The 144179-nt window shown below is 43.1% G+C and overlaps 1 long non-coding RNA gene across 1 annotated transcript; it reads right to left on the bottom strand.

Moving 5' to 3' along the window:
* Positions 1–50091: 50091 nt before the first annotated feature.
* On the bottom strand, positions 50092–129923 carry LOC148474879 (uncharacterized). The gene is made up of 5 exons (XR_015872820.1): positions 129785–129923; positions 97859–97957; positions 93383–93426; positions 56061–56184; positions 50092–51446 (listed from the first exon to the last, which is right to left on the bottom strand). It is a non-coding gene; the product is annotated as an uncharacterized LOC148474879 (long non-coding RNA).
* Positions 129924–144179: the final 14256 nt, after the last annotated feature.

Genomic DNA, 144179 nt, shown 5'->3' with positions numbered 1-144179 from the left:
TAAATGGCATATTGGCAAGTTTACGTTTCTCTTCAGCTGATTTAAATGTTTTTTTCAAGGTCATTTTCCTGAACTTTGTCATTTGGGATTGTATGTGCCCTCTATTATGACATTGGGCATCGGCCTTGGCAGACGACGTTGATGGCATGTTATCGTCTATGTCATGACTAGTGGCAGCAGCTTCAGCACTAGGAGGAAGTGGTTCTTGATCTTTCTCTATTTTATTTTTATCGGAGAAAGTTTGGTCCTCCATTTATGTTATATCGATTTGATATATACGTGCGGCTAAACACAGAAAATATTTCTTTATTTTTGCTGGAGAGTAGTGAACTTTGTGGGTTACACCGGCCTTTAAGAAATGAGCCAGCCGGCTCTTTACTTATGGGACACAGGCGCACGCTTGGCGCTGCTCCTTTGTTGATGCACGTGCGGCTACTGCGCACACAATTCACAAACACAGACAATAATTTTTTTTTTGGTTTGGACTGGAGTGTACTTTGGGGGTTACAGCACCCTTTAACGGTCAAGCCAGCCAGCCCTTTACTTATGACACAGGCGCACGCTTGGCACTACTTTGTTGATGCACGTGCGGCTACTGCGCACACAATTCACAAACACAGAAAATAATTTTTTTTTTGGTTTGGACTGGAGTGTACTTTGGGGGTTACAGCACCCTTTAACGGTCAAGCCAGCCGGCCCTTTACTTATGACACAGGCGCACGCTTGGCACTACTTTGTTGATGCACGTGCGGCTACTGCGCACACAATTCACAAACACAGAAAATAATTTTTTTTTTGGTTTGGACTGGAGTGTACTTTGGGGGTTACAGCACCCTTTAACGGTCAAGCCAGCCGGCCCTTGATTTATGACACAGGCGCACGCTTGGTGCTGCTACTTTGTTGATGCACGTGCGGCTACTGCGCACACAATTCACAAACACAGAAAATATATTATTTTTTTAGCACTTGGGGGGAGCACCCCTGATGGACAGAGCACCCCCTGGACAACACTACAGCACCCCTTTAGGACTGGGACACTGCACAGGACTTTGGAGTGGACACAGCCCCTATGGAGAACTGACTGCACAACACAGTCCAGCCAGCCCCTATGGACTTTGAAGTAGTGGACACAGCCCCTATTAATAACAGCAGCACAGCACAACACAGCCAGCCCCTATGGACTTTGAAGTAGTGGACAACAGCAGCACAGCGCAGCACAGCACAGCACAGCACAACACTACTCTGCACTACACTACACTACACTACACAGCCCAGCCAGCCCTAACTCCCACCCTCCCTCTTCACTGTTCACAGCCGAGTGAGAAAATGGCGCCGACGCGGGTACCTTATATAGGATCCAAAACCCGCGAGACTCGGAAGGCGGGATGATGACGTTTTGCCTCGATTTCAGATCCGAGTCAGGCGGGAAAAGTCGAGCCTGACTCGGATCTGCCTCGGATCGGGGGGGCTCGGGGGGGTTCGGATTTCAGAAATCCGAACCCGCTCACCCCTACTTAGTACATGTTTATAAATTGTTACATTTTCCAATGCTATGATCATTCCCCTTACATTTTGTGAGTAGTAGTAATCCAGATTCTATCCAGGGGTTTGATGCATCACGGATCGCAACTGCAACAGTGTACACAGATCGGTTGATGGTGCATACTGCGTATGCATCTCAGTGCTCGTGTGTGAGTTAGCATTGCGATCGGTCTGCGATCACTCACGCAGATACAAAGCCATCACAGAGTGAGTGACAGGAGATCAGCGTTTGGGGGGTGGTGACGTGGTAGTGGTCAGAGAAACACAGGCGTGCCTGTCCGGTTAAACACCATTGCATGGGCGTGCATAAATTAGCCACTGCGATGGCATGCGCAGCTTGTGTACTCACTGCTCACTGCCTGCAACGAGGTTAGCACATACTTGCCGACATTCGGCTCCCTCCTTCCGGGAATCAGGTCCCAGGTACCCAGAGGGATTTCGGCCCGGTGGCCAAGCAGTGTCCACGTTCCTAGAGAAAATTCAGACCAGGGAAGATATTTTCAAGCAGCAATTTTACTTTTTGCTCTGTTTTTGGGCAGGTTACCAACTACTGGATTTATTAAAGAAAAATGCCAGGAAATCGCTTACAAATCGAGACTTTCAAACCTGACATGCCACAAATGGCCATCCCAATTTTCAACATGTTCAGGCTAGAAACCGCTCAAATTGCACCTTACTGGCTTATTAGGACTTAGGAAACCTTTGAAAAACTTCTCATTCCTTTTTGCAATTCTGGGTATGGCATTATAGCAGAAGTTGGCAATCTGCTAGAAGGTCTCATTACCCAGTATGTAATGAGATATTTGGAGGAGAGGGGAAGGAGGGAAGAGAAGCCAAACCAGTAAGGCTGCAGGCCGCATACTTAATGACACATTCATCACGTGTTTATGCAAAATGCAGTCTTTATGCTCCTGATGTTTTAACCCTTTATAGCGATTATAAATCAGGTTGTTTGTTTGCTATATTATCAGCATTGCTCATTATAGTAACATTGTTAACATTGTTGGGCTAAACCTGTGACACCTTTTTAACCTGGTATGTGTACTGTATTGTCACCTCTACCATAACAAAACCAACCTTACAAAATGGCACAAAATGTCAATACAAATGCGTACATTATTCTAAGATTTGCAAAACAAAAAAAAAAAAAACAGCCATTTGACTACATGAGCATTTTTTTTTAATTGTTGGTATATTTGATATCAATAATGGTTTTCATAGATAAATAAGCAGTTCTGTATTTGTGCATTTCGTTAGGTCCCATGTCACCTGATCCCCTAGCGAGATCCCTTTCACGGCCCCTCAAGTTCGCATACTGGGCCTGATTCAGAAGTGGACGTAATGCTGATATTTATGCAGATTGAGTGACTGTTAGCCATTGTGCATGCTTGTGAGGATTCATTCACAAAGTGAGTAACAGGTAGTCAGTGTTTGGGGGGGTAACGGGGGGGGGGTAGTTAGAGACAACGCAGGCATGTTTGACCGTTTAAACACTGTTTTGGGGTGTCCATAACTTAGCCACAGCGTTCCTGCGTGCAGCAGGAGAGCCCTCTCCGTGTTTGGAGACCTGCTTTGTCTGCGACAGCTTAGACTTACTCAGAAGGCTGATGGCATTTAATGTTTTTGATGTTTCCAGTTTTGTGTGTGAGCAGCGGATGTGAGATGCTTTCAGTGGGTGTCTCTAAGCACTGGACAACAAGTGGCTCATTAGCATATTTTCACAATTGCGAATCCATGAGATGGGTAATACAGTGGCACTGCTAGGCTCCAAAGTGGTGATCCCACCAACCATGCAGAGTGCCAGGTAGTAAAGATGCGTGTAGACGTCGCGCAATAGTGCAACAAAAATGTGAGCATAATTACATATTAATATATATGTGTCAGGCAGGTGGCATCAGTGAAATATAATGTATTATGTTTGTTAATGTGAAATCTGTAAAATAGATTATATGCATGCTTCTTCTGATATAATGTAGTGTTTATACTCATCAGGCTGAGGAGGTAAGAGAGGCCTGCCAGTGTCTTGCACATGTGCCCTTTCCAGTGTCTCTTGAGGAAGTACTATTTCATTCTTAAGGTGCCTACACACTATGCGATGTGTTCACAATTCGATATCGTGAACAATTTCCCTTGAACTCTCCCCGGCACTCAAGGACACGATGTGCAGCAAATCCTGCTTGATGTGTCACAAGATCTATCGTGCACAATCTAAAGATTTGCCGATCTTTAGATCATGCTGGATAGCAGACAGATGCTCGCGCGGATCAGGGATATCTGTGATGCATGCATCTGTCTGTAAAAACATAAACACAGATGCACGGATGGCATCAGTGAGACCCGTCCGTGCTGTTGTGTTTAAAAAATTAAAACCTGTGTAAAAAAAGCAAAAAAAATGGTGTGGTCCCACCCCCAAAATAGCAGCTAGCCCCTGGCTTTAGTGACCAAGTGCAGGTTGTGCAAAATACGTTGGACAAACGAAGTAGGGGTCCACCCATACTTAAGCACAACCAGCACTGGGCTAGTCAGAACCAGCGCTGGTTGCCAAAATACGGGGGACAAAATACGTAGGGGTCCCCCATATTTAGTCCAACCAGCACTGGGCTCTGATCCAGTCCTGGTTCTGGAAATACAGGGGGGAAAATTAATAGGGTCCCCCTGTATTATCCAGAACCAGCACCAGACTTTTCTAGCGGGAGGCTAATGCCACAGCCAGGGGAACCCTATCACTGGGTCCCCCAGCCAAAGCATTAACCCTGACCGCTAGTCAACCCAGGCCGGGGATCCCTGGGGATCCTCCAATAAAGGGGTCCCCCTTTCCAGGGCTCCCCAGGCCTAGGCTGATAGCTCGGGGCTATCCCCGGTACCCCTGGAGCGGTGGGTGCTGGGTTGATTAAGTAGTGTAGTGCATTTGAAAGTGTTGAAAATATTGTCTTTTGCTGTGGAACTGCAGGTCCCAGCAAGCCTCCCCCGCATGCTGGTACTTGGAAAACCACAAGTACCAGCATGTGGGGCATTACGGACCCGCTGGTACATGTAGTTCCCCAGCAAAAGCAATATTAAAATAAACACACACACCGTGCAAAGTATAAGTTTATGCAACATACATGCACTCACACATGAACACATACTCACATATGTATCCCTGTAGCCATCAGTCCTCTTGTCCATGTAGATAATCCTTAGGGTAGCGCTATGGTGGATGATATTACACAACAATCAAAACTAAATATCAAGATAAATTTAATATAAAAACAATGATGACATTATACAGATCAGTAGAATGTACTATATTAGGGATGAGCCGGTTCAGACTTATGAAATCCGAGGCCCCACGGATCCGAGCCGGGAACTGAGTCCGGTTCGGGTTTTCCCGCCTGACTCGAATCTGAAATCGAGGCAAAACATCATCATCCCGCTGTCAGATCTCTCAGGCTTTGGATTCTATAAAAGGTCCCCGCGTCGGTGCCATTTTTCACTCCGGTTGTGGACAGTGAAGAGGGAGGGAGGGAGTTAGGGCTGGCTGGGCTGTATTGTGCTGCTGTTGTCCATAGAGGCTGTGGCCACTCCAAAGTCCATAGGGGCTGGCTGGGCTGTGTTGTGCTGCTGTTGTGCATAGGGGCTGGCTGGGCTGTGTTGTGCTGCTGTTGTCCATAGGGGCTGGCTGAGCTGTGTTGTGCAGTCAGTTTTCCATAGGGGCTGTGTCCACTCCAAAGTCCATAAGGGCTGGCTAGGCTGTGTTGTGCAGTGTCCCATAAAGGCTGTAGTCCTAAAGGGGTGCTGTGGTGTTGTCCACGGGGTGATCTCTCCATCAGTGGTGCTCCCCCCAAGTGCAAAAATAACAATTCTTTTTTTCTGTGTTTGTGAATTGTGCACGCAGTAGCCGCACATGCATCAACAAAGTAGCAGCGCCAAACGTGCGCCTGTGTCATAAATCAAGGACCGGCTGGCTCATCTGTTGAAGGGTGGTGTAACTCCCAAAGTGCGCTCCAAAAAAAATGTAAAATTATTTTTTTATGTGTTTGTGAATTGCATGCGCAGTAGCCGCACGTGCATCAACAAAGTAGCAGCACCAAGCGTGCGCCTGTGTCATAAATCAAGGGCCGGCTGGCTCGTCTGTTGAAGGGTGGTGTAACCCCCAAAGTGCACTCCATCCCCCAAAAAATAAGAAAATCTTTTTCTGTGTTTGTGTGCGCCTTAGCCGCACGTATATATCAATATCACATAAATGGAGGACAAAAATTGTCCGATAAAAATAAAATAGGGAAAGATCAAGAACCACTTCCTCCTAGTGCTGAAGCTGCTGCCACTAGTCATGACATAGACGATAAAATGCCATCAACGTCATCTGCCAAGGTCGATGCCCAATGTCATAGTAGAGGGCATATAAATTCCCAAATGACAAAGTTCAGGAAAATTACCATAAAAAATACATTTAAATCATCTTAGGAGAAACATGAACTTGCCAATATGCCATTTACGACACAGAGTGGCAAGGAATGGCTAAGGTCTTTCCTTATGTTCATGACTAGTGATTCAGCTTCACATGACAATGTAAACCCTTTTCCCGCTACAAAAATCAAACGATTTAAGCTGGCAAAAGCACAGCAAAGAACTGTGTGTTCTAAGAACATATCACAAATCCCCAAGGAGAGTCCAAGTGTGGCGGCGGTTGCGATGCCTGACCTTCCCAACACTGGACGGGAAGAGGTGGCTTTTTCCACCATTTGCACGCCCTCTGCAAGTGCTGGAAGGAGCACCCACAGTCCAGTTGCTGATAATCAAATTGAAGATGTCACTGTTGAAGTACAACAGGATGAGGATATTGGTGTAGCTGGTGCTGAGGAGAAAGTTGACAAGGAGGATTCTGATGGTGATGTGGTTTGTTTAAATCAGCACTGGGGGAGACAGTTGTTGTCCGTGGGATGAAAAAGCCCATCACGGTCATGCCTGAGCAGAAGACCAAACATTCCACCTCTTTGGTCTGGAAATATTTCTATCCAAATCCGGACAACAACTGTCTTGCCATATGTACCATATGTAAAAGTGGAATAAGTAGGGGTAGGGACGTTAACCACCAAGGAACATCTTCCCTTATACGTCACCTGCAGCGCATTCATAAGTTACTGTCAAGTTCAGAAACTTTGGCTAAGACCGTAAGCAGTCCAGGGACACCTAAATCCCTTTGTCCTGTTGTATCCAAGCGCCTGCAAACCACAACATCAACTCCCTCCTCGTCAATTTCCTCCTCAGTCAGGATCAGAAGTAGTCCTGCAGGCCATGTCACTGGCATGATTGATTCCTCTCCTATCAAGGATTCCTCCGGAGGATCCTGCATTGCTATGGCTACTTCTGCCGCTGCTGCTGTTGCTGCTGGGAGTCGTTCATCATCCCAGAGAGGAAGTAGGAACACCACTACTTCTTTTACTAAGCAATTGGCCCTCCAACAGCCCTTAGCGAGCAGGATGAAGTACAACAGCAGTCATCCTGAAGCAAAGCGGATAACTGAGGCTTTGACTGCTATGTTGGTGTTAGACGTGCGTCCGGTATCTGCCATTAGTGCAGTGGGATTTTGACAATTGATGGAGGTAGTGTGTCCCCAGTACCAAGCCTATGTGATGTCTCTCTTTCCGGCCGACAGAAGCCTGCAGAGTTGCAAAGACCTGCTGGTGAAAACACTGTCAGCTGAAGCGGAACGTGACATGTCAACAGCTCCTTCTTCATTTTCTCCCGCAACTGGGGCTGCCAGGAAACAACTTAGGTAACCTAAGCAACCCACTGGCTGTGATGCAGGGCAGGCAGGACCAAGTTTGGACATCTGGTCCGGCCTGAAGGACCTGCCAACAATTTCTGACATGTCTACTGTCACTGCATATGATACTGTCACCATTGACATAATGATGGAAGATTACATCAGTGACAGCATCCAAGTAGGCATGTCAGACAGTCCGTACCTGTACTGGCAGGAAAAAAGAGGCAATTTGGAGGCCACTGTACAAACTGGCTCTATTTTACCTAAGTTGTCCCGCCTCCAAGGTGTACTCCGAAAGAGTGTTTAGTGCAGCCGGGAACCTTGTCAGCGAAAGGCGTAGGAGGTTGCTTCCACAACATGTGGAGAAGACGATGTTCATAAAAATGAATTATCAATTCTTCCAGGGAGACCAGCCTCCAGAACGTACAGAGGGACCTGTGGTGGAGGATTCCAGCGGGGACAAATTAATACTCTGTGAAGATGAGGATGTACACAACACTGAAGAGGGTGAGGAATCGGTGGATGAGGACGACATCTTGCCTCCGTAGAGCCAGTTTGTGCAGGGACAAATTAATTGCCAGCTTGTTTTGTGGGGGCCCAAATGAACCAATCATTTCAGCTACAGTCATGTGGCAAACCCTGGCACTGAAATGATTGGTTTGTTAAAGTGTGCATGTCCTGTTTATACACCATAAGGGTGTGTGGGATGGCCCAAGGACAATTCCATCTTGCACCTCTTTTTTTCTTTGCATTATGTACTGTTTGGGGCCTAGTTTTTCAAACTGCCATCCTGTCTGCTACTGCAGTGCCACTCCTAGATGGGCCACGTGTTTGTGCTGCCCACTTGTGTCGCTTAGCTTAGTCATCCAGCTACCTTGGTGCAACCTTTTGGCCTAAAAACAATATTGTGAGGTGTGAATTGTTCAGAATAGACTGGAAATGAGTGGAAATTAATGTTATTGAGGTTATTAATAGTATAGGAGCAGAAAAATCACAAATTCTGTGATTTTAGCTGTTTTTATGCTTTTTTCCAAAAAAATACAGATCCAAAACACAAAACCCAGAACCCAAAACACGGAAGGGTAGTTTTGACAAAACCAATCAAGATCCAAAACACGAAGAAAGATCCAAATCCAAAGCAAAACACGAAAAGTGGCCGGTGCACACCCCTATTATATATATAATTTCATAGAATAATGTTTGCAGTGTAGGTCAAAAAAATGCTCTATGTATTGTATTTGAAGTCACTAAGATATTGTGTAGTGTATGTAAAGTATGTCACTACTCACTAGGTCTGTCTGTGTCACACTTGCATACTTAAATAACTCCTTTGAAAAAGCTGCCACTTTCAGACAGCGAAACGCATCAGTTGACCCAGTCTCTACCCACAAGTGACTTTGTGATTTGCCATATGGTTCCTGCAAAAGCCTGGACCAACTTATCGGACTCACCACAAGGATTTATGCCGTTTTGGGACTTTTTTCCATTTGTTCCTGCACTGGACGTGTGCACCGTGCCATCTGAGGACTCCAAGTACTGCATATGGTATTTACGCCAGTAGGAATACTCCTCTATTGGTGAAAGTACCTGGTAATTATATACCCATTGACAATCCCCTCTCTCTCAACATGAGAGTGTGTCAGGACTACGACTATTTCAGTACATAAGATAAACTACTTTTGCCAAAGTTCCATTTTGGTCATTGGAGGAGCTATCCTGCTTGCTGGCATGCTTCTCATTCAGGGGATAGAGTGTTAAAGTGATCATCTGTTTCCCAGGTGTCGTGGGATTCCTAGATTGCTCATTATTTCAAACCTGATTCCATTTGGGTCACATGTTCTGAAACGTCCTATGGATCACAGACCTCTAGTATAAAGCCTGTTACTAACTGTGTCTCAGTGTCTGTGCAACACTGCTTTCAGGTCTTTTCTTGGACTCCTGCCAGATCCCCGCTGTGCCTGTGGATTGCTGTGGACTTTGTTGTATTCCAGATGAACTACTGATGTCAGTCACCCACTGCACTATAGGGCCCAGCATTCCTATTGCCTAAGTATTCCTTATTGCTCCATCACTGCAGTTTCACCATTTTGCTGCACTATTTACTATGCCTTTTGTTTTTCCGTTCCTGTGGATATTGAACTCATCCTTGTTACAGTTGTCAACTGCACTGTTACAGTGTCATCTCTGCATCACGGGGCTCAACCCCGTACCTCCGAACCCTAGCCACACTACAGGGCCCAACCCTGCTACAATCTTATCCGCATCACGGGGCTCAACCCCTCTACAATCTTCTCTGCATCACGGGGCTCAACCCTGCTCCGAACCCTAGCCACACTACAGGACCCAACCCTGCTACAATCTTCTCCGCATCACGGGGCTCAACCCCGCTACAATCTTCTCCGCATCACGTGGCTCAACCCCGCTACAATCTTCTCTGCATTTTGGGGATCAACCCGGCTACAATCTTCTCCGCATCACGGGGCTCAATCCCGCTACAATCTTCTCCGCATCACGGGGCTCAATCCCGCTACAATCTTCTCCGCATCACGGGCTCAATCCCACTACAATCTTCTCTGCATCACGGTGCTCAACCCCGCTACAATCCTCTCTGCACCACGGAGCTCAACCCCGCTCCGAACTCTAGCCACACCGCAGGGCTCAACCCTGTCCTGGAATCTCATCGCCTTACAGGGCTTAACCCTGCTCAGACTTCACTACCCCACAAGGCTCAAGTTTGCTTCATCTCTCACTGCACCGCAGAGCTCGGCCCTGTCCCTGAACTATATTATTCTGCAGGGCCCGCTCTGCTCCGGATTTCCATTACTACAGAGTTGTACCCAGGCAAAGGTCCTTAGTGTCATCCTGAGGTGTTAGCCTCATTCTGGACTCAGGGGTTCCCTACCAAGTTAGTTCTTATATGTTAAAGACTGTATATATATATTTGGGGATTCTCTCCTATATTTATTATTGCATATGTGAACCTCTGTGCTGTTTGAGACTTTATTTGAGACCTTGCTGATTATTATTCTTTTGTGAATAAATTCTATTTTACTTTTATCCTGTGCTACTGCGTTTATGGAAAGGTCATTCCTAAGACCTCCCCAGTTTATTGTGCCTAGTAGGCCTGTCTCCCTCCAGGAGTCTCAAGTGTCGGCAGCCGTGACAGAGTGGTGTCTTCTGCATCTTGATTATGTGCATTTTGCATCCGGAAGTATATATAGGAACAGGCATAATTTGTTTGAACAATCACGAGGATGAGGCATATGCTTGCTTATAAATTGTTTTTACGCAATTGCTTATTGTATAATGTCATCATTATTGTTTTTATATTAAATTTATCTTGATATTTAGTTTTGATTGTTGTGTAACATCATCCATCATAGCGCTACTTTATTTAAATTTTTTGCTTCATGTACAGTATATGTAAGGGTCTGATTACCCCTTTGTGTGCAGCTGCTTGGAACAACAGAACAGCCCAACGCCTGTAAAAAACCTATCTTGTTACTTGAAAACTACATAATCCATAGGGTACCTGTAAAAAAATATCTATACTCACCGTCTCCTGTGCAAAGTTCTGATCCTCTTCATTCCAAAGTAGGCATCCCCGGACTTGGCAAAATAAAACACAAATTTTGCGGACCCATGGACTTTAGTACCGTCCTATAAGGATGGTACTTGCCGAATGAGAGCTCAGCGGCAGGCGTGTATCAGGGAGAACCGCAAAGATAACTTAAATTTAAGCTTAAGAAGCTCAGATGCGGTAGCAGCGCATGTTATCCCAGTGTTCTATCCCTTTGACCCCTCCTTGTCTTTCCTATTGACCCCCCTACTTACCTTCAGTTGTGATTGCCACCACCGTTCTGCAGCATCGTTCCTCAGATCACACAGGCAGTGAGTGACTGAGATCAGACACGCACTGCATTGTGGGACCTCATACAGCAACAAACAGCCTCGTGATTCACTGTCTGCTGCTTTCCACTGACAGGACCACTCCTGCACGCTCTCATCGCCCCTCCATTCTGGTCCGCTCATCGCCCCAACTCCTCTCCCTCCCATGCACAAAAAAAAATTATTTCAATAAAAAAAATACACTGGGCGGTCTCATTAGGCCTCCTGCTAGCGAAGCACCCAGATGAGAGTGCCTCGGCACCCCAGGGAGCTGCGGCGTACAGTTTGGAGACCACTCGTATGTGGTATAAAACAAGGACGTAGGGTATTTGAAGGTCCCATAGCAAAAGTTTGTAAGGTCCCCTACAGTATGTACCACCCAATGGTGAAAAATGTATACAACACATTCAACTTTGCCAAGGAAGATGGGCTCCCCTAAGCTCTGAGCCCCATAGCAGCTGCACCCTTTGCACCTATGGTAGTTACGCCCATGATATAAAAGCAAATAACTAATAATACACACAACACAGACAAGTCTCTGGTAAAGGACAGCACTCTTGCTCAGTCTAATCATGTATTTAGTATATACAGTTTACAAAGGTTTTTTAAGAGTTTAAAAGCAGTACCTGTAAAAGATAGCCATTCATATATGTACATCTGCATTTGATTGTGGCTGCATTTTATTTTCTCTTATGTGATTTGAGGGCCTGATTCAACTTTGGGAATAGAGTAAGATATAGCAAGTAACTGTAAACCAGGACAAACCATTTTGCAAGGGGTGCAAATACATCATACATGCCTACCCTCCCGGTTTTTGCGGGAGGCTCCCGATTTTCCAGAAGTGTAGGTATTTCTCCCTCATTCTGCCCACTTCCTAGTGAAGTGGGCAGAATGATGAGAATGCACGTGCCGATCGCGGGTCTCCGTGTAGGGGGCGGGGCTTAATGATGCGATTCTACATGAATCACGTCATTTGGCACCACCCCCTATGTAAATTCTAGCCAATTGCGGCGATTTTACGACGAGGGGGCAGGGCTTAATGACACGAATCATCAGGCCCCACCCCCGTCGCCACCCTCCTGCTTCTCTTACCCAGGCTTCTCCCGGGAAGAGAAATTACAAGGTAGGCAAGTATGAAATACATACATTGTTTTATATGTAGAGTAAATACTGGCTACTGTTGCATGTAGGCCACAAATAATTTACAGGGTTTTTTTTACACTGCACAATTTAAATATCAGATTTGACACACCCCTCTCAAATCTAAATCTCTCTGCACATTTTACATCTGCACCACCACCAAGATGAACAGTTATTTGCTATATCTTACTCCCAAAGCTGATTCAGGCCCTGAGTTTCCTAATGACACGGGGCCTGATTCACTATGGATTGCTATTGCGATCGCACCTGTGATTACACACTCAAGTCGGCTGCGAAAATATGCTAATGTCTGCAATCCCATAGCCAGCATAGAGAGATCCACTACCGCTATCACACACAGGGGCGCCAAGAGGAAGGGGGAGCGGGTACTAAGTAATATGCCTGTGGCTTTTTATCTGTGTAGATGATTGCAGTGCGATCGCAATGCCAACTCACGCACACACACTGCAGTGCATATGTATGCGCAGTATGCACTATCTGCCAATCTGCGTACGCTGTTGCAGTTGCGATCCGTGCACTATTATGCAGCTACAGGTGAAACTGTTGCAGAAATATAAACAATTTATAACTTAAATACAAGACTACACTGACATAAAAATGAATATAACATTGACATAGAATGGAAAATTAAGATTGGATGGAAAAGAACAATATTTCAAAAAGTCTTTGCATGATGCGACCACCTGTTTTGTCTGATCTGTCAAGGAAGGATCCATAGATCTTATGCATCTTCATAACTAGTACTGACCTCTCTGCTTCAAGACTAGTCCCAAAGTGCTATTGCTACCCTCACTAGACGATGTGTGTACCCAGCGAAGGTAGATAAGACTGGACAAGATATCGGGTTGTCCGTACATACTGCACGATCTGCTGTATGACTATATGTCGTTCCCCTGCTGCATCCAGAACCATGGTGTCTTTCCTTGAATCTTCAGATTGGCTTGCAATACAGGCCAATCTGAAGAAGCAAAGAACGATGCATGGGAGCATGCAATAGTCCGTACACACTGGACGATGTGGATGATTTGTTGTTCCAAGTCATCAGAATTTGGCAAATCGTCCAATATATCATCTAATGTGTACCCAGCTTTAGAGGGTATGGGGTAAGGTGAATTTGTTTATGTAATGAAAAACATCTTAACTCAAAATAAACTCTGGAATGTTTATTGATCAACTGTCATAAAGAGTCTCTGACATAATTCATTGCTAGAATATTTTGTCTCACCAATAAATATACAAAATGGATGTACAATATTATTGCATATGGAAACACTGTAATATGTTTACTATATTATATGCCTCTATATGCATTTAGGTAATTTCCTAACTAGCTGTTGTCTGGGATTTATCTGTCCCCCACCATCTCTTTCTCCCTCTCTTCTCTCCTCCTCCTACATCCCGCTGGCTGTCTCTCTTTCATCCTTACCTTACTGACCCGCCACACTTGCTTACTGACTCATGGCTCCCAGTAATGTCCTACTCCATTTCGCTGAGTAAGGCCTTGATGCTGCTAGTCCACTGCCCCACCACCCTACTGTCTCACTGTAAGTTAGGGTAATGAGGATTAAGGAGATTCTGAAAGAAATGGGTGGTGGGGTAGTTTACCTCAATGTCATACTTCTATATAATGTTATTTTTAAGCTGACATTATTTACAGTGGGCGAGCTGTGAGTGGAGTTGGAGAAGTCTGCACTTGTGTGAGTGGAAGCAGGTGGGGGACCCAGTGTGTGTGTGGAATTTTTTGCTGTAACACAAAGGTGCCTCTGGGAGTGTCCACTATGGGGATAGCGCCCTAAGGAGAATGTGCAGGGTAGCAGTGGAGAGGTGGGATTGGCTGATATTTGTGTCACTATAAATGCCAGGACTCTCTCTGTACGTGTTGTAAACACACATAGTTTTAGACAATTATATAGTAGATATTATTGAAAGATCACAGCTAGCTTGTATCTGTTTGGTGCAAGTTATATAACAAAAGGAAATGGTTTTAGTGCAAATTTGTACTTTTGAGCAATGTATGTATGCAATGACTCTCACTTAGAGGATTCAACTGAATTAATGGAGTGCTGCCGATTGCAAGAAAAGTGCATTAAAGGAGCAAACACATTTTTATATGCCCATTATGCCTTGGGTTCCATTCAGTTGAAAGGTGCATGATCTCATCTCCAAGCGCCAGCTTGGCAAATGATGGTGGTGATGTCATCAACCCAGCAATAAGTCGGGTCGGGCCTCCAGTTTGAAGGGGGTCTCAGCTGGGTTGCACCCAGGGTGGGCCCATGTACAAAATCCTGAGTGCGCCCTGGCTTTGCAGTGTAAAAGGGGTAGCAATGTATTGATGATTCCTTACAACATTCAGTCATTCATAGGTGATATTATCTGGGCTCGGACAAAGGTTGATTTTCAAACACAAATGGATTAATAGGAAGAATGATACCAACAAATTCATCTGTGAATGTAATGAGGAATCAATACACTACTTTGATGTCAATATTCAGAACTGTGGATGTCATCTGAGTACTAGTATTTATGGCAAACCTATATATATGAACATATGGTGGCGATGAAAAAATAATTACCGTATTCCCAGTTCCTGATAAACAGAAGGATTACCAGCAATTAAGAACTTGCCATAACTTAGATGGATAATATGCTGTCTATGTTTTTGGAGAGAGGCCACAATCGTGTTGAGTTGGAAGCTGCCAAATCTAAAGCATTATCGATTAAAAGGGCTGATACCCTTAAACCAAGGATGAAGACCATTTAAAATGTCTTCACCTTTGTAAGTCAATTTTCTACAGCCAGCCAAATTGTTACACCCTGGTTATTTCTGATGCCAGTTTTCCAAATTTAAGAAATACACGCCTTTTAAAAGTTATAAAAGTGGTAGAAATTTAAGGAACTGGCTCGTTCAGAATGATATTACTACCTCCTCTGAGGTACAACAATCTCAGCACTCTTTATCTAAAGCCCCTGGTTGCTACAAATGCATCGGATGCATAACTTTCTAATATATGGAGACAGGGAAGTATGTGACACATCCACATTCAGGTAAAAGAAATACAGATAAAACATATACTTACTAGTAATCGTAAGTTTGTATATATTATTAAGTGTCCCTGTGGCCTAGCTTATATTTGTACTTTAATAGAGAGAATGACTCAGCACAGATCTACTCTCTCTCTCTCTCTCTCTCTCTCTCTCTCTCTCTCTATACCTTATATATAAAATTCATTGGTCTGTTTGTTTGTTTGCCGGTTATGCATTTGAACACCCCTTCACTGATTGAGATGAAACCAATGCAGAGTGGTCCAGTTGGATCTTGGTAAGGTTTTAGACAGGTTAGGGTCCCGGGGAGCTTGTTCTGGGCCTTCCACTGGATGGAGTTGGACGACATCACATAATAAAACGTAATGACTTGAAGATACACCCCTGCACCGATTGGAATGAAACCAATGTGAGGTGGTCCAGTTAAATCCTGGCCAGGTTTTAGGGGGATTAGGTCCCCGGTTGGACTTCCCGTAGGTGTACCCTGGGCAGATCTTTCACCTATTCTGAGCCTTCCACTCGATGGATTTGGACGAAAACATCACAGAGTAGTAACATTGGATCCCAGAAGACATACTATGGGATTGAGGTCCTGGTCGGACCTCCCTTTGGTGTACGCTGGGCAAAACTTTAACCCGGGAAGCCTGTTCTGGGCCTTTCACAGGATAAATATGGATGAAAAGTTCACAGATGGGTTGCAGTTGGTCTGGGATGCCTAATGGAGTGGTTGGGTTCCTGGTCGGACCTCACGGCGGATTGCTCTGTTCAGAACTCCCTGAACTCTGACCCAGGGAGCCTATTCTGGGCCTTAGACTGCATGGATTTGGATGACATCACATAATAAAACTTAATAACTTGAAGATTTCAACCCGGGCAATGCCAGGGATTTAAGCTTTCAAATGTGCTGACTAACTAACTGACTCATCAACGCCCAGCCCAAACCCCTGGGACTAGAAACATGAATGTGGGAGAGTATATGCCTTCAATGACATACGTATCCACTATGGGACTTTCAAAATTCAACTCCTAAGAGGATGAAAAGGGCTAAAATGTTACCTCTCCCTGTACAATGTCCTGCCTGACTGACTCGCCGTGGCTGCAGCACAGCTCAGAATTCAAACACCAACTGTCATCCCAAGTGCTGTCAAACATCACTGGCAGGTGATGTGGCTCCACTATTTGAATAGTGAGGGAAGGGAATTTGTTACAACAGAGGTGAGAGAGAAAAATGTGTTACAACAGCAGTGGGAGGGGAATGTGTTACTATAGAGGTGAGGGAGGGGAATGTCAATGTGTTACTAGGGGTGTAGGATAGGAATGTGTTACAACACTTGCGAGGGAGGGGAATGTGTTACTACAGGGGTGAGCAAGGGTAATGTGTTACTCCAAAAGTGGGAGAGGGGCATAATCTACTACATGTGTGAGTGAGGGTAATGTGTTACTACAGGTGTGAGGAAGGGATTGTATTTCTACACAGGTGAGGGAGGGGAATGTCAGATGTGTTACAACACGGGGTGAGGGAGGGAAATGTGTTACTACAGAAGTGAAGGAGTGGAATGTGTTAGTACATTAGTGAAGGAGGTTAATGTCTTACTATAGCAGTGAGGGAGGAGATGCATTACTATAGAGTATAGAGGTGAAGGATTGAAGTGTTATTGGAGCTGTGTATTGTTGAAGCTGGATAATTGGCTGAGACAAGATCAGCTTAAAATTAGATCGAAACAACGCCATCTTGCAAATGGCCGCAAGACACCATCTTGAAAATGACATCTGCAAAACGCCATTTTGCGAATGGCCGCTCAGTGCCATTTTAGCTAAACTCACACTTAAGTATATATGGCGATGCTATTATTAGCATCATGCGATCGCATATTTTACCATACCCCATACACACATTAATACACACAGTTGCGCTGTTAACATGTCGCACATTAGCGAATGCATAATATCCTGCATGTGAATGCTGTTCATTAGCTTCATGCGTACACATCTGCCCCAAGTTAACTAGCGTCTTTTCCCAAACCCCTAATACTTACACACTGCACATTCACGTAAAAGGTTCCATAGCTTCAAAGTGTAATATCCAGGGTTTATTCATTTAGTACTATTGCTGTGAAATAGAGACTATTTGGTATCTAAGGTTTAATACATGATAAGTAAACCGTGTTTGGTGTTGTACTGGTCTGCACTTTCTCAACAGCTTTCCGGTATCATCGGTGTGAAGAACGCAACATGCATTCTCAACTTATGGACCGTAGAGAGTTAAAACACCAAAATGTACTTTGTAAAATTAACAGCTTAGATTTGCATGAGGCAGGAAAACGGAGACAAAAGGCTGTCGGAGGCTGGTCTGTGTCCATTTGAATCGACCTGTTAAATGTCCTGTAACAGAAGCACCATTATGGAGAACCAATGGGATCGCAAAAACCTCTCTATTGTATAGTCTATTTCTGTAAGAGTATAAATGTGCGTACCGACTCCAATCTGTAGTCTTCTTGCTGATTGCTGATTGACGGAGGTTTCTTGTTGATGCTGGTAACTGGTCCCAGAGCGTGTGCGTATGTATATCTGTACCTTGGGTCTGTATAATTTCTTTGCGCTAAATTGTATTTAGATCACAGCGTGTAACTATCTGTACTTTGCTTGAATAATAACCTTTGTGCGTTATAAACACATTTTCTCAAAGTCTGAAGGCATTTATTTACTGTATGACTGCGTACGCAAATAGCGTCAATTTTAGAAGGTATAGGCAGGTTTTAGAAGGTATAGGCAGGAGCGTATAGAGGTTTAAATTCAGTATCCTTAGTATATAAATATATATGTGTATATAAATATATATGTATATATATATATACACGTATCTATAGGGAATTATATCCGAAATGTTGGATCTTCATTGAGTGCCTGTATCCTCATTTTTTAACAGTATGATGAATGCCGCTGTTTTGGACTTTCTGTCGGGATGCAGCCATGATACAGTCAGCGGGGATCCGGCATTCAGAATGCCGACGCTGGAATCCCAACACCTGTCAGATTCCCGGCGCAGGCATCCCGACAGCCAGCATCCCAACAGCCAGCATCCCAAAGGTAAGTAGGTTAGGGAGAGGGTTAGACACTAATAGGGGAGGGTTAGGTTTAGGGTGCTTTATTTTAAAAATATTTGAATTTAAAATTATTCATATACTACATCTCATTGTTAGTCTTGTAAAACTGGAAAATATGCCATTACTTATACTAATCTTTATCCCTGTGAAGATCTTATGGAATATCATTTGTCAGCGATCACATCAGAAATTTTGCCATATTTCTAAGGATCTTTGATGCCAATGGTTTTCGCACCAAACTAGGACGGGAGAGTGTCTGGTCGGACAAGGCAGGGAGTTCCATAGGTGGGGTATAAGTAAAAATATTTTATATTGAATTCAGTATAAAACAGGTAACCAATGGAGGGACTGACAGAGTGGAGAAGCAGACTGCATTCAAAATGGATTGTAGTGGTCAGAGTCTATTGCAAAAATCAATGTGGGAGGTAATAAGTGCATTCATTTTTGTAATGGATTGTGTAAGATATGGGTGTATTTTGGATAGGCTATGTTTTTAGAGGTATGTAACAGGATTTGGAAACAAGGATAACACCTAGGCAGTGAGCTTGTGGGGTAGGGTTGATTATCGAGTTATCAACAGTGATAGAGATATCAGGTTGGTAAATACTATGGGCCGGTTAAAATATTATTACAGGTTGAGTCTCCCATATCCAAAATGCTCGGGACCAGGGGTATTTTGGATAACGGAATATTCCGTATTTTGGAATATTTGCATATCATAATGAAATATCTTGGGAATGGGACCCAAATGTACACACAGCCTGCAGGTAATTTTATACAATATTTTCAATAATTTTGTGGCTCAAGCAAAGTTTGTGTACACACATGAAATTCATTTATGTTTCATATACACCTGATACACACAGCCTGAAGGTAATTTTATACAATATTTTTAATAATTTGTGCTTTAGACAAAGTTTGTGTACATTGAACCATCAAAAATCAAAGGTTATATTATCTCAGTCATGCAAAAATAATTCCGTATTTCGGAATATTTGGATATGGGAGACTCAACCTGTAATTCTGTTTTGGAAAGATTGAGTTTAAGGTGGCAAGATGATATTTCAAGATGAAATGGCAGAAAGACATTTAGTTAAATGGACCAACACTGATGGTGACAGATCTGGGGAGGATAGGTAGATATGAGTATCATCTGCATACAGATGATACTGAAATTTAAAAGAGCTGATAAGTTTACCAGGAGATGTGGCATAGGACCAAGGGCTCAGCCCTGCAATACACCAACTGATTATTGATTGGTTTACTGTATTGTACTGTTTACTGTATTGTACTTATTTTTTGTTTTGTTATGTTTCCCCCCTGTACCGTGCTGCGGATCACTTGTGGTATCTTATAAATCGTTCTAATAATAATAACTGATAGAGGAAGGGAAGAAGAGGTAGATTCAGAGAAACAAACATTGAAAGAGCGATTTGATAATTAGTATGACAACCAGGATAGGATTGTGTCCTGAAGACCTAGGGATTTTAGTGGTTGTATGAGAAGATAGTGGTCAACTGTGTCAAATGTAGCAGAGAGATTCAGTAGTGAGTGTTGGGATCGAAAGCCTGACTGAAGTTGTGCATATCAAGAAAGTGTGTGAGACGGGTGTAGGCAAGTCTCTCAAGTAGTTTAGAGGGGCATGGGAGCTGTAGTTGGGACAGTAATTTGAGAGAGAGTTAGGGTGCATGGGCCGTATACAGCTTGCAAGATTATTTTATCCGGCCCGTACGGCTTTAGCTCTCCCCCCCCCTCAGCGGCAGCATAGACAGCACAGCAGGCGTGCAGGGATCTCTCCCCCTCAGCAGCAACAGACAGCGCAGCGGGCTGTGTACAGGGCTGTCATCGGGCTGATTACATCAGCGCTGGACTGAGAGGACCCCAGGGCTGCCTTATCAACTTGCCTGTCACAAGACCATAGGGACTGCCCCTCCAGACTCTGCCTGGTGACATACAGACAGCCTCCACCTCCTCTTGGCTGCCGGAGCCCACAAAGAAGTAAGTGTGATGGTGACCCATCTGCCTGTGTATTCAGCGTATTGTGTGATTCCAGTTCCAGCCTTCGCATTAGGAGTGAGTTAATTAAATTTCTGACCAAATATAGGAGGCTAATTTATTAGTTGATATTTTTGTATAGCCCGCAAATGATTTTATAAATATCCAAATGGCCCTTGGCAGAAAAAAGGTTCACCACCCCTGGGTTAATAGAAAACACAAGCAGAGGTCATACACAGAGGATCCAATAATACATTCCAAAATACAGGAGAAAGCACAAGACTGACTAGGTAGAACCTAACACCAGCAAAGTGAGGATGGCACTGAATGTACGAGTGCATACTGGCCAATCAGCTGTTGGGTAAAATCATGTGAGCAGTACATGACTGCAAGTGCTACTGATCAGCTATGATTGATGAGCAGTAATGACCTACTGTAAGCTTAGCAAGGCTAATGAATCAGCTGCAGAAGAATTTCTATCAGCTCAGGAAGGCAAAGTGAAATATGGTTGCCTAGCAAAAGCCCAAACTACTGAATTTCAACTACATGCTGCTGATAACAAAGAGAAGAGCAAACAGACATAATAAGTACTGTGGTCAAAGGGGTGGTTGCTCTTATGCGCAGGTGATCCAAGAAGGAGAAATAACCTTTTTAATCTCTTACCTTGCACTAATGCATGGTATGTGACCACAGCCAGCTGTGCTTCAGCTAACACAGTCACATCCCATGTGTCCATGTCATCTCGCTTCATCCCCCAGCTGTTATGGAGAAAATCCAGATGTTCTCCTCCTGCTGCGGACCCCTGGTAGTGACATTTTGTGGTCTGTGACAGCCAACATCATTCCATAAATTGCCCCTCAGAATGCCATGCAAACGGCACTCCGGGGCGCATGCGCCTAACTAAAAGTGCGAGGAGGGGTGACGTAGATCCCTCCGAGCACAGATTTGCTGATCTCTGCGTGAGATCAGCTGCAGCAGGGGAGGCTGATGATCCGCTCTGCTACAAGGTGAAAGGGCAGGGCTATGCCACAGAGGGAGGGGGTAATAAGGGGGGGGTCATATTTTGGCATGGGGGGAGGTTAGGGGTGTTATGTCCCACAAAAGGTTTTTGGCCAGGAGGGGGAATATATTAAAAATATACAATTGCATATACTTTTACTCATGTGGAGGGAGCACTAATACAGTGGGGGGGCCCATTGGCTCTGGGGGTGGGGGGCTGGGCTCTGTCACTGGGATCTAATACCAGTAGGGGGGTGAGAGGTGATAATTCTGGGGATCTTTTGCCACTGGGGGGACTATATTTTTATAGGGGAGTGGGAAGTGATAAGTGATTTTACAATAGGGACCTATGGACATGGGGGGGGGGCATATACCCCTTCAGGTATATTTGTTTTTAAATAAAATATTTAAGTGTATTTTTTAAAATACATTTTAAACTTTATTAAATAGAAAGAAAAAATGACAATTTCTGACCGATTTTTGGATACAAAATTTGTCAGCCAAGTGGTCAAACAGTAATTAATGTCTTTTATTTGTGAAAAATATTTTTCCATATGATTGAGAAAATAAAATTTCTCTGATTCACTTTTTATTACTCACCATGTTGTTGGCAAACATTTCATTTTTGCCAAAGAAACAGACATTTTTTTTACTGTTTAAAGAGTTTAATTCTCCTGCCCAGTTCACCTGTGCCCAAGAGCAACAATACCTTTGACCACTTTTCCTCTAAGGGGAAACTGGATACCCCTTATCTCTTATATCGCAAATATTACAGTAACCTCTTATCGAGGAGTGGCACAGATCCTGTTCAACATAATAAAAATTGTGTAGTGTCTGATAAATTGCTTGGAATTTTGGTAACACAAGGTTGTAGAAATCAGTCAATGAATTGTGACAGAGATTGATTAAGGGAGCCAATTGAGGAGATTATGGGTCGGCCCAGGGGATTATTCAATCGCTTGTGCATGTTATTTAATGTGTATATATTTATAAGTAGGTTTGGGAAAGTCCATGGTTAGATTGGCAGTCTGTTTTTTTGGTGCCCAAGTCAATCACCCTATCTATATGTGCTTTAAATTCCCAGATGGGATCATAGTCTAACATATAAGTATCCAGAGAATGTAGTTAAAACTGTATTTTTTCTCTGTAGATCACATAATTTTGTAGAACAAATAATCTCTCCCTCTAATGACAATACCTTCTGATTTAGGTTCTGTAGGGCAGTCTACTCATCCATTGGTAGGCTTATTTAGCTGGTGACTCAGTTACCAATTCATCATATCTTCTTAAAAAGATCTTAATGGAAAAATTATTAGTCTGTGGATCAAATGTGGATTTAATTCTAAAACTATAATTCATATAATCTGGGGTGATTGTGGGGGGACCTTACTTCTTACCAATAAAGTCCTTCAACCTCAAGCTGCATTGCATTTTGTAATGTTCTGAATTGCAATCTTGTTATTGGTAGAAAATAATAAGCTTCTTTCCAAAAATGTATCCTCCACAGGTGATAGTAATTAGACAAGTTATAGATCAAATTTCCTTCCCTCTTGTGTTTTATTTAGCATTACCATTGATGCCCACATCTGGTGGGGCTGATCCTTGAGTGGCGTGTTTGGCCCTTGTGATGATCCCTTAATAATGGACTCTGGATTCAGATTGGTGTACTTGATCGCTGAAGCCCATATTGCTTATGTAAGAAACACTTGTAAATAAGATTTTATCTTTCAAAGGTAGTCTGTACCTAGGAGGAAAGCGTCTTCGTTGATAGTGCTTATTGGACTTTTGATGGATGTCGCTGGCACCCATCAATCAGTGTAGACCCTATGTTCTGTACAGTCTTGTCTAACTTTGTAACACCGTAGTTGATAGTGCAAAATGGCCTAAACTGAAACCAAGAGACGCAACACTTTTGTGAAAATTGTTAGTGAGAAAGAAAACGCGCTAATGGTTTCCCCGGAGCAAGCCTGCATACCTGCACACTGACTTCTACTTATGGGAGATCATGTGAAGAACCGCTGATATTCCTACCCTCTGGCAATTATTGGTTTGTGAATAAACTGTGCTGATACCGCCATCCCTTTGAAACATTATTTACCTGGGCTTAGATCTCAGAGCCTTGGAACTGTGCTATCACCAAGACAGGCAATCACCGCCCACCGCTTATACGAGGAGAGAGGACTCACCCACATGCAGTGATTTTCAGGACGCAGCCATTGTAGTGGGACCCAGTTCTTGGCGCCAGGTGAGCAGATACTTCTGTACACAGCAGCTCCCTGGTCACGGCCAGTAATAGCAGGCCGCGGCAGTGAACATTAAATTCGGAATCCCATCCAGTAATAAGTGTGCAAAGACTTGTACAAATACCAGCCAGTTGCCTGCAGAATATACTTACAATTATATGGAACTCCGGTCAGAGCAGTAGCCAAAATTAATATCTTGAAACTGTTTGGAGGCTCCATTTTCTAAGATGGGCTAAGGCTGGATACCTTGTATGTGCTGAAGCGATACATTGATACATACACATGCCAAACAAGGTTTGATTGATACAACTGAATCAATCCGTATCACATTGGAGTATACAGCTGATACGCTTTACATTTGTGCAAGATTTGATCATGATTTGAGAGTTTGCTGCTATCTTTTTTATCATACATTTTTTTTCTGTATGCAGAATGAGACACTGTGATTACTATCGTATGATTGTTTATTGAGACAAGCATATCTAACCATTTTTAATTTTATTATAATAAATTTATTGCTGTATTTTCACAAAAGTGTTGTGTCTCTTGGGTCCAGTTTAGGCCATTTGGTGCTATAAACTACTGTGTTACTTACCTTTTAGGATTTGGGGATTGGAGGACACCCAGGAGAGCTGCCAGCTGTGTGTTTGTTATAGTAGCCAACGAGAGTCAGACAGACTCTCATTGGCCCCTGCGTCCACAGAGGGAGCCGGCTGGAGCTCACTCATGAGCTCCGCCTTCCAGCTCCCCCCACAGCGAGTGATGGGAGAGACATCATGACGTCTCTCCCATAGTGCAGAGCAGGCCGGGAGGAGCGGACAGCACTGGTCGTGGCAGGAGCGGGGTTTCCGGTAAGTTGTGTTTTTTTGTTTTTTATGTGTCTGTGTAATGGGGCACGGGAACTGGCACACAATAAGGGGGGCGCTACTGGGGGCACTGTATGGGGGGGTGGCCTCTACTAGCGGCACTGTGTAGGGGGTTGCCGCTACTGGTGGCACCGCATATGGGGGATTACTACTGGGGGCAAAGTATAGTGGGGATTAGTACTGGGGGCAATGCATAGGGGGGACTACTACTGGGGGCACTGCATAAGGGGGACTACTACTGGGGGCAATACACTGGGGGTACTACTACGGAGGGCACTGCATATTGGGGACTACTACTGGGGGCTCAGCGTAGGGGGGACCACTTCTGGGGGCTCTGTATAATGGGTACTAATGGGGGCACTGCATAGGGGGACCACTATTGGGGCACTGCATAAGGGGGCACAAAGCATATTCTTGCATCTGGGCCCACCACTCTCTAGTTCCACCACTGGCTCTATGTGCTGCAGTTGTGGAATTATTTAAGAACATATTACCCTATATACTTCACTATTAAATATGTTTGATTATAGAGAGCCAGAAAATTTATGTGATACACCATTTATTTTTTTAATAAGTGCTGTTACATTGACTTATTTTTTTCTTAATAATCTTGATTGTTACATGACTGCTAAAGCACTCATTTGAGGTTTTGTATGAATACTATGCATAGAATTCTGCAAATATGTCTAAAATACTGTTGCCGATACCGACTCCCCACATATAGTTGAGATGGCTGCGGTTTCACCTGATGGGGAGAAGGTCAGGCCAATGGAGGGAAAATGGGTAGACCCTGTGGGGGAGTGTAAAAAATATTATGTTTTAAGTGTGTTTTTTTATTTCTGCAGCCCTGAATCTAATTCGATGTCTGTGGTGCTCAGGGAACCAGTATGATTTACCGCCGGCCGCGGAAGGCCGGCAGGGATGAAAATCCCGAAGCTACCAAAGGTAAGTATCGCTAACCTTTTTTTACCCCCTATCCCTAACCCTCCTTTAGGGATGCCTAACCTTAACCTCCCCCCCAAGTGCCTAACCGTAGCCCCCCTTCTAAGTGCCCAAACCTAACCCCCCCTTCCCCTCTGCCTAACTCTAACCCCCCGGGGATACCTAACCCTAACCCCCTCTTCCCCTAGCCTAACTCTAACCTCCCAGGGGGTGCCTAACCCTAAGTCCCCCCTCCAGTAGCCCCTAACCTACCTCTCCTCCCCAGCAGCTGTCCGCGCCTGGCGATTGGTAAGCCAGGTGTCGGGCTCCTGGCGTAGATCTAATGACTGGCATCGGGATTTCGATGCCTGTCATTAGACACTTGCCGGGATTAGACAGTCGGAAAGTCGGCGGTCGGGATTACGTCCGTCGGCTTCCCGTGCTCAGCAATGTGCCAGAATGCCAAATCTGTGTAGGGATAGAGTAAATTAATTATCCAAGGACAAGGTACAGCACTTTAGCCGGGAGTACCTAGCCCCAATGCCCTTCACCATGATCTGGGCACTGTGTAGGGACTAGTGTATTTAAAAAGTAAATAATTAAATGAACCTAAATGAAGTATACTGTGCAGATCCCGGGCTGCAGTGACTTGATGTGTAGTTCCCTGTGCTTTGCAGCAGACACGGTATGTTTAAAAATTTTCAAATATAAAATGTTTTCAACTATTGCTGTTTGGTTTATTCTGCCTCCCCAGGGGGGCTAAATCCAAGACTGCATGGCTAAACTAGCAGAGCCCAGAGCTGAGTGATGGGCACTGCATAATCCTATAAATGAGAATGTATTCTTAAATACAGGGTGTTTCACTCGCTATTGACCCCAAAGATTTTCTTTTAACTTTTAAAGTAATTGACGTAATTTACTGAAATGTGACACAGACATACCTTGGTCTATGAGAAACATGAGGAAGTCATAGCAAGTGTAGATAGTGTTCGCCATTAGCATCCAGGCCAGCTGGTCACGCATACGCGAAGTGTTCACCACCCTAGTCAGCAGCACAGGTCAAAATTCAGATAGGGGAGCCAGTGAGGATGGCAGTTGGTGTGGTTCCCCTATTTGAATTTTGGACTGTGCTGCAGTCCCACCTCTGGAGCCACCACTGCTAGTTAGTAGGTATTGCTGCTCCTGACAGTGCTGTTATGTACTCTGGCGTCCACATTCGATACGTGTTACGTGCCGATATGAACCTTTATCAAGGTTTTATTTAGTTTTCCAGTACGTCTGGACAATAAATAGACATTGTTTAGCTATGTACCGGTTCATATTGGCACGTAACTCACAGAGACACGAGGTGGGGCTGTGTCAAATTTCACCAAATTACGTCATTCACTTTATGTCACATTTGACTTAGGAGAACCCCTGCTGAGGGGATAAAAGCTGAGGTCCCAGACTGAGAGTGATTTCAGAGACGTGGGGCCTGTATATATTATCTCCTCATCCACAAATATCGGACGTTGGTGAGACCTGACCGAAGGCGTGGAATCTAGCCAGCTGGGAGGTGTTCACCCCTCCAAGCTGGATATCGGTTTAAGCTGCACCCAGCAGGCAGGTCGCGGCCTTCGGTTAGGTATCAGATACCCACGGGAATAGAGACTATACAATAAAGGCCCAAGAAATGTACTTCAGAAGAAGTACTGCTGCACAAGAAGTTAGTATAATATTTGTACACAGGCAAGGTGCTTTGACGCACAGTTGCCCCACCCAGAGGTGGCACTTATAATTGTACACAGGAAATGTGCTCTTGACGCCCTGCTGCACCAAAAGGTGGTATTTGATTGTACACAGGTAATGTGCTCTTGACGCACTGCTGTACCAAAAGGTGGCATTTGTATGGCACACAGGCAAGATGTTCGGATGCACTGTTGCACGAGAAGTTGGCATTTGTATAGCACACAGGCAAGATGTTCAGACGCACTGTTACACAAGGAGTTGGCACTTGTATAGCTGTTCGGATGCACTATTGCACAAGGAGCTGACACTGGAGACTCGAGGATAACACAAAGGGAACCTGGAACGAAGTAACTGCAAGTATTCACAAGGTAATGACAACATTGCTCAGGCAACTTCCTGCTGTCCAGAGACTGGCTTTATACCCTGCGGTAGCAGATCATTGGTGGACAGCATCAGCTGACCACCGCCATGCTACCATTGGGTAAAGGGTAGTCAAGTGATGCAGTCTATGATGGCAGCCGCAGTAACAAGGCATGGCACAGCTCATAGATGTCCACATGGCTCTAAGTATAATGCTCAGCGCATCACTTGCCGCTGCGCACATGACGTCTGACCATCCTGGGGATCAGGGGAAGCCGGTGATGGGGTGAGTAACGAACGATCCTAGGCCACCACCTGACACTTTAAAAGTTAGGAGAAAAACTTTAGGGCCAATAGTGAGTAAAAGAACACATACCTTGCATCCATTGTGGTCCAGTAAGGAGACTGCAGCCTCAGCTTTCTGTTCCAGGAGAAACCTACACTCAGTAAGCTGCCAGAAGGTTATCTCCTGCAGGCTCCTGAGTTAGAGTGATCTCAGAAGATGCAGGAGAGGTGGAGGTCACAGCCAGCTTTTTGCTACGATGATGCTCTGAAAAGCTACAATCAGAGCTGAAAGACTGTTGCATCTGGGTCTAGCTGCCTACCTTGGAGCCCATTCTAGGCCAGAGGGAGAAGTCTGCTCCTGGAGCAGTCTGGGAAGTATGTGTTGGAAGGAACCCTCAGCCCTTTTGGGACTTACAGACACCTAGGAGTGGCCAGGGGTTGGATCATCTCAGGTGGTTTCACACACAGAGAGGACAACACTCCCTTCTGTCCACTAGACATAGGGGGAGATGTATTAAGACTTGAAGAGACAAAGTGCAGTAGTAGCCTAAAGCAACCTTTCAGTTTCTGACATTTCAAAGACTAAACTAGTTAAATGACAGTTAGAAGGTGATTGGTTGATTGGCCAACTTATCCATTTTATCTCTCTCCAAGGCTTGATACATCTCTCCCATAATGTTAAATTTCTCCATCTTAGTGCATGTGTACTGTGCGTGCACATAGCTGGATTGGTTAGAGGAACAAAGGATTACCCTTCATTGTATTATACGTTAAAACTGAATAAAAGGAGCTCTACAAACCCTATTTTGTGTGTGCATGATCTAGACAATCTAGAGGTGTGTATCATCTGTACTTCTCAACCATCTTGTATTCTGTGTACATTTCCAATTCCATTCAATTAAGGTTACTGTCCCGACTTTCAGGACATTTAATTGGAGCTAATAAATATATACTTCATCCAAGAAATGTCTAAATCTGCTTGTTTCCTGTGACCAAAGAATAGCAAAATGCTATTCTATTCTTTGCTGTCCTGCGATTAAGCCCAGTCTCTCCAAGATCTGCCCTGTACCTCCGACCAATAACAGCAATAGTTCATTGCAAATGACCAGTGGGGAATTAAAATGACACCCATCAGGAGGTGTTGCAGCAGAATGACCACAGATACCTAGCTGCCTTTTTTAGTCCCCCTGGCCTTAGCTCAAAATTCCTCAAAACCTTTGCTTCCTGGCTCTTAATCTTCAAATGGGCTAACAAGAGCCATTTCTTCATCAAAGCTTTCCAGCACTCATCCCAACCCACTAATCCATGCTCCTTCCTCACAATCTAGTCCATCAGTGTCACCCCTGTTTGTCTGCCCCTCCACTTTAGAATGTAAACTCTCACGAGCAGGGCCCTCTTCCCTCACGTGTTTCTACTATTTACTGTTTTTCTTGTGTGCTCATTTGTTTAGGCACTTTGTAAGGTGCTGTGGAACCCTTGTGGCACCATATAAATAAAGGATAATAATAATAATACCCAGAAAGAAGCAGTTTCAGGTGCTACATAGGTGGTGGCAGCAAGTTACCTGCCCATGATGCAGTGAGAGGAGTAAGTAATAGGTGGTTTCTGAAGTCAAGACATAATTCCTAAACCCTAGAAATAGCGAAGTGAGCCCACTCAGCTTGGTCAAGAATGAATAATCTTCTACGAAAATTGTGAAGAAAAGTTCTTGAAACTAGAGTCCTTTAACTAGAATAGAGGTTGAAGTCTATTCATTTATGCAAGAAATCTATATGAAGTATTGCCTCGGGGCTACATACGGGCTTACCATAGGCTGCTAATTAAATAGCTCCAGGCACTTTACCTGGTTGCTGAAGCCATGCGGTAATGCTGCGGCTAATTCAATTCCCTCATTGATTCAACTATTCCTGAGTAATCATTTATTCTGTTGGTGGTCCAGAGACACCAAACCAGTTGTTGTCAAAACTAGATTTATAAAAAAAATTCCACTCTCAGGGATTTGCTGGATAAACAACTGTTTTGATGCTGCATTTGCGACAGATTGGGCATGGGGCACTTGGATTGGAAGGCAAAAGCAAGCTGATAGGTGATTTATTTTTACCACAGGACAATGGACCTCATTCAGACCCGGTCGCAAGCGATGAGCGCTCGCAAACCGGGCCGCTGCATGCGGCCCGTCCGCACTGCGCGTGCGCAAGCCCCAGAGCGAGAGAGAAACTCTCTCGCTCCGGAGCTCACTACAAAAGGGCCGGCTGTCGATCGACAGCTCGGCCCGTTTTGTAGGCGGGGCGTGGGGGTGGCTACACAAACGAAGGCGTTCCCAAGCGAACGCCTGCCGTTTTGTGGTCGGCCGCACTGACATCAGCACTGACTTCAGTGGGGAGCTTCCTGCTCGATCAGAGCAGGAAGCTCCCTGGGGCTTGCGGTTGCTGAGACCCAACCTTAGGGTCTCGTCGCAAGCCCCGATGGTAACCCACAATTTAGCTAGCGACCAGGAGGCCGCACTAAAAAAAAGAAGCGGCCGCCCTCATTCAGAGAGAGCGATCGCTTCTTGCGACCGCCTCTGAATGAGGGCCAATATCCTTTAGTGGCATTCATGACTTCTGTTGCCATAAGGCCCCCATACATCAGCAATCAGAAAACCACATTTGAAAAATTTGAAGATTTGTTGTCAGATGTTAGGATTTTCCAATCTAGCAATCTGCCCCCATACATTATAAATCTTTTTCAGTGATTTGCAGATCATTTTCAGCAAATACAGATCTGCCAATCTTGAAAGGCCAATCATTTTACTAGTAACGGTCTGCAAATCTGCTGATCATGCCCACACACTAGCAATCTAGAGCCCCAATCCATCTGTGAAATCCAACATGTTGGACAATCTGATTTAACAATTCCAATCACTTTTTGGTTGCAATCTGCGATCTGTGAAGCCCATACATTGCAGGTTTTTATACACAATCATCTGCAAATTGCAGAATTGCCACAATCGATTGCTGATGTATGGGGGGCTATACAGGGTTGTCTTAACAACAGTGTGGGCCCTGGGCAAATCACTGGGCCCCTACCCACCCATTCACGGGAAAAAAATTTAAATGGTCAATAAAATCAAACCCTCCTGCATGCCCATCAGACCTCCCACACATGCAGAGAGACTCTGTCTGACTGGTCTGAAGCTGACGGATGAGGTGAAACTGGAACTGAGGTGAGTACTTGTCACCAGGGGGGGGGGATAGATCAGAATACAGTGCACCAGCGGCCGGCTTATATAAATATGACAAATTTACCAACTGGCCGCGGCTGCAGGGGGGCATGTTGGTGGGCCCCTACAAGCTTCGGGCCCTTGGACAACTGCCCAACAAGCCCAATGGAAGAGATGGCTCTGGGGCTATAGTCAGAACACTTATTAAGTCAAAACCCATGAAAGAACAAGAGATGAGGTGGGTGGGGTTAGAGCAAGCTGTAGCCAATTATAGCATTAAAAAATTAACAGCAGCAAATGTTGGTTGAGCTCAGCTAACTCCAGAATGTCCATGTGTAAACAAGTTTGAAGTGGAGGACCAGGCCAACATGATTCATCATAACATCTAACATTAATAACAGTTTACAGTGGTGATATGAGGATCCTGCTAAACAGGTGCAGGGAGATTATTGTGTTATACACACCTCTACAGTATATGAGACAAAGGTCCTGATTCAGAGATGCATGCACTGCCCGTCACAACTGCAATCCTGCACGCAGCAGACTTGTGAAAATATGCTAGTGACTCAGCTGCCGTCTTGTGCACAGAGGCGCCCACTGCCAGCGTCTCACATCCGCCGCTTACGTACAAGAGCAGAAACATTGGTCACACAACAAATCTCTGAGCAAGCCTATGCACTATCTCAGAATGCATGTCTTATCTAATGCTGGGTACACAGTGGCCGATATATTGGCCGATCAATTGATCGGCCAATATATTGTGCCCCCGTCGGTCAGTGTGTACAGATAATATGTCTGTGAACAACGTCATTCACAGACATATTGCATTGGCTGTGCTGCACAGCCAATGAACAGATATGTCTGCAGACATATCTGTCCATCGGCAAGTGTGTACGGGCCATTAGCCGATCTCCCGTACACAGGGGTGCAGAGAGGGGGGGGGAGCCGCTAGCGGGTACTACTTACCCGGGTCCGGCACAGCTCCCCATCCACACGCCTTTCCTGCCCTGTGCTCTCCCTAATCATGCCAGCCTTCCCTTCCCTGTGCTCTGCCTAATCAAGCCAGCCTACCCTGCCCTGTGCTCACCCTAAACCAGCCATCCTTCCCTGCCCTGTGCTCACCCTAAACCAGCCATCCTTCCCTGCCCTGTGCCCCCCTAATCCAGCCAGACTTCTCTGCCCTGTCCCACCTTCCCAGTCCAGCCTTCCATGCCCTGTGCCTCCCTCCTAGTACACCTAGCCTTCCCTGCCTTGCCCCCCCCCCCAGTCCAGCCAGATTTCCCTGCCCTGTGCCCCCCAATTAAGGTCCAGCATTCCCTGCCCTGTGCACCCCCAGTCCAGCCTTCTCTGTGCCCTCCCAGTCCAGGCTTCTCAGCCTTGTGTCCCCATGTCCATCTTTCCTTCCCGACCCCAAACGTTGAGAATTTTTAAACTAGTTTACTGACCAATTGATGTCCCACCCCATAGTATAACTCCACCCACATTATACACAGCTCTGCCCACCTCTGCACCATCCCCAGGGGGGCCCTGCCTATTTTGTCAGTACCGGGCCCCATGATTTCTGATGGCAGCTCTGCCCATATCAATAATAAGCAATGCTGGAATGGTGCTGGTTTTCCATAGTAAGACGCAGGCCTTCTTTGACAGTAAACTCTGATTTGAATGACAAATATTCTCTAAACTGCACAGCACAGGTGACGTCATATAAATTAATGATAATGATTATAATAATAATAATAATAATAATAATAATAATAATAATAATGTAACCTTTGGTTTACACCTGACACATACTCAAAGAATAACACTATGCAGAATTGTATTCCTACACAATGAAAAATAAATAATAGGGTTGCATGTAGGGCTGTTAGAATTATTGAATTCTTATATAGCAATGTGGTTTAAGAAAATTCTTTTAGACAGTATTTAGCCAGGGATGCGGGCGCTGGATTAGGCACTAAGGGGGGAGATTTAGGTTTAGGGTGCAGGGAGGGGGAGGCTAGGGAAGGCACTGGGGGGGGGGGGGGGAGTTAGGTTCAGGCACTGGGAATGGGGGGTTAGGGTAGGGAGAGGGGGAGGGTTAGAATACTGACCGACGAGTGTCGGTATCCTAACCCTGTCTGGATGCCGGCGTCAGGATTCTGACCGTCAGAATCCCGAGCGCCAGCATCCCATACCCAGCCTCTTAGCCATGCCTAGACTATTTAGTATGTTGCAATAATTTGTTTAAATTAACAGTTGTATCCATTCTGGGAATAACAATTATATTGATGGTTTACATAAGAGAATGCTCTGTTGTAATCAGGCTGAGAACATTCTTGTACTTTGCACCTATTGCACTGCTATTTCTGCATCTATTACAGTGACAGTGTCTTGGATAGGCTAGTGTGTTGCAAGCTAGAAATTGGCAGATATAGTTCCCTAAAGCTGGGTACACAGCTGACAGATATATCTGCAGATGATGGTCCTTCATACACACTGAACGGCCATCATCTGTGTCTTGCTGCGGGTCCCGGCGACCAGGGTGCGTCGGGGGGCGTGTCCCGGCAGGCGGGGTCGTGTCCCGCCCCCCTCCTCACGGCTGCCGCTGAGTGTGTACGGGTCGGTCTGCAGACATATCTGTTCATCGGCTGTGCAGCACAGCCAATGCAATATGTCGGTGAACGCCGACATTCACCGACATATTGCGGGTACACACTGGCCAGCGGGCAGCAGATACATTGGCCGATCAATTTATCGGCCAATGTATCTGTCAGTGTGTACCCAGCTTAAAGAAATGGTTGTGCGACAGGAACTTGGTATCTACATAGAATATAATGGGCAGGAAATTGCAGAGATTATTTCAGCATTTCTTTTAGTTCCAAAACTCTGGTGCTGTGTAGCTCCTGTGACACTAGTTGCTCCAGGATTTAAATATTATTGATTCAAACCAGGGCACTAGGATTAGATCATTATTGATTTTATATGCATGTTATTGGCTTGCACCTTTCAGTTTTGTGGAGCAGAAGTTTATTTTGTACAATTTCCTGCTAACTTGAACACATAAGGATGCTGCAAAGTCACATGGTCACTGTCTAAAACGTAGGGAGTTAGAGGAAGCACATTCTGAAATATGAACGTAGGGAGTTAGAGGAAGCACATTCTGAAATATGAACGTAGGGAGTTAGAGGAAGCACATTCTGAAATATGAACGTAGGGAGTTAGAGGAAGCACATTCTGAAATATGAACGTAGGGAGTTAGAGGAAGCACATTCTGAAATATGAACGTAGGGAGTTAGAGGAAGCACATTCTGAAATATGAACGTAGGGAGTTAGAGGAAGCACATTCTGAAATATGAACGTAGGGAGTTAGAGGAAGCACATTCTGAAATATGAACGTAGGGAGTTAGAGGAAGCACATTCTGAAATATGAACGTAGGGAGTTAGAGGAAGCACATTCTGAAATATGAACGTAGGGAGTTAGAGGAAGCACATTCTGAAATATGAACGTAGGGAGTTAGAGGAAGCACATTCTGAAATATGAACGTAGGGAGTTAGAGGAAGCACATTCTGAAATATGAACGTAGGGAGTTAGAGGAAGCACATTCTGAAACATGAACATAAGGAGTTAGAGGAAGCACATTCTGAAATATGAACGTAGGGAGTTAGAGGAAGCACATTCTGAAATATGAACGTAGGGAGTTAGAGGAAGCACACTCACAAATATTTTTCTTTGCCACAAGTTTCTGCAAATTCACTTCTACAGGTTTATTCTTCACTATTTTCACAAATTCAACTTCACCTAATTGCTGGCAATACACCAATCCTGTGTATCCTGAAAACCACATGACTACCCCATACACCTCAATTGTTTTTCTTTTTTACAACTGACATAATTACATACCAGACAAAATAACAAATTGAAAGTTCCTTTTTTATTTTAGCTTTCCAGTATTATGTAACCATATCTACATAATTAATGCAAATTAACTATCTTTTATTGAACACTGTACAATTATTTTATATTTTTATCTAGCTATATTTAAGGAATGCAAATAAAAAATAAATTTTGTCGCAAAGGAACTGATTAATAGTAAAATAAATACTTGGTATTGTATTAACCTATAGAACCTAAATAGACAATCAACAATTAAATATATAATGGCTGCCAGTTTGGGCTCAGCCGGTAAGATGCATGGAGGACAGAGGACTCAGCACTGCATCTGATCTGACACCACCAGGAAGGATGCCACTCCCTGTCTCCCTGTCTCCATGTATACAGCTCACCTTGCAATCAGGTCCTTTATGAATATATCACTGTGTTCGCTTTCAGATTACTTTATATACATATGAACTTAAATCTGCAGTTGCTATTTATCTTTTTACTTACTATAGTTCATGCAAGGTTAGGTACGGGATGCCGGTACTCGGAATGCCGGCGGTCATAATCCCAATGCCGACATCCCAACAGGGTTAGGATACTGACACCTGTCCTGCCCAGTGCCTAACCCTAACCCTCCCCCTAGTGCCTAACCCCTAACGCCAAGAAAGTTTGGGAACCCTCCCCTGAATCAAGAAATTTTGGGAATCACTGATTTTGACCATTCCTATACCAGGGACAGTAATACTCACTAGCTACTGTGCACAATCATTACAATTAAGGGCAGATTCTGAGTTGGGAGCAAAGCAAAAACAGTGATGTTGCACTGCAAAGGGTGCAAATACATTTATTTGTTTTTAGTGCTGGGTAAATACTGGCTGTTTTTGCATGTTGCCCACAAATGCTGGACAGCTTTATGTTTACAATTTAGATTTGAGTTTGGACATGGCCCTCTGAAATATGAGGGTATTTATTTAAATAAATACACTTATTTATTCATTTATTTATTTAAATAAACATTTAGTTAACATTTATTTAGTAAAGTTTTTATAACAGACAAGTGGAGGTGTTACCCATAGTAGCCAATCAGATTCTGTCAATCATTTTCAAGAATGCAATAGAGAACTGATAGCTAAAATCTGATTGGTTGTTATGGTTATGTTTTTTTTTTCTTTGCTCCCAAATCAGAATCAGACCTTTAATGAGAACTTAACAGTATCCAAGTTACTAATAAGTGACATCTTTTTTTATTGTTTGTTTATTTAAGCGGCATGAGTAATGCATAGATATAAACAAAGTTTCAAAAGTTTTCATGAAATATTTATCTCGTTACACATTTGACTTAATAAGTTTGCACATTTCACTGGCACAGCTTGATCTTAATCATTTTACTGGCTAAGTTTTCTTACATTTTTTTATTTATTTTAAATGATCAGATTATGTAAATAAAAGCTATTTCAGTATAAATTTTATTAACAAATATGCAGATTTGTTATTAAAATTAACCTGAAATTGTACTGAATAAGGCTTAAATCGCTTTTATTAACATAATGTAATTATTTTATTTTTTTTAAATCAATGTTGGGGACAAAATATAGAATTATACACTTTAAAAAAAAAAATTACAGTGACTTCACAGTCCTGCAAGAAGAGCAGGAAGCAGCGGGGGATTACAATGATTGCTTGCTGGGGGGGGGGAGAAGGCAGGGGGAGTTGGGTACGGAAAGCCAACGGTCAGAATACCAACAGATTTTTGTAAGTATTATAACCCTTACCCTAATCTTCTCCCTAACCCTCCAGCGGCCTAACCTTAAACACCTCCATAGGGCCTAACCCTGATTCTCCCTCTAACCCTAAACTAAATCTTCCTCTAACCCTAATACTTACCTCCGCAATCTGCTGGGATTCTGACAGTCAGGATGCCATTGTTGGTATTGTGACCACCGACATCCTGATTGTATGGATGCCGACTATATACAGCCCCGGCAGGGGCAGGCATGGCTGCTGCAGTGCAGTCGGCAGCCCAAGGTGGTGGTTGATCCTATCAGGATTGCCTATCACAGCTGCCACCCTTTCTTCCCCAGGGTAACTATAGTTGGGGAGAGAGAAGAGAAGCCACAGCTTCCCTGATCCCCTTTGAGCTCGGGCAGGCCCGCCAAGAGCCGCAGCGGGCCCGGGTAACAGGGGGCGTGGCCTCATCACGGGAGGCATAGCCACGCCCCCTTCCAGGAAGAAAAAAGCTTTGCGCGGCGCTGCGCACTGCTCAAAGCCAGGGGGGCGCGATCAGTGTGATCGCTCCCCCCTACAGGCATAGGAGACTGCTGTGGCTGCAGCCACGAGCAGTCTCCCACTGCAGCTCAGCACACGCTGTGTGCTGGGTTGCTGTGAGGGAGGGGGGGGGGCAGTGCCGGACCTGGGCCCCACGGGAAGCCCAGGCCCGGGGGAACTGTACCAGCGCCCCCCCCCTCTCAGCGCCCCTGAGCTCCGGTTGCAAGAAGACTGTCTTCCTGCAGCCGTGGGTGGGCAATCCTTTTAGGGTCACCCCACTTCTGAAGTTCAGCTCGCAGGAGGTGGCTGAGGAGAGCAGTGACGTGCGGTGAGGTAAATGGCTGGGGAGGCACTTGCTAGTATCAGAGCCAGGTTTACACACACATATATGAATCCGAGGGTTCATGTAGGCATTATACAAAGGTGCAGCAGTATATAGTGCTGGGAATTTGGTGTGTTTTGATCAGGGATGTGCAGAAAAGGTACACAGGGAGGCAGTGCCTCACCTGCCATACAGTTTTTACTCAAGAGTTTTGACTATAAAAGTGATTAGAATAATACAAAGAAGATATTTATAATATTTTCTTTACATTTTTCTTATAATTTTTACAGTCAAAACTATGGAATATACCTAAGTATGACAGGAAAGGCACTGCCTCACCTCAACGCACATCACTGGAGGAGACGTTGTCATGGCAACCAAGGGGCGGGCCAGGAGGGTTGAGCCCGGCAACTGTTGGAAGATTATCTTCCAGCAGCCCCCGACAGAATTCTCGTGTCAGGGAAAGCCCAGCCTGAAGTGGTTGCATCTCATACAACCACACCAAGCAAGTGGTTAGAGGCATATTTATTAATTATTAGTCCCAATAATTATAATTTCTTATCGCGACAATAATAAATTGAGGGTTTCTCGGATTTACAAAATGTCACATAGAGGGACTGGAATCAGCCCACCCCTGCGTTGTGTAAAAGTGAAGCGATCACAAATGCGATCACTTTACTTCTGAGATTGGGACCCAGCCACACTACTGGACATGTAAGCCCATTGTGAGGAGGGATCCCTCTTGGTAAATGTTGAGATATGTATCTCATAGGCTACAATGTTTAACGCCGGCTGTCAGTGACACGCTGGGCTGGGGGGGGGCGCAGCGTGCCATCTGCTACCCAGGCCGGTACAATTAAGCCATGGGGACCGTCAGCTAACTGCAGTGCAGCCGCACGCTGCATACACATGCAGCTGCAGAGCTGGTCCTGTCTTTTACTATCTGTGTCACTGCTGCCAGGGGCTTGGACAAGCTCAGCACAGGTTACTGCCTGATGACTCCTCAGATCTCTCAGTTAGTGATCTAAGGAGTCTGATGTAAGTTAAGCTGTCTCCTCGGATCACTGGATAAGAGATCCAAGCAGTCATCAGCAGTCCCACCTCTACCCCAGTGCTCTGCCTCTCCAGTCCTGCCCAGTAGCTGTCAGCAATACAGCAGCTGCCTGCGGAATAGTGATTAGTGACACAGACAGCACAGCAGACTGCAGTCAGACTCGGAGTGGGGCGATTGAATTGTTGCGTGTGTGGCGATAATTAATGAATGCCCAGTTTTGCAATTCTGTTGTTCTGGGTGATTATTAATTATCGCCCTCTTAGACCGGGTTTAGACGAGGGTGCAAGCAGAAGTGCCGGCGCCGCTGGCTATCGCGCTCAGATGGAGCAACAATTGAATTGCTCTGTCAGGGACTTAAAAAAATAGCCACCAGCTAAACAATTCACCCACCCCCATCTGCCAGGGAGCAGGACTCTATGAATCTGTGAATAACACAGAAGACTGCCCAGCACTTTTTCTACCTGGCTGGCCTTGTAGGTAAGTGCAGCCTGAGGGGGGACGGAGAAACATAAAATGTGGAATGGGGGACGGCAGAGCACAATGGGGGATGGGAGAGCACAGTGTGGGATGGGGGACGTTAGAGCACAATGAGGGATGGGAGAGCACAGTGTGGGATGGGGGATGTTAGAGCACAATGGGGAATGGGAGAGCACAGTGTGGGATGGGAATGGGAGAGCACAATGGGGGATGGGAGAGCACAGTGTGGGATGGGGATGTTAGAGCACATTATGGGATGAGGAATAAGAGAGTATAGTGTTAGATGGGGATAAGAGAGCACAGTGTAGGATGGGGATGGGAGAGCACTATGTGAGATGGGGGATGGGAGAGCACAGTGTGGGATGGGGATGTTAGAGCACATTATGGGATGAGGAATAAGAGAGTATAGTGTTAGATTGGGATGGGAGAGCACTATGTGAGATGGGGGATGGGAGAGCACAGTGTGGGATGAGGTATGAGAGAGTATAGTGTTAGATGGGGATGAGAGAGTACAGTGTGGGATGGGAAGCACAGTGGGATATGGAAGCACAGTGTGGGATGGGGAGCACGTGTATGTTTGTCAGTAAAAAAAAAAAAATGTATATGCAAAGGAGCTAATACCAGCCCCCATGCTACTCAGGTTAAGTCCATCGAGAATCAAGTAGCTGGCAGAGTCAAGCCAGCACCGAGAGGCGAGAGAGGATCCGGCGCATGCCGATCTGAGGAGTGGCGCTGTCCCCTGCGGGGAAGGGCCAGCACAGGGGATAACCTTCTGATCCTGCCAAGGTCGGCAAAGCAGGTAAGGTCCCACCGGGACACACACACAACACCATAGAAAAGCTGGGGCTACATGCTTGTGTTGCCCCCCCGCCTTAAAGTTGCCACCCAGCCCCTGAATGGAGTGCATTTTTACTTCCGGGTCCCAGCAGACTGTCAAAGCATTGATCCTGGACAGTTCTGGTATATACTTCTGCCATGCTATGTCACTTAGCAGGCCCTGGCCGCCTCCCCTACTATGGCATCTGCGGCAGCAGACGTCCCTGCAGTTATGGCCCCATGAGGTCAAAATCCGCCTATGACCCTAGCTCCCACTGCTTGTGCAGTGTACATTAGGTATGATGTGAATGCGCGTGCCACAGCTCCAATGATGGGACAGACAACCACGCGTAGAAGAGGCCTGGGAATGGGTAGGGGCGTTGAAAGCAGGGCAGTGGGCGGGGGGACAAATGTCCTCCTTTGCAGCACAAGTTGCTATGCATAGTATTTTACAGTTTGGCCCAGATTTTGCAATGCCCCCCAATACCCAGGTCCTGTAAATACCTCAATGGCTCTGGGAACAGGGGTAAGTGTAACGGGAGGGTCCATTCGGGACAGAAGAGGACCTGGAACAGAGGTAAATATGATGTGAGGGAGCATGGAGGGGGTGTAGTGGGGGCAGTTAATATGATCCTGATTATACCAGGTCCTTTTCACTACAAAATAAGTTGCACATGAAATACTGCTGCAATTTTGTCAATCTCTAATATTGATAGAGAAAGACTGCACACAGTGATTAATATGACACAACTTATTGTGTAAGAGATCTAGTAGCTGCATGATGATGTCGGAGGACAGTTTCAGACCTTTACTCGCATCTACTAGATTGTGATAAGGTATAAGTTATCATACACTGGGTACAGGAATTAGGAAGGAAGATATAGTTACGCAGTCATGTACTGGAAAACTGCTGACACCAGCAATTAAACTGTTCATTTGTTCATTCCCAGGTATCTTGCAACAGTATGTGATGCAATGTATCACTGGTCTGCCAGTGCTGAGAAGAAAATAACACTTCTACTGTCATCAGTTTCCTTTCATATTCGATACTTGTCTTAAAAATAAACCAGTTCCATGTGACTCTATAAATAGCTTGAATACTATTGTTTTAATCTGTGTGTACTTCACTGTCAGGGCACACTACTACCCTACACATTCTACTCAGGGGCATCTTTATAGAGGAGGGGGCCAGTGTGCATTCCCCGTCGGGGCCCCCTCCTCTCTTCCCGGCGGCCGGTTGCCGACTGGCGTGGCTGGCCGGCCACCGGAGCATTAGTAGACTCTGGGCACAAGTCTACTGCGCATGCGCAAAACGCCAGAAAAATGGCTGCAGCTGCCATTTTTTTCCAGCTTTTTGTACAATGCTGACACCCGGCGCGGGACCTCCGAGAGGTAAGTTTTAAATAATATGGGTGCATAGTGTGCGGTGCGGGCCACCCTGGACCCGGGGGCGTGTGTGCACTGCACACCTTGCACCCATTATAGATACACCCCTGATTCTACTGTAGTTGGTTATTAAGCCTTTCGTGGTAAATTACTTATTATAGAGCTGGGGTCCCGCACACACAAAATAAGGATTGTTTGATTTTGTCATATGGACAATGGGGAATAACCTTATTTGTCCTGAATTTCAAATCAGCTGGTATGAACACCTACAGTGCACCTATTAGTGCTACATTAAAATGCATTTATTTCCTACAAACAAAGGCAGGCATTTGGTCGGCTGAATCAATCAATAACCATGTATTTGCAATGCTGTAACTAGGGGTGTGTGAGCAGTGAGGCCGCACAGAGGACCTCTTTCAGAGTCTCTCACTAGCGCTGTGCGTTCGCAGGCAGCCCGATAGTTTGCGGATGCGCACGCTTCATTATGCGCATGTGCGAACTACTCTGTGTGATCGCAGCCCGCTCGCTCGCCCAGAAAAGACAGCCCAGTGAAATGAGTGACAGGAGAGGCCGTTTGTGGGTGGTAACAGGGGCAGGACACTAATAACGGGGGAGTGGAGGTGCGCACGCAGGCGTGCCTGAGTGTTTCAACGCTGTTTTAGAGGCATGCATAATTAAAACGCAGCGTCATAGTACACGTTACATGCCTGTTTTTCACACTGAAGTCCTCGCAGTGCTTGCGGTAGGGTAAGGCAACCACAAGAGCTGCGATCGCTTCCGATTGTCCTCGATATACCAATGTTTTAATACACTTCCTGGAGATGACGTGTGCTGGTGGGCGGCTCTACCTGTGCGATTGGACGTACACTAGCCGCTGGCCACTGACATGGTGGGCATGCTTATGCCTTGGCGAGCAATCGCTTCCTGTGGCGTCACTTTGACAAATTAGCGAGAGACTCTGAATGAGGTCCAGAGTGCAGAGCCCTGTGTGCAGCACTGCTGCTCATCCACGGCACCCTGCTCCTAACGTGCACACTGCAGCTCTTGCAGCCTCTGTAATTCCAGACGCTGCTGCCCCCGCCCCTTCCGCATGACATCATGACTTTATGTGTCAGGTTGCGTGGCCAGGGCTTAAAGTGGTCCTAGAGAGGTGGTGGAACTCATCTCCCCCGCCGGCTACTCCCCCCCCCCCCCCCCCCACACACACACCCATCAGGCAGAGCTACTCTGAGAGGCCAGAACAATGTATAGACTGATCTTTACACACATACACACACTGTTGTGTATAGGAAACTTTAAAGTGAATAGCCGTGGTCCGCCTAGGCCCCCAGAAGCTTTGGGGGCTATAACAGTGTGAAATACATTTTAGATGCTTTTTTGGCACTCCTGCCATCAGTCTACAATGTTAGGTCGTTTGAAAAGAAAAAAATAAGTTATCTATCCCATCGTCTCTTCAGCACCATCTTCCTGTGTTTCACAAGCATCAGCCCCCCCCTGCATCTCACCCCATTCCCGTGTATTCACTCCAACACCACCCCCCTGTGTCTCTTCAACTTCTATTCAGGGACGTGGCGGAGAGGGAACTACTTCCACCTATCATTAGAGGTCACGGAACTCAGGGCCTGATTCAGAGCCGGACGCTATTTGCGCTCGCCCGTTCAGAAAAAGGGGCCGGCTATTTAAATTGAGCGCTCGCTCTGTGCGGTTTGTTGACGCCTCTATGTCTGAGTGAGCGAACGAAACATGCGCTCGCTATTTTGTAAAGACGCCCCCTGGCCGCTCGCATCCTACGTCATCTCCGCTATTTATTTGATTAATCGAGTACATCGAAAGGCATCTGAACTGCTCGCAGTGCTTGTGGTAGGATTTTCCTACCGCAATCATGCAAACAGTTCAGGCTAAGAAACAACCAAGTGACGTGGTCGATGACGCTGCTTTGTTAATTATGCACACCCTTAAAACGCCCGTTTTGACCGTTTGGCACGCCTGCGTTCGGATCACCACTCCCGGTTTTCAAGCACCTTCCCCTGTTACCACCCACAAACGCCTCATCCTGTCTCTCAAATTAGCAGGCACTCGCTATTTGGCGAGCGCTCGATTTACGATTGCACTGACTGGTTGGCGCATGCGCACTACGACCCATACGCATGCGCAGTTGTGCGAACATCGCTCGGAGCGAACGAGCGGCTGCTTACGAGCGGCTCTGAATCAGGCCCTCAGTTCCGCCCCGTTCCTGCCCACTTTAACCCCTGGGCGTGGCCGACACGGGGCTCAGTCTATTTGCAGTCTTATCAGTTGTCTAGAACAAGTGAGATCAGAAAGCACAGGGTGTAGAAAGAAGAGGCTGGACAGCAGCAGGAAGTGTGACAGACATTATATACAGGAAACAAAGACTAACAGAAATCCCGTTTTGGGTGCAGGCCTGCCTTTCACCTGATTTACTCTGCAGAATATATCAGTGTCTGTTAGCAGATAAGAATTCATAAAAGAAAGCTTGCAAATATATACATAGTCAACAGTATGTTTTCATTTCCAAGGTGAAAAAGAAAGCAACTGTGTGAAAGCTAGATGTTAGTTCAGATCTTACACTAGTCATTTATCAGTATTAAGAAGAATTATGCATAAATAACATTCAGATTTAGTATATATGCTGTGTTGTTTAGGTTGAAAAAGACCTATGTCCCTCATGATCAACTTTTCATGTTCAGAAATTAAGTGAACTACAGAAAACCCACATAAAGCAATGCATACATGCCTACTCTCCCGGGAGTTGCGGGAGGCTCACGATTTTTCTGGTAACCCCTGTACAGCCGGAAGAGTAGGCATATCTCCTGCATCCCGCCCACTTCCTAGTGAAGTGGGCAGGATGGGGAGACTTTACGTGGAAATTTCAGGTCTGTAGGAAAGGGGCGGGGCTAAATAGTGCAAATTGCATAATTTAGCCATGCCCCCTCCTCATGGACCCGCTAATCATGTGGGGGGGGTGTTCTGTAAAGGGGGTGCGGCCTGATGATTATAGTTTGTCCCCGCTAATCACGGGGGGTTCTGTAAAGGGGGTGGAGACTAATGATGATTATAGTCTGGCCCCGCCCCCCAAAGATGAAAGCAGCAGCTTCCCTCCGGCTGCTCCCAGAAAGATGCCCAGCAATGTCGGTAGGTATGAAGCAATGTCTCTTTTGCCTTATGAGGGTAAATCTTCCTTCCTGACTTCATAGTGGCAATCAGGCAACTCCCTGGATCACCAATCTATATTGTGTTATTAAAGCCAGTAGACCTACATATCCGTTTGTTAGGAAAATTCCCAATGTCTGTCAATACCAGATTTTGCGAGAGCGTATTCTGCAGTTTTATACTTTTACAGTAAAGAACCCTTTTCTTAACTGGAGATTAAGGGGTATATTTACAAAAGGTCGATTGTTATATCGATTTTAGTCATCTGAAATCGACTCAAAATCGCCAGTATAAAATCACTGGCCAAATCTCTCCAAATCAATTCCAGTATTGAATGCAATGTGGGTATATTGTCAAGAGTGTAAAAATGGTTGATTTGGAATGTGCACTTCAAACTCACCTGTAAAATCACCTGCAAAATCAACAAACACTTCCAAAACATACCACAAGCCTCAAAACTCATTATAAAAAGGCTGGCACCCACCCAAGCAAATTGAAAGGGTTTTGTGGAGAGAAAGCAGGGAGGAGTGTTTAGCAGGAGAGTGATGATTTCATACAGGTGCTTAAAAAGTGATTTCTGAGAGTTTTGTCAAGAGTTTTTTCTGTGTTATTATTGTCCTTTTGAAGTTTGTCTTATTTTTTTGTATTGTCTACATTTTTTTATTTAGTCTTTGTCAGTGTTTGTGTGTGTGTGCCTGGGGAGGTGAAAGAGTGGGATCCAATTGGTGAGGATAATGTGATAGAAGAGGCAGAGGGTTAGGACTCAGATTCAGGGAAGGAAATTTACTCTGGCAAAACTAAATCTGGCTGCAATGTCAGGTTTAATTTTGAGGAGAATTGTGCGTTGGTAAACTCCTTGCGGTCTAACTGTGAGGAGTTATTTGGTCGCCGGGCTCAACGCACATCTGCAAGAAGAAAGCGGGCCATGTGACAGGCAGCAGTTGATGCAGTGAATTCTATTTGGCATTTAAAACGCGACACGTGCCAGTGTGTGAAGCATTTTTCAGACAAATCCAAGATGGCCCTGGAAAAGGTGCTCTACATGCAGCACTGAAGGAGAGTCACCTGTGGAGGTAGATTATAATGAGTATGAGGAATGTGTCAAGGGAATTATGCCGCAGGAACTGGTGTCAGGAGTTCACGTGCATGCCACAGTGCACCACCTGCTTGTGTCACCTTTTATATGCATCATAATTAAGGGCCTGATTCAGACCCAGTCGCAAGCGCTGAGTGCTCGCAACCGGGTCGATGTTTGCCCACTGGGCATGCGCATGACTCGGCTAGCGACGGGTGCTCCGTCGCTCCGGGTCTCGCACCAAAGGGGGCGAGCTGTCAATGGTGATTGACAGCTCGCCCCGTTTGGTAGGCGTGGCCGGGGGGTGGCTTCACAAACGGAGGCATTCCCAAACGAACGCCTGCCGTTTGTGGGAGGCCCCACTGATATCACAAATGGTGTCAGTGGGAGAGCTTCTGGCTCTATTAGAGCCAGAAGCTCTCTGGGGCTTGCGGCCACAAGACCCTACCACAAGGGTCTCGTCGCAAGCTCAATGGTCGCGATGGTCACCCACAGCTATGCGAGCGGCCAGGAGGCCGCACAAAAAAAAAACGCCCAGATTCAGAGCGAGCGCTCTTTCAGTTCCTACCAATAGAATGTTGTTTAGAAGCTAAAGTCACCTGTTTTTAATAGTTCATTTTTTGGGGGATTTTTCTGTCAATTTTGTAGTCGATTTTAAGTTTATTCTCAATCCGACAGTTAGTAAATGATAGAATCCTGCAGTGGTCTATTTGAAAGTGTCGATGTTTGGTTGATTGTCGATTTTAGTTGGAACTCGGTTTTATAGTCTATTTTATAGTCAATTTTGCCTTTAATAAATCCCTGATTTGCAAATCACACAGAAAATCACCTATTAATACACCAAAAAAGCTAACATCAACCTTTAGTAAATATAACCCTTAGGGGTAAATTCATCAAAGGTCGATTTGCTGGTCGATTTGAAGAGTGATTTAGCTCTTCTCAAACCGACTCAAATCGAATGTTTAAAAACCAGTGATTTTGCCAGATTTACTAATATTCGATTTGGTGTTGGATTTGCAAATCGAATTCGATTTAGGTCGATTTATGAAAGTGATGTGTTGTTCGATTTGACATGTTCATGTACAAATCGAATGGCAAATCACACTTCAAACCGAACTGCAAATCCCCGACAGCATAGAACTGCTTCATGCTTTCACTTTCAGCATGAGCAGTTCGTTCTCACACAGATACTTGCAGACATCAGTGAGATGCCTGCATGTATCTGACTGTAAAAAGTAATTAAACAGTTAAAAGTAAAAAAAATTACGTGAGGTCGCCCCCCCCCAAAACAGAACCAGCCCGAACCGTTCAAACCCAGGTCTGGTTGACTAACTACAGGGAAAAAATTGCGTAGGGTCTCCCTGTACTCAGTACAACCAGCACTGGACTATGGGAACCAGGGCTGGTTCTGGAATTACAGGGAAAAATTTACGTAGGGTCTCCTTGTAATTCACAGAACCAGCCCTGGACCCTTTCTAATGGGGGACTGATGCCACAGCCAGGGGAGCCCTATCACTTGGCCCCCCAGCCGCAGCATCAGCCCTGACCGCTAGTCAGTCCTTGCTTGTTTATTTTAGTTACATAGATAGTTGTTGGTGTGGCAATTAGTGAGATTCACGTACTGTAGTACGTTTAATTTTGTTATTCCCCATTTACACATTATAGTTTCACATCATTTTTACATTGGTTTGTTTGCATTCATTCACATGCACTAGTGCACTTTTGTATATTTATCAATATTTATCATTCATCACTCGTTCACACATTTTCATTTATACCCACTCACTACCATTCATGCGTGCACATACTTATCACATTAGTTTCATTAGTTTAGTGTAGTGTTTTGCAAGTTTTTGATCACTTTTTGCACTTTTGATAATTAATGCATTTGTCTGTTTAGCTCATTGTCATGGCAACTGTTGGGCTGCGTGTTACCTCCGTCAGCCGATGTGCCGGTAGAGACCACGTGGGCACTTGACACGCAAGATACCTCCGGTGGATCCTGTTGCCCTAGTTCTAGTCTCATCTCCGGTGCGACGAGCGAGTGGAGCAACACGTGTCCAGAACGCTAAATTATTTAATCTGGTTGTTTGTCTGTATGCTTTATTCTGTATTTTGCATCCTGAGGAAGGGACGTGCTGTCCCGAAACGTTGATGTACCAGCAATAAATTATCCTCTTTCTACATCCTTTGGAAAGTTCTGAGTTGCTGCCTCTGTGTGCTATATATATTATATATATATATTGCATATTCTGTTCATTATTCTGAGTTAAAACATTTGTTCTAAGGTAATATATGTATGTATCATCATATTTGTATATATTCCAGGGCAAGGAGAATGGGTTTATTATGAACAATTGTACAGGTCTATATGAGTTTCTTCCCTCTGCGCTGGTACAAGAAGTACTGTATTAAGTACATCAGATAAGTGGATCTCAGAAAGAGAAAAGTGTTGGATTGTTATGTTGTGAAGATGGAAAGCTGAAAATAAGGACATTCTTTAGTCAGGAGAAGGATTCAGAGGATAACTAATCAGCAAGCATTACCCAACCCAGGTATCACAATGCTCAGGTTAGAAATAGAGTCAAGTAGGAAAATTAGGATTTTTTTTGCCTGTACTCTCCTTGTAAACAGATGAGCCTACAGAATGGATAAAGGCAAATATATAACATCACATTACATCCCATAAATTACAATACATTCACAGTATTTTATGCATTACAGTGCTATTTGGGATTACGTCTTCCCTAACTCTTTGATTAAATAACATTACACCTTATGGACTTTACTACAGGTTTTTTCAACTGTATAGTAGTATTCATGTCCATACTGAGCATACACTGCAGGGCAGAACATGCCATTGACTTGCTACTTTGGGTTGTCGACCATGTACAGCACAGACGGTGTAATGGTTAGCATTACTGCCTCACAGCACTGAGGTTGTGGGTCCGTTTCCCACTATGGCTCTGTGTGGAGTTTGTATATTCTCCCTGTGCTTGCGTGGGTTTCCTCTGGGTGCATATGGTTTCCTCTGACACTCCAAATATATACTGGTAGGTTAATTGGCTCCCAACAAAAAATGAACCGTAGTTTTTAAGTATGTATCTCTACATGTGGTCAGGAATATAGATTGTAAGCTCCACTGGGCCAGGGACTGATGTGAATGAACAAAATATTCTCTGTAAAGCGCTGCAGAATATATGTGTGCTATATAAATAACTGGTAATAAATAAATGCAGACATGTTAGAATGTCGACATATCGTCTCTTGTGGCCCAGCAGTGACTTACCTTCCCCTGATGGCTGCAGCGAGTCCATCGCGGCTTCCGGGTCCCAGCTGTCATGTACTATGATTTCCGGGTCAGACCTCCGATTCTAACCCTACTCCTAACTCTCCCTCTAGGGCATAAGCCTAACCCCCCCTGCAGCCTAGCCCTAACCTCCCCCAGCAGCCTAACCCTCCCGTCCACAGCATAACCCTAATAGTGACATTTTAACATGTTAACATCATAACTGTTGTGAATAACTATCATTACATGATCAGATCTATGTACTATTAGTACACATACCGCAGTGTGAAAGCTGCTCCTGATTCGCCTGTTATCGGTGCGAAGCAGGAGGCAGCTACCGCGATGTGTACTAAGAAATGTGCAGCTGCAGATGGTGAAAGAAAAGTAACCCCCTCAGCAATGACAGGCAGCAGAACAGGAGATTGGACCCTCTGTTCCCGAAGTGCTGCAGCAGTGAGATTTTTTTTTTGTCCAAACTTTATAGAAAATGGACAAATGTGAAAAGCCTCACTTCCTGCTTATTCACTGCACAGGATGCAGATACCGTCAGCTACAGGAGGTGATATCAGCATTGGAGAAGACACCCGACGGTATGTGACCTCTCCCCTTAGTAGCACTTGGGACACTTAGCGGCAGTGCTAAGTGACCCAGCTGCAGCGCGATATTGTAGCCTGCACTTAGCGCTGACTGGGTGCAGGCAGAGAAACTCCCTTTAGTACATACTAAGAAGCGGTATGTACAGGGATTTTCTCTGCCTTTACAGGTTTTGCCCCCTTTTCTCCCCTACATAGACCCCTACAAATGATAACTGTCATAATATTATGAATGTCAACATTGTGATTGTTGATCTTTTGGCTACATCCCACTATTTTGGTTAATTTGATTCTTGATGGGCTGTTAGTACAGACGTCTAACCTGCCCTTATTGTTGCCGTGATAGAACTGTTCTACTGGTTATGCAATCAATGGACATCTAGGGAAAGACATAGACATAATTGGAGAACAAAAAAAGGGGTTTCGGTTGGCACCTAAGTACAATATAGGACTGTGCTTGAATACCTATCAAGAATAAAATAATAATACAATTGTAATTACTCAATAATGAGCTGAAAGTCACAGAATGTCCATCTGGTTAAATAAATAAAATATTTTTTATTGAGAAATAAGTATGAATCCCCAAATAATGGATACAATTGTGTTATTGTATTGGAGAGTAAAAGCCCACAATGATAGATGATGTAAACTAAGTATACAATAAAAATAAAAGTATCAGATAATTATAGTAGGGTTACAAAAATAGACACAAAGATTTTAAAAACAAAAAGAAAGCATAAAAGCAAAAATATTGAATCTGTAATCTCACTCTGGTGCTGCTACAACGCGTTTCATCATTTGCATGACTGTTTGTTTGCCATTTGTGTTTGCAAATATTTTTATATTTAAACACTATTTAAATATTTTAAAATCATGAAAAAGTATTTTGCCATTTACTATTTTTTTCTACTGTGTTCAAAGTTGAACTTTTGCATTTTAAATCTAGGAATGGCTCCCCTTTCCAGCTCAAACCCTGGAGCTGTACCTGACCTACTCATTACCCTGGGCTGGGCCTTGAAAAGCATGAGGCCTGAAACAGGATTTTTTTATAAAGTGTATACATACAGCTTAGCAAATGAATAAGTCATTAGTTATTTGTCTTATTAGCCTATATGGTAATTCACAGGGGCTTAACTGTAGTGGGTACTTTGATATGGGGTCCATACTACCTTCGAGCCCGCCGCCCTGCAATCAGCTCATGTTGCCAATCTGTAATATAGAACTCCCCTCCGATTACTGCTGCTGCTGAACTCTGTAATAGGTGGAGTGTGTCTCCAGAGGAAATGTGCTATGTAGCAAATTGTACTCGCAGAACCCAATGCAAGAGAGTGTAATTGATCATTGCAAAGGGCTTGGAAATGGATACAAGACCCCTTTGAGTATAAAGGGGATTCAGGAGTTGAAGGCATCCAAACGTGAACTGAAAGCTAGGGGTTCGTGTGTGGGGAGATAAGCTTCAGGCTTCAGGAACAGGTCTAGAGATCCAAGGGAGGTGGTGTAATACCACAGGCATGAATCATGAGTATCAGTGGATCATCAGTAAGCTGGCGTAGTAGTACAGAGTACAGAGCATCCCTGTATACTGGGCCAGCAGGGATATCATTAGATTCAGTGACTCACTGATGATCACTGCCAATCGGGCAGCAACAGTATGTTCTGTGTAAGGTGCATTATTACATAGGCAGAATAAAGGGACTGAGATTGATTGCTAGAAGAATACTGGAGAGTTATGGGGCCCATAACTCTACGATGTATTCCCCCAATTCCCTGTTCTGCTAATGCCGGGTTGGGGAAATACAACATGTTGATCAATCTCGATTCACCAATTCCGTCCCAAAAATGGTTGGAATCAGCTAGCCGGCTTATTTTAAGATGCATTTATCCCCAAACCACCGTCGGATCGCTGATCATCGATGTCCGCGGACTTGCGGTATTGATAGCTGATCGGCGGCGTCAGAATGGGAAATCGATGTATGGTCCGCATTAGTCTTGGGTCAGCAGCAGGGAAGGTCAGATGTTATTGCCTCACCAGAAGCAGCTCCTGGGACTCACTGAAGTGGAAAATTAGATAAAAGTTTGTGGGCATTACTAACATTAAATGGCAGCTGCTACAGCTCCGGACATCTTATTATCCAAGATTATCTGAATTAAATAAGGGGCCCTCTCACAGTTTTTTTTCTTAACACATATATTAAAAACACTGTCTTATAAAGTAGCCTATTACTGGGGTGTTGGATCAGTTGCTTGCATGATGCATATTTGGGTCCTAGGCTGATACATCCCTCCCCTTCTCCTACCTCCTAATTAACAATCCTGATCAGTGCATCCTCCTCCTCTGTGACTCCGTCTTGTCCCTAGAGGAGTGGGGGCTTTGGGGCACCCAAACTCTGGCCCTGCTGCATCCCCCAGAGCTCTCTGTCCTGTCTATGGTGAGATAATGGCATAATGTGAGCTGGGGTGTAATAATGTGGCATAATGTTAACTGGGGGAACTACATTGTGGCATAATGTGAACTAGGGCTCTACTATGGGGCATAAAATGGGCAACCACTTGGACAAAGGTATCTCAATAGAAACTTAGGGGCAGGGTCCCTTCAAATGCTTTGGGGCCCTTTAAATAGCATGCAAATTACACTTTTGATGTTTGAAATTTCCAACCCAAATAAGCCATTATCTATAACATATGTAAATAACTATATCTGTGATTTAAGGTGGGGCAACTTTTCACTATTTCCTTTTTAATAACAATCTGGTGTCAGGAAGTAAGAGATGGCGGAATATACTGCACCTTTTATTTCATTTATGAATAGTTATAGATTTCACTGATTTAAAACAAAATGATTTTACATACTGAGGATGTCCATGTGTGTATTATTTTATCTATAGGGTTTTAGCACATTTCTGAAATTTGTACCAGATTATTAAATAGCTATATATATATATATATCTATATCAGGTACTGTCTGCATCTTCTGAAGACAAACGAAACAGATCTTGCATCTCTTTTACAAAGAGAAATCTCACAAAAACATTTGGCAAAACGTAAATGCTCAGATAATAAACCTTCCATTGGCCTCGGCCAATGTGCAGCAAGTGATTCCTTTGTGGGGCACTCTTTTATAATAAATTAATTGATATAAAGGTTTTTTTTTCTGAGTACTTGATATTCGATTCCAGGGAGCACCTTCAGCTATATACAAAATGTGGTAACTAATTATTAGAATGTACTAAATTGCTGGTCTATAAATTGAATTACATTTTTGTCCTTCTCAGGATATCATTTGTGTTTCTTGTCAACACGTAAAAAGACAAATAGGGATTATTACACTATGTGAAGCCATGGGACAAGTCTTAGCAGCTTAGTGGCTACTGGATATTTGTTTAATTTCATCATAGGCATACAGCTATAAAATATCACACCTGACAAATGAATATTTCTTCATAGCGGCTGTCTGTGGATATACAAGTCTGTCTAGTTCACAAAACACATTCCAAAATCCTTTAAACTCTTGTCAAGGTAGAAACTGTCTTGTTTTTTCAGTGTAATCTTCTACTAAACATCTGCATGCAGAGCATTCTCCTAGGCTAGGTACACATTAGACGATATATCATCTGTTTTCAACGTGTTTCGGAACGATATATCTGGCACATCGTCTAATGTGTACCTGTGATTGCGCACACCTGCGGCTCTGTTCTGCACATCAGATGTGACGACCCAGTGGCAGATGGCATACATTCTAAATGCGGGTGTGAACGATATGTCACGCAACATTTCGTTCAGTGTGTATGAACAACTAATGTATCGTTACATCGGTCGTCCCATCTGCCGAGAACCACATCGTTTTGATGTGTACCCAGCCTTAAGCTGGGTACACACTAAACAATGTGTACCCAGCACAATGTCGTTCATGGCGGGACCTGGCAGGGGTGCAGGCATTGTCAAGTGCTTACACACTTGCCAATGCCGGCAGCGACGGAACGACGGCGGGGGCCATGCTACATTCGGCAGCAGAGCCGGCCCTAGCCAATTTGGTGCCCTAGGCAAAATTTTGACTGGTGCCCCCTAGCATATAATCCCACCACCAATCTTATTGTTTATACGCGGACGCGAAAAATAACACATTATATATATCCATATATAGTGAGCTTTACTCACGGCTCTGCTCCGCAAAAGGCCCATGGGAGGTGTGGCAGCGGCAAGGCATGCGCAGCATGCCCTCCAGTGGCCATCTTGGCTCCTCCTGTTCAGTGGTGGATCTAGACTTTTTTTTTAGGGGGGCGGTTTAAGAATGAATCATGACTCCTCCCCTCTCTACTTGTTCCTCCTCCCACCTCCAATCCTGGCTCCTCCCATTTTTGAGGCAATAGCCTTACAACACAGATAAAGACAGGAATGGATACACAAAGGTATTTATCTTTTTGCTTCTTCTATTCCTTTTGCCCCTTTCATTTAAAATTTCACACTCTTCTTCCCTTGTCATTATGCCTTGTCCTAATATATATGCATATTTTATGCCCATCACCCCGGGGAGCATGCTTTACAATTACTGCGATCTTTATCTTTGTGAGCACACTTTAGGGATCAACCTGTGCTCTCACCGAAGTGACTGAGCACACAGACACAGTGAGCCGGGGTGGGAGCGCTGCATTGGAGACACAGGCCCTCATTCAGAGCCTCTCACAAAAAGCGAGCGCTTGCTCTGAATGAGGGCGGCTGCTTTTGTTTTGAAAGTCGGCCTCCTGGCTGCTCGCTAAGCTGTCGGTGTACACCCACAGCTTTAGCGAGTGACCAGGTGATGGTGGCGATGGTCGAGACCATCGCGACCATCGGGGCTTGCGATGAGACCCTTGCGGTAGGGTCTCATCTACCGCAAGCCCCAGTTAGCTTCCTGCAGGAACGCCTCCATTTGTCCGTCCACCCCCCACCCCGCCTACAAAACGTGGCGAGCTCTCGATCAACATTGACAGCCGCCCCGTAGCGAGTGAATTTGTCACTTGCTCCGGGGCTTGCGCACGCGCACTGCGAGTGCTGCGCGTGCGCAGGCCCTCACCATCAATCCGCTTGCGAGCGGATCTGAATGAGGTCTACAGTACACTATGACAGACATGCACGATGCATTCCTTTCCCCAGCAATCTGAGAGCACACTCCTCACTAACACCGGATAACACACCTGCATACAGGGCATACATAAACACTATATATGTGCCCAGGGCCGTTTTAATAGTAGTAAAGGATGTGGGCAAAGCAATACAGCTACCCACCCATTCACTGACTGTGTGCATGGCGGCTGCTCCCCTCCCCCTGACTGTGTGCATGGCTGGTGCAAGAAGGCTCCCACATGAGATAAAAACACACACACAGGCCCCCACATGAGATAAAAACACACACACAGGCCCCCACATGAGATAAAAACACACACACAGGCCCCACATAAGATAAAAACACACACACACAGGCCCCCACATGGGATAAAAACACACACACAGGCCCCCACATGAGATAAAAACACACACACAGGCCCCACATAAGATAAAAACACACACACAGGCCCCCACATGGGATAAAAACACACACACAGGCCCCCACATGAGATAAAAACACACATCTATAAGCTAACACATAAGAAAAAAAATGCATATTCTGCCACATTAAAAAAAAATCAAATAAAAAATTTCAATCAATATTCATCTCACTTACTGTCAGCCTCAGGCTGTGAGCTTGGGGTGGGCTGCTGGGGCATCCTCCTTGTGTCTGCTTGGCATCTAGTGCAGACTCAGAGGAAGCAGTTACAGTCCTCTCCTCTCACAGAGCAGTCGCCGCCAGGATCCCCTGAATGGCTCCTTGATTGTAGCCATTTTGATTGTAGCCATGTGCACTGACTGCCACAGCGCAGCCGCCCTCCTCCACATAGAGCCATGCTAAGGCTCAGACTTGTGACTCAGGACAGGCAGACTGTATATGTGCGGTCTGCGGCTGCCTGTGCCTGTCCCCTTAGTTCTCTCAGCCTCTGAACAGCAGCAGCAGGCTGTCCATCGGAGAGGCAGGCACAGGCAGCAGTGGTAAGAGAGGATGTCAGTGGTGTCGGCAGGTGGGAGGTTCCTCCACAGCTCAAGTCACCCCAGCCTCTGCACTGCCCGCAACTGCGCCATTGCATGCAGGATCAGCGGGTGACAGAGGCTGGGGCTGTGTATTAAAGGAGGCGATCACCCTTATTGCCCCCCCATGGATCCGCCACTGCAGTCCTGTAGACTGTCAGAATGAGCTTCTATGCAGAAGCTCATTCTCAGGACCGGGCGGATGCGGATGCCGGTCACATGACCGGCCTGGCCATCCGCTGCGCTGCCCGATCGGAGAGCTCCGATCGCGCAGCGTTATGGGGGAGAGAGTGGGTAGCTGCGCCGCCGGCTCTGGGGTAGGTGGGACTGGAAGCAGCGGCAGGCGGCGGCAGGACTGAGGACAGACAGGCAGAGCTCACTTAGCCCTGGAATGCCCCTAGCATATTGATTTGCCCCTAGGCATTTGCCTATAATGCCTATGCCTAGGGCCGGCTCTATTCAGCAGTATGGAACCCGCTGACGATATCGCCCGTCGGACCTGCATCTGTCTATAATAGCACTGATCCACTGCACTCTCCACTAGCAAACTGTAGAAGTTCTGTACTCACCACATACACCATGAAGACTCCAAGCTGTATTCTGTATTTTTTTAAACAGGGAATTTTAGTTCCACATATAGCAATGTATTTTAAGCTGATCAACTCAGTCCAAAGTCTTCCTCTTCTGGTCTTGCTGAAATTATGATGAATGGACAAGTATGACAAAATTATTATTTATTTATTTATTAACAGTTTCTTATATAAAATCTGTAAAACAGTCTTCACTGTGGTTTTAATAGTTACCAAATAGACCATGAAGACAGCCTTTTGCATTTTTGGTCTATCTGGAGCTTGTTAAAATTGCTGCAAATATTCTAACAGTATTTTTGATAATGATTACTATATAAATACAGAATAGGACTACACAAGTAAATGTTACAACGCTTGTGACTGCATAAACTAAACACCCCATATTTAAACCTGCATCAGCACACAGTAAGTAATTATTAGCTGACTAGTTCCTGAGATAGTTGTTCTATTTTATACTATAGCAAAGAAAGTTAAGGAGCTTCCTTTATTGCATTCTAGAATCCAATTAGTCGCCCTGTATCTGGCTAGCATCGCATATCTTAACACCTTGGTGCAAAATGGATTTGTAGATGCCCTTTAGGCAAAAGCAATACATTAAAAGAGCCATTTAAAGTGACATGATTTAACTTAACACGTCACATACCATATTATAGTCAGCTCGTTTCAATCATTTTCAGTTCCTGCAGAATGAGTCTCCTACTTGGGACTTTTCTTTTTAAATCAGTACCAGCCCAATGTTTTTTCTTATTTGTTATAATATATTATCCAGTCTTCAGTACTGTGTTATTAAAGAATGCAATTCTAGATTGACACAAATAAATGAATGTACGTTATATTAAGGTGATAGGGAGACAATAGCAACTTCAAAGTCAAGTGTTCGGGCACCTTGTCTGTTCTGCAACAGCCATGTGGCTCTGCTAACACACATCGGTCATAAAGACAATTACATTCCACATGACTACACAGCTGTTGTCTGCTCTCTGTAGAGACTCCTCTAAGGCCAGATAGTGTTATTGTTTTTATATAGGAGAATTCACACTTTACATTCAAAGGATAGCACTTTATTTTCAAAAACACTCAAAGGTGAATCCTTTTTAAAAGATAAAGCAAACCTGCATAATGTGCATAATTTTATTTGAACAGCTTAGATGCAACTGGAGTATTTGTTTAAGCTGATGGCCCAGCCATTGTTATCATGAAGCACTGTGCCCTGGAGAAAAACGACTTGAGTTTAGTTAATAGTTCTGAAGCAAAACATTTAACTCTTTGGTTCCTGTAGACCAGTGATAGGCAACATGATAAACTTCAAGGAAAATACTGAGTGGCTCTCAAACATTCAACAATTCCACTTACTATGAGGGGTATTCAATATGAAACGTTAACTTCACTGTCGAAGTTAACGTTTCATATCGGAGTTTGTACCTGCGTTAAAGTATCGGGCGCGCTCCCGCTTATACCCGTATTCAATATAAAATTAACGAAAACGGGAAACTCCGAAGTTGGATTTGCGTAAAGTTACAAATTTTTCCTTAAAAAAATTGTAAGACCCCCCCTAAAGTAGTAAACACATGGGGGAACACTATGGATACCCCCGTTTTAGCCTTTAATTGAAAGTCGGGGATTTAAATAGCCGCAGCAGGTGTTTTTTTCCCGACATGCAGATGAGCACTTAGGTTATTTTAAGTGGTCCCATCAAATTTGGGGTACATGAAAATGGGTACTAGCATATTTTGATGTCCCTAAAGTAATTTTTTTAAAATTCTGCATTTGTGCACCTGCCGCTATAATTCTATTCTAGAAAACATCTGCCGCATACTTGCAGAATAGCCCTGAACCTATTTCCCTATTGTTAAACAATTTTGTTCCCTTTTTTTTATTTCACCCCAATTTTTAAATTAATTTTAAATAAATTTTCACCCCAATTTTAAATAAATTTTTTGGGGTGTCCCTATTTTTTTTAAAACTTTTTTTGACAGTTCTTTTTTAAATGTCATTCCCAGGGGTGCAGGCTATTTTTTTTAAGCCTGCACCCCTAAACCCCAATTCTACACTTTTTTTCGACACCTATTCAATGGTGAAAACTTATCCCCGTTTTTTATCAAAGACTTTTCAAAACTGCGATAAGTCTTTGAAATTGAATACGGTGTAAAACTAAAACCTGCGATAATGACGTCATACCTCCGATATTAATGCAAAAACTATGTTATCGCACCCATATTGAATACCACTGTTTATCTTAAAATGTTTATATAATATAATTAATCATATAAAAGACATTTATCTCTATCTGTAATAACATATTAGCAGGTATTTTAAGCAAGTGTTACAGGCTGAGTCGGGGTTGAATATATGTTTGTTTGTGGAACGTTTCTTGCCTGATTTTGCTTTGTGTATGCTCAGAAATCTGAGCACACACAAGTACGGGCGAGCAGAGCCATGCGCATTATACTTACCACTGAAGAGGCAGGACGGGGTTGTAATGGGGCGTTCTCACATAGACAACCTTCGGTTGAGGTGCGTGACTGTGGGCTATGCAGAGTTGGGCATAAGCGTATTTACGGCAGTTTCTATACATATGTGAGTGCACATGTACTGACTAACAGTAACAGGGGCAGGCAGATTGCATGATGTGTACAATGCTACATACAAGTGAACATACACATTTTTTTCATGCATGCAGTATGGGAACTTCATATGCCCAGATTACTTAAAACTATGCATAAATGAGAAAAACTCCATTGTTTACTGCATATATGTTATTAACTGCTCAAATGTAAATGATTAATTCTGTATGTCCTGCATATAATTATAAGGTGTCAGACAGTTCTGCAGTGCTGTACAGGCAAGGCAGGGCAACACCCACCAGGTGATGTTGGAAAGGTGCCATGAGCAGGGGCATGATCATGGCATATTGTAAGGGGGGGGTGGCGTAGTTATGCCTACCCACAATACCTGGGCTCACTCTGGGTGCCCCTGCATACAGAGCAGTGATACAAACAGGGCAGACATAATTACAAGCGTACACATATTGGGATAGTTATGTCTGGGCTACAAGGGGGACAATAATGCTTATTTTTGCATAGTTATACCTATTTTGCAAAGAGACTATACTCCTATTTGCTGTATTTAGCGGTAACATTTTTGTTTTGAAGGCCTGCACTAATCCTCACTGCTAAATTGCTGATTACTAAAGTAAACCTCCCTGTGGCTTGGTCAGACATGCTTAGGAAAATGATATCCCATACAATTTCCAATGTGTATTCTACTTAAAATATTTCAGTTCTGACGAGATCTATCTATATATATATATATATATATATATATATATACATACATACATACATAGAGAGAGAGGGAGAGCGAATATATGGAGACCATTCACCAAACTTTTATATATATATATATATATATATATATATATTATGTGAGTTATATAATATAACTTTCCTGTAATTTGCATCTAAATAGCGATTCTACAACTTTCTTTAAGTATGGTTCATTCCCTGGCACACAAATGGTTAACCTTCTAGTAGCCAAAGTCATGAGAAACTTTATTCTGTGTTTTTCTCTGCTCCTGATACTGATCTGTTACTTCTAGTTGGATAGCTAACTAGACCACTTGAGGTCAAAGGTGAATCATGCTTCTCTTATTCAGGCCTCTCATGTAAAAACAGAAGTATTTACTTATTGATCGATTAGTGCTGAGCAAGGACAGGCAATGTCATATTGATTCACTTATCAAAAAATGATTGTAGCCCTGAGTATTAGTTATGTAGTTCTCCAGATTTTGAACAGACAAAAATAATTACTGCTTCCTCTGTGAGATGTGGCTGAAACACCCAACTTAACAGCCTCCTCCACACTCCCAGTCATCCAGTGACTATGGTATGTGTGACTGTGCAGGCATTCTCCCCAGCTCACACATAATAACAGCTGGAAAATACCCATGATGACAGTAACCCATCAAAAGGTATTTTCGGGGAATTTGACTGAAATCTCAGTACAATTCCTATAAATAATAACAGTAAGAATAAAAAAAATATATTCAATAAATCCCCAAAAGATTTTCCTTCCTGTTAAGCTGTTGGTTTCCGTATCTAGTAAAACATGACTTGGGATTCTGCATGACATAATGCAGAATATGACATTATAATATAACAACGTAAACATGCCCATTGTATCAAGTTACAACAAGTGAAAAGATAAATTATGATGTATAAACATTTTAAAATCCAACACTGAATCACATTTTGTCAACAGTCTCATTGTTCTGACAATTGTTGTAGATCAAAAAGTAATTTATGGCTTGCCAGCTGTTGTGGAACTACAAGTCCCAGAATGATCTACAAATTAGAGACTAAACAACAACACAACTGTTGGAGAGCCAGAAGTCACCTCAGCATGTAGACACATGATTTTGAAACTGCAAACGTAGTATAAAAACATGAGGCATAAGTTCTGTTTCTTCGCCTTCTGTGCCATCCACCATGTGTCTACATCTCACTTTAGAGAACCAGTATGATTTACCGCCGGCCTCATGGCCGGTGGTTCAAATGCCGACAGCGGAGGCCCGGCAGGGTTGAAAATCCCGAAGCTCCAAATGGTAAGTACCACTAACCTTTTGTTACCCCCTAACCCTAACCCTCCTTTAGGGGTGTCTAACCCTAACCCGGGGGGTTGCCTACCCCTAACCTCCCCCCGGGGGTGCCTAACCCTAACCCTCCCTTCCCCTAGCCTAACCGTAACCTCCCGGGGGGTTCCTAACCCTAAGTCCACTCCTAGGAGCCCCTAACCTAACCCTCCCCACCGCGGCTGTCCATGCCCAGCTTACCTTCGATCGGTAAGCCGGGTGTCGGGCTCCCGGCATAGGTCTAATTACAGGCTTCGGGATTTCGACGCCTGTCATTAGTACCTTGCCGCGATTAGACAGTCGGGAAGCCAGCAGTCGGGATTTCGTCCGTCAGCTTCACGACTGCTTCCCCGCTTTAGTTTTAATGGGGAAGTTCCTTCACCTATGTGCCATGGGGATTAGGGGGATGAAGAAATATGGGAGTAGCAATGTCCCTGTTCCCTCATGACTTGAATAGATAATTTTATGAGGAAAATGTAATAATATAATCACTAAAGAGGATTGTACAAATGTTACAGGTGATAAGACTTTAAAGTGAATATTTTTCTTTTTTATGCATCGTACTTTTCATTCGCCCACTGCAATCCCACAAAAGTGTCTGAAAGGAAGATCTTCCCACTTGTGTATGTGCACACAGCTAAATGATGAGATACACTCTTACACATGCGTGTGGAACATGCCTGACTTACTGCTGCATATCCTAATTGCTTTTTGTCTGTCCATTTTGTAATGATCCCATGTTATAGCTCCCTGTCCCAGGATCCCCTCATCCCCTTACTGACTCTTTGTAGATAATCCCCTCTCCAAGGGAGTGCCACACATCTATCTGAAGTGTGGTGCGTGCGTGCGTGCGTGCGTGCGTGAGAGAGGGAGAGAGAGAGAGATCCTACTGTTTCAGGGCTGTATGAAAATACAGAGACAACAAATTTGCACATGATTAATCACCACAAATGTATGAGGAAATGATTCAGACACTAGTGTAACTGAAATATTTCTAGTATCAGATAGCAGACAGTCAAACTGCTGTTTGGATATTACCATCCACCTGAGCTACAAACAAGCTTAAGAAAATAACAGGAGAATGTATTTATTTTCATTTATAGGCTGTACAAACAGGAAACACATTTTACTTCTATTTTTAATGACTGTGAATTCAGTAGCCCATTGCAACATTATAACATTACACCTACTGCAATTTTCTTCTCAGAATGCTCTGAATATGTTACCACTGATATTATATAATTCATGGATTACTCTACATTATAAGAGTATCAGAAGTCCTTTAGCATTCAGATTTATATATACTTTAATAGGGGGTATATTATTTCAACACAGTATTCACATGTTATATTTGTAATGAATACCAAAATGAGTTACAGCTACATTCTTGTCTATGAACAGCCATTATATAATCCCCCTTTTTCACCAAAATCTCCGCTTCGACTCGGCACACTGACCATGGACTGAGCATGAGTTGGAGCCAGTTCGAAGCTGGATTTTACCCCTTTCACACTGGCAGCTGGACTTAACTTATTCCCGGGTCTAGCTGTTCCCATTGGACCCTGGTCTTCCGTGACCTGGGTCTTCCAACATTACAGTGAACACATGATGATGTAATCTCCAAGCGCTACTGAAGCCAGCCAATCCGCTGGTTTGAGGCATGACCCGGATCATCATAACCAGGGTCATACCGTGTACACTGCTCGACACCCAAGTTGGATTCCCGGGTCACTGGACCTGGCTTATTTTTCATGGACCATTTTCCACTGAGCTGCGACCCGGGTTGACCCGGCAAAAAAACTGGGTATTGCAGCAGTGGAAAAGGGGTATAATTGATATACATAAAGATGTAACCTTATAAGTCTTTATGGTAATATGAATACCAGACTATTATTAATGAAAGAAGTATAATTATATTTTATTTTACTGTATGGAAAACAGTTATTTTGTTATTCAAAGCATATTGGATCTGTCATATACATGTTTATGCCATACTACAGGTAAATATTGTATACAGTAATTTTCATGTAAATATTATGTTTTTATGTATTTCATTTATTTTGCTAAAGGCATTTTAATATCCTATATGATAGGCGCAATCCCTGATTTACCTGTGAGTACAAGTAAGTGCAGCCGGATTCACAGATTTGTGTTTGCAACCCCGTAAGGCTGCATACAAAAATCCATGAATTTGGGACGAGGAGGGTAAATTCAGATGTCGTTGGCATTGCCGGGTTTTACACTAACGTTGCAACCAGTGTAAAGTATGCCAAAAGTACACTTTAGGTTAAATATATAAAAATGATTCATAAATATTGGCTATATGTTATTATGTGGAACATGACTGCTCTTAATATTTACTTTTATCACAAAAAAAAAGTTTGTCCTAATTTGGCAATGTGCAATAACTCTTACATGATCTCTACTGATGGCAGAGAGATACAGGTTTTTCAGCTCCATATAGTAACTTTCTTTTCTGTCATAGTTTATTGCTTCCCCTCCCATCTAAATCCTCCTCGCCTAACCAATCCCAGCCTGTTACTAGGCAGAACATGAAACTGCTGCTAGATCAGTTCCTGCTTCACATGCCAAACACTGTCACATTTCCTATAGTGAAACACTGGCTGTGCACTGTGTACACAAGTGCCAGCACTCAGCTACAACTCCTGCTATTCTGCCATACTGTATGTGGCCTCTTATATAAAGTAAGCTCATCTCTGTCTTAAAATGCCCCTGTGATAAGCATAATTTGTCCAACTTTACATATAGATTCAACATAGGGATGGAATAACTGAGTTTTTGCTCTCACTTGAATTAAACAAAAATTCATAAGAGGTATAAAATGTGTACAGGATGGTATGTGAACAAAAACGCACTGCACTACTGTAGCTGACTTCTTCCCTATATACCAATTGGATGGTAAGGGAACACCTCCAGTTACTGTTGAACAAGTTCCCTTACAGTGTGTATTTTTCCCCTTGTTGGTAACATGTAATCCTGTAATGTAATATGCTATGGCTCTAAATAAAGAAACTATGGAGTCTATTTATCAAGCAGTAAAAAGTGTGGAGAAGTGAACCAATGGAGAAGTTGCCCATAACAACCAATCAGCTTTGAAGTAGCATTTATCAAGTACAGTCTATAAAATAATAGGTAGGAGCTGATTGGTTGCTATGGGCAACTACTCCACACTTTTCACTGCTTCATAAATAGACCCCTGTATCTACATACATTTACATATTAAACTTCATAAACAGCATGAATAAGTCAATATATAAGTTCATTTATTTAACTGCGGCATGGTCTATAAAGCAATATTATATAGGTTGGACCGCTCTTTAGTTGGGTCTTGTCTAAATTAACGGAGGATTACAAACTGTGTTTTTTTACATTGGGTGCTGGGTCTGTTTGTTTTCTTATACACAAACACATTGGGAAAACAAAGCACTCAGCAACACATTACAATATGAATGTACAGTACCTGCCCAAGAATTCCCTTACTTGCGAAAACCAGAGTCTGAGTCACATCATATAGGTGCAGCCTTTGCAGAGTACTGATAACAGAAAGATAAAATAGTACTTACAGCTGAAGTTGATGTGACTATTATCAGGCATTCCCGCTATCAGAATTTACAACTTAAATTTTACGATCGCTCCTACAGGCCACAATAAGACCTGATTTATAAATGATTATTACATACATTGTGATTTTTTTAAGACCATGTTATTATACTGTGCTAGTGACCCGCCTCTGCTTCACACAGGAGCAATTTTGAATTTACGCCGATAGTCTTTTTTTCTTACAAGATTGCCTTCTAGATGACATTAGTCGTTTATCCTCCCGACTTCAACACAAAAAGATTTAGGGCCTGATTCAAACCCGGACGCTAAGCCGCGATCGCTCACTATGGGCGATTGTCGCCCATCTGCGCATGCGTATGCATCGCAGTGCGTGTGTGCGAACCAGTCACTGCGATAAGAATTGTGCGCTCATAGCACAAAGACTGAGCGCTACTCTGAGTGATGGATAGTGCCGTTTGTGGGTGGTAACAGGGGAAGGTGCTTGTGAACGGGGGAGTGGTGTTGCGAATGCAGGCGTGTCTGGGTGTCAAAATGGAGTTTTATGAGTGTGCATAATTAGCATGGAATGTCATTGTACACGTCATCTGGTTGTATTTCAGCCTGCAGTGATCGCAGTGCTTGTGGTGGGGTAGGGTCTACCTCAAGCGCTGTGTGCTGCTCCGAAGGCTCTCGATGGTTCTGATTAATCATACACTTCCTGGAGATGACGTGTGCTAAGTAAGAAAAGTGGGCGTCTTATACCGGCATGTGCTCACTCTGCCGTCGCTCTCTAAGACATAGAGGGCGTCCTTACACCAGACAGTGCGATTGTGGAATTTGCATACCTGGCCCCTTTTGGATGCGAGCGATTGCGGCTTAGCGTCCAGGTCTGAATCGCCCCCTTAGTTTTGACGTGACATGCAAAAGGGCCATATAAAGCTGTCCATAAGCAAACAGTCTCCACTTAGGCCAACTCCAGCCACGTTAAGTGTCTGTCCCTGTGCTTTATTTATTGTCATGCCAAAGCAGGCTCTTACCGGGAATTGGACTCGTTTTTTCACATAAATTATATAGGAACAGTAATAAAAGGGAAAAACTGAAATGTTGTATCAGTAAACGGCTTACTTCAATTTTTCTAGATAAATTGAATAAAACATATCAATGTGTACATGGTATAATATAAAGTCCATCGTTGTGATACATCTTTAACAGTTTAGGCAGCGTAAGCCAAGAAGAGGCTCAAACGTCCATTTTTTCATTGACTTGCTTCACTAAACACGTCACTGCTCGGCTCCCTTTTGTCATACATTAATGTTTCATACACCTAAACCTTCCCTAACAAATGCTCTATAGAACAGTGAAAACTGCATCAAAATCCATTCAGTGGTTCTCGAGATTAGCCCGAACAAACAGACAGATGCCTACCTGGGACTTTATTTTATACTATGGACCGTATTCAATTAGAGGCGAACAGTCCAGACTTTTCGCCTGCTGGACTTTTTGCCTCCTTCGCCTGTTTTCCAGGCGGAGAAGTATCGCGCGTGTGCCAGATATTCCCCGTATTCAATTTCAAAGGATGCGAAAACGGGACCCGGCGAAACTTGGAGCGGTGTTTCGCCGGGTCCCGATAATGACAATAGGCGAAAATGACATCATCGGCGATAAATTATCGCTGATCACGGGTTTTCGCCTCAAATTGAATATGGCCCTATGTATAGATAGGTTTATAAACTATCCTCTTCCTGTGGCTTAAAGTTTCTCTAGATTTACTTCTCTCCTAATTCACACATAGTAAATGCTATTACAAAAATACATGGATAAAATGTCTTCTGCTTTTGGAATTCTTTGCTGGTGTTGAGAGCATCTGCATGTCATATCCCACACCGCAAATAAGACACGTGGTGCCGTCTCACAAGGGGAAACTGCAATATACCATACAGCAGAATATGTTGGGGATCATGGCATGGTTAATTCAATTTTTTTCCAGAAAACAATTGCAGGGAGTGTGTGACTGTATTTAGGAATAAAATGAGCTTCATGTAATAAGAGAGCAGCTAATAAAGGGGGAAAAACAACAACAAAGAAAACCAAATGTTAGGATTTCCGAAAGACGGTGGTGGTGGTGGTGGTGGTGGTGGTGGTGGGTGTGTGTGTGTGTGTGTGTGTGTGTGTGTGTGTGTGTGTGTGTGTGTGTGTGTGTGTGTGTGTGTGTGTGTGTGTGTGTGTGTGTGTGTGTGTGTGTGTGTGTGTGTGTGTGTGTGTTGCAAGACATCTCTACACAGGAAGTCAATGGTTTAAATGATATATTTTAAAAGCTTTCATCCAGACAGCAAATCACATATACTGTGCAGACCAACAAAAACTGCAGAAGCCCTTACAGTCATAAATACAGGTAACCTTTATAGAGGCGCTCTAACCACAGTTATGTAAAATTTATGTTAAAAACATTTTTTTACAGTAGATTTATTATGCTTTGTGCCTGATTCGCTAATGCAACAGCACACGCAGATCGGCCGATGGTGCGTACTGCGCAGGTTAGCATTGAGATCGCACTGTGATCACATACACAGACAGAAAGCAATCGCAGAGTGAGTGATGGGACGTCAACATTTGGGGGTGGTGACGGGGGAGTGGTTGCTGAAACGCAGGCGTACCTGTCCGTTTGAACGCCGTTGCATGGGCGTGCATAAATTAGCCACTGCGATGGCATAAGTAGCTTGAGTACTCACTGCGTGCATTGAGACTTGCAATTTCTGAGACAGGTCAGACCTGCTGTAATTCCGCGTGACAGGCCAATGTTACTCCATGTTACCGATGTATACACAGGACTGCGAGGTCTTACGGATGTGAGATAGTGGTAGTGGGCATCTCTATGCTGGATGAGCGCTTGCAAACATTGGCATATTTTCGCAGCAGAACTGCGTGTGTAATCACAGCTGCGATCGCAATAGCGATCCGTAATGAATCAGGCCCTTTATCATAATTAGGGTATTGTGCACCACTGCTGTTATAAAAGCCTGTACATATTGGGGCTGAGTGTGTTTTCTATGTAGTTTTTATCATCAGCCACTTTTTATTGTTCTGTAAAGCTCATGTCTTTACTGCAGAACTGGTAAGGTCCAGCATGTCTTTCTCTATGAGTCATTGACCAGCTCAATTAGCGTCATTTATAATGTGACAAAATGCAGCACCACACTGATTTTAATTTTCACAACGTGCATTTTAAGGTACGCAGGAGCTTATTTATCAAAACAATATTTGTAGGATTTCCCCCAAATTGGCTACCTACAAATATTAAGCATCACTTGGATGTATATAAGGTGGACTGCAGCAAATATAGATATATCTGCTATTTTCCTACATTTTGTTCGCAAAAGCAGCCCCCATGGAGTCTGCCAAAATGCCAAATTTACCTTCAAATGGCGTTAGCCAAAGGCATATATTTATAATGGGTGCAGGGTGGGTGTACCCAAAGTATACTTACCTTGTTCCGGCACCATCTTCCCAGTGACAAATTCAGTGAAAGCAGAGACTCTGGCACTGTGCTAAAGCCTTTACTCTCATGTGAACATTCGCCACCTTCCACAATATCACTAGGAAGATGATACCGAGGAGGAGGAGGGACTTTGGGGCGGTCCACTGCAAATGGGCCCTCTCGGGTGTTAATACGCCCCTGGCATTAGCCATTTGGCTAAAATGCCAAATTTACATTTGAAAGGCATTAGCCATGCAGTTTATGGACTTCACTTCAAGATTATTTTCAGAGAGAGGGATCCATATGACTGCTCATGCTCATCCGTGTTACGAACCTTAAAAAGGACTAATTTCCTACAATTAATAAATTTGACCACCAAATTAGATTTGAGGGTCTATGTCAACTCTGGAAATTTTTTTTTTTTTACTTTGTTGGTGCTATAGCAGCAACTGTACATACCGTAGATAAATGTCATTACAAAGGCCAACCACTTTCCTCTTTAAGACAACCCCCTTTATTAATTTAAAATGTAACTTTTTTCTTCTAAAATACTGTACATTGTATTTTATCATTTATATATTTAAAGAAGAGAAATAAATGGGACATCAGCACAGTCTTTATCACATGTGGTGTGTTTTGTGTGTTTGAATGTTTTTATTACACGTGTTGATGTTAGGGATGAGTGGGTTGGGTTCCCTGAGAACCAAACCCGCCCGAACTATGGGGATCCGAGGCAGATCCGAGCCGGCTCAGGTTTTCCCGCCTTATTTGGATCTGAAAACGAGGCAGTCATCATCCCGCTGTCAGATTCTCACAGGTTTTGAATTCTATAAAGGTCCCGTGATCGCCTCCATTTTTCATTCTGGCTGTGGAGCGTGAAGAGGGAGGGAGCTGGGATCTGTTGCTGACGCTGATGCTGACCAGTGGTAGGCTGGGGTGGGGTGCCATCTGCCCCCCGGGCCGGTGCAATTGTGCAGCACTAGGGCCGCCGCTGCGCTCTATGAGCATATACCAGTGACAGCCGGGGAGGTTCCTATGCCTGCCTCCCGGCTGTCACTGTCAGACTGCGCTGCAGCAGTGCAACTAGATCGAGAAGAGGCCAGCCCAGCAGACACAGACAGGCACTAGGGAAACTAAAAGGTGGTCCCCCGGAGGTATGTGCTGACCACATGTGTCAGCACATACACTAAAAGCTCTGAATCTGCAGGAAGAAGGGAGGGCACGGGAGGGTGGACGGAGCCTTAGGGGACCACCTGCTGAGCCTGAAACATTGAGAGATCAGTGCTTTCAGACAGGGGAGCGTGGTGTGGGCGGAGCGTGACTCGCTACTCCTGCCACGCCCACACCACACCCCCAGTATGGAGGCACTGATGATCTCTCAATGTAATGCAGGCTCAGCAGGTGATCTCTCCCCCCTGTGTGTTCTGTGTTAGGGGAGGGGGGGATCTATGTGTGGGTGAAGCACTGTGTCAGCAAGGTGGGGGGAGAGCTGTGGGGGGGGGGTCCAGAGTGAGTGGGGAGAGTGTTTGTGTAAGGGGGGATCTAAGTAAGGGGGAAGATCTTTGTGAGGTGGGGGATCTGAGTGAGGGGGATCTGTATGGGTGCAGCGCTGTATGTGAGGAGGTGATCTCAGTGATTAGGGAGAGGTGTGTGGGGGGGTTCCTAGGCCCGATAATTATAATTTCTTGTCACCAATATTGCACGTGTGTGTGTGTATACAATATATAAATGGATATAATATGCAAGATGCCAAACTCTAACTTGTATTCGGGTGAATGGGATGAACGTACGCCGCTGGGTGCAGTGGTTGGATGTTGTATGACGCAATCGCAGTTTGTCAGTGTGAAGATGAGCCGGTAAAGAAGCTGAGGAGCTGCAACCAGCGACACACAGCGCACCAGCCAGATGCTGGCAGTAATACTGTTGGCAGGACAGCTGGAAGAGAGGCAAGTGTGTTGTTGCTGGCTGCTACAGGGGCGGGCTGCGCATGTGAGACCATGGCATATACTAAGTCCTGACAGTGACAGTCACACTGGCAGCCGCAGTCATCTCTCTCATGTCTGTGTGTGTCTTCCCTCCCTCCTGACTCTCTAACATTTGTTAATGTACTTTGTGAGGTGCTGCGGAACCCTTGTGGCGCCATATATATTAAGGATAATAATAATATCCCCCTTCTGTCTCTATCAGCTGATATTATATTATATTATATATATAAAAAATAAAATATTGGTATGTATCCACAGTCTCCATACCCCCTAAATGTTTTACATGCTCCATTTCTTCCTTTCCTTCCTCTATGTCAGTGGTTCTCAAACTTGGCCCTCGGGACCCCACACAGATCACGTTTTCCAGGTTACCTAGCAGCTGCACAGGTGTAGTCATTACTCTCTGATACATTTTAAAAGATCCACAAGTGGAGCTAATTATTTCAATTGAGATTCTGTGAGGAGACCTGGAAAACATGCACTGTTTGGGGGTACTGAGGACTGAGTTTGAGAACCTGTGCTCTATGTGCTCCCCAGATCCTATTTTCCTATTTGGAGTTGTGGCCTTTGCTTGCCAATTGGGTGCAGCCAAACACAGGAAGCAAGGTTGAAATAAATGTAGTGTAGGGATATACATGTGCACTTTTTTCCCCTTAACTAAACTGAGGGCCTGATTCAGACCCGCTCGCAAGCGGGTCGATTGTGGGCCAGTGTGCAGGCGCGGCGTGCGCGAGCCTCTGAATCAGGCACTGAATTCCTTAACCACATACAGTCCCGCTGCTAAAGGAGCAGTTTAAAGAAAAAATCTAAATTCAGGAGTGCTTTAATGCACAGGCAGTGTGACTGCATACTGGCCTAATAAGAATAACAGAGAGGGGGTCAGAGGAATGTGCCTCTCCCCTTACTTTGGCTGTCCTGGTGCTGATGATCCGTTTCATCAGCGCCGCTATGTCAACAACGCCATAAGTCATTGCTGATGCCCATGTCTTGCTTAGCACACGGACATAATCAGGTGATCTGCAGTGCTTTTTTACAGAGGGAACCACCTTAGTAGGCGGCTATGGCTGCCCCCAGTGTAAGCCATGGGCGGAAAGGAATAACGCTATTACACTGCTCTCTGGTTTGGGTCCTCGGTGCACGTTGTGCATGCACGGCTGTTGGTCGGTGCATATGTCACTGGGGGCTGACGGAGAGGGATCCAGAGTACCCCTCTCTGGAAGAATTTGCTAAATAGTAGCCCATAGGCTACTATAGGATAATGGGCCTGATTCAGCAAGGAACACAGTTGCAAAGACGCATGCAATCGGTCGATTGTTGCGTTCTGCGCATGCGTATGCATGAACTAGCAATTGTGATGGAAGCTGCATTTGCAGAGGCTATTCACACCCAGAGCAGAGTGATTGACAGGAAGTGCCATTTGTGGGTTGTGACAGGGGAAGGTCGGGCAAATGCAGGCGTGCTGGTGCGTTTCAACACTGTTACATGGGCGTGCATAAATTAGCTACTGCGATACCTGATGCCTCCTGAGGTCTCATAGCGTGTGCAGTCTGGAGATGGCATTACCCTATCAGGGCCAAGCTCCCAAATGCTTCACAATATGCTAGTAAAAAAGCCGGGGTCGCTTGCTTGTGTTTGCCCCCCAGGCTGAAAGTTGCCAGCCAGCCCCTGATGCTGGAGGGGCTGGCTGGCTACTGTTGTCCATATAGGGACTGGCTGTTGTCCTATCCACAAGGGCTGGCTATTGTCTATCCTGTCCATAAGGGCTGTTGTCTATAGAGGGGCTGGCTGGCTGTTGTCCTGTCCATAGAGGCTGGTTGGCTGGCTGTAGTGCTGTGTTGTCCTGGGGGTGCTCTGTCCTTCAGGGGTGCTCTTTACCCACCCCCAGTGTGAAACAAAAAATTTGTTATTTTTTTCTGTGTGTGTGTGTTAGCCACACTTGTCATCAGCGTAGGTGCGCAGGGGTGCTGTGCTGCTGTCTGTCAAGGGGCTGCTGCCGAAAAAATAAATAAACCAATTTTTTTGTGTGTATGTTAGTCCCACCTGTCATCGGCGTAGCTGTGCATGGGTGCTGTGCTCCTGTCTGTTAAGGGGTTGCTGACTTTTTCAGGGGTGCTCTTCACCCCCAGTGAGGGGGGAGGAGCGGGTTCTAATTATTGCTGGAGGGGCCCGGCACCACCCCCCCCTCCCATCACAGCAGCCCAGCACACGCTGCTGTGTGCTGGGCTGCACTGGGAGACTGCTCGCGGCTGTTAAGCAGCAGCCACAGCAGTCTCCTGTGGGGGGAGCGATCACACTTATCACACCCCCACTGGCTATGTGCCGGGTTGAAGGAGCTCACAGCGCCCCACTCCCCAGCGCACAGCGGCACTGCAACAATGTTGTCTTTGTTTTTATTTTTTTTCTAATGGGGTGTGGCTACGCCTCCCGTGATTAGACCACACCCCTTTTTACCCAGGCCTGGTGTGGCTCTTGGGGCTTCTGGCTGCGGGCAGGTGGTTGGGAGCGCCACCCGATTTTCAGTAGGTAGTTATGAATATATGTATTCATCCTGCAAATAATACCTGTATAAACAGTGAGTTCTGATGTCATCATAACAATTGGTGTATTCTGATGTCATCACTTCAGTAGAAAAATATGTCTATCATAAGGAAACTAAAATGCACCCCCTACTCTAAATTTTCACTGATATTATAAGTTACTTCTAATTTCTGTGACCTGCATAAAAGCACTTAACCTACAGCCTTAGGCCCTCATTCAGAGCCGTACGCTATTTGCGGTCGTTCGTTTAAAAACAAGGGGTGGCTATTCAAATGATCCGTACGCACATTGCAGTCTGTTCACGCCTCTAAGTCTGAACGAGCGAGCAAAACATACGCTCGTTTATTTGTTAAAAATGCCCCCTGGCCGCACGCATCCTACGTCATGTCCGCTATTTATTAGATTAATCGAGTACATCGACCAGCGTATGAACTGCTCGCTATTCTTGTGGTTGGTGTTTGCTACCACAAATTTGCGTGCAGTTCGGGCTATAAAATAACCCAGTGACGTGGTCAATGACGCTGCTGTTTTAAATATACACACCCATAAAACGCCCGTTTTGACCTTTAAGCACGCCTGCGTTCGGATCTCCACTCCCCATTTTCAAGCACCTTCCCCTGTTACCACCCACATACGCCTCATTCTGTCACTCAAAATAGCCGGCACTCGCTATATAGCGTACAAAGGATTTTCGGCCGCACTGACTGGTTCGCGCATGCGTACTAAAAAGCGTACGCATGCGCAGATGTGCAAACATCGCTCGGAACGAGCGTACTGTTGTTAACGTGCGGCTCTGAATGAGGGCCTTAGTCTTTATATGTTCGGAGAACTCCTCAGTGACTAATATCCTTATCAAATACTGAAGGAACTGCATTATTCCATATGTGTCTAGATAGTTATGATCGCAGTAGTGACCAACAACTGCAAATGTTATACAGTGTGAATAATCTAATAGCCGAGCACATACATTTTCCGAAATAAAAGCTTAGTCACACAAACGCATTCAAGAAGGGAACTATCCATGTGGAGTTTGTATGTTGTATTTGCTTGGGTCTCCTATTGGTCACACTTATCTACTTTTTATGCCACCCAAGTTGGAAGTGTGTGTGTTACTGTGTATGTGTGTTCGGGGAGGTGTGATTTGCGCCAGTGCGGCATCAAATCTTGCTGCTAATTTCTCGCAGTTAGCGCAGCAGTGGGCAGGGCCACGTGATGCAATTCTCATCAAAATCACAACATCATGCCCATGACATCATGCCCCTGGAACCCCCACTTCAATGGTGAAGTGTTGGATGGTGCGATTTGAGAGGCTAATTTACGCTCCCTGGAGTCCGGGACAGCTGCTTGAATTCAGGAGACTCCTGAATCCTGCACATTCTAGGAAAGTAGACAAGTATGCTTTGAGTGCTATGCTTTCCTGGCACAGCCTAATACGTTAATGTTGAGTGATTAAATATTCTTTCTGTAAAGTACTGTGAAATATGGTGGCACTACTATTTATAAACAAAGGTTAAGAAGAAAAAGAATAGATCTAAATGAGGCATAAATTAAAATGATAGGGAATAGGATGTGTGTCCAAAAGTTGTTTTGAAGGGATGTTTGATGCTTGGGAGCACCTAAAGAGAGGATAGAGAATATGTATTGTAAGAAAGTGTGTAGAAAATCAGAGGGAAAGCTGTTAGTCACATTTTTACATTTACTCCAGAGGAGCCGACAAAAACAGATGCTAAATAAATATGTGGTGACAGGAACACAGCTCTCTGGCTGATTATAATAACCCTGTTATGCCATAAACATCTTCATCCCTTGCATGTCTCTGCATTGTTTAAAATGTGTAAACTGTAACTAAATGTTGGCAGCCGTTTTCCTTATTATTATTATTATTATTATTACTACTATTATTATTATTTTTTACTAAATTAAATGAGCACACTCAAACTAAAAGCTAAATGAATTTCCCATTCTCCTTACAAAACATTGTAGTTTGTTAAATTAGTATTATTGGACATATATATTTTAGCTCCATAACAACAGTTTTAACAGACCACTAACGGCTTAATGTATCAAGCAGTGAAAAGACTGGAGAAATGGTCCAGGGGAGAAGTTGCCTATTTTTGGCTCGTTAGCCCATCTCACTCTAACATTAATGATAATTCTATTGTCCAGGCAGATTTGTTTATTTTAACTAATAATTAGAACAGAAAAGTCCAGGATTGTAAAACAGAAGAAATAATGTGAAGAGAACTTCACAACAGGCGCTCAGGTTAGCCCAGTTTCCACAGCTGCTGCAAAAAATGAGTGTAGTCACACTCAGTAAAAAGAATACACAAAATATAGAAAATTACAGCGCTAATGAGATGATAATCTTGATACATATAATTTAACCAGATGAAGTGCAATCAATTAAAAGAAATGTAAAGAATTTTAATAATAATATATATATAAAATTACATACATATAAAAAACATGTATAGGCCAATCTGTAATTTATGCTACCCTTACATTAGATACTTGTATTCAAGTGGATATAAGTGTCAATATCTTATTGCTCTACGACTCCTTTAAAGTGACAGTGGAAAGAATATTAGAGATTCCAATTGGATTAGTCTCTACCAACTCACGATGTATAGGGATCCAGAGAGTATCAAAGCAACATCACGCTTTTTGAAGTGTCCCTTGGAGTGGTGAAACAAAAATAGTCCAAAGGATTTCTTTAGAAACCGCTGAGAAGGTCCATCTGTCGCTTGGTGATTGCCCAAAGAATTTGAATGGTCCACGGAGTCTGTTCCAGAGTACAACTAACAACAGTGTAGATATGGATCCAGAAGTATCTTCTTAATGTAGTGGGGTGCTCAATCTTCTAACGCGTTTCGCTGGGTAACCCAGCTTTATCAAAGGTGATTGTATGTTGGAGTGTTGGGGATATTTATAGAGGATCAATATGGCCACTAATTACTCACACATGAGGTTAAGTGCAAGATATTGACACTTATATCCACTTGAATACAAGTATCTAATGTAAGGGTAGCATAAATTACAGATTGGCCTATACATGTTTTATATGTATGTAATTTTATATATATATATATTATTATTAAAATTCTTTACATTTCTTTTAATTGATTGCACTTCATCTGGTTAAATTATATGTATCAAGATTATCATCTCATATTAGCGCTGTAATTTTCTATATTTTGTGTAAGTCCAGGATTGTGCATTACATGCAGTTTTATTTACACTGCATATCTATTATGATATCTAAGAGCAATGGAAGTAAACAAGGGCCAATATGAAACATACCCATAAATTCAATTTGATTCTAGCCTGTGTACTTGTGAGATGAGAGTTTCAGCTGCCTTGGACCAATCGGGCTTAGAAGGACTATGGGGAGATGTAGTAAACCTCAGAGAGAGATAAAGTACCAACCAATCAGCTTGTACCGTGCTTCATTAAAGTGCACAGCCACACACACGATATTGTTTGTGCTGCACGGTCAAACGATCCCGTATGTCTTCTGCAGGAGCGCGCAATTGTGCATACACATTAGACGACATAAACGATTTGTCATGCCGATATCCTTATAATGTATACCTGGCCTAAGCCTTGGAGAGAGATAAAGTGGATGAAGATAAAGTACCAACCAATCAACTCCTAAATGTAATTTTTCAAGCACAGCCTATAAAGTGACAGTTAGGAGCTGATTGTTGGTACTTTATCTCCCTCCACTGGTTTGTACTTCATCTCTCTCTCTCTCCACTTTATCTCTTGCCAAGGTTTAATATATCTGCCCCCTAGGATTCTTCCCCCTCTCTTATTTTCTATAACAGAACTGGTTTCTGTGTACAAAACAGATAACTCTTAATGCTGCAGATGAATTATTATGTCTTAATGTTTTTCCCCCCAACCTAAGGAGACAAGAGACCAAAATATCTTGTTCAGTTTTTACATTTTAGAAGAATTTATCAAGCAATTTAACAAAATTCTGCGCTCCGCTCATATTGGGCCTGATTCAGCAAGGACCGCAACTGCAAATATGCATGCAATTGGCCGATTGTTACGCACTGCGCATGCATATGCATCACAGTGCGTGAACGCTCCACTGCGATCGGGCTATGCGGACCCATCGTAGAGTGATTGACAGGAAGTATCGTTTGTGGGTGGAGATGGGGGGGTTGTTGGGGAAATGCAGGCGTGCCAGTGCGTTTGGACGCCGTTACAGGGGCGTGCAGAAATTAGCCACTGTGACGGCATACGCAGCTTGATGACTCATAGCGTGCGATGAAGTTAGCAATTCCTGAGTAAGATCAGAGCTTGTTCAAGTGTGCGTGAGGCTGCGATGGTACTCAATTGTACCGATGGTTTCGCAGTCTTGCTAAACATTACGGATGTGTGCTAAGTAAAGTGGGCGTTCTTATGTAGTGTAAAGTAGCTCAGTGCGCTATCATGTAGCAGCTGGTAAGGGCTTGTCAGTCCCTAAATACACAGCACAAAGTACTGAGTGTATAGAACATATAGATATGGGATCCAGCGCTTGAAATTATTAATATTATAAATTAATAAGATTAGAGAAACTGATGTATCAAATATAAATCACATTTATTACTTTAAAAATTAAATATAAAAAAGAAGCTCACATAAAACATCTGTAGCATATCATATATGGTTTGTGACCCTCTTGTGGGACAATATTAATTAGGACGTGCTCCCAAAAGACTGAGGACCTCATTCAGAGTCGGTCGTTGCAGCCGCACGGTCGTACGCCACTGATGTTCGCTAAACTGCGCATGCGTAAAATTCGCAATGTGCGTGCCCAAACTAGCTATTACGATCAGAAATTGCTCTCTCCTTCAACTTGGCCAGGTCGTTAGTTTGAGTGACAGGATGAGGCGTTTGTGGATGGTAACAGGGGAAGGTGCTTGTGAACGGGGGAGTGGAGATCCGAAAGCAGGCGTGCCTGACTATGCAAACGGCGTTTTATGGGAGTGCATAATTAACTAAGTAGTGTCATGGCACATGTGACATGGGAGGTTTTTACACTGACTTGATCGTAGTGCTTAAGAGAGGGTATGGTCAACCTTAAGGTCTACGACCAGCTCCGATGGTTTCTGATGGTCTCGATTAATCCTTATATGCCCGGAGATGACGTGTAATGGGAACGAGAAGGGGGCGTATTTTTAGTCTTGCGGCCGCATCCTCCCCTCGCTCGTCCAGCTAATGATCACATCTTAACGATGCAACTTGCGAGCGCTTCATTTGCATATCCGGCCCCTTTTATCTTACGACCGTGCAGCCACAACGACTGACTCTGAATGAGGGCCTGAGTTCATATGCAGCCGATATTTACCAAGTGTTATTTGCGCAGGTAATGGAGTTACAGTCCTCTTAGCGTGGAATTCGCAGATGATGGGGCTGTATAGAGTGTTCACTTGTAGCTGTAAACAAAGTCCATGCAGAGCAATATAGTCCAAGATCCGTGCTTTTGGCCACACTGCCAGCGGTCACATCCAAAGTCTGTTTAAATGATAAGTAATCGCTTAACGCGTTTCGCTGGACAAAGATCACCCAGCTTCATCAGAAGCATAGTTCAAATGGTCCACAGAAGCTCCGTATATACCCCACAAATTAGGGGAATCTAAAACACCTGTGTCTCTTAATTGGTAAAATGAAATGAACATCCGTTTCTCTTATTAATATTATTAAATTCACTAAAGGCAATCTTACCATATAATATAGAAAGTTGGAGATGTATTTTATAAAGAAAACACAATAAAACATACCTATTAACATCAAGATAATCACTCCGGGCGAGAGAGATACATCCGTTCACATGATCCCCCGTCCGGGCACATGATCCTATGTACTGTATACAATCAGAGCTTTGTTTGGATGTTACCAAGCAACTACACTGGAGGGATTTCCATGCATGTGAACGTGAAGTCACGTGACCATAAGCGGCCAATGATAAAGCGTACCTCTGTGTAATCTATTCTGTTGTCCAGGAAACCGTCCATTATGGGCGGCCACCCGGCAGCTATTCAAGGATATTTGTGAATCCATAATGATACGATCACACATCGCCACAGATTATTAGTCCGCAAGCATAAATCGTTTATTACTTTAGTGATTATCCCTGATATAATTATCTATATACATTCATGTCTTTCATTCGGCAATATTTTACATCCAAATCATGAACATACTCATGAATTAGAATAACAATGATTGAACATATTAAAGGAATATATATATACTGTATATAATTTGATTATGTAACGGTTTCCTTTCTATTATACTATTGTTAGATGGACATAGTATATATAGCACATTTAGATTTCATATATAACCCTTAAATATAAAATTACCAGTTCACTTCATAAATGGAATAATATTAGATGATATTGTATTTGATAGTTATGTCTATTGAATAAACAAACCTAAGAGAGGCAGCTGGGATCACCACCATGAATGTTATTATAGTGTCTAGGGATACTATGGAACATACCTCCCAACATGACCCTCTCCACGAGGGACACCATTCTCTGGTCCTGGACTTCAATGCTAATGTATGAATGGTGGCTGCTCCGGGGGGGGGGTTGCAGCACAGTCCAAAATTCAAATAGGGGAGTCACACCAACTGCCAGTGAGTCCCAGCCAGTGATGTTTGGCAGCGTGTGAAATGACAGTTGGTGTGGCTCCCCTATTTGAATTTTAAACTGCGCTGCAGCCCCACCTCTTACCAGGGAAGTCCAGGACCAGAGCATTGGAGAGGGTCATGTTGGGAGGTATGTGGTTAGTATGACGATTTAGTATATTACTTCTGTTTTCCATGAATTGTGTGCGTAATGTTCTGGTGGAGCGACCTACATAATGTAGACCGCAACCACAAGTCAATAAATAATAAAATGTGTGTCACAGTTCATGAAACTTTTTAGGGAATATTTCTCTTTCTGTACAGGTATAGAGATAGCGGTGGTTCTTCTGTGTGTGTATACATGTGACATCTGCCCTTACCACATCTAGAAATCCGGGTGTCCGTTCTATAAGCCATTCTGAACCATTTATTCCTTTATCTGATCCTTTTAATGTTTTTAGGTGGCTTAGTGCCAGCAAAGTTTTCAAAGATCTGTTTTTTCTATAAACAATTTGTGGGTTTGGGGGTATAAGATCACTCAGCATGTGATCTTGTTTCAAAATCTGGTAATTATGTTTAATGATGTTCTTAATCTCCCCAGCTCGATTGTTATATTTACAAGCAAAGGCCCTGATTCAGACCCACTCGCAAGCGGCTGTCCGCTCGCAAGTGGGTCGATGGTCTGCACTGAGCATGCGCACGACGGAGGGAGCTCCATCGTGCGCATGCGCCAGACGCGACGAGCGAAGGAAAGTCCTTCGCTCGTTGTGTCTGATCAAAGGGGGCATGCTGTCGATGTTGATTGACAGCACGCCCCCTTTGGTGGGCGTGCTGGGGGCGTGCCTCCCTGACGGGGGCGTTCCCAAGGGAACGCCTACCGTCAGAAGCCGGCCCACTGACATCACTAGTGATGTCAGTGGGAGTGATTTTGGCTCTGATAGAGCCAAAATCACTCCGGGCCTTGCGGTTGAAAACCTCAACCGAAGGCTCCGGCTCGCAGTTTCGATGGTCACGATGGTCACGACCATCGCGGCCATCAAACTGCACGCTCGTATAGGCTGTGGGTGGTGACCCACAGCTATACGAGCGTCCAGGAGGACGCTCCATTTTTATGGAGGGCGGCCCTCATTCAGAGCGTGCGCTCTGCTCAGAGCGTACGGCTCTGAATGAGGGCCATAGTTTAATTGTTTATCCTCAGTAGCCGATAATTATTTGTTTCTAGATCGATTGTTTTTAGATTGGAATAATGTTTCTCTCTCCATTGCTAGTAATTCTGAGTAAGCCTGTGTTAAAATATTATCAGGGTATCCATATTTTCTGAAGGAATCTAGCATATATTTTGCTTGTGATGAGAATGTCTCAACATGAGTACAATTTCTTCTGAGGCACATCAATTGGCCCTTTGGAACATTTTTCTTTCACGGGCCATAATGGGCAATCTTATAGTGTAAATAAGAATACGTATTGATACTCTTCACATAGTTAGAGGCGGTAATCTTGTTGTTAATAATTTCAAGAGTCACATCCAGAAAGTTAACACAGGTCTTATGACAGCAGTGTGTGAAGGATAAATTATAATTATTAGAATTTAAAGAAGTGACAAAGGATGTGGCAGTAGATAGATCCCCATCCCAAATAATAAAAAGATCGTCAATATAACGGCCTATATAGTTCTTTTCGAACGCCCCCATGTATAGGTTGGCGTAACTGGACACGAATCTGGTCCTCATGGCTGTCGCCATCACCTGTAAATAGTATGTGTCCAGAAAAAGAAAATAATTGTGTGAAAGGATAAAAGAGATACAATCCACGAGAAAAGTTTGGTGTGCTTCCCTGAGGTCACTATGCAGTTGGAGACATTTAGAAATCACCTCAAATCCCATAAGATGAGGGATGTGGATGTACAATGCAGTCACATCCAGAGTGAGGAATGCATAGGACTCCTTCCATATAATGGATCGGACTAAGGGCCCGATTCAGACCTGCTCGCTAGGCTGCGTTCGCACGCAGCCTGCCGATGTTTGCAATCTGCGCATACGTATTCATCGCAGTGCATATGTGCGAACTAGTCCATGCGATCAGGAAGCGTTCGCTCGCTGTGCATAGACAGCTCGCTAGAATGAGTGACAGGACATGCCATTTGTGGGTGGTGACAGGGGTTGGTCGATGGAAACGGGGGAGTGGTGGTGCAGCATCTTAACGCCATTTCAGAGGTGTGCATAATTAAGACGCAGCGTCATAGTACACGTCACTTGGTTTAAATTCATACTGAAGCACTCGCAGTGCTTGCGGTAGGGTATGGTCAGCCACAAGTGCTGCGATCGGTTCCGATGGTACTTGATGTTACTGATTGTTGCATACACTTCCTGGACATGATGTGGGAAAGTGGGCGTCTTAAGACAGGCTGGTGGGCATCTGCATACACACAGCGATCCCACGCCAAGACATAGTGGGCGTTCTAATGCTTTGCCGTGCGAACGCAGATTTGAATACTTTCGCTGCGTGCGAACGCATCTAGCGAGCGGGTTTGAATCGAGCCCTAAGTACAAAAAATTTGTAGTATCCTTGATGTGTGACCTCAGTGAGCACACCCTGCTTTGGAGAAATGAATCTACATATAACAATAGATTAGAAGTAAGGGAATTGATGCCTGAAAAAATACGACGCCCCGGTAAGTGACTCGGGAATTTTGGGTAAACAGTAAAATGTGGGGGTAGTAGGATAAGATGGAAATAAGAACCTGCGTTCCTCCCTGGATATGACCCCTTGTGTTACTACAGTATCAAGGATATCCTTCAGAAGCAGTAGATACTCTGCAGTAGGATCTTTATCTAGAGTCTTATAATACTGAATATCTTTTAGTTGGCTGTGTACCTCTGTTATGTAATCACTACGGTTCATGACTAGTAGGGCACCCCCTTTGTCTACCTCTTTAATGATGATGAAGGTGTCCGGGGTAAAGGCCCCCATACATCAGCAATTGATTGCAGCAATCATGCAATTTGCAATCGATTGTGTATAAAAATCTTCCCTTTTTCAATCGATTGTGGCAATTCTGCAATCTGCACTCGATTGAGAAAGGGAAAGATTTTTATACACAATCGATTGCAAATTGCACAATTGCTGATGTATGGGGGCCTTTAGTCATTTTCTGGCTCTTTTTTCTTCCCTGTACAAGTTACTATTAAATCTTGTTTTATTCTTAGTTTGAGAACATAAGCTTTTAAAGTCCTCTAGAGTAATTCTGTAGAAGGCTTCGATACTGCTACTCTTAGCACTTATTGGGAAAAATTCTGACTTTAATTTAAACCGATCTAAATAATTGTTTATATTATACATTTTTTCATATTTAATATCCCTTTCTGCTGATAAGTCAGTGTATTATTTTCCTCCCACAGCTCCTCTAAAGTCCGCAACATTACATCATCCATACTTTCCCGGAGAATCGGGAAGGAGTTATCGCCCTGTTTTTTCAGGTGTTTGTTGGCAAAGAATCTTTTCCGGTATGTTTAGATCTACATAGTGATCAAAAATGTTTGGGTCACTCCTTGTGTAGTGCTGCGATGGGATAGCGATCGCAATGAATTAGCATACTATCATAGTTGAACTGCGTGCGTAATCGCAGTTGCATACGCAGTTGCAATCTGTAGTGAATCAGGCCCATTGTGCATAAGAGAACTGTTATTTTAGGGCACATTGGCGGGAATTACATGGCAGTCCACTAATACCATAACCATGAGACATTGATAGGTAACAATTATTTTTCAGCATGTTTATTAAAGAAATTATGAAATTTGGTTTAACAACTAATACACATTCATTAACATTATTTAATCACTGTGATAGCTAACAATGCTGACATGTCATGGAAAATTTTTTATAGAAAGAGATAATGGTTACTTCTTTGTATTAAGGCCCTGATTCAGAGCCGGACGCTCTGACCAGAGTGCTCGCTCTGAATCAGGGCCCACCTCCATAATTATGGAGCGTCCTCCTGGACGCTCGTATAACTGTGGGTCACCACCCACAGCCTATACGAGCGTGCAGGTTGATGGTCGCGATGGTCTTGACCATCGCCACTGCGAGCCGAAGCCTGCGGTTGAGTTTCTCAACCGCAAGGCCCGGAGTGATTTTGGCTCTATCAGAGCCAAAATCACTCCCACTGACATCACTAGTGATGTCAGTGGAGCCGGTTTCTGACGGTAGGCGTTCCCTTGGGAACGCCCCCGTCTGGGAGGCACGCCCCCGGCACGCCCACCAAAGGGGGCGTGCTGTCAATCAACTTCGACAGCACGCCCCCTTTGATCAGACACAACGAGCGAAGGAAAGTCCTTCGCTCGTCGCATCTCGCGCATGCGCACGACGGAGCTCCCTCCGTCGTGCGCATGCGCAGTGCACACCATCGACCCACTTACGAGCGGACAGCCGCTCGCGAGTGGGTCTGAATCAGGCCCTAAGTTTCCAGTTCTACTGTTAGAATGAAGATAAAGGGCTCAATCCAATTTGGAGCGAGTTTGCAAAAGCGAGTGAGTTTGTTTGTTTAAATTTGCATACATTGCACGAATGTGCGCACCTGAGAAATGTGAACTCCAATTACAAATACCAATTTGCCTGACTTTTCTTAACAATGCAACATGGGAGAAGTGCATGAAAAAGGGGGAAACCACCTTGACCCCAAAAAAGTGACAACTGAGATAGCAGGACCATATAGAAGGCTATTAGTGCCCATTATGAAAGTACTGGATGTTTTTAAAAGGTATCAAATTACTGATTTTTGCACATTTTAATTTATTAATGGTGGAAAAATAGTAGCAAGCAAGGGGTTTTTACCTCGCATCTGAAAGTTCAAAAACCCATCTCTCATCAATGCAACACTTCCGCATACCTGTCCCACATCATTTATACCTCCACATACCTGTCCAACATCATTTATACCTCCACGTACCTGTCCTACATAATTTATACCTCCACATACCTGTCCCACATCATTTATACCTCCACATACCTGTCCTACATCAATTATACCTCCACATACCTGTCCCACATCAATTATACCTCCACATACCTGTCCCACATCAATTATACCTCCACATACCTGTCCCACATCATTTATACCTCCACATACCTGTCCTACATCAATCATACCTCCACATACCTGTCCTACATAATTTATACCTCCACATACCTGTCCCACATCATTTATACCTCCACGTACCTGTCCCACATCATTTATACCACCATCTACCCGTCCTGCATCATAAACACCTCAGCCCATCTGTCCCACATCAGTTAAAACTCCACATACCTGTCCCACATCAGTTACAACTCCACATACCTGTCCCACATCAGTTACAACTCCACATACCTGTCCCACATCATTTGCACCTACACATACCTGTCCCACATCATTTATACCTCCACATACCTGTCCCACATCATTTACACCTCCATATACCTGTCCCACATCATTTACACCTCTACATACCTATTCCACATCATTTACACCTCCACATACCTCTCCTACGTCATTTACACCTCCACCTACCTGTCCTACATCATTTATACCTCCACCTACCTGTCCCACATCATTTACACCCATTATTGAGCTTTTTAGAAGAATTCACTCGAAAACTGACTTGCCATTATTGTCCAGATGATGCTAGTTAAACCCCTCCAAGTGCACAATTATTAATTGTGAGAGTTGTACCAGTGGTTCTGCACTGTGTCCTGACATTGTTACCTTATAATAAAGGTTTTACAAACCTTTTCATCTGCTCACGGGGCTGCACAAAAAAACAAAACGTGAATTTCCTCTGAAAAATCAATGCGTGTTTGGAATTGTATTGTAAATTAAATTCAGGGTGCTAGTTTCCCATGAAAACGGCTTGCAGAACCAACTCACAGCTGATTGGATTGACCCCATAATATACCTATAATCAGAGCCGTAACTAGACTTTTTGGTGCCCTGTGCCAGAAAGAGCATTGGCGCCCCCCCTCCCCTATTTTTCAAAAAGGGACATAAGACGCGTGACCAGGAAATGCTGGGAAAAAAAGAAGAGGAAGCTACAAGTGAGAATGATATTAAACAGAAAATTGACAGGCCCAAGCACCACCCTAGTTACGGCCCTGCCTACAATATTGGGACTAATACACAGTTGGTCACAAGTATGTCGTAAATTGCAGGTGCGATTTGTTTTAATTAAAATTTGCAATTGCAGTCATATATAAAGTAGCAACTATCTCAAGATGTGTAGCATGTGACAACAGTAGTATATGCTTCTGAATAAATAAACGGACCCCACATTAGCGTATCCACTCAATGCTGAGATTTACTTGGCCACTCTAGGCAACACTGGCTGGTGTCTACCAGGGTAATACTCTTAAAATATAGTGCATGCACTTGTTGCACAACAAATAACAGCATTAACATGTGCACCAGTGCACAGTTGGTAATGCCCATATGGGGAACCACTTGTTATTTACTTTAGAATTGGGGCAACGCTGGCACTGCTGCACATGTGCATCCTGGAAACTGTAGTGCAACAAGAATGTGCACTATATTGTGAGCAAAGTATACTAGTTTTCAGCCTCCAAACCACAGAAGAGTAAATCATGTAGTTTGGATTTGAAAATCTAATTTAAAAAAAGAAACCTTCTCTGCATTATCTGCTTGGTATCTGTCAGCTGGAATGCCCAGTTCGCAAGTTTATAGCTTACAAGGAATTGTAATATATGCTTATTTATCCACCAGAAAGCTTTATTTTGTAATTCATGTTATTATGAACTGTATTACGTATTATTATTATTATTATTATTATTATTATTATGAACTGTATTACGTATTATTATTATTATTATTATTATTATTATGAACTGTATTACGTATTATTATTATTATTATTATTATTATGAACTGTATTACGTATTATTATTATTATTATTATTATTATTATTATGAACTGTATTACGTATTATTATTATTATTATTATTATTATGAACTGTATTACGTATTATTATTATTATTATTATTATTATGAACTGTATTACGTATTATTATTATTATTATTATTATGAACTGTATTACGTATTATTATTATTATTAATATTATTCATTATATTATTACCAACTGTATAACATATTATTATTATTATTATTATTATTATTATGTATTGTTATTATTAGTATTGTATGTATTAAAAAAATATATACACTAACCTTTGGTTAAGCATTTTCTTAGAAAATGCTATCATTTAACACCGTATAATCGTTAAGTATAAGTGAACAGCTGCAGCAATTACTTACTTTCTCTATCATTCCTCTCACCAAACTATTATTCTCTTAATTCCCTGTGAGCTGCTGCTGAGATGACCCTTAGCTCTCCTCGCCTGTGCCATTATTCATGCACTTTGTACAGTGAGATTAGTGTTTAGTGGCAGGAATTGGATTGTACTGTACTATACAAGTGAAACACACTCTGGAAGGGGCTGGCAAGCATTGTTCTAGAATAACAATAAAACCTCTCAGCAGATTCATAGACACAGGATCTCATTCTATTCAAGGTCTGTTCTTACACAGGGCAAGAACAAAAGTAAATATTGCAGTACGTTATTTTCTCCATGACACTATCGTAGAGTCATGTGATGAAGCAACATTTACTTACGTCAGAAGAGCTTAAATAGAACAGTTTGGCTGAGAAGAATCACTGAGATATATCTGCTAATAGAGTCAGTACTGTACTTGTCCAGTAATTGAGCATATTTGTAAAATTTTAGGGGCAGTTTTGCCTTTGGAATTTTTTGTTTCTGGAAATTACCTTATTACCTTGGCCAACTATACGTAAAAATGTTTCCTATTCTCTGTGCCTTGGTACTTATTAATATTAATTGTATAAGACTTCTTAAAATTTTAAAAATCGTATTGTATTAAAGTGCAGCAAATATGGCATAATGGGAAGTACAGTATCATGTATGGCGTGTTTAGATACATTAGATCATCAGACCACGCATGTGCGAGTGACCATTTCCGGAGACAGATCTTATGGATCCCCCTCCTGGAATGTTTTGTGGAATGTAGGCAATAGGCTACAATGGCAAATGCATTTTAGCAGCCCCCATATAAACCTACAGAAGCTGTTTTTGCAAATGAAAATGGGAATATCTGCTGCAGTCCCCTGTACATACATTCAGCAGATCCTTAGTATTTGCTGGTAGCTCACTGAAAATAAGTGTTTTCAGGGGACTTCCTGCAAACATATTTGGATTAGTATGCCCCTTAGTGAGGAAGTGAGAGGAGAGCTGAGAAAGCTTGTCCCATTTCTCATGAATATTAATGCAGTCTATAAAATGGCTGCCTCCATTGTGAGATATCAAATGTAGACAACCTAGAAACACTGCCTAAACAATTGCTGTTCTCTGCTTATCAAACTGCTCCTATTGCCCTTAAATAATAGTTAAATACTATGTATAAATTCCATGTTAGCCTATAAACAAAAAACAAGGTAGCATCTATGGTGCATTATACTTGTATATAACATACACAACCAAATGCCAAATTTGCTCATACTTTATGGAATATCAATAATCGCTTATCATAATATCTTTAAGTACTTCCCAATTCAGACTCATATACTTCTTTCTCCAAGGAACATCCAGCAGAACAAGAAAATTCACTAAATTGATACTCTACCCATAAAAATGCTATCTATTTTTTTCCTTTAAAAAATATTACATTTACTCATAAAAACATAAAAAATCATTGCTTATCTGATATGTCCAGAACAATCAATGGTCACAGATCAGGTTTCCAATGTCAGCCAACTGATCCACTGCATACCATGGAACTCAACAAAAATGTTGCAAGAGGCCACTGATTAAGTCATTCAATGATGAAACGCGGTGGACGTTATCTGGGCTAACGTGATCTAGGACATGAATGTACCTATTCAGAACCAAAGCCGTCGGCAAATGTTGGGTCAAAAGTACTGGTACATATATCTACTATATAAAAATGAAAATGTGTCCTTCTGTCATTCTGTCTTTCTATACAAATCCACAGTTTACAAGCCAAGATCGTGAAATTTTACATACGAGCTTATTAAAACACGGCAGAGGCAACTAAATACATTTGAAATCAAAATTAATTACTGTTAATTTTTAATTAATTAAAAAACACAATTTTTGCATAGCATTTGCCCTCTACAGGTCAGGTCCAGAATTAGAAAAGGATTTAGCCCACAAGCCAAGATCTCTCATGGTTCTACACCTAAAGCACCAAAGAAGAATAAAAGCATTGTCCTGTTTGGTTTATTGTTAGATGCAGATTTGAACACCATTCTTCTTGGGCCATCTGCAAGGTCAATAATATTAAAATTTTATTTTTGTTTCATTTCATAATTTGATTTTATAACATGCATTTTGCTACATACTAAGGAATTATGGAATTTTATTCTGTAGCATTTAAAAGTCTCTGAACATCATTTATTATGGCTCCCGCACGGAGTTTACAGTACCTTTTAAATGCTGAATGAATTTATTAGGGACGAGCGTGTTCGGTTCAGTTCCCTGCCTGCCCCGGATCCTTCACCCGAGGCAAAACCTTGCGATGCCGCTGTCGGGTCGTGAGGTTTTGTATTGAGCGAGCTTAACGCTGATTGGCTGAGAGAGCAGTCTGTCACGGCTCTCAACCAATCAACGTTAAGCCCATTTAATATGCACACAGGAAGCAAAAGAAGATGGCGCCCGCCATCCCTCACTGCCTGACACAGCTGGCACCTCCACTGGCAGCATCCCCCGCTGCCGACACCACCGCTGCCGACACTGCCGACACCCCTGCAATGCTGCCCACATGCTCAGGACACTCTTAACTACCCCCCACTCTGCCGACACTCCCACACTGAGAACACCACCAGCACCCCTGGACTGCTGACACTGTCAGCACACATGCACTGAGGACACCGCTGTCACCCCCGCTCTGCCGACACCCTGCATTGAGAACACCCTTGCACTGCCAACACAGTCAGCAAACCTGCACTGAGAAATCACTATTGATATTAAGCCAGGCTTATTATGAGTCTGAATATTGTAAAAATTTATATCTGCATCCATGAGGATAGATCCATCTGATTTACAGTCAGGCCCATAAAGATGGCAGCTATACTGGGATGCAAAAACGCAGCTCTGCAGCACAAATTTTTATTTATACTTTCTCATGCATGAGCTTACACAACTAGATGGTGTCAACAGTGGTGACCAAACTTTTTTGTCTACCTCCTTGGTTGCTGGACCGCACTATGGAACGCACAGAGGCTACTTCCGGTTCATTCCTTTGTCAGCCCCAGGATAAAACCGATTGGATGAATCTTATACACCGTGCAGACCCTGAATGCCGGAAACAGCTGTACAAGGAACTGGAAGTAGTTGCTGTGCATTTCATAGTGTGATCCAACAACCAGGAAGTACACAGTCATCCTGGTATCAGAGCAACAGAAGCTCTTGGCCGTGTTTACACTGTACATCCGGCACATTTTGAATGCTTCAATCTCCAAAGTTTGCTACTTCCTTCAAAGACCTTAGGACTGTGGATGGGGAAGTTTGTCACACTTTTCATGAGACCTGCCTAAGGAGAGGTTTGTTGGAGGATGATGTGTAAACAAACATTCTTAAAATCCCAGGCAACGCCGAGTACTCCAGCTAGTATAAAATACAAGTGCTATTAAAGATAACATTATGGGTCTGATTCAGAGATGAACGCTGCTGCGGACACTCTTACGTCTGTTGCCTGAGTCGCAGCTGTGATATTATGCAAATGCTATTATCAGCCCTTACCCTGGTGTAGCAGTCTGTGTCTGAGGGCATGATTCAGCAAGGAATGCAGTTGCGTATACGCACGCATACAGTCGATTAATTTGCACTGCAGTGCGCGAGCCAGACGCTGCAGTCAGAACTGCCTATGCAGAGGCTACGCAGACAAACGACAGAGTGATTGACAGGAAGTGCCATTTGTGGGTGGTGATGGGGGAGTGGCCATGTGAACGCAGACGTACCAGTGCGTTTCAATGCTGTTGCATGGGCGTGCATAAATTATCCACTGAGATACCAGACGCCTCCTGAGTACTCATAGCGTGTGCAGAAGTTAGCAATTCCTGAGTGAGGTCTGGGTTTCCTTAACTCTACGTCTGGTTTCAGTGTTACTCGATGTTGCCGATTGTTTTGCTAAGTGTACGGATGTGGGCAGTGGGCGTCCTTATGTCAGGCTGCGTCTGCGATGCGAATGCAGACATTTAAATAACACCGTTGATATTAATAACGGAGTTGCGTGCGTATAAGCAGAATAGCCATCCTTGCTGAATCAGACCCTGAAGGTGCAATGACTGAGATGCCCATTTTCTGTGAGGTGTGGATTCAGAGACAGGCTGTATGACCCTGCCGACCATTTGTACCTGTCCACCTTCTTACATGTCGACCTTTAGTGGGTCAACCTTTTGTCCCTGACATACTATTGACTGTCTAACATCTGGTGTCTATCTAGAGTGACATTGTCGACCTTTTTACTGTCTATCTATAGTCAGGAACCCTTTCAGTGTCTCTGCACGCTGTAATACTGCTTGTGGTCCTTTAAACGCCACCATCAGCGCGCCATCACTTGTACCATCGACCCTTGCATCACCCTATGCCAGCTGCAGTGTCACCGTCTGGCTCTGGCTTCCTATGACTACTGCTGTGTGTCTGGGAATGCAGCTGCTTTTACTGACACTCTAACACACCCATGAGACAGACTTTTTTTTCCATTCACTTCTAGCCACCTCCCAGTCACTACTCAGGAATGGCCATCAGTTTTCAGCCCCATTTCTGATAACGTCTGTCTCGGTCACATCAGCATCTTTGTGCATACAGTTTGTTTCACGCATGTGCCAAATTTCAGAAAATTTTATGAATGCGCCGTTGCTGAAAATTGCTCAGCTACGCAAAAATTGGCATTACATGTGGTTTACGTACGACTCACAATCAGACCCATGTTAGGAAATTACTTTTTTAATCACTAAGGGGTCTATTTACTAAGCAGTGTTAGAAGACAGAGTGAAAAGTGATAAGGTGCCAGCCAATCAGCTCCTAACTGCCATCTCATTTCATGTGTTTGAAAAATGACAGTTGGGAGCTGATTGGCTGGCACCTTATCACTGACTTATCACTTCTCACTCTGTCTCCTAACACTGCTTAGTAACTAGACCCTAAAAGACAAAATGGTTTTAAACTATTGTTTATTAAGCAACTGTATGACTTGCAATGTGTAGAGATAAACTTTAAATTCTTTAGCCTACTTAGGGCCGAATTCAATTAGCCGCGAAAGTGCTGTTTGGAGAAAATTTTCGCGGATTTGGACTTTTTGCGTATTTTCAACTTATCTCCGTATTCAATTGCAGGAGTTTTTGCCTACGCGGAAAAAAAAACAGGTGACAAGTTTTCTCTATGTATAGGCAGGCAAATTGGAAGTGCAAAATCACTATTTTGGGGTGCAAATGTGGGGATTTGGTCCAGAACCCTTTGGACACCCCCCTAATGACTAATCAGTCCAAAAAACAAAAATTGAGAAAACCCCAAAAATGACATGTAATTTTTTGGGCAAAAATTAAAACAGTGTTGGAAAATGGGTAAAAAGTGTGTGTGTGGGGGGTGGGGGGGGGCTATATGATATATAGATGGGACAGGTGTTTTTGGGATTGCACGAGGCTGCAGCCGGTGTATATATTAGATTTTTTAAATCTTCACTTTAGAGACATCAAAATATGCTACAACCCATTTTCATGTACCCCAAATATGACCTCGGTACTTATTTTTCCCAAAAGAAATAGCTTTCTTTCATTTTTCAGCACTTAGGCATATAACAGCCAATTCTGACACTTTAAGAGCACAAAACAATGTTATTAGGGCTATTACAACACTTCTATATTGATTTCTAATAGTGCAGCTTTTTCTGGGGTACAGACCGATTTCCCCAAAATCTTAGGGACTTTTTGACAGTTTTACTAATCGCCAATTTCGCCTGTTTGCCTTTTCACGTCTTTTGAAATTGAATACGGAGATAAGCGGGAGCGCGCACAGAAAAGTATCACCTAAAAACAAGCGAAGGCTGCGAAAACATTGCAGCTCGGCTTTTCGCAGCTAATTGAATATGGGCCTTAGATTAACTTTGTATGGATTTTTATGACAGATTTATTTTCTTTTGTGCTTAACTACAGTTTATACTGTACATATTTATTTTATTCTATAAACATTATATGTTGCTACATACCTTTTCCAGGATTATCCCTACTAGTTAAGGAGAATCCAAAAATATACCACAAATTTGAAATCCCAAGTCCTTCTTAAGTGCAAAATATTTAGTACTTACTATCTTAAAATGTAATGTTGACATTAATGTGCTTGATATGCCTTCGTTGCGGTGTGGTACAATTTAGCGACATTCAGTATGTCGACATGAATGTCGACTGTCAGAATGCTAATATTGTCAATAGGTTGACGTCGACATGCATGTATGTCGACATGTTCAAAATTTCTACACGTTCAAAATGTTGACGTGTTTTTTTGCTTAATTTTTTAGGCTAACACTAAATTTAAGTCGAACTCCAGCCCTAGTTATAACCCTAAACCTAAGCCTAACTCTAAACCTACTCTAATCCTAAAAAAAAAGAAAAAATAACATGTTGACATTTGGTATCAACATGGAGAATGTTGACATTCGGAATGTGTTGACATTTAACCCTGTCAATCTATATGCATGTCAACGTACTGGTTGTCAACCTATTGACATTTTGACTGTTGACATTCAGAAACTGTTGACATTGCGGTGTTGACATTCTCAGTGTCGGCCTTCTGAAAGTCAACAGGCTGACCGGATACTTTTTTGGATAAAAGGAAAAACACAAAGGGGAAGGTATTATGAGTGTATGTTTACACACTGACGTTGCTTTAAAAATGTTTTTCTATAGAGTACATTTACATAATGGGTACATACAGTTTCATCTGATTACCTGAGACTGTAATATTAAAGTTGTGGCAATCACATACTTCAATAAGTTATGTTACTTTCACTTAGGGGTGGCTACTCTCATGGTTTACTACAGCTTTTATATATTGTTTATAGTTCATAGTCTGTTGGAATGTTTCCTTAACAAGTCATCAGTAAAAATTTCAGGAAAAATTGCAATAGCAAAAGTAGACTCCGGAAATCGTTGGTTGGCCAGTCTGGATATTATAGGTTTAGTTCTTTGCTTTTTATTTTGCTGTGTTTTACTGGTCTCACATTGAGGGGTAAATTTACTAAGATCCAAGTCTGATCGAGTTTGTTTCTTTTTAAATTCGATTACCCTCACCGAAACTGATTTGAGGCTACTGAAACTCACAAATTTACTAAAAAGTGAGTTTAGCTGAGAATGAGTTTTCCAGTGGTGAAGCAGATAGCAAGTTTAGATGAGATTACTCACCAAAGATTGCAGTGTTTTCTGCCAAACTCTCCCGAACAAGCAGCCTGCACATATCAGTGAAAAAAAAAAGGGTTAAATGATTTTAAAAAAATGACGGAGGGTCCCCCCCAAAAAGACATAACCAGCCCCGGACTGCTCAGCCAGTCCTGGTTCCTAAAGTTTTAGGAACCAGGACTAACTGAGCAGTCCAGGGCTGGTTATGCTTTTGGGGGAGGATCCTCCGTAATTTTTTTTAAACATTAACTATTACAATAGTGATTCAATACAGAAACATACACAAATCGCACTGATCTGTGTATGTTTCTGCCAAACTACCATCTCAGGAGATGGTCTATTTGAAACTTCTAATTAGCTGCGAGTTTGCAACAATTACTCCCAGAGTGATTGACAGGAAGTGCTGTTTGTGGCAGGTGACGGGGGGGTGGTCTGCGAAACACAGGCGTGCCAGTGCATTTGAACACCATTGCAGGGGCATTCATAAATTATCCACTGCGATGCCATACACAGCTCAAGTGCTCAGTGCGTGCGATGAGGTTAGCAATTCCTGAGTAAGGTCAGAGCTTGTGCAAGTGTGCGTGAGGCCGTTATGGTACTCAATGTAACCAATAGTTTGGCAGTCTGGCTAAATATTACAGAAGTGTGTGTAAGGTAAGGTGGGTGTCCCTATGTTGTGCTGCGACGGCATAGCAATCGCAGTGGATTAGCATATTATCGCAGTGAGACTGCGTGCATAATTGCAGCTGCGATTGCAGTTGCGATCCATAATGAATCAGGCCCCTTAACCGCAGACTAACCTTAACACTAAAATAGACTGTTCACTTTCATAATGTCTAATGTTAAATCCTGGCGATCTTTATTTTCTTATTGCTGTGATAAGAGGTGTCTAAACCCCAATAATTGGTAAATATGCCCATTAATCTTTTGCAATGCTCATCTGTTATATACAGTGGTGGATTTTACCTAGGGGCTGCGGGACTGCACCCCCCTCCCCCCTGCTGATCACAGCCAGACAGGCAGTCCCAGGGGGAGGTGTTTTCTCCCCCTGGGACTGCCAGTCCGGACTGCAATAGCAGAGAGAAGGCTTCACATGGACCCCCGGCCAGACAGGTAAGGAGCCGCCACTGGTTATACATGATAGTTTCCTACCCTCCCGGATTTTGCGGGAGTGGCCCGATAAAGCTCTAATCTCTCTCTTCCCTGCATTGTAAATCAAATCCCTTGGATTCTTTGGAATCTTCACTGCAGCCAGGGAACCACCAAGTATTTTCTGGTCAAGGACAGTGATTTGCTGTAGTCACTATGACTGCTGTCTGGGCTCATCAGCCTCTGCTGTCGACTCTCTGCAGATCCCTGTTGGACCACCAGCAGGATGGAACACAGCTTGCCTGACCCCTGTAATCAGCGCCTTCTTATCTTAGCGTCTGCTGCTGTTGCTAGTGTGTGTGAGCTGTGGCCAACACTCAAAAAGGACAATACAACGAAAAGTTTTAAAATCCGATTTTACCAAGAGATGATCATTAAAGTAAGTCTGTGATTTCTTATCATTTGTGGTAAACTATCGATATTTAGGTGAAATATAGGTTCAAAAGTAGTTGCATAGGTATCACATTTATCGTGTATATTGTGCTGAGTGAGAAGAAAATAAATAAATATCACAGATAATAGTTGAAAACAAGAAATCCAATATTGCAGGAGCAATGTTAGTGTCAATACTTGCAAAATTTCCCAAAATATTTTTCTACTAACGTTATATAGAAATATCTTGCAACAATCATTTAAGCACATAAACGCTCATATCTGGAACTAGACACGTCCCCTCATTCTACTACCAACTGGAATCTCCCTGAAACTATATTTCTAAAGTAGGCAAGTACTGTATGTGTATATCTAGTTTTGCAGTGAACACGGATAAAAAAAAATCCTATAGAATGCTAGCTGGCATGACAGCTTTGCTTTGATTGCATTTCATGACCAGATTAACCAATATAATCGATCGGTGGTATGGTACAATAATTGTACAATTTGGTTGAAAACTAAGAAATTGTCCAAATGAGAACATTTCTGACTAGCATAGAATAATGGAACCTTTTCTTCTACAGGCTTCTTTTGCTGCTGTATCTGATATAAATTCTCTCTCTTGGGGCTCTATTTACTACAATCCGCATATTGAATGCGGATTGTAGTGTGATATTACCGAGTGAATTCGCATTGCAAATTCAGGCAATATCACAGGCATTTACTATAAATCCCTTGCAGGGACAGAGCTTGTGATAAAGCTCTGTCCCTGCGGATCCCATCCGCACTCTAGTTTTTTCCGAAAATACAGCGACTAAGAGCCCGCGCATGCGCCGACCCACCATCGCTGCTACCCCCCACCAATGCTAAGCCCCGCCCCCCACGATCGCGGACCCCCGCGACCCCCCTCCCCCCTTGCGACCCCCCCCCACCTTCATTACACTTACCTGCATCCTCCTGGCCTCCGGTGATCTTCTCCGGGCTTCCCGATCAGGTGATCTCCCATACTGCACTGGGACCCAATCACCTGATGACCGGGCCGCAGTGCACTATGGGAGACCAGCTGACCGGAGAGGAGCCATCACTGGAGGCCCGATCACCGGTCCCTGGATTCAGGTAAGTAAAAAAAAAATGTTTCAATTTTTTTTTTCTTTTTTTTACAGCAATCAGCTTGCGGTCTGTTTAGACCACACAGCTGATTACTGGTACCGGCTCCCGCCTCTGCTCTCCCCGTTAGAGGAGAGTGGGAGCCCGGTAACCGGGGGAGACCCTGGATAACGCCACCTCCAGGTGGCGTTATTATCACAGTGCTCCCCCCGGTATTTTTTTACAATTTATTTTTAGTAACTCTGGTCGGATCACATTTCCCATTACAATTATGGGAAATGCGATCTGCTTTACTAAAAATAAGTGATACTAGGGGTTGGAGTAGAATTTTACTAATTCTACTCCAATTGCCCTGTAATAACTACAGGTGAAACTAAAATAATGTGAAAAGGGTGTGAAAACACCCTTTTTCACTTTATTTTAGTAAAAATAATGTTAATAAATAGAGTATCTCAGTGCTTAAAAAATCACAACATAATTAGATCTCTTGGCATAGCAATATATTACTGCTTGCTCATTCAGGTTGTATGTGTTGTTGTCCTACAGAGGAACAGATCATTGCTAGACTGTCCCTCCGCTTTCTGATACAGAACATTATGTTTCCACCACTGACTTCTGCCGTATCTTAATTCACTCACAAGACAGAACGCAGAGCAAGAAGAAATTGTAACTGAGAAGTAAGAATAAGCTTTACATAAAGTAAGCATATCTATAAATAGGACAAGCTCAAGGTCTAAAAAAACTAGAGCCTTGGCCTGTGTCCATTTATATGCAAGTGATATATTTTTGTTTGTCATTGTTGAAAAATTATATAACAAAGAAGCTTTGGGTTTTTGAAGTGCTGTCAAAATACATGGAAACAAAGGATTATAGCAATAATAAATAATAATATTAGACACTAACAGAGTATCTCAAATCTCAAGATGGAATGAACATTTTGCTGAAATTTTATTCTAAATACTTAGGTTTATTAAGCATGTTATTTGCTTCAAAAAATTATGTCTGTAAAGAGGTGAAAACATTTTCTAAAATCTACTGTTTTACAGACGTCTATAGCTGCCTTTTGTTGGGCAACCTATCTGTTTTGTTTGATTGTTTTTTTTTTTGGCCAAAGCACACAGATACCGTGTGGTACTAAAATGGGCAATGATTTGGATCAAATTCCAATTCACATCTATTGGATTTTAAATAGGAAAGGCGTAAAGTGCAGTTGGTTGTCGAGTGTGATAATTGCATGTACAATCTTCAATGAACCACATTAAGTAGATTGTATGGGATCCTGTTCAAGGTGGAACTACTGGAGAAAACAGAGGCGTCCCCGCTGAATGTACGCCCCAGTAAATAGAGCGTTAGTGCACACCACTTTGGTCATCCAAGTATTTCCCTGATGGAATCTGACCTGGCACCAGGCACCTGGATGCCCTAGGAGGCACCTGTATAAGCCTGCTCCCCAGCAGCACCGCACCTCTGTGCTCTGCCTTTTGCAGTGTTGCGGATGAGATGCAATGCCGTTGCGGCACTGCCACCTGACCTGTCAGAGCCCAGCTGAGACAAGGACTCGGAGCAAGAACATGAAAGCTATGTAGGTAAGTAGTTACTTACATTTAGTGGGGACACAGTGGGAGCAAACTAAACATTTTACAGGGGATTTGAATATAGAGAAGGAAGGGGTACACAAAACATAAGAGCGAGGGGGGGGGTTCAAGTCAAAATACAACTGGGCTGTAAGAAGGGGTTATAACTGAAAACTGGCTAATTGAGATTTATTTAAAATAATATAGATATAATAAGATGACATATAAATGTATCCGCAGCAACAAAAACATCAATGTGAATACCCTTATAGCAACCTACCTTGAAACTCATCATATCTTTGGTTACTGCCTCATATTCCAGGGGGTCAATTTAATCCAGGGGGTCTGGCGGTACCATAAGTGAGGCATCACACCTGTGCTGCAGAATACAGAACATATGGATGGGAGCAGGCACAATTAAAAACTTAGATGGGGTAGCACAACACAGGACATCTAATATTTAGACATCAGGCATATACACACATAGAGGGGCCAATACACACATATAGGAGGACAAGGCAAAGAGAAACAAAAAAGTAAAAAAGAAAAATCTAAATATAACATGTTATTATAATTGCCTGACATCAGCACAAAAGCGTTAAAAGGAAGAGAGAGCTGGAGGACGCAGATATATTTCATAGGCAATGGGGGCACCATACTCTATTTTGCCTCCGGACAACTAACCTGCAGTAACGCCCCTGATCCTTTTGTGTCGCTAAACACTCACATGACACAATCTGAGAAATACAGATGCAAATCCAGCTGTTTGGTGCTCAGGGCAAGTGACTGGATCTTCCTGTGTGCTGACAGTTTTAAAGTGACATTATCTCTTTTGATTATGTAACCGCTGGGTTCCTACGAGAGTAATGAGGTAACTGTAGATCTACTTACTATTGACATCTCTAGTGCCTCCACCAAGAGCAGTCTTAAATGGTCACACACATGGAAAAGAAAGTGGTTATGTTTTTGATTCCACAATCCTTTACATTACAAATATGCCCCCAGTGAAGCTTAGCATATCTTTGACAGATAGGAAGAACCCGATGACACAGAGCTATTCTCCATTTGATAGATACGCCCATTGGTGCTGTTACTTGGTGTAGTGGTGTGGTATTTATATGGTCGATCTCTTACACATAAAACACGGGTTGGGTACGGGATGCCGGCGCTCAGTTTTATGTTATCTCAGTGTCGGTAATGAGAAAAATATATTTTAAAAAATTTGGAGAGATGCCTTATAATATTTTAAAGGTATGATTCAGGGATGCCCTGTCACATGCCAGATCCAGCTTTCATTTCAGCATCTGTGGTATCCGGTCAACTTGTCGACATTCAGGTTGTTGACAGGTTCTGTTTTGTTTGTATATGCATTCATAAGTGCACTGAAGCATGGGTGCTGTGCTTCTTTATTCAACTATTTGCAAACTATACACACCCTGCACACCAGACTACACCCACTTTCCAGCATTCTCCATGGTCCTAGGGACCGTCACTGAAGATTCAGGCTTTCACTTACAAGTAAGGGGGAGTCTGCACACATTAAGCATATCTAATGCAATAACATCACAGGTTCTGAATGTCGACAGTCAGAATGTCAATATGGTCATTAGGTTGATAATCAATATGTAGTAATGCATTTAGGTCGACATGGTTAAATTTTCGATACATTCAGAATGTTGACATTTAACATGTCAATACCAATATGTAGATATATATTTTTTTGTTAATTTTTAGGGTTATGGTTAGGCTAAAATAACAAAAAAAAACAACCACATCTCGACATGTTAAATGTCTACAGTCTGAACGCATCAACATTTTAACCATATCAACCTTAAAACATGACTACATATTGATTGTTTACTTAATGATCATGTTGACATTCTGACTTAACTTTCAGAACCTGTCATCAACAAGCTTAATGTCGACCTTCTGAATGTTGACAAATCATACCACACCCACATCTGGTACTCGCTCAGTGTCCTCTCCACTGCTGCCCATGATCAGTGTCCTCTCCACTGCTGCCCATGATCAGTGTCCTCTCCACTGCTGCCCATGATCTGCGGACATGCAGTATTTTGAGCTCTTATAATATGTTGTCAGCTGAAAGATCATGTCATAGGCCCACCTCTTTCAAATCAGGCAAACCTATTTAAGAAGCACTCTGTGCACTTTTCAGTGACACAGTATTAGATTAATATTGGGGTAAATGTACTAATTTGCAGGTTTTTAGAAGTGGAGTTGTTACCCAGAGCAACCAATCAGATTGAGGGCCTCATTTATCAACGAGTTTTATCACTCACGAGTGATAAAACTCACTGCATATTGTAAATGATGCTCCAGCAAATCAGCTCCCAACTGTCATCTGTTTGAAAAATGACAGTTGGGAGCTGACCATTGGGAGCTGATTGGCTGGAGCACCGTTTATCATATGCAGTGAGTTTTATCACTCGTTGTGAGTGATGAATGTTGTTGATAAATGAGCTATTATCTTCTATAAGCTGCTAGATAAATGATAAGTAGAATCTGATTGGTTGCTAAGGGCAACAATTCCACTTCTAAAAACTTGCACTTTTGTAAATATACCCCTAGGTCTCTCAAATTTCTAGCTTCCTGCATTTTCTGTGATTTCTTTTTCTTTGTAGTTTGTACACCAGAATCGGTTTATTGGGTTTCCCTCTTGCTCCTTGATATGGCACACATCTTGGCATCTCCACGTAGCGGACCTTTGCATAACTACCAATCATTGAGCTGCAAATCCCAAAACCTCCTTTGGGGGTTATTGGTAAATCCCGGCGGTCAGTTAGACTCCACGCCTCTGTTTCTGAAAGCTCTAACTTTGATAATAAGGAATCCGCTAGTCACAGATTTTGATTTGAGACATCTGTGGACATTTCGCTTACCACTAGGCCACGCCCCCAAATTATTGCATTGTGAAAGTATTATCATACCTCAGTAATTATGACAATAATGATCTGAAATGAGATAGCAAGATTATAGAAAGTAGCTAAACCATAGCATCTCATAATGAGGAGCTCTGAAAGGTAACATAATAGGATGATCATAGATACCCTTTCAATTGAATACCGTATTTTCATTTGCAGCCCCAAACCCCCCAGTGAAATGGCAGAAAAATAGCCCAAAACAAACGCCATACATTGTAAGCACAGCAGCATCCATAAATACTGCTCCACAATAAACACTACCCTGCCCTAAATGCCACACGTTTGGGGTACTAGCCACACTAGCAACTTATTGATCCACCCAGCCATCCAGGCATTAGTGGGCTGATTGTTGGGGCTGGTTGTTGTCTTAGCAATTGGGGCATAGACATGTTAGCATAGTGCTAGGTGCCTATTCGCCCGCTCCGAGTACCAGCGTAAACATCACACGCATCATAATCGCCTCTCCATCTCAAAAACATCTTTTAAAAGCTTAAATGCTGCAGCATTTACGGAGAAAAAATATGATATATTTTCACTACCAAATTGTAATAATATATATAATATATAATATTTAAAAACAGGTAAAAACAGCAAGCTAATAAAGGAACTTCTTATTTAAGCAGGAGCTCAGACACAAAAAAAACATTGAAAATGCTAGAAAGCAATATTTTTTCCATGAAATTACTGTCCCATGTAAATTAGGGGTACATTAAAATGGGTTCAAGTATATTTCCGTGTCGTAAAATCGCAGTTTTAAAAACCGTTAAAAAACCATCTGCAGCAACCGCGTGCGATGTTTAAAACACTGGACGCATCCATACAGCCCTCCAAAAAATCAGTCCCAATAGGTTAAAAACTATTTTCTTTCATCCAAAATTTACGCGGTCGTTTTTTGCCAAAGTAAACAACTTATGAAATTTGTTTGGGGTAATTTATCATTAGGGGGGTGTCCAAAGGGTTCTGAAAGAAATCCCCACATATTTTGCCAAAAATGCAGATGGCAAAAAAACGCCTGTTTTCGCCGCTAATTGAATATGGTCTATAGGTGTAAATTTTCTAATGGTCAACTTTAATCAAAATCAATCTAAATCATTCAACATACCGAGTGGGCCGAAATGGTGCATTGGCATGGGTGTTAGATACCACCTCACTTGCTTAGAAAGGGAGAGTTGGCCCTTGTAAGTATTTTATAATCTCACTTACCATTAGATTGGGATAGTTGGCCCTGGTAAGTTTTGGACATCTTTTGCCTAAGCCTGTGGTTTGCCGTTCTTTCCTCTGCCACCATACTCATTATTGTAAAGTAAATCAAGCTGACCTATTATTTGAATGGCATAAACTTGGTCTTTATTTTAGCAAATATGGTTTAAAACAATGTATGGTTACATCCATCATCTGACAATAGAGAGTTTCATCATTCAACATCAATGTGTTTCAGGGGCTAAACCGTACATTTTATTAACACTAACACAATTGATATAAAAAAGTCTATTAGTAAATGTGTGATTTAGCCCCTAAAACACAACATTGTTGTTGATCGATTTATATCAATCTTTAATCAACTAAAATTGACCTTTAATACATTTACTCCATAATATCTTCCTCAGCACTACAACAAGTAATCTGAAAGAAAGATTTGGCAAGTATGATCAAGGAGGCGAGGGGAGGGAAGAGGCTCAGCTAAATGTTCAATGATTTCGCTGAATAAGAAGAATGGGCAAAGAAAAATGGTGTGACTAAAGTTTAATGCTAAAAAGTGTGAGACATTGTGTTGGTTTCATTATATTTTCAAACCAAGCTATGAATAATGGTGGCTGTATGTCATCCTCAGGAAAATTATAAAGAAAATACTGCGCTGGTGTGTCTCTGTCAGAAAATCTCAATCGATTTGGTCAATATATACTCACACATAAATTTATTAGAAATAGACACAAATACATACATATAACACTATACAATGACAATAATTGAACCTCAAATTGCCTAATCTGTGGAAAGCTGATATAATGACACTAATATTGTGTACCATATGAATGTCCAATAAAGGTAATAAAATAGCAATGTCCCAAATGTATAAAATTGCTACACACGGATTTATAATCGTGATATGGAAAGAAATCCAGCACTTGATGAAATAAGTGAATCATGCAATGAAACAGTCCTGGCACGCAAATGTTTAAGGAAAAAAGGAGATCAGGATAGCACCTGTTTGGATAGTTTTGACCCACTTGTAGCTTAATGAACGGAGCCCCAAACAGGGGATTTTACTCACGGAGCGTCTCTGGCTCAAATCTTCACATAAGCTGGGTGAAGTGGCAGGCTGAGTCTCCTTAGAATGCCTGCAGCGTTCTCGCTCTCTCACTCTCTCCGCCGGCGGAGGGGAAACGAGCGGCCTCCATGTCAAGCCAAACTGTGCAAGTCGGGAGTCTCCACGTGATTCAAGCTTGATAAAGGCCATTGCCGAAACGCGTTGCTGCTTACCTCGTTGTAATTAATTTATCCAGCATCTTGATACCTGTTATTGGAAGTACTGGAGATCATTTGGATTTTTTACATTACAAGTCCTCCCAGCCATTACTGAGCCACTACCGAGACCGGACGCTGTCTTCTATACTTACCTGATTACCATCACAGCCGCTGGTGCGGCGGATTACGTGGAGACTCCCGACTTGCACAGTTTGGCTTGACATGGAGGCCGCTCGTTTCCCCTCCGCCGGCGGAGAGAGTGAGAGAGCGAGACCGCTGCAGGCATTCTAAGGAGACTCAGCCTGCCACTTCACCCAGCTTATGTGAAGATTTGAGCCAGAGACGCTCCGTGAGTAAAATCCCCTGTTTGGGGCTCCATTCATTAAGCTACAAGTGGGTCAAAACTATCCAAACAGGTCCTATCCTGATCTCCTTTTTTCCTTCAACATTTGCGGGCCAGGACTGTTTCATTGCATGATTCACTTATTTCATCAAGTGCTGGATTTCTTTCCATATCACGATTATAAATCCGTGTGTAGCAATTTTATACATTTGGGACATTGCTATTTTATTACCTTTATTGGACATTCATATGGTACACAATATTAGTGTCATTATATCAGCTTTCCACAGATTAGGCAATTTGAGGTTCAATTATTGTCATTGTATAGTGTTATATGTATGTATTTGTGTCTATTTCTAATAAATTTATGTGTGAGTATATATTGACCAAATCGATTGAGATTTTCTGACAGAGACACACCAGCTCAATATTTTCTTTATAATTTTCCTGTGTTTTTGAGGTTTGGCATACCTCTTTTACTGCTGCAGGTTGTCTCCAATTTAACAGATCCACACAGTTCCAGTAATTTTTACACTTTTATTGTGCTCCTGTATGTCATCATCTACCATAGAGGAGAAGGACCTGGTGTAGTGTGTGGTAAAAACTTGGCAGCATAGCTCAGCAGTATATAAATCATAAATGACGGGCAAAGAACAGTTGGAAGTAGACATAAATGCAGCAAAGGTTATTTGGTGAGGTGTACAAATATTCAGTGAAATGCAGGTTTTCAAGTCACAATGAACGAGTAAAACCACTGAGAATGCAGCCTGGCATTCACAGGGAACCAGTGACATTACTAAGACAGAGACTATCCATTCACTAAGATTCAATGACATCAATGAGACAGAGACCTATCCATTCACTAAGAACCAGTGACACTACTAAAACAGAAGACCTATCCTTTCACAGTGAACCAGTAACATCACTGAGACCGAGACCTATCCATTCAGATGAAACCAGTGACATCACTGAGACATAGGGCTATCCATTCACTAAGATCCAATGATATCACTGAGATAGAGACCTATCCATTCAATGAGAATCAGTGACATCACTGAGACAAAGACCTACCCTTTCACAGTGAACCAGTAACATCATTGAGACAGAGACTGATCCATTCAGAAAAACCAGTGACATCACTGAGACAGAGGTCTATCAATCCACTAGGAAACAGCGACAGAGACCTATCCATTCACAGTGAACCAGTGACATCACTGAGAAAGAGACCTATCCATTCGGAGGTAACCAGTGATAACAATAGACAGAGACCTATCTATTCACTAAGAACCAGTGACATCACTGTGACAGAGGCAAATCCATACAGAGGAAACCAGTGACATCACTGAGAATGCGTTCTATCAATCCACTAGGAAACAGCAACAACACTTACATGCAGCCTACCACTTCCTAGGAACCAGTGATCTAAATGAGAATGCAGCCTATCAAGGTAGAAAACTCACTTGACATTGCCAGTCCATATCTTTCAAATACAGAAGCACAGTCAACTTACTCATAAGAAATAACAAGACTCTGTGCTCTTTGCATACAACCACTGTGACTGTTCATGTTCACTGTGGCCAGTTCTCCTAACAGCGCATACTGACAGAGCCGGATTATGGGGGGGCGTGGGGGACACGTGTCCCCTAGCTCCCATCTCTCAGTGGTTCCCCGCAAGCATGCATTTATTTTTCCCTGCCTGTTCCATTCTATGCACTCCGTCCGAGCACTGCACTGTGCAGTTCCGTCCTACATTTACTATTATTTATTTATTACCAGTTATTTATATAGATCACACATATTCTGCAGCGCTTTACAGAGAGAATATTTGGCGATTCACATCAGTCCCTGCCCCAGTGGTACTTACAATCTATATTCCCTACCATATGCACACACACACTAGGATCAATTTTTGTTGGGAGCCAATTAACCTGCCAGCATATTTTTGCCATGTAGGAGGAAACCGGAGTGACCGTGTAAATGGGGACGGTCCAGATGAGGAGTGGTGCAGGCCAGATGAGTAGTGGGGTGGACTGGAGAAGGAGTGGCGGCGGGAGGACAGGACAGGGAGCCGGTACTCCTCATCACTGCTACAGCAGCTGCAGCAGCATACAGGGGTGGCCTCAGCTGCACAAGCCCTGCACAGGAACTAACTCCATGGGGGGTATTCAATTAGGCTGCAAAAAGTTGAAATCGGTGATAAATTATCGCTGATGACGTCATTATCGCATTTTTCAATTATCCCCGTATTCAATTTCAAAGACATTTCAGCAGTTCGAAAAAAACGGGGATAAGTTTTAGCCTTTAGCTGGCGAAAAAAAGTACAGAATTTAGGGTTTAGGGGTGCAGGCTTAAAAACAATAGCCTGCACTCCTGGGAATAGTCCCTAAAAACAAACTGTGTCAGAAAAACTTTTTAAAAAAAATAGGGACACCCCAAAAAAATTATTTTAATTTTGGGGTAAAAAATATATAAATGGGGAACAGTGATTAAATATAGCTAAATAATATCGGGGGTATTCTGTAAGTATGTGGCAGGTGTTTTGTAGAATAGGCTATTAGCGGCAGGTGCATTTTTGCTTAATTTTTTTAAAATTAGTTTAGGGACTTAAAAATATGCTAGTACCCATTTCCATGTACCCCAAATTTGATGGGAACACTTTAAAAAACGAAAAAAAAAAAATCTAAGTGCTCTTCTGCATCACAACACCTGGCAAAAAACACCTGGCGTGGCTATTTAAAAATAACTATTTAAAAATGCAGAACACATTCTGCAGGGCTAAACGGGGGTACCCACAGTGATCCCCCATGTCTGGACATCATTAGGGGGGTCCCAGGATGAATTCCCGAAAATTCCCCTATTTTTCCCGATACTTACCGTTCCGCAGGCTCCTGTTTTCGCCGGCTCCAAATTGAATGCAGGGATAAAGCGGGCACGCGCCCAATACTTTATCCCCAGAAAAGCTCTGCTGTGGAGAGAAAAGTCCAGCACTGACTTTTCACTCCAATATTGAATACAGGCCTAAGTGTTTGTTATGATACACATGAGCAAATGCATAAAACCTCTAGAACCACACTACAGAGGTCTTCTGCCTATAACACCTGCCATTTTCCCATAGAGAGAGATGCTCTAACTGGTACTGAGATACCACCAGGTCTTAAAAGGATAGTAGATGTTTATACAGTTATCGGGTAATCACAGGGTTAATACTGGATTAGTAGAATAAAAAATGTGAGTACAATGAGACTGTATAATAAACTCGTTGTTTTTGATAATAGCAGCAGGAGCTGTAACAACAGATAGCTTGATAATGGTACTTGCAAACAATTACACTTTTCCAATATTAAGTAAAGTGATACTTAACAACAGGTGCTGCAGGGAGCAGGAGACCATGGATCAAACTGGAAAGCACACAGAGATTCAGAATACCAGAGTACTCACCAGGCACTCAAATCAGCATGCTTCCACCAAGGCATGAAGCTATAACTGACAAAGAGGTGAAGGCCTGGCTCCCTTTTAACACACACAGACCAATAATAAAAATGCAATTAGGACCAACCCACTGCAAGTAAAATGAGTTACAGGTGTGCTGCTGAACATAGAGAGCAACTAGTGTGAATCCCAGCAATTAAATACCAGCTGCAGACATTCCTGTGCAGCCTATGATCGCATACACTGGCATCTCAATCTCCTAGCATTGACCAAGACCAGCATGCAAAGCGGTTGCTAACACTGTTTAGCCCACTGACAGCAGCCGCAGTTAATTTGTCATGGACACAAGACCAATCATTAAAAGCTTGCAGTCTAGCAGCGGCCAATGAGATCTGGTCTGAATTTTGAACTTGATCTTATTGGCAGGGGGCTCATCTCAGGATCTGATGATTGGCTGCTGTTCTGGAGCTGCGTCTGCTGTGATTGGCCTAAGCAGTTTTATCGCTTAATTTAAAAAATCAGTCGGGGGGACAGCATGGGGTTACAGCCATAACAGAGAAGATTAGGGGATGTGGGAGAGGAGAAAGAGAACAATAAATAGCAGTGAATCAGAGGATCAACTGTCACACTGCACCTGCACTGACAGTTACTCCTTTCCTCCAAGCACATTTCCATATGCCATGCTCTACTATATTGGTCTGCAATGTAAAAAATTTACGCTGAAGATGTACTTCAAGGTCCATTCTTCAACCCGGGCAACACCGGATACCCCAACTAGTAATAAATATAATGGCCAGTTTATTATAATAGGAAATATAATGGCCCTAAAAATATTTTAATAAATGTTATCCATACCCATAATATATCAATATTATCTTTGCCACCTCTATTTTCTTTCATTACCATTTTCACCATTCTTATAATAATTTATAATAAGCCCCCCATTATTTCTCTAGTGTAGTGGATATAATATTTACTTTCTCTAGGTTTTCTCTTTTTTTTTGACATGCTGACTGGCAAGATAGCTCAAATCTCAGCAGTTTGCCTCTCACATCCAATTTTGTTTTACCTATTTTTTCTTTTTTTTTGTCGGGTTTTCCTATGGTTGGTGTAACTGCAGATTTATATACCCAGTGGGTTGTATTTGTCACATGAAAAGATGTTGAGTTGTGGTGTGTTGATTTGTAAAATGACAGCTTTGCTGTGATCATCTGACAATTTTCCTTTAGTAAGTGTGGCAGTTTGCATGTCACCCAAAATCACGCCAGAAAGGGCACATTTTACCAAACTGCCACTTTATACATTTCCCCCAAAGTGTTGTGCATAGAATAAAGTGGACAAAGAACAAAAAATGGGCAATAGAAGTTTAAAGGAAAAGAGGTGAGTGCCCAAATAAGCAGCTGGTACACAAGATGTTCAAGAGGTGCCCTCTGCCCTCCAAATATAAATAATGTGAAGAAAAAGGTAAACACCCCAGTTCCAGCGCTATAATTAGTAAGATACTTATAATCATTAATAGGTGCTGTGTCCTGCAGTGTCCAACGGTTTAAAGGTTGGTCTTTTCCTCAATAAGCAGGATTTTCATGTAAGAGATAAAAAGGTATATAGTGCAATACCATTTAATCACATCAAATAACAACATACATCAAAGAACACAGTATAAAAACACAGTATAAAACTTGGTGATGAATAGGAATATAATTGAGGATCCCCAACCAGCTGGAGGACAACAATTACCGGATCTCAGAAGAAAGCTGGCACAAGACAGATCTTTTTCCATGTGATTCAGGCACCTCAACCATAAAAAGTTAAAATTTTTAACTTAAGCAAAAACATCCTCTCAAAAGACCAAATCAAAGTATTAGAAAAGGGTCTGAAATATGCACCATCTATAGGCTTAAACAAGTTTTCAACGTTTATCGACTTGGAAAAATACATCAGAAAGTTATCTATAAAAAAATTCTTCTTGAGCAAAGAAACGAATGTAATAGAGAGTGAATTTACATTCACTAATAATACCCCTTTTAAACCAAAATGTATTTTTTACCCTTCCCACGTAAAAGGACATTTTATAGACACCTTTTCAGCCATGGTCCATGAAGATATACAGAAAATGGATACAAAAATATCAAAATCTAATTTAACTTTCAAAGAAAGAATGGCACTAAAAGAATTAAAGGGAATGACAGATATTGTAATAAAACCCGCCGACAAAGGCGGCGGGATTGTAATCCAGGATAGAGTATTATATGAAAAGTTAAAAATGGACCCTACGGAGGAGATCTTAAAAAAACTTCAAACAATGTTGATGAGATATAAGAGTTCGGAGACCTTAACAGATAATGAGTACAAATTTAATTTAACGATGGAACCAACAATTCCAGTTCTATATATACTTCCTAAGGTCCATAAGGACCCCCAAAATCCGCCAGAGAGACCAATTGTTTCCGGCATAAATTCGGTGACAGCCAACTTATCCGAGTTCATTGATTTTTACCTACAGCCTTTAGTTATTACCAATAAATCCCATTTGAAGGATACAAAAGACCTTTTAAATAAATTGGAATCAATCCAATGGGAAGAAGGTCTAATTATGGTAACAGCGGATGTTCGGTCCTTATATACCATTATAAACCATCAGGATGGTATAAATGCAGTTACAGAATTCTTAAAATTAAGTACTGTTAAACAAGACCTGCAAGATTTTATTGTAGAAGGGGTACTTTTTATCTTGAATAATAATTATTTTAATTTTAACGATACCTTCTATATCCAAAAAGTCAGGACTGCGATGGGCACCAGGTTCGCACCAAGTTACGCAAATATTTTCATGGGACAATGGGAGAAAGAAAAGATTTGGAACAACAATCCCTACGGTGCGAACCTGGTGTCCTGGTCTAGGTATATAGATGACGTTTTATTTTTCTGGAAAGGAGGCCTGGACCTTTTAAATGATTTTTTTAAACATTTAAATGATAATCCTCTTAACATTGATTTTAGTTTTGTATCTAGTGAGTGCACAGTGAATTTTTTAGATATCACTTTATTTGTTGAAGGAGGAGTTTTAAATACTATGAATTTTACCAAACCTACCGATTCCCAAACGTACATTCAGACCGATAGTTGCCACCATCAAAACTGGCTTAGTGCCATTCCAGGCAGCCAGTTTAGACATCTCAAACGTAATTGTAGTAAGAATGACACCTACAATGTACAGGCACAGAATTTTAAAACAAAATTTTTATCTAGTGGTTACGGTTCTGAAACTTTGGAGAAAGTGATTAGAGAGGTAGATGATATTCCTAGAGAAAAACTATTGGAGAACAAAATGAAAAATGTACAATTGGAGAAATATAGCCCGAAGGACTGGGCTTTCTTCACCACATATAGTTGCCAATATAGAACCTTTGAAAGAATTTTGAATAAACATTGGAATATTTTACAGAAAGATCCTTTGAATAAACATTGGAATATTTTATTATTGGCTCTATAATACCAGTAAAACCAAAATGTATCTACAGAAAAGCACCATCTTTAAGCTCTACATTAGTCAAGAGTACGTTACCAAAACTAAAAACTATGTCAACCATAAGATCTAAGGGTTTCCACAGATGTGGAGTATGTATTGCATGCCGACATATAAAAAGTAACGGCATAACAAAAACCATACAAGTAGATATCAATGGTAAAACACACTCTATTGAAGAATTTATAACCTGAAATACCAGCAGTGTGATATATGCTATTGAGTGTGAATGTGGATTGTACTATATTGGATGCACTTCTAGACCATTAAAAATTACGAATAGGATAACACCTACGTAATATAAGGAAAGGCCTAGAAACGCATGCATTGTCCTGTCACTTCAAACAATGCCATAACTGTCTACCATCAGCCTTAAGAAGGTTTATAGGGTTAATGTGGGTTAAAGGAAATTGGAGACAAAAAGATTTATCAAAACAATTAGCTAAGGCGGAAATGAAAAAAATCTATGAGCTGGGCACTTTAAAACCAGGAGGATTAAACCTCGATTTTGAAATAAAATGGTTTCTGTAACCAGCTGCTATTTTCCTTGTTGCTCACCTTCCCTATATTCCTCTTTTCACCTTGTGCACTTTATTAATAGTTGGGGATCAATTTTTTATATGTATTTTTTATATGTATTTTAAATATGATAATTTAAAATGTGATATTTATTGTTGTTTTTGTTGATTATAGAATAACGATCACCAAGCATACAGCACTTTTGCCCTTTCCGCTGGCTTTGTTTATATTGCATTATGGAGTGAATTAAAATAAGGGCTTCGTTCCCTAGAAGTATGTAAACAACTTTGGATTTCATAGCCACATTCCGGAAGTGACGCTATATAAAAACGGGCTATTCCAAAACATAAACCAAGCAATTCTGGAGAAGTCACGTGCCCGCCTGCTGATAGAGGAAATCAGCTGACTACAGCAAGGGATTAAGGGACGTGTAGTCTTCGTCCCGTGTATGCGTCTGATTGCCGTGGATACTTACCGGAAGTGACGCTGCGGATATGCCGAGCGGAGTAACCACATGTCCGTTTCTGACAAATAGGAGATTGATCGGACGCAGCAAGTGGTCATGGGATTTGTAGTCTTTTTTGTCTAGAGACCAGCTGCGTCCGATATACCGGGATTACACCAAGTATTTAATGGACTGAAATATGCACTATGATCATTCGAACTTTAACCTTGAAAAAGACCCCAGATACGGGTCGAAACGCGTTGGTTTGCTTTGTCTGGGACCCAACCTGATGACACATTTGCGGATCTACAAGGGACGCTGACAGTGAACCTGCTCCTGATATACAACGCAGGACCACGGTGCCTGAATCACATGGAAAAAGATCTGTCTTGTGCCAGCTTTCTTCTGAGATCCGGTAATTGTTGTCCTCCAGCTGGTTGGGGATCCTCAATTATATTCCTATTCATCACCAAGTTTTATACTGTGTTTTTATACTGTGTTCTTTGATGTATGTTGTTATTTGATGTGATTAAATGGTATTGCACTATATACCTTTTTATCTCTTACATGAAAATCCTGCTTATTGAGGAAAAGACCAACCTTTAAACCGTTGGACACTGCAGGACACAGCACCTATTAATGATTATAAGTATCTTACTAATTATAGCGCTGGAACTGGGGTGTTTACCTTTTTCTTCACATTAAAGAACATAAAATGTATGATCTAAAACTTACACTTGGGAATACTAACTAGTTACATGTAATTTATCTTTCTCAGTGACATATATGGTATAAAACAACACATACAAATGCAGAATAAGTTAATTATCTGGCTATAGCTAGGTTCCCACAGAGGTCAGTGATCTCAATAATTAGCTATAGTAACACATGCCAACTACAGCTGAATGCAGATCTGCAGGTTGGGAGTAGCATGCTCTACTGGAATGGCCGGAAGATTCATAAATGACCAAATCACTGGGGTGGGTTGTTTGTGATGACACAATCTGCAAAGCCACACCCCCACACCATCCCAGTCTCCCAGATGGGACAGTTAAAAAAAAGTAGGAATGAGTTATTGTACATACATACCCTCAAGGTCCATACTACAAATGAATGAAGTGGTGGCAAAATTTCATGGGAACTGTATTTCATGGCAGAACGTATTATTCCCTTGCATTTCTCACTTTATTTCTGTAGCACAATTCATATTTTATAACTAGAGACTTAACATGCTTTCTGCATTGAAACAGTGTTATGAAACACATGTACACATGAACTGGTTTATTGCGTTAAGCAAACATTGTGTACTGTCACATTACATAGCAAAGGCAGTCATTTTTTTTATTGGGCTTTTGCATGTACCATACTAAACAAACAAACAAACAAACAAACAAACAAAATAACCTACCCCTTTGTACCCTATGCTTATATACCTCCTGCTTTGTCCATTTAATATTTTCCTTATTGTGCCCTGCAAATTATACATATAATTGAATAAGACATTGGGGCCTATTTATCAATTTTGGGGAGGGGTGGAGTAAATATGCCTTTTTTTTAGTTTTTTTATTCTTAAAAAATAAAACAGATGTAAGCTGGTGGGTGTCAGCTGTTCTCAGCAAGGTTCTTCAATGGGGTTTTTGGCAGTAATATGAATAGAAGAAACCTGTTCCCCAGTATATAACCCTGATCTCATAGAGCTTCAGACCTTTACATGTGTATTCCTGTATGTTACTAGTAGTCTGTATTTCAGCCCTGTGTTCTTTCTACCTGATCTCTGCGGGTTCCTAACTTTCCATCTCACTCTCTACAGTGAGGAATGTGATCCTGCAGCATTCTGCACAAAGTGTGACCCTTGTAAAAAGAGCAATAGGATTGTGTCCTGGCCTTCGATCCTAATTAGGGGAAATCATTACTTATTGTCTAACATTGCTTTGTGCAAGCGCAGGCTGCTTGTGGATCTAAGCTGTAATAATTATAATTATATGACACTGATATGCGTGACCAGAACATTAAAATATAAGTATTAAGCAACAATTTCATTTTCATTAGAAATTTTCACCTTTATACATGGCTCTCTGGCCAAATAAGTACAGTGTGCACTTATACTTACACCCTCCATTGGTCTTTCACGAAGCGCTTAGTCTGACAGTAATAGCTATTATCATATTATTGCTTTAAATGCCCATCTCTACTCTACATTTAGTGGATTAAGTAAGAATACTATATAAATACGTTATCATAGGGTTTTTTTGTAGGTCATCTGTTAATGTTTTTGAAGCAAATGACTGGTCTTAGACACAACATTCAAAATGAAAGTGAATGGAAAAAGTTTTGGTCAGGTATTAATCTGAAAGGGGAAATGTTGCAAGTGTTTGAAGGAGCTTACCAAAGGCCTGCTGATTACACATACCCACCTACTATCCTGGGATGTCTGGAAGACTCTTGGAGTTTGCGTGGCTTTCCTAGACTATGAGGGTCAGTAGGTCAGCCTCCTCCCCCTATCCCGGATGCTGCCTGCTTCCTGAGTAAAGTGGGTGGAATTTTGAAATGATTTGCATTGACCGGAGTCATCGTGGCCCCACCCTCATTTTACAGTGTTATTTATTTCAGCTGGGGCCAGTGGCATCACAAGTCGGGGTGCGGGCCGCACCCGGGTGTCACCTGCCGAGGAGTGACACCATGGTGCTGGCTCCCTTTCAGTGACAGAAACTGGGTGCTGCACTGTAGCATTAAGTGCAACAATTGGCTCCTGTCACAGTGAGGGAGCAGGCACTCCGCACCGCCGGCACCCCCCACCACCACAGTGATGATACACACGGCACGGGCAGGGGTTAGGGCCGCCAGGCCACACCCCTTGTTAGCAAGACCACACCCCATCCATGAGGCCACACCCCATTTTGGGCAGCATGGCATCCCTCCCTGCGCTGGGTGTCACAGCGGGGAGGGATGCCACTGGCAGGGGCAGCCATAATATCGGCAAGTATGTTCCAACATTAAGAAGGGTTGGGTATAGGATGCAGGTGCTCCGGATCCTGGCGGTCAGAATCCCAATGCCAGCATCCCGATAGGGTAAGGATTCCTAACTTTCCATCTCACTCTCTACAGTGAGGAATGTGATCCTGCTTCTATGGTGCTCACTGCTGGGGTTACCACTGGATAGTACAAAATGTTATATTGGGCTCACATATAAGAGGTTTATAAAATAATAGTCTGCAAATCATTACTACAGAAAGTAAAAGTATGCAATGATCACTAAGCAAGGAATGGACTTTGTTATACTTTGTTCTGTCAGGTGTTTCTATGTAAACAGTAATAAATCAAAAGGGATTCCTCTAAATTGTAACATTTTGAAATCTATATATTCTTAATACTTTAAAATTATTTTTCTGTACATGCTGCATTTATTACACATGTTTATTAGTATGTGTGAAAGAGAGAGATCTGTGAGAGAAAGAGAGAGAGAGAGATCTGTGAGAGAGAGAAAGAGAGAGAGAGAGAGTGAAGTTGCTCTCAGTTATACAAGAATCACATGGATTAGGCCATCAATAAAGGTGCAACTATAGGGGAGATGTGCAGAAACAAGAGTTAGTGATGGAGGGTAATATCCAGGGGTGAATCTAGGCTTTCCATCAAATGGTCATCACCCTTGCTTGCTTTATTACAGATGTCAACATTTCAAAGACTAAAATGTTTGTAGGATGAGGGCAACACCCATATCTTGCCCCATTATATTAAGATGCCAGTGCCTGCAGCATTTAATCTGTGGTTCTGTGGTGTTTTCACTTTTAACTGGTGCTTGCAGGTTCCACTGCCTCGAGACACAAAGGTAAGTATCACTGCTTACACAACACTTTCTCACCTACCATCTAGCAACACAGTGACTGCCAGATAATAGGGAGAGCATCACAGTGACCGCCATATAATGCAGAGAGCAGTGCAGTGACAGCTATAAAATACAGAGAGCATCAGTGACCACCATATGATTGTCATATAGGGGGTGTAAAAGTTGTCCTACAGTTCCCTCTGGTACCTCATATTTCCTCTGTTTTTTCCCTCCATATCTCCCCCCTACAAGCATGCAGGAACAACAGAGCAATAGAAAGCTGCCTGTTACTAGTGCTGAGAGAAAGGCAATGTTGCGCACTAGATCCTAGATAATGAGATCTGATCTGACTTACAAAGGTAACCTGAGATGTGCCTGCATGTGATGTATACAGACAGAGCACCATTCTTGCTGGGTGGGGACATCATGGATCGTGGAAGTGGCTATCCTCCATCAGAAGGCTTAAACAAAACTTAGAAATGTATTAAAACATTAATAATAACATATTTATCATTAAATATTTGCAGCATATTTCCTGAAAACACCCGTTATTGGTGAATATGCGTAAATATTAAGTATCCCCCAGATGTGCTATGGATGGATCGCAGTAGATATCTCTGATATATACTGTGGTCCTTCCATTTTTGAAAATAGCTACAACCCCTATGGGTTTCTAAGGAGGTTGCTGGCCCCCACAGCTTATGGCATCTAAAGATGGTGGTGTGCTGCTGTAGCCTATGGGAACCGTCCCCAGTAGACCATGAATGCACAGTAGTCTCAATAGAGGAGTGAAGCGACCACTAGAAGTGAAGGTAATATAGTGTGATTAAAAAGAAGAAAGTTATGTGTTGTGACCTAAATTATTGCAAGATAGTTCAGGTTTATTTAAACACTTTTTCTCTATAGAGATATTCATTTGATTAATAACATTATTTTATTTACCTATATTTACTGTACAAATATCACATTTGTAATATTGGATATATAGAAAAACCCTGATTTCTGGATCCGTAGCTACAGCGCAACATGTATGCAGGTGACATGTCACTTATATCCCTTTCAAACTTAAAACCCGGTTCCAACCCTGGTTATTGAACACAGTTTCAAGCTGTATCACAGCTGCTTGAAACCCTGCTCACTCCGCAGGCTGGACCTGGGTTATTGGCGGTCATCCCTTAGCCAGCGCTCGGAGATTACATCATCTCCCAAGTGCCGGTGATCTGGCATTCTGCTACTTTAACAATGCTGTCTACCTGGGTCAGACACAGAATTAACCATGTTCGCAACCAGAGTAGCGGACCCAGGATGCACGACCCGGGTAGACCCTTTCATTGCAGCACTCTCTGTGTCATCTGGCAGTTACTGCAAAGTTCTCTGTACTATCTGGTAGTCTCTGCGATGCTCTATGGATTTTATGGCAGTCACTGTGATGCTTTCTGTATTATCTGGCAGTCATTGCAACGCTTTCTGTATTATGTGGAGGTCACTGCAATGCTCTCTATATTATCTGGCAGAGGAGGGGGCGTCACTTCTGTCACTCACCCAGGGCACTAAAATGCCTAGTTACAGCTCTAGCTGAAGGGGTTATGTCTCGTTCTTAAATGGAGCCCTAAGATTCCCTCTCCTAATCCATCCCCACTCTTACTAATCAGGGTCATTTAATCCGGGGCGAGCAGAGCAGTCTCTCAGTTGTCTGAGAGTCCGGTCAGGCAGCCACTCCACAGCTGCCTGTTTGATTACACTAGTAGACTCAACCTTCCCCCTCCTCCAGGCCTTGCCTCCCTTCTCCTTTCCGGTCCCTCCTCTCAGCTCCATCTCCCTCCTCCCTGCAGTGTGAGCCTGCGCAATAGACTTGCTGTCTGGAGCCACAGCGCAGCTGATCTGTAGGGTGATAATTGATCATTCATTACCCTTCATTTCATCACCTCCTGCACTGCCCGATCACGCTCCTCCCACTTGCACCCCCCTTCCTTTTACAATCACCCTTGGCACACGCCCTGCCTACTTATCCCCTAGCTGCACCCCTGACAGTGTCTTTAAATGAGCTTCAAAGGGTGGACATAATGAATTTGGAGGAGGAGGTCTGCACTAAATAACCTGATATGTATAGGTCTTCTACAACTCCAACAAAAAAAAAACATAAGAGCTGTAATTAATTAGGGCAGTGGACAAAAGAATTAGAAGGCAGGACATTCCCAGGATTCTTATTCCATCTTGGTCTGCAACCTCTCTAATGGTTGTTCAACATGTTTTCATGGAAATACTTCCCAAAAACAGGCTGTGCTCCTTAGTTTATACAAGTGAATTCTGGTACGCGTCTGCACCTGAGCACCTCCCCCCCCCACTACTTTAATTATTATGAAAATTGTAATACAATTGATTATATTTGCTAATTAAATGTCTGAATAAAGCATCTCAGCAATGAAAGTACAAATGATTTTTTCTGCCTTACGAGAGCTCTATATACACACACACATGTATAAGGACACACACCCGCAGTTTTTGCAGTAAGAAATATTTTATTATAATTAGATAGGTGTAAGCTTATTCTCCTGTTGAATTATTATATTTAAAAGTTGTTGTTCCTCATTATTTGTCATTTATGCTGCATACAATGTTCCTTATGTTTTAGCTATTTCTGTATAGATCAGGTAATAAGAGAACAAGGGGTTTTCCAGTTGTCCTTAGTGTACATTAACATTACAAAAACAGTGGTAGGGAGTTCCTGCAAATCATTGCTACTGAGCTGTCAACCTTGGCTGTGGCTGTAGTCTGTGTGGATGAAAAGAACACACAGCAGTATTTATACGCACAAACACTCAATTATTGTCCTAATTTACCAAAGTAAAGGTAGAGACATCGCTGATCACTGGTTAGGGGAAGTGCCAGTCATTCATGGAAGAACAGTGAAAAAATTAAAGAGGCAGTTACAATGTTCTCTGGTAAAGGAAGGCTTGTCCATTTTTGCACAACCTTTTCTGTTTTAAAAGTACACTTTTCAATTGCTTCTCCTGCCGTGAGCTGATAGCCTATTACAGGAGGAGTGTCAGTGCTTCTAATACTGGAGGCGGGATGCTTGATGCATCGCAATTTGCATGCGTTGAATCCCTCTCACATCACTTTGCGAATATAAGCCCATATGCTTAATAGGCTAATGGCATTACCCACCGCGTCCGAGCTCCGGGAATGTATCGCATTCTGGTGCTTGGTGCATAGGAGAAATGCGGTCAAACACTACATTTTGGGGGGTTTGACCGCATTTCTGACGTTGGTGCATTCCGCCCTGGAACATTATGCACAGCATTACTCACTGACACATTTTAAAAGATCCAGGTAGATCTAATTATTTCACTTGTGATTAAGTGAGGAGACCTGGAAAATATGAACTGTGTGGGGTCCTGAGGACCGTGTTTGAGAACCTATGACATAGTCAGGGCCGGTTCTAGACATTGTGGAGCTCAGGGCGAAAGTTCCCAGTTGCGCCCCCTCACCTCCACAAATTTTTTTTTTTTTAAGATGGCGTTCCTCTGCGCGTGCTGCAAGCGTGAGCGCTTCTGGAAAGGGGGCGTGTTCTTGCGGAACACCCCCAGCTCTCCCCTTGTGGCGAATAGTTGCCATGTGCAGTAATGCGCCTTACACAGTATGTCTTACACAGTAATACCCTTTATAACAAATTATGCCACACGCAGTAATGCCCTGTATAACACATTATGCCACATGCAGTAATGCCCTGTATAACACATTATGCCAAATGCAGTAATGCCCTGTATAACACATTATGCCACACGCAGTAATGCCCTGTATAACACATTATGCCACATGCAGTAATGCCCTGTATAACACATTATGCCAAATGCAGTAATGCCCTGTATAACACATTATGCCACACGCAGTAATGCCCTGTATAACATATTATGCTAAACGCAGTAATGCCCTGTATAACACATTATGCCACACGCAGTAATGCCCTGTATAACACATTATGCCACATGCAGTAATGCCCTGTATAACACATTATGCCACACGCAGTAATGCTCTGTATAACACATTATGCCACATGCAGTAATGCCCTGTATAACACATTATGCCAAATGCAGTAATGCCTTGTATAATATATTGTGCCACACACAGTAATTCCCTTTATAATACATTATCCCCAATTCAAATTACGCTACACAGTAGTCCCTTATTTATGTTATGACCCACAGTGGTGCCCCTTTTACACAATGCCCAAATTAGTGCCCCTTATGCACAAGGCCCACAGTAGTAGTGCCCTTAATACAATGCCCACAGTAGTAGTGCCCCTACAACAAATATCAGCGGGCGTCCGGCAAATGGAGCCTCCATGCGGCGGCTAGCGGGTGGGGTTCAGGGACCAGCTCTGTTTTGTTTGTTTTTTCTTGTGGGATTTTCTTATTTTTTTTACATTCTGGGGACTCAGTGGCGCCCTCTAGGGGCCGGCGCTCCGGGCGACGGCCCAGTTAGCCCGCCCCTAGAACCGCCACTGGACATAGTCAATGTTTGACTGTACTACAAACCATACTTGCCTACTCTCCAGTAATGTCCAGGGAGCTCCTCAATTTCTGGTAGTCCCACAGATTCCTGGAAGTGTAGGTCATCCCCCTGCATCTGTGATACCCCATTTGATGGGTGTTGTTTTCGTACCTTAATGGAGAAGATGGATACTTCCTCACTGCTTCGGTCTTTTGTCTTTGTTAAACAATAGTCATTTACATGTAATACATACATGTAGAAAAATATTTTACTGGAACACTGGAAATTCCTTGTACAACAAACTACATGAACATCTAGTAATATTAAACCTTGCAATATTCTGCAAATTAATTTCTCTATAAAGGGTTCAATCCACGTCTGCCTATTCCTATACTAGACGGTATTTATATCCTATCCCACTACCTGATCATTTCAACAACAAAAATTCTATACTACATTATTATTGTTTTCATTTTTGGTGCACATATAAAAAAATTTTCCCCCTGGTTTTATGAAAGGGAACAGATAAGAAGAAGCATTTCAGCTACTTAACGGGAACAATGTATTCACTGAACTGGTGATATTAACTCAATTAACTTAAAACATCAGATAAATTCTCTGGATATGCTCAAAATGTCAACATATAGATCCGAAAGTTTGATTAAAGTTCTATTCCTACTAAAGGATATTTATGTATCTCTTATAGAGGGATGATATAAGTACCCACTTGGCGTATTGATGCTATATCAGGAGATGATATGGAGATGATATTATGTGGGGGTGAGGTCTAATGTTGAGAAGCATCTGGCTCCACCCTCCACAGTGATAAGCTGCATCTCCCATCTGGGAAATGTCCTGGAGGGGAACATTTAAAAGTTGTCAAAAAAGCTACACACACTACACGACAACCTCATTAAGTCACAGTCTTAAGGTGAGTACACACCTAGCAGATATATCTGCAGATTGAGTGATCTACAGATATATCTGTAGATGATGGTCATTCATATACACTGAACGACCAACATCTTTCAGGCAGCCGCAGGTCCCGTTGGCCGGGTGGTGGGTCCGCCCTCTTCCTCGCGGCTGCTGCTGCATGTGTACGGGCGATCATCTGATCGCTTGTGCACACTTGCGGTGGACAGATATATCTGCAGATATATCTGTCCATCGGCTGTGCAGCACAGCCGACGCGATATGTCTGTGAACGACGGCGTTCACAGACATATCGCTGGCGCACACTGGCCCGACAGGTACCAGATATATTGGCCGATCAATTGATCGCCCAATATATCTGTCAGTGTGTAACCAGATTTACTATCTACGTGTGACTTGTAATGTTCCTGCTCTGTGGGTCTGATGCAGAGTAAGTACTATGCCAGAGACTTGCTTGGAATCAATGAGTACATGCCCAGTATGCATATGCACCTTTGCAGATTTGCATGATTGTGGCGGGACAGGAGAGGAAAGGAGTGCTGTAAAATAAGCCAAATACTGTAAGGGCATGTTTGTGCAAATGTCAACACAGACAAATTAGGACACAGACACATATATGCCTCATTTCAAGAGCAGGTGCAAAGAGTGTATGATGATGGGGATAACAGTCAACAGCTCTAGAGAACTATGCCTAATTGGCTGTTTACAAATGCACTGCTGATTCTGATTGCAGCTTTCTTCATTCTTCAGGCATAGCTAGATTATACTATGGTCCCTTTGATAATCAGCAGAAAGACTGCCAAATTACATGTGGGTGTGTGTCTGTAACCAGCCCCTGTGTTAATAGGTCCTGATTGGCCCCACTTGTCACATGTCGGGCTCTTGTCCTACATGATGAAGATGTGCCTGCCCAGGGACCCGCAGTGACCCTTGGAGAGACCTTTCTCTTCTTCCTGGATTTGTTTCTGTCTCGGGTAAAATCTCCTAAATCCCGGAAACGAAACAGGAGGGATTATTCATAAAGTTCTGGTAGGACAAAAGTTGGTTCCATATAACACTACTGCTTTTAATGTGCATACTAATGCTGTGCCTATAAATGATGATTTATCTAACCATGATAAGGTGCCTAAGAATGCTGATTTATCTAACTATAATATTTTGTGATAACAGTGGAGAAGAGGACAAGTGGAAAAGTTGCCCATAGTAGCCAATCATTGAGGAAGCATTTATCAAGTACTTTCTATGAAATGATAGGTAGATGCTGATTGGTTGCTTTGGGCAACTTCTCTCCTGGTCCACTTTTTCATTCTTCTCACTGCTTGACACATCAACCCTACTGTGCTGTGATGCTTAGGAATTCTAATGTGTCTAATAGCCATACCAGTGTCCTGTGACCACAGGAGAAGTGATGATAGTGTTGAGGTGCAGATAAGTGATATCAATGAAAAAGGTGTTCACTTTCAGAGGCACAAGGGGAAAAGTTAAGACCCTGCTCTAAAAGGTACCTTTGAAAATGTATTCTCAGTGGACAGTGTCATGTTGTCCCATATAATGAATTAGATATCCCTGTTTTGTGTTGCTCTTAGAGATTTTATATCACCTAGACAAGCACAAAAAAATGGAGGAGGTGGTACGGCAGGCCGTCATTCCATGCCCCATCAAAAAGCAAGTTTTGTTTTAGCCCATGCAATTTCTTAGGGTACCCATTTTAACCATGATAAGATGGTGGAAAGAATAACCACTCAATTTTTTTGGCTAGGTGTTTACAATGAAGTTTCTCGGTTTTGTGCCGCCTGCCCAGAGTGGTTAACCAGCCGTCTTCTGCTCAATTGATTCTCCTCCCAATTGTACTTCAGTATACCATCCTCAAAATAATAGCTTAGTGGAAAGATTCAATCGCACACTGAAATCCATGTTGAAGAAGTTTGAGACAGAGAAAAACTTGGATGAGCTTCTCCCATATTTGTTATTTGCAGTCATGAAGGTACCTAAGGCTTCTACCGACTATGCCCCCTTTGAGCTTCTCTATGGGTGGAAACCACAAGGTGTTCTCAACCTTCTTTGAGAAGCCTGGAAAGAACAACCAACAGAGGGGAAGAGCCTCAATTGATATGTAATCCAGATGCGTATCCACATGGACCTGCTGGGTCAACTCACCTGGGATAATTTGGTAAAAGCCCAAGAGGCCCAAAACATCACTATTATCGCGATGCCCAAACTAGAGTATTTGCACCAGGTGAGAAAGTAATTTTGCTATTGCCCATCCAGAGAAGCAAGTTACTAGCAAAGTGACAAGGACCTTTTAAAGTAAATAAGAAGATAAGAGAGGTAACCTATGAGATCGCCCAACCTGACTCATGTTTAGGTAGACAGATCTACAATTTCAATCTATTGAAGGCATGGGAAGAACAGGAGGCTTTCTTTGTGCATCCTTGTAGTGGCCATTGTAATCTTGGTCTACAGGTTCCCCATTTGGATGGTGCCCTGCCTCTCGACCTTTGAAGTTTTTTGGAGAGTTGTTGGAGAGTTCCCAGATGTCTTTTCTGATAAATATGCAAGTGTGTGTCTGTGCTTATATCAACACAAATAAAATAATAATATTGTATCCCAAAGGCTGTAATTTTGAAAACATTTATTACATAAAAAAGCATTCATGACTGCAGTCAAATACATTCAAAACATCACATAGGCAGAAACAATCATCTTTGATACTATATAATTATATAATTAAGTTGCCTGTCTGCATTAAAAATAGGTAGCTAAACTGTTTCTAATAAAAGTATAAATGGAGTATATAAGTGAATCTTTGGCATGAAAGTTCATTAGTAATTGTCAGCAGATTAAATAACGCAGGAGAATATTAGTGGAGGAATTCCTGGCTCATTAAATTACTAAGTAGATAGCCCCCTATTTGGTCCCCTGATGGAACACACTTGGCCGATGTTAATGTCCGCGGCCCCAGACCGCTATGTACAAAGTTGTCAAAAGCCACTAATCCTTGAAATCAGCAGATTAAAATTACCTTTAGTAAATATACTCCTAGTTTCTCATGGTAACAACTCATATATAGAATAGGGTGTTCAACCCCATCAAATTTCTGGCATAACACTTCCCACAACCCAACATTTGAAGCATTTTTCCTTCCGCTTAGCACTGGAGGGCTCCCGGTGTAGGAGGGATGTTGTGGCTTCTCGCAGTGTAAGATACTTACTGACAGGTGCCCGGCCATTAGTTGTCCAGCGTCAGCAACCATCTCATCCCAGGAGAATCCCAATGGAGAGAGCAGTTCATGGTGACTGTGGGGCAAGTGAATGTGGGCAAATAATGGCTATGGGACGGTGGCGGTGGGCTGTGACTAGGGAGAGAGCAGGTCATGGTGGTTGTGGGGAGGGAGAAGGTAGACTTCGAAGGGCTGTAGGGCGGGAGAAGGTGGGTAGAAAATGGATGTGGGGAGGGAGAAGGCAGGCTTAGAAGGTATGTGGGTCTGGAGAAGGAAGCAGGCAGAGTATGGCCATGGAGTGGGAGAAGATAGGTAGAGTATGGCTATGGGATGGGAGAAGGCTGGCAGAGAATGTCTGTGAGGAGAGAGAAGGCATGCTTAAAAGTGCTGTGGGAAGAGAAGAGAAGGAGCAGCCATAAAAGGGACATTGCCAGCTGCACTGCTCCCCCAATGAGGTGGCTCCCCTCCTTCGGCTGCATCGGCAAACGGCCCTCGAGCTGGCCCTGGTATACAGTATTTGCCTGGTTTGTTGCAAGAGCATCCACTAGGGCAGTGATAGCCAACCTGAAACACTTTGGGGGCCACATTGGGGAGCCCGCTAACCTTTATAAAGGCCACACATGGAGATACTGTGGTAAAGATGATAAATATGAATTTTAAGGTTCATTTTTAAATATATATACTATAGTATATGACTCCTATAATGGCTGGCCACTCCTCTCTGGATGGAAGGCCACACCCCTTCTAGCAACTTGCATTCCCCTGATGGGCCCTTCATGCCCCAATCTGACATTGCATTCAGGTGGAAGAGACAGGAGCGTATGTATCTTTGACTTACCATATTGCTGGTCCTGTGTAAGAAGCTATTGCATTGGCTGCGCTTTTTTGCTGTAATAAAAATCTATTTGTTTTAAATCACTTCATACTCTAATGGTCACCTGAATCTTTCTGCCACATTCGCCAAAGACCAACTTTGTACATGTGACTGTACTGCACACACTCTGTGACATCACCATTCATTTACAGATTAACCTGCTATACAGACCAAAGGTGCCATGTAGGTGGCAGCTGGACCTGCCAAAGTGGTACAGCCACAAACCAAATTTGGTGTGGGCTCTCGTCAGCTATATGGCCCTCAGACATCTGCATAAGAGCCCCCTCCTGTTCAAAAATGCACATAGTGGCTGCATTCACTATGTGAAATTAACATCCAATCAGTAATTTACCTGTTAGAAAGAAAACAGAATAAGACAAATGACTGTGATCCATCTATAGGGCCCCATGTAACAACACAACTAAATACCAGAGGCATATTTTTAACGAATATGTCACTGGTATTCATCATTACTTACTTGGCAGGCGAGATCCAGCGACGTCCAACCTTGTCAGCGGGGTTCTCCGTTCAGTTGCTGGCAGCCTATCACGGCCAGCGAGGAGCTACTCTGTCATGCGCATGTGCGACGGTCAGTCTGCGCTTGTGCATGACTGTTTATCCCAGAGTAGACCCGACAGTGACTGGATGGCTTCGCTGAAGCCGGAAAGTCTGCTGCCGGGTTCCTATTGCTGGCAATGGGGACCATATCACTCTCGCTATCTAAAGATGATGAGAGCGTTGCAGTGACAAACAGCGGTGATCTTAGATTACCGATGTTTGTTGAATACTGAAAGGATGACATATCCCCTTTAGCACTCGCTAAAGTATCACTCTTCTGCATAAACATCGGTACCATAGACGCACATCGCACGGGTACGCAGCATTTACACCAAGTCTGACCACCCGCAGAAACTGCATGTCTCCTTGCACGCAATGGGCTCTCAAGCTGCTTATGCAATCGCTGTGGCTAATATTACTGTGGCTAATTTATGCACGCCTAAGTAACGGCGTTCAAACAGACAGACATGTCTGCATTTTTCTAACCACTCCCAAATGCTCACAGCCTGTCACTCACTCTGCAATAGATTCCTCTGTGCATGCATAATTGCAGTGCGATCACAGCGCACGTGCAGTGCAGCTTATATGGATGCGCAATGGCTAACAATTGCTCGATCTGCATACGTAGCTGCTTTTGTAATCGCTGCTGAATCAGGCCCTGAGGGGTCTATTTACTAAGCAGTGTTAGGAGAAAGAGTGAAAAGTGATAAGAAAGTGATAAGGTACCAGCCAATCAGCTCCCAACTGTCATCTCACAGGCTGTGTTTGAAAAATTACAGTTGGGAGCTGATTGGCTGGCACCTTATCACTTTCTTATCACTTTTCACTCTGTCTCCTAACACTGCTTAGTAAATAGACCCCTGAGTCTTTTATTGTGGATGTTGACATGAGTGCTGCCATTTCACATTGTCGACAGAATGTCAACATGGACGTTAGGCTGACATGTAAAATGTTGACATTCACAAGTGTCGACATGGTCAAAATATTTGCGCTCATAATGTCAACATTTAACATGTCGACAATCAACATACAATTATTTTGCATATTTTACCCTAACCCCAACACAGACTGTTGACATTCAGAATATGTTGACATTTTTGTGTCAACAATCTGAATGTCAAATATTATAGCACACCCAGTATAAGGACTGTAGTAAAAGTATGGATTGCGGAAGGTGATCAGTCCTGTAATGTCTAATTATTTATAATGATGATTGAGCATGTTGATGATAGATGCAATGCTGACTGTCCTGTCTGACATGTAATGCTTTGTCTGTACTGGTTAATGATAACAGCATGCGTGAAATTCCTCCATATTCCACCTTATCTGAACTAGTTCATTGTGTTTACTCCGCATCAATGAAATCTCTATGTAGAAGATTGCTAGGTATAACTGAGATGGGGTCCTAAGAAGCTGGTCCACCTGTGTGGTGCCATGAATCATATCACAAGGAGCTGTATAAGTCTCCTTTGCAGCTGCCACTCTCACACAATGGAAGCAGTCATTTTGTGGACTGAAGCAATGTATAGGAGAATGCAGTATATACATTCACAACAACAAGCAACATCTTCAGGCATAAAGCTTATTAGTATATATTCCAATGCAGACACCATTTCACTAATATCTTTTGTCCAATATAAATTTATCCATGTTACTCTTCATAGATGCATTCCATACAAAAACTTAGTAATGTAAGATGAGTCTGCCTGCTGGGCAGATGTGGTATTACAAAAGCTGTTCTTTTATTCCTTCACAGCCAAGGCAGTATTAAGCCAGCCAAAACACATGGGGGTAAATTTACTAAGATGGTAGTTCTATTAAGAATTGATGTTGCCCATAGCAACCAATCAGATTCCAGGTATTATCTTCTAGAAGGTGCTAGATAAATGAGAAGTAGAATCTGATTGGTTGCTATGGGCAGCATCACTTCTTAATAGAACTCCCATCTTAGTAAATTTACCCCATGGTCTCACTATGTGGTAGAACCACACAGATCTCATCACATGTCAAGTTAGACATGGCCTTTGAAAGGTTAGCCATCGATGATCTTCATCAATAGTACCATCGGTGCTTAACATCGATGGCATTAAAACATCAATGGTTTGAACTTTAGATGGATATGCCTGTTGTGTGAAAAAGTGGGTAGTGGACCAATTATGGAAGGGGTAGAGCAAAATGGCATAAGGGAAAGGGGCTAAGCACCATGCTTCCTGAGTAAAGTGCACTCACTTAAAAATTCACAATTGGGCCTGATTAGGAGTTGGACACAATGTCAATGTTGGGCACGGTTGAGCACTGCGCATGTTTCCAGTACAGCGTCTGTGGGCACAGTTGTGATTGACATGGACGGTCTCAGAAATGTTTTAAAAATGTATTGGGAGTTTCTGGGCAGTGACTGAGAGGTGGCTATGTGGATGCACAGAGACGCTGCGACTTATGGGCGTGTTATGGGAGTGTTGTGGGCCTGTTACCGAAGTAGTTGTTAACTCAGACATGTAACCACATCGATGGCCATACGTTGATGGAGATTCTGCAAGTTTCGATAGTGAAACCGATGGTTGTGCCTAAAAATGCACCAAGCGGTAAAAATGTGCAAAGTGGGCGTCTCAGTCCTTCTGTATTCAGACGCATGCATGTAACCAGGGAAGGGCTTGTAGTGGTATTTGCATAAAGTGGCAAAAGCAATACCGTTAAAAGACGCACACATGGATGCTGCAGCGTTCCCCTCTGGTCTAGAAGAGTAGCATATGCACAAATGGCTAAAATGTATCCCCCAAAATATTGTAATATATGTATGAGCAATAAAAACAAAAAACACCTGTAAGCTATAGAGGTAAATTTGCAATAAATAAAAACTGCTAGCGACCATGATCATCAGCATGTATTTGCACTTGCCTTCAGATACCCGCAATTGATGCGGCATTGGTAGGCATATTTGTATCTCTGTGTGGGTCTGCATCTTCAGAATGACTCTACGGGGAGAGTTTACGATGCAGCGGCGGCTTCTGCTTCTCGGCGGGTTGCAAGTGAGTATTTTAAACGGCACTTGGAGTCAGTGTTAAGCACGCCAGGCTTTGCATTGACTGCGGGTGCCATTTTAAATATAGACCTGCAAGCAGCCGAGAAGCAGCAGCTTACAGAAGCCGTTGCATCATAAATGCTCCGCTACGCCTTCCTTCTCCACTTGCAAGCTGTTGTGTCAGATCCAGGCAAATCTATATATATGTGCGAGTTGCGACCTGTTTTCTGGGCATGAGCATCATCCCCAATGTGTCTGAATAAAGAACATATCACAAGCTTCTATGGTTTACCATACCTCCCAACATCGGGAAAATTAGAGTTACCACCTTTTTATTTCCAGATTCCCGGACAGGAAGTGTGACCAGGGAGCGTGGGCAAAACTGCATAGGGTTACCAGCAGTCTATTTGTCAGATTTCAGTGGATATTTTTTATAGATTTATGCCATCAGTCTCTTTCACGCCCCTACATCTGCCAGAGGGGATGCAGTCACCATGTCGAAAATCACAATGTAGAAATGGAACATGTCAGCATCTGCAGAATGTCAACATGTTAACAATGTCAACATGTGAACTGTGGACATTTTGCACAATACTGAAATTAGAGTTAGGCTGCTAGAGTGGTTAAGGTAAGGCTGCGAGAGTGGCGGTTAGGATTAGACACTTGGGGTGGAAAAGGGTTAGGGGTAGCGTACTCACAGCCAAAACCACTTCATCAGATGACTCTGCTGGACCTGATCGCTGAACCACAAGACACTGCCAGGACTGTTTTGTCAACATGTGTCGACAGGATGAATAATGATATGGTCAATGTTAACATGCTGAATGTTGATATTATGAATTTTGATAAAACAAATGGAACCCATGCCAAAGCCGGCTAATGTCCCTACGCCTAGCTTTAAACAATCTTGTAAGGGGCAGTGCAGGACAGCCAGACATAGGGTGTGATGTTGGCACTATGCCCAGAGAGGAGTGTGCCTGTAGGTGACAAGGATAATATTGGTTCTGGTCAGTATTACAAGGAGAAATGTAATGCAGAGACAGGGTGCAGTCAGTCAGTCACCTAAGGCAGAGAACTTCAGTGCTCCTCCAATGCAGAGCCTCAGCATGCTCCACTACCAACCACTCTCCTTAGATCCATACACAGCCAGGTGCTGCACTCTCCTGCAGTTGCACCAACAATGGCCACCCCAACTCACATAAGCTGCACCAGTGACTTCAGGAAAGCCCAGAGCGCAGCGGCTTTCCATCAGGTTAGTGTCCGACTTGTCAGCCTGGGGGTTGGGATGACCATCGATGGTTGAACACCAATGGTTGATGGGGGTTTTTTTTTTATCGATGGAGGATATCTAGTTGTTATCTGTTATTGATGGCACAGAGCCCCACAATGTTTATTTTTTCTTCTCCCTAGCACCACAACATGGAACCCAGCTCTGCTCCCCAACGTAACAAAGCAACACCCCCATCTCTGATTGGTCCACTACACAGTGAGCAATAAAGCAGAGACGACCATCGGTGGGCAAAACCATTAATGGTTCCGTGTTAATTGTTTCATACAATCAGTGTTAACCACCAATGCTGACTTTCAGTGGATACCAAGTGATGGCCAACCCTACCTGGTGGAGATGGGATGGAGCAGAAGTCAGAATGTAGAAGGGGAGGTGGAACTGAGAAGGGGGGGAGTGGATTGCGGATGCTCTAACACACAGGTTCTCAAGCTTGGTCCTCAGGACCCCAAACAATGCATGTTTTCCAGGTCTGCCCACAGCATCGCAAGTGAAATAATTAGCTCCACCTGTGGAACTTTTAAAATGTGTCAGTGAGTAATGACTACACCTGTGCACCTGGGGAACCCTAGGGAAAATGCAAATTGGGACAGGGGACGAGGCTGCATTACATGCCATTTTTACTGTCTGTAAGCAGCAGAATACCTTCCAACCAGCAAATTGGGTTGAACATGGAACTGTCCACCAAAATCGTGACTGTCTCACTAAAAGCAGGACAGTTGGGGAGTTTGATTTTGTTATACTCCCGGTAAACTATTGTGTATCAGGACTTGTCACAAACATACTAATTGTCTGAATTATTTTTCCTTGTGGGAGCAAAAGAGACTTGAATACATTTGTCAAAACCAGATAAACTGGTTTCTTACATGTGATACATTCAATTTGCAATCCAAAAAATGTATTCTATTATTATCTGACACAGTTATCACTTCTGCTCAAAGTATGGATCTACAGCATGAAGCGACAGACAAGTGATTTCCTGCTAAGTTAAATGGGTAACTGTCTTTCTTTCACATGTATGCAGAAGAGGTATCTAACCAATGTTATATTAATGAATCTGAATGACGTATCAGATATACATTCTGCTGCAAACCCGTAGTGACCCCAGCATCTGTTACATGTAATTGTACCTATATAACAGGCAGCCAGTAATTAACCCTTTAAATGCTGGATATGTCAGCCTAGCATATTGCCAGTAAACAAACCTCAGCACCTTGTTACTAATTTTACAGAAAGGTCTCTGGGGAGTTGACATCCCATCCCCCCTACTTGGATCCTGCTGCCTCAGAAGGTTGGGAAATTTCATCACCTGTGTTTCATTAACCCCTCAGCAGTTCCCAGCAGCTGTCTCTATACTAGTGTGGGAATCAGACACAGGGAGCGAAGAACTGGAGCAGCATTCAACGTTTCACCTTAAAGCATATATACAACATCAGTATACATCTTTTCCTTAAATTTGTGCAGAATTAAATGGAGCTGAACAAAAAAAAAAGTCACAAACATTTAGAGGTCTATTCAGCAATGATTTTTTACATAAAAAATGAGGAAACTATAATTTCCGGATTTTTTAAGTAATTGCACTAATCAGCAATGGGATAATGGAGAAGATAACGCAATTATCTTCTCTATTAATTCACATCTCGCAGAGTACTGCACTGTAGGGATCAGCCATTGATCTCTACAGTGCTTTAACGCTTTTTGCTATTAAGCAAAGAAAAAATATTTACTTTTTATATGAAGGACATACTTAACTTTCCCGAAAACTGCAGGGACAGAGGGACATTTTCCCATAAGCCCCTGCAGGATCTTGAAACCCCGTCCCTGCTTTGTGGTGACCGCAGACAGGTAAGTCACTCTAGAGCCTGTCAAACCTGCTTAAATTGATTGACATGTGTACACAGGCTTTATATTAGTCTATATGCATTTTATATTTATGTCCTTTATATTTAAAATTTATATCCCGAAAACAATGCCTTCTGTAACAAAACAGGGACAGCATGTTAACGCTAGTGCTGTCCCTACAAAAAAAAATTGCTGAATAAAATTAATATTGTGATAAAAAATCGTGACGACGTTGCCCGATAATATTCGGGGCAACGTCCTCACTGTTGCTGAATAGACCCCTTAATCAGATTCTAACTTTCATTCTATAGCATGTACTAGATATAACTAATCGATTACCATGGGCAACTTCTCCACTTGTCCTCATTAGATACTGCTAAGGGGTATATTTACTAAGGTTTATAGAAGTGGAGGTGTTCCCCATAGAAACCAATCAAATTCTTCTTTTTATTTATCTAGCACCTTTTAGAAAATAACAGCTAGGATCTGATTGGTTGCTATGGGCAACAACTTCACTTCAATAAACCTGCCCTTTAGTAAATATACCCCTAAGTGCTGTGTTCTACAACGACCAATACAACAGGACTATGTGATTGGTTATCACCTAACTGGTAACTTATTGTTAGGTGTGAGATAAAAAAAATTAGATTGAGATAAAGAAACAGATTGAGAAAGAGATTGCTCTTCTAGTGCAGCCTTTATTTATATGTATTTATTTATATGTTTGTATCGCCAAACAATCTGACTCAGAAGCGATCACTTTGGGTGAAAATGATTGATACGAGTGGAAATAGAAGAGGTGATAGAAATGAGTGGCAGTAGCGCTAGCTCGGGTCGATTCTGCTGTTTAGATGAAAAACTCTTGTGGGGAAAGCATATTAAAAATGAATTGCAATCTGCAGCTTTTGAATGAAAGCATTGATGCCTACAATCACACATAAAGGGGTCAATTCGATTAGCTGCGAAGGATGCGAATTGCCGTTGCCACGGCGCTAAAACGCCGGAAACAGCACCTCATGCTGCACCCCTTGGGGCTCGCTTTCAGCCTGAATATGGTGCTGCGAGCACTTTTATGCCAGATCGGGCAGCCGTAAAGTGAGGCTGTTGCTGCGATGACTTGCACCCGCGTGTACATCGCAGCTAATTGAATTGGGCGCTAAGTTTGTTACTATTTGTGGGAAACTTTATGGCTACATATGGCTATATGTGGCCATCTAGCTGGAACACCGAACGACGAGATTTGCAAAATGCCTCATTCAGTCTGGGTGACGCATTACCTCACTGACATCTTGATGTGATCTGCACAATCAAGCTCAAACAAAAATAAAGAGGAGGGGGATGTCAGGCCAGTTTGGTCAGAAAGCAGCAGCAGTAAAATCTGAATGTTAGAAAAAGTCGCAACCAAACCAAAATCAATGGGGATTTATAGAAAATATAATGAAGCAAAAAACTCTGATTATATAAATGACTTAATTCACTGTCTCTGCTTTTAATGATGTCTGTGAAGTAGTTTATGCACTGGCTAAATGATGCAACAATTACAATATTCAGCTACACAGACACTCCCCAGCTTCTGCGAGAGTTCTGATATAGAAAACATGACACAATTCATATATTTCTCACTACAGAAATGACAATCCTTAGGGAGCCCTTCAATAAACAAGTACTGTGCTGTGATCCTTACTACGCTAAATCAGTGTTTTACCTTCCTTGTTATCATTTAAATGAGCAGTAACCAGCATCTTTTAACCACACACAGCAGAGGCATCTATTCTGTGGGAAGAATATTTATGAGCATGCAGTCTATTAATCAAAGTTGTACCTCAATTATATATCACAATTTCCTTGTATATAGATAAGCTGCAATATCACGACTATTGATACAACCCACAACATGGTTCCCTTCACTGTATGTGGGCAACAGGCACTCTTTAAAGTGAATGTTCGTTTGACACAACCTCACCTTACAGGAGAAAACAAGCACAAGAGTAGCTAATTCTCTTATACAGATAATAGAGGTGACCCCTCAATTTATAAGTGATTAACAATAGGCTGAACAAAACCCCATTAACTTGTATTTTAAATATCCAGGTTAATTAAATGATATACAGTACTGCAGGCATATTTTGTTTTACATGTACAACGCTTGGGAAATTCAGTGAAAGGGGTTCTCCTTAAGTTTAATCACAATATCTAAAATGTATTAAATTGAAAAAATTACTCTTGTTTTTTGTTATTCTGTACCGTGTATTCCCATTTTTATTACAGTAAATGTAGAAAGAAATGATTACATAGGCAAATGCAGGGGGGATGGGGGGTGTTACGGTTGCCTGGAAACCCCCCTCCCTAGCCCACACCATGATGACCACAAAACAAATAGCATATAATACTAAAGTTGCATGCTTTTTAAGATCCCCTCAGTGTCACAAATGAAATAATTAGTACTATTTTATCTTTTAAAATGTGTCAGCCAGTATGGAATATACTTCTGCACCAACTAGGAGATCTGGAAAACATACTCTGTTAGGGGTGCACTGATGTAGACCATCTATAGGGTTAATTATTAATACTGTATAATAATACAGTACACTATCCAGCACATAAGGAGACCAATCTGTACATGTACTGTACTGTATGTCCAGGGCAGTGCAAGGTTCTCTTTTTGCCCCCGATTCCCAAACTTGCTCAAATGATCTGGAATTGAGCTCACATCTGAAATAAAAACATTCAGCTCAGCAGGGCCGTAACTAGGGGTGTGCGAGCGGTGCGACCGCACAGAGCGCAGCGCTCTGTGGGCAGCAAACCCGCTCACCCACAGCTCCTGCATCATCTGGCTCGCAGGGTGCCTGTAACAGCACCATGCTGCCAGAATCTCTGCAGTAGTGCTGCCTGGAATGTCCAGACAGTCACAACGCTGCTCTTACATTTTGAGGATGCACCGGGCATTGCTGTAATCACCCGCTCCCGACACCGGGTGCAGGCCACGCCCCTCCGTGTAATGTTATACAGAGGAGGCGTGGCCTGCACTGGGTGCTGGGAGCGGTAGCTACAACACTGCAGCTAAGGCAGGATGGCTCTACTGCTGCACATACTGACATACTGTAGTTGCTGGTTCTGTATATGTCAGAATAATCACATACACTATACAGGCCCTAACTAGGGTAGTGCGACACAGGGCACCGCAAGGCAGGGGGCGCTAGTTGGGCCTGTCAATTTTCCTGTTTATTATCATTCTCACTTGTAGCTTCCTCTTCTTTTATCCACAGCATCTGCTGGCTGCCCCACCAGGAGTACCCCTATCTCTTCCCTGACCCTTTTTCAGGTGCACTATCTTATGTCCCTATTTAAAATAAATGGGGGGGGGGGGGCGCCAATGCGCTCTCTGGCACAGGGCACAAAAAAATCTAGTTACGGCTTTGACACTATATCGATATATATTACATATATTATAGCTGGCTAAGTGCTAATTATGCCCTCTACATGGACTGGCCACACTTGCTTTAAAATCAGGAATTTGGAAACCACTCTGTAGAAATCCTGCATTTGCCACTGTGCATATCATATGGCATTGCCAAAAAACAGAATTTATTCTCTTCCCAGTTTGTGCAACTTCCTGGATAATGGATTTCCAGATAAAAGACCCTGTACATTTACTGGTAAGTTTCCCAAACATTAACTGTTGTCTTTTTTGTTTAAAAATAAATTATTGCTTTAAAAAATATTTTGGAGAAAAATGTAATAATGTCTGAGTTTGGGAAATGTGCGAGTATAGAGCTATACTCGCACATTTTTAGAACTCACCCTATATAATAGGGTACGAGAACATGCAAACTCGCATGTTTCTCACACCCCCACAACTCGCAATGGCAAAACTCACAACCAGATGTTTTGCCATTGTGAAGATACAACTTGGCAAATGTAATAGAGTGCACGTTTTTAACTCGCACACTATTACTTACCTAAAACAAAAAATAGACCTGCTTCAGGCTAGCAAGTATAACATGAGCAGGTGCAAGTTATACAGAAGCATGCACAGATCAGTGAGATCTGTGCATGCTTCTGTGTCAAAAAACCTATAAAAGTGTTGTGAAAAATAGGGGGGACAAAAGACGTAGGGGTTCCCCTGTATTTTCAACAACCTGCACCAGGCTTAGTCAGCCATCCCTGGTTGTGGAAATGCAGGGACAAAATGAGTAGGGGTCCCCTGTATTAGCCACAGCCAGCACCGAACTCTTTTTAGCAGGAATGTAATGCCCCAGCCGTGGAACCTGCTTCACAGGGTCTCCCGGCCAAACCATTATCACCCCACACTAGTCAGCCCAGGCCGGGGATCCCTGGGAAGGTGGGGACCCCTCTCCAGGGCACACCAAGCCTTGGCTGATATCCATGGGCTATCCCTGGCACGCTTGGGAGGTGGGTGGTGGGTTGGTTGTATGAACAATTAGAATAAATAATATTGTCTTTTATAGGAGAACTAGAGGTCCCAGCAAGCCTCCACTGCATGCTTGTACTTGGATCACAAGTACAACCATGCGGGGCCTTAAGGGCCTGCTGGTACCTCTACATCTACTCTGTTTAATGTCACTAATTTACTTTTCACATTTATAATGGTAACAATTATATGGTTTTACAGTTAAATTCCATTTACCATAGTGATATATTAATATATTTTACATCTTTAAAGTAATGTTTAAGAGAATCATTAAAGAAAATAATATTCTATAAGAGCGTTCTTGTTGTTTGCTGAGAATAATGTATCTGGTAAGGTCATTATCCTGTGACTGCCTTGCTGATTACTCCATTTCTGTTTATACAGACAGCAGTGAGAAACCACCTGTCACTTCCTCTCTGAGGAGAGAAAAGAAGAGAATGCAACTGTCTTCTACCGATAATGTAAATAGACTTGTCTAAGCCGACCTTATGCTGGTCACAGACATGTATGTCATCACTGGTGCACCAGATCTAGACATACAAGTGACCCAAATCGTGTATGATGTCCCAGAATGATCGGATGGAAATTAATCAATTGTTCCCATAGTGCCCATGAATTTGATCAGTAGACTAACGCACTGTGTACAGTCACCTCACTAACAGATGCTGGAAAGTGTGTGCTTATGCTGCCCTTACAGAAGATAGCAGATCTTTGTACGCAGCCCTATGGGGCTGCTAGCAAAAACCAGCGATTTCATTGGTGCGATTTAAGGGGGTATACATGAAAACTTGGTGAGAGATAAAATTGTTAATGATAAAGTACCAGCCAATCTGCACCTAACTGTCACTTTACAGGCTGTGTTTTAAAAATTACAGTTAGCAGCTGATTGGTTGCTACTTTATCTTTCACAATTTTATCTCTCTCCAAGCTTTCATGGCTGTGGCTGTAGTATTCACATTAATGTAATTAAATCAACCCCTTTCTAACAGCCAGATCTCCATACATTGGCACATGTGATTCCAGTTTAAGGAACAAAGGACCTCATTCAGAGCCGGACGCTATTTGCGGTCGTTCGTTCAGAAAAAAGGGGTGGCTATTCAAATGAACCGTTCGCTCTTTGCGGTCTGTTCACGTCTCTAGGTCTGAACGAGCGAACAAAACTTGCGGTCGTTTTTTGGATAACTACGCCCCCTGGCCGCTCGCATCCTACGTCATGTCCGCTATTTATTAGATTAATCGAGTACATCGACCAGCGTATGAACTGCTCGCTATTCTTGTGGTTGGTTTTTCCTACCGCAATCTTGCGAGCAGTTCTGACTATAAAATAACCCAGTGACGTGGTCAATGACGCTGCTGTATTAATTATGCACACCCATAAAACGACCGTTTTGACCTTTAAGCACGCCTGCGTTCGGATCTCCACTCCCCGTTTTCAAGCATATTCCCCTGTTACCACCCACATACACCTCCTCCTGTCACTCAAAATAGCAGGCATTCGCTATTTAGCGAACAAACGATTTTCGGCCGCACTGACTGGTTCGCGCATGCGTATTACGATCCGTACGCATGCGCAGTTGGGCAAACATCGCTCAGAACGAACGAGCGGGCGCTTACGAGCGTCTCTGAATCAGGCCCAAACTTCTAGTTGATCACTTTACAAAATTTAAGACACAGGATAATCTCCATAATTAAATTTTCATACTGTATATAAAACCCTTTTTTCTGTGTTAATAATCCACCCAAATAAATCTGTCAGTTAGTAATTCATCACCATTTCTATCAACTTTTGTTGCTTGCAAAGGTTCTATTTGTGGAGCTTACCCTTTGGCCACCTGACACAGCTAAAATAATGTATAACTGCTTCCTTCTGTATGCAATGTAAATGTTTTATTTTATAATGCATCATAATCTGCCAAGAGCAAACATTTTCATTGCATTCATTTTTTTTTTTTTATTCTATGAAAAGAATGGAGAAAAATGGCATGCAGACAGTGGCAACTACTGTATATAACATACATTTTTAAAATATTCACACAGCATGGATAAATGCATTGTAAGTTAGAGATAATAAAATCATTGACTACAGTCTAGAAGCCTGCTTTAATCTAAAGGCTCATACCCACTAGACGATGTGCTGTATGAACGATATTGGTGAAAGATTTCCTTTGAACCTTCTGTAGTACAGGACAAACTATACTGGGTGTACACACTGAAAGATATCTTTAAAGATATCGTTCAGTGAAGTCATCCTGCCACATCTCTGAACAGGCAATTCTTTACGATATCATCAGATTGGCCTGCATGTACGGACGACAAAATACATCGTTAATGACCTGCAGGAGCATGCATCGTTGGTCGTTCACTCCATACACACTGAACGATATGAACGATATATCGTTGAACGATATCGTTATCGTCCATAACAATCGTCTAGTGTATATGCAGCTATAGGCATTAGCAGGCTTGGGAGAAGGTGTGTTCAACAACAACAAGGACCCCCTGGACATAGGATAAACCACCCCCACCCCCGGGACATAGTCTATTGTGCTCCCTTCCACTTCTGGATATAGGATACTTAACTGCTGTATGGGGGTTACTAGGGGCATAGAGAGAGAGAGAGAGCAGATACTAATTACCCGAGCCTGGGCTTGTTAAGGGGCCTGGAGGCAGGGCACCTCCTGCAGATGACAAAGCCCCTTCTACTGCAGCCATCATCTATGGGGAGAGACTTCTTCCTGAGTGCACATGCCCCGCTCCCCCACATCCCTCCGTCATTCTAAGAGTGCAGCAGCTGCTGAGGGGGATAAACGCTCCCCTGTAAAGCACCTGGCACCGTGGCACATACCATTTTTTTTTTGCATTTATTAAGAGGGGCCGTGACCACGCCTCCCTGGATTACCAGGAAATGTGGATGCTGTCTACAGCCTTGGCAGTTACTGCTGTTGTCTCCTCCCCACATCTCAGCCAGCTTCCTGGAAAAAGGCTGTCTCATTTTGAATCCAAGATAGCCGATATAAAAGTGCCCCCTACGTTTCACTACCAGTCTAGGCTAAAAATACCCAGGGTTGGTTATCAAATAATGGGGTATCCCAACACACTAATTTTTACAGTTTTTCTTTTTTTAACTATTTTTTCCATTATACAAGCCTGCAAAGATCTTAGGGATCTGTGCAAGATGTGCAAACTATGGTGGGGTTGCAGCAGGTTTGTGGTGGAATCCCAGCGGGATAGGGCTTCAACAACCGCTGCGGATTTATGGCGAGTTTTATTTATAAGGTCAAAATTACCTATAGTAAATACTGCCTTTTGTGAATAGAACCCGCCAGATTAACGAAGGGTTCTGGTGGGTTGAAATAACTTCAAACCTGCTGCTAAGTAAATATACTGTAGCCCTAAGATTAGCAAGCTCCGTAGTAAAACTAAAATGTAAAATAAAACACAACTTCACTGTTCATTTTTAAGATAAAACAAAACTCTTCAGTGACATAGTGGTTATGAACATCTCACATAAAACATCACATAAAACCAGAAGTACATACAAGGTTGACAAACAGGACATGTGACAGAGGTTAAAGAGGACCCTGCTTGCAAGAATTTATGGTCTGTAGGGAAGACTAAGGCAATTAGAGCGGATAGTACATCCAGAAGGGGTAGTTTCAGGTGGGGATATTCTGAAGAAAAAAGGTAGCTTAAAAAATGTCAAGTTGGGTGACAGTCTGCCAGGTGGCAAGTTCTATGAAGGGAGCAGCACTGGATACATCTGGGAATGAGACATGGTAATCAGAGATGAAGAGAGGTGCAGGTCAGAGACATATCTAAGAGGATTTGAGGGAGAATATCTTGTGATGAGGTCAGAAATGACTAAGGGTGGTGGTGGGGGAGATGTTGGTTGGTGGATGGTGAGGGTGAGCAGTTTGAGATGGATGCTGCACAATACAGGAATACGGTGCAGTGAGACAAGCAGATCAGCATGGTATCTCAATAAAGAAATACTAGACAGTGTGCCAAGAGGCTCAATAATCTGGCACCTTGAGAAGAACATTGCCATCTTCTAGCTCTAGGTTGCTGGTTAAACATAGACACCATTAATGTCCCATTTGTGACAGTGATGTTATCAACTGTGATGAAGACTTTGGGCCTGTGTCAGAGGTGCACGTAAAGTTGATGCCGCACGCAAGCAGCCAATGTTTTCAGTCTGCGCATGAGTCCTAGTCACATTACGCATACCTCCTTTCGGCTACCGCCGAGAGCCGAAGGACGAATTTGGATGCAAGTGCAGGGGATTTCAGTGGGCAACAGGGAAGTGACTAGATTTGGGCATGCTGCAGGTGTGTCGCATTCAGCGACTGCGTTTAAAGACACAGTTGCACTGACTCGGATGGCCATGTTCAGACAGTTAATCTGCACCTCCAATGGGCTGGTGCAATGTTTGATGGTGCAACTGATGGTGTGTCTTAATACGCAGTCGGTGGGCATCTCTGTTTGAATACCATCAGCTGCGGTATTAACATAAAGACATGGTAGCGCTGCAGCAAATGACGCAGTTGCAGCTGCAGTAATGTGCACCTCTGAATTAGGCTCTTTAAGCGGAGGGGCGGGGTAAAACTCGGTTGAGGAAAGATGATGAGCTCAGTTTTGAGCTTAGACATTATTGAGTCATCCATGAAGATGGCAGAGAGGCAGGTGGACATGTGATGCTGAAAGTGGGCAAGATCAGACAAGGAGATAGGAGGAGTATTGTCTACATAGAGATGTAGTGAAACCAGAAGGTGCAAATGAGTTCACAGGGTCAAGGTCAGTATATAATGTACACCACCACCACCATCACCAATTTCTGGTGGCTTTACAATGCAAACCACCTCACATGCTGTGTAGATGCCATACATATGGTGACTTTAATGCAGTTATAGTAATCTCCATCACTTGGTGAATGAACAGTTCCAATTGGTCCATTTGCAAGTGGCAAGTTTTTGCTCAGCTAATCACTGCCATGGCTGCAATACTAGGGGTTGTGAACGGGGGCCCTGATTCAGCTTCAGACGGAATAGCTAAGCTGCTCGCAAGCAGCTTATTCCGTCTGTGCTGATATGGTAATGTACAGGAGGTATCACGCCTCCTGCTGCATTACGTATCTGAGCTGCGTTGTCCAACTCAGCATCGTATACTGGGCCTGATTCATTAAGGATCACAATTCTGCTTATACGCACATGCGGCATGTTGCTAATATCAGCTGTGATATTTAAATGTTTGCATTCACATTGCGTTCGCAGCCAGACATAAGGATGCCCATTTCCCCTTACTCACATCAATATACTAGGGCAACATAGCGAAACAATCGGTAACATCGGACCCATAAGCACACTTGCAGAAGCCCTGACCTTACTCAGAAATTGCTACCAGCCACGCACGCTATCAGTGCTAAGCTGCTTATGGCTACGCAAAGGCGTTGAAACGCACTGGCACGCCTGCTTTCGCCCGACCACCCTCCCTTTACCACCTACAAACGGCACTTCCTGTCAATCACTCTGCTCTGGGTCTGCATAGCCTCTGCAATCACAGTTCCCATTGCAATTGCTAGTTCGCACACGCGCACTGCGATGCATACATATGCTCAGAACGCAACAATTGACCGATTGCGTACATATTTGCAGCTGCATTCCTTGCTGAATCAGGCCCACTCTGCGGACAATCGGCCTGCTAAGGTGACCCATGGGGTCATGCAGCCAGCCATTGCAGCTGCGAGGAAGAGGCCAGGAACTCTTCGGCAGCCGATGGATATCCTGGCCTCTTCCCTCCTCCGAGCGACGGCGACACTCCTCTGTTTCAGGAAACGGAGACCATCGCCGTCCCCTCCCTGTCCCCAAATGGCAGCAGACTGTCAATCACTGACAGTCTGCTGCCAGTTTACGTGTGGGCTCGCAGGCACCTGCGCAGATTCCCGATCGTCGGGAATCTGCGATCAGCAGTGAACATGAATTAGGCCCTGGGTATGATAGAGAGGGTGGGTGTAGAGGGAATTGATAGAGGAAATTGAGTGACAAGCAGTCCAGGGGGCGGTTGTATATAGGGAGAATGCTAAGCAGGATTTACAGAGGGAGTTATCAGTTGCACAGGATTTTCAATAGAAATTAAAAAATGTTATATATCATACTGTATAAAAGATGGCGAGCACCTGAAAGAAGAGTGTGAAATAAGGAGTTTTGATGAGTTGAAAGTGAAGGCACAAAGGGCAGCAAAAGTATCGGTAGGAACATTGTCAAAAAAGTAGATCTCGGTTGTATGAGTCTCAAATGGTTCATTAGGGAGTGTCAGGCAGAGCACAGTACAAGTGCATGCAGTGTAAGATAACAGGAGCTCACAGGAGAGAGCTGGATTTTGTCCTCTTGTAACAATGTTTCCAGGTAGAATATTCCCTTCCTCTTCAACTCCCGTAAAACCATTATTGTGCTATGAATTCTTAACTGACATTAACATTGAGAGGCTGATGTAACCTGTTAGCATAGCACATTTTGTGTAAATTTGCCCTGCATCTGCTCACAAGATGTAAATGTACCTATGTACTGTATAGCAGAAGACATTTTGGATGCATCGACCCTTAAAAAGTCCATGATTTTGTATTAACATTATTTTTCCTTAAATGTTGGTCACAATGTAATTGTTAATAAAAATGACACATAAACATTGTTTACAACTAAAAAATCTCATGCAAACACAATGTAAAACATTTACAAAGCTTTAAATGTGTAGAGCAAATAAACAACACATTCGTCACACACTTGTATGCGCTCACAAGACAACTGAAACCACAAACGTACACACTCGTAAATAAGAACATTACAATGAACCATAATCCTGACCTTTGATATTTTACACAATTTGTATTACCCTAGAATTATGACATGTAAATGTATTCTCTGACATTTATTCTGTGATGTTTATAGGGATACTGAATATGTGAACTTTATTAGATGCTTTGTTCATGCTTGCATATCATAATTAGATATATATGCATTGTGCAATGTTTGTGATTTTTTAATACAATTTTTTTTTTTTCCTTCCACAATGGAAATAAAGGCCCTCATTCAGAGCCGTACGCTCTGAGCAGAGCGCACGCTCTGAATGAGGGCCAGGCTCCATTTTCATGGAGCGTCCTCCTGGACGCTCGTATAGCTGTGGGTCACCACCCACAGGCTATACGAGCGTGCATTGTGATGGTCGCGATGGTCGAGACCATCGCGACCATCGAATTTGCGAGCCGGAACATGCGGTTGAGGTTTTCAACCGCAAGCTCCGGAGTGATTTTGGCTCTATCAGAGCCAAAATCACTCCCACTGACATCACTAGTGATGTCAGTGGGCCGGCTTCTGACGGGAGGCGTTCCCTTAGGAACGCCCCCGTCAGGGAGGCATGCCCCCGGCACGCCCACCAAAGGGGGCGTGCTGTCAATCAACATTGACAGCACGCCCCCTTTGATCGGACACAACGAGCGAAGGACTTTCCTTTGCTCGTCGCGTCTGGCGCATGCGCACGACGGAGCTCCCTCCGTCGTGCGCATGCTCAGTCCATAACATCGGCCCACTTGCGAGCGGACAGCCGCTCGCGAGTAGGTCTGAATCAGGCCCAAAGTTTTTAAGTAGTCTTGTCATTTTTCAGTATCACAAGGGGGCCGGAACTATCACCTATGTGCTAGTATAAATAAGCCATAGGAGAGTAACACAGCACTCTGATCAGCCCAGGAAGTGATCGGATGACGTAAGATCATCTTGTGTTTCTCTATGTCACATGGGGCAAAATCTGTTCCCCCCAGAATGTTGTCCTTTCAATACCAGAAGGTAATACAAGCTAACCCTGGAATCAGGAGTTACAAACTTCATAATTGAGGACAGAATCTCTCAACATGGATAAACACGTAGGCTGGCTTCTATGTTCACGGGGCCTGATTCAGAGCCGCTCGTAAGTGGCCGCTCGTTCGTAGTCAGTCGATGTTGTACAACCACGCATGCGTCGGTGTAACAGTGCGCATGTGCGTACATCTGATTGCGGTCATTTTTCAGTCGATCGTAGACACAGCGAACAGGAAGTGACATGTCAAATGTGATGGACAGAATTGTCCGTTTTGGGGTGGTGACGGGGGTGGAGATGGGAAAACGCAAGCGTGTCGAGGCGTTTTTTGGGTGTACATGAATTATCTTATGCGAGCGCCAAATGTGAACGGAACAAGTGATACGTCACTATCTCATCCAATTTCCATTAAGACTGCTCGCTCAGCTTGTGGTCTGGTATAGTCTACCACAATGACGATGGTCTCTTCGTACTTCCCAGGGCTCATCGATTTTGTAGCGATTTATCAATTGAGGCCACAAAAACAATCATCTTTTAATTGCAAAACTGCTTGTAAGGTGTTTAGCAAGACCTTTTTTAGTAGCTAAAAACTGAACGCAAGTGAACTAC

The sequence above is a fragment of the Taudactylus pleione genome, unplaced genomic scaffold, assembly GCF_031769625.1.
Source record: "Taudactylus pleione unplaced genomic scaffold, aTauple2 ptg000803l, whole genome shotgun sequence".
In the NCBI taxonomy this organism is placed as follows: domain Eukaryota; kingdom Metazoa; phylum Chordata; class Amphibia; order Anura; family Myobatrachidae; genus Taudactylus; species Taudactylus pleione.
This window is presented reverse-complemented; position numbering and strand designations above follow the sequence as displayed.